The sequence below is a fragment of the Catharus ustulatus genome, chromosome 3 (assembly GCF_009819885.2).
Source record: "Catharus ustulatus isolate bCatUst1 chromosome 3, bCatUst1.pri.v2, whole genome shotgun sequence".
NCBI classification, from domain to species: Eukaryota; Metazoa; Chordata; class Aves; order Passeriformes; family Turdidae; genus Catharus; species Catharus ustulatus.
The window spans coordinates 82,385,392-82,529,570 of NC_046223.1; the positions used below are offsets into that span (position 1 = coordinate 82,385,392).

The 144,179-nt window shown below is 40.5% G+C and overlaps 2 protein-coding genes across 5 annotated transcripts; one reads left to right on the forward strand and one right to left on the reverse strand.

The window, feature by feature from the left end:
* Window positions 1-9,002: 9,002 nt before the first annotated feature.
* Window positions 9,003-56,867, forward strand: SNX14 (sorting nexin 14). 4 transcript variants are annotated; one of them, XM_033055627.1, is made up of 29 exons: window positions 9,005-9,179; window positions 9,264-9,384; window positions 10,181-10,257; window positions 10,362-10,440; window positions 16,928-16,971; window positions 21,485-21,572; window positions 26,482-26,566; window positions 28,851-29,007; window positions 29,130-29,205; window positions 30,027-30,071; window positions 30,156-30,236; window positions 30,381-30,495; window positions 30,881-31,036; window positions 31,317-31,441; window positions 32,499-32,557; window positions 36,885-36,911; window positions 40,522-40,654; window positions 41,274-41,475; window positions 42,400-42,483; window positions 42,649-42,749; window positions 43,029-43,140; window positions 45,866-45,906; window positions 46,076-46,195; window positions 50,404-50,527; window positions 51,052-51,216; window positions 52,236-52,331; window positions 52,997-53,088; window positions 53,226-53,282; window positions 56,690-56,867. In XM_033055627.1, exons 1-29 carry the CDS (start codon window positions 9,040-9,042, stop codon window positions 56,726-56,728), a joined length of 2,841 nt encoding a protein of 946 aa, XP_032911518.1. In that variant the 5' UTR covers window positions 9,005-9,039; the 3' UTR covers window positions 56,729-56,867. The 4 variants fall into 4 exon arrangements, with proteins under 4 accessions (XP_032911519.1, XP_032911518.1, XP_032911520.1 ...); XM_033055629.1 differs by having other exon boundaries at window positions 9,058-9,179; window positions 10,184-10,257; XM_033055628.2 differs by lacking the exon at window positions 36,885-36,911 and having other exon boundaries at window positions 9,003-9,179.
* A 1,266-nt stretch (window positions 56,868-58,133) lies between these two features.
* Window positions 58,134-83,609, reverse strand: NT5E (5'-nucleotidase ecto). Its single transcript, XM_033055631.2, has 9 exons — window positions 83,274-83,609; window positions 78,881-79,103; window positions 73,270-73,458; window positions 68,677-68,874; window positions 67,067-67,218; window positions 63,722-63,830; window positions 62,748-62,897; window positions 61,077-61,277; window positions 58,134-59,480 (listed from the first exon to the last, which is right to left on the reverse strand). Exons 1-9 carry the CDS (start codon window positions 83,592-83,594, stop codon window positions 59,323-59,325), a joined length of 1,701 nt encoding a protein of 566 aa, XP_032911522.1. The 5' UTR covers window positions 83,595-83,609; the 3' UTR covers window positions 58,134-59,322.
* Window positions 83,610-144,179: the final 60,570 nt, after the last annotated feature.

The window sequence follows — 144,179 nt, forward strand, 5'->3', positions numbered from 1 at the left end:
AAATTTGTGCAAAAAAACCCCCCGTTACTCTACCTAATGCTGCTGTTTCAGATATCCTGTTCAGGGAAGTGAGTGATGGCCTAGAGCTGGTATTTGTGAAATTGCTGTTTGGAAGTGATGAACTAATCGCCTTCTCTAGAGGGAAGTAAGAGCGAGCCTTGAATATCTGATACACTTATTCCAAAGTCAGACCTTTTCTTTCCCCATGTAGGTAAGGAGTTTTTCCATCTCCTTTTAATGGTATAACATATTTGCCACTCACAGCCCTTAGAGGGCGGGTAAAAGTAGGGTAGTTATGAGAAACTTTTTAATAAGGCCCAATGATGCTTCATAATTGAGTGATGCTTGAGGAAATGCCAAGTTCCTAGCAAAGTTTGCATTTTAAAGTCTTGATTTGAATGTCTCAATGCAGGGCACAAGGTGAGAATAGGTGTTACACTTGTAAAGCTGGGGTGAATCAATGCCAATTCAGCAGCCTCTGCAAGTGCTCAAGCTCAGGATGGACCCAAAGAGCTCCCAAATACACCAGTGCCTTGTACTGAGACACTTTTGTTCTTGAAAAGTGTGACACAAGGTCAGCATCCTGCAAGGGAAAAGTGGCTGATCGTTTCTTGGAACTAGGCCAGGACTTCTAATTCATTAACGACCTGGTAGTGCAAGGAACCCAAATAGATGTGTTCTACACTGAAGGTGGTTGCTGCTCAGAAATGAAAGTGTTTAAAATTAACAGCATGTGCTTGGAAGCATACCTCTGGGTATGGCTTAAGAACCAGTATGAAAGTTGCTGAACTTGTTTGAAGATGTTCTGTTTCCCAGGTTACATGTCTTAGTTCAAGAAATTACACTTCCTTAATGAACAAAAGGAATTTTTTTTCTAAAGCTAAGGCCTCTCTAACAGATCAGAAGGTAGGAGGAGGCTGTAGAAGGAATGTGGTAAGGTAGAATATACTTGGAAGTTGTTTCTCAGCACAGTCTCTACTTCCTGAGTTAAAAGAGGCTAAGTCTTTGTATGTTGTTCATTAGTGCTGGAAATATACAGGATTTGTTTTCATAGACAGCATTTGGTCAGAAAAAGTCACTTTCTCTGCAGGTGTGAGCAGGGTTAGCAGCATCTCTGAAGACTTCGAAAAGGGGATGTACCTGAAGGTAGAAGTAATGTGAAATGAGGAACTTGCAGACATAGGTGCATGGTCTGAGTTCTTGGTGAAACTCAGGTGAGCAGCTTTGAACTAAGACACCTTGGACTAAAGGTACTAAATTCATGTCTTCTCACTATCAAGGCAGCCCTTCTAGATAATACATAATTTCAGTTTGCTTGGTGCTTTCTCTGTTCTTTTTACCTTTGGGCTTTGGGGAAGGAGAGCAAGTCATTACTGCATAGGTAGCTTGTCTTCTCCAGACCTAACAGCTGAAGGGGAAAATGGAGAGGGGAGCACACAGCTGGGCAGTGGTCCAGGACAGATACATGGGCTTTCCAGAATCTGAGACTGGCTGACACTCCTAAGTTTTTTGACCATAATCTATTCCAGAAAAACTGGATGTAAGACAAACAGCACTCTATGGTTACAGCTTAGTAATGTAAAGTTTAATGTACAGTTTATCACATCTAAGCTGAATGCTGACAAATGGAGAATTTTCTCCTCATCCTCAATATGTGATCTGCTAGGAACCTGGATGATATTAGAGAATCTCTTCTCTATTTTGATTATCTTCTGAAGAAAAATCTACTTTCTTCAGGGAAAAAAACCCTTCCCTCTTGCATCTGAACTGCAGTGACCCCAACTTGAGATCTATCTGCAACATGCACGTTGTTTGTGTTTCATTAGGAGCTATGTTTAAGCATCTGTTGAAATCCCAAAGACCTCAGCTTTCACTTGCAGTTTCTGGGGTGGTGGTGGTGAAAATACTGCAAACTTGACCTACAGAGAACATCCAAACTTGAGACTGGACTGGAAGATTCACAGTGTCTTAAGGGGAAGAAAGTGTTATTCCTTAAAGTTAGATAGAAAGGATAGGAAACTCATTTTCATATTAAAATGTCCCTCTATTAGTAAATACTTTAAAGTATGTGTCTGGGAAAGAGGAAAGACTTACTGCCTGGTGTTTTAAGCAATTTCTTTTGTAATTCTTTAGTACAAAGATAAACGAGGTAGCTTATATAGTAGCAAGTAATTCAGGCACAAATCAATTTATTGAGTTTTAGAAAAATACTGAGTGGTAGTAATAATTGCCTACATTATATCAGACCTTACTAGCTCCAATCCTTTCCTAGGTAGAATGCTAGTTACTTAAATGAAACAGAAAATAAAAACAAAGCAAAACTTCAGTGGAGTTCTGTAGTACTCACCAAAGTCTTCCAAATAGTCCCTGCTTCTTGATTCCAGTTTGTGCCTTTTCCTTGTCTGCTGGTAAACCCACAGAGGGACCATCTGCTTCTGCAGAAGCACTATTAATGCCAGTGCTAGAGGGGAGGTGCTGTGTAATAATATATTGCTTTTTTTCTATCAGGTATACCAGCAATTTGGACAGCAGAATAGTTTGGGATACCTCCAGGAACTTGGGCACCTGTTCAATAGATAGTGTTGATCAGCTGTGAGTTGTAAGGATCAATCAGTTATGAGTGCAAGGAAGCCTGGCCTTGCAGAGAGCATGGTATTGAGATCCACTTCTCAAACTCTCATTAAAATCATCATATTCCTCTTTCAGTGGAGCTCTCCCATGGAGCTATATGCTCCAGTTATACCACAAAATATCTAAGACATGGGCAAGCTGCCCATGTGCTCCAAAAAGCTGTTTTCAAAAAGCCTTAAGACTCATCCTTATGTATGCTTCTGTCCAGGTGCTCTCGTAGTATCACCTTGTGCGTTCTGCCTGTTTGCACAGAATCATTTGTAATATAGTCAATATTCTTGCTAAGGAAATATAACATTTATGTTATGTTCTCTTTAACCATTCTGCAAATACTTCAGTTTTTCCCAGATGTCATTTAAAAGGAAGAAAATGTCAGATTTATTCCATACATCCTCAGCCAACAAATGGTAAACAAAACAATATCCTGGTTATACAACTGGTTCTGTAGCACTTCATATGAAATGTCTGATGAAAAATTTAAGCACAAATAACTGCTGCAAGGTGACAATTAATGTTGTTTAACTTTTAACCTATGTTGCTTTTACATACTTCACGTTGTCGGAGAAACTGGTTGCTTGAACTAAAAATATCTCTGTGGAATTCTGACCTGACAGAAACACTCCAGGCATTTACTGCTGTGTCCCCAGAAGCTAAAAGCAATGGGCTCCAGGATACCAGCTCACCAGTCACCAAAAGAAGCCTGATCTTGCAGATCTCATCACTAGGTCTGGGTTTACATGGTCATGTTAAGTACCCACAGAAAAATTTCATGGATACAAGCTGCCTTACAACATCAACCTGTAGTTACAGTTAGTCTTTTTTCCACTTTTAACGACTTCTGCCTGTTGATTAGAATTTCCTGAGTACATAAAGGCTTTAGGTTGGGATTTTTTTCACTGTTTTTCTTTTAAAGTGGAAAAAATGAGTCCATCAGAAATAAGAGTTGTATCCAGATGAGGAAAAAGGATCATAAATCTTCATTGGCAAAAATGTTAAAATACTCTTGAGGTAGAGCAAAAAAATCAAAATATTTAAGAAGGGACTAGGTCTAATAAAAATAATTTTGAATGCTATTTTGTTAACAGTTTTGTTTCCCATGTTGCAGCCTGTCCCTACTCACTGCTACACAACAGAGGAGATAATAAAATTGGATAAGGAAAGGGAGAACAGCAAAAGTGATAAAAGGTATAAAAGTGTTCTTATGTGAAGGACAAGTCACTGGAACAGGAATCTTAATTTTGGAAAAGACAGTTTTCTCAGGTGACCAAAGAATTTGGTAAAATGATAAGTAGCAACCGTGCTGAGTAGGGAATGATTTTTTACCATCTCTAGTAAATGTATGAATGTTTGGAGAGCTGTATTTTCACTCACACAAATGCAAGTGGTAGAACTCCTTGCATGATTTTTATGGATGTTAAAGTTTCTCATTCTTCAAAAGCAAGTTGAAATTTAGGAAATAAATTCTTTCTCAGGATATCCCCAAGATTATGAATTAGAGTAAAAGAATGTTCCAGGAACTTATTATTGTATTCTTGCCATGCTTTTACAACTTTTTCCTAGGTATGTATCCCCTGATGACCATCATCAACAGGATGCTCACCCAGCTGAACTTTTCCTGATCCAACATAGTTCCATGAGTCTAGTGTGTATCTATGACGAAAAACTTAACTAGCTTTAAATTCTTCAGGTCTTACCATAGTTCTGAGGCATAGGTGCTGCCTCAGAATCATTACAGTTACAGTTTGTAATGATTTAACAGAAACACGTAATGTTACAGCATTATCTTGACACTTTTTAATTTAGCTGAAAACAAGGGATCCTGGCTTAAATTCATTCTTGAACTCCCTACTTCAAAATTTTCCCCACTGACCAAGGCTGGTCAACAGGAATTCCCTTCAGGACCTGACATAGTTATTTTCACAGTTTGTATCAAGGCAAGGCTTTCTTTATCCCCACAGTAATTTTGATTTTCACTGAGTTCTTACATATGTGCTCTGGCATGGTTTTAACTGTTTACATGAGTACAGCTCCTTAGTTCTTACATAAGCTTTTTCTTATAAATTCTTAACATCCATCTTGACATTCCCTCATTCCTCCCTGATCAACCTACATTTTTCAAAGGAATTAGGTTTTCCAGATCTTTCCTTTGCACGTACAACCAACTGACCACCCTCACTTAATACTTACGGTGTGCATCCAAAAACCTTGTTGTTTCTTGCTCAGGTGAATCAAGATAAAATTTCTATGGAGTACAGCTTTGCCAAATGTTGCCACAAATCATAATATTCATTTATTTTAACACTCTTCCAGTGTCTCTTGTATACGTTTAGTTCTCCTTTTTTGCACATATTCCTGCAGGCCTCTATTTCTTACTGTATTGTCAACTTCTGCTCTCTATTATTTTTTTTAATGTCCCATAAATAGTAGTTTATGACTGAACACATTATTTTCATCACTAATGTCTAAATTCTCTCCAGTGTCTTGTCTGTGAAAGAATTTCTTCAGAAAATTCCTTTTCATGTTAACAAGTTGAAGAAAAGCTCTATACACCAATCTGTCTCGGAATCTTTTCACTTTTTCCTTGAGAGTTACAAGTTCTTCAAGGCAAAACTGACTCTGGTACATTGCCTGTTTTTTATTTTGGTTTGTTTTTTTAACTTCTTCCCAAGGAGACCTTGTCCCAGTGAAATTCTAACGCACTCTGCTCCTCAGTACCCCTCTGGTTTGCAGAGCATTGTTCCTGTTGGGAATACTAAACTGACCTTCTGGAAACTCCACTTGAAGTGGGTCCTTTTACTTCAGTTTCTGTGTTGGATCAGTTTCCTTGTCATTCTTTTTTTGCCTTGCAAGTCTTTATTCTGCCTGGTATTTTTAGTCTTAAACACAGCCTAGTAGGTATTTTCAGGTTTTCTAACAGAACTGTATTTTATAGTCTCTTTAAAAAAAAAAGATAAATTTTGAGTGGTGTGTTACAATTTAAACCTCTTAGCCTTTCCCCTTAATTTCAATTGCTTTCTAATTCCGCTTTTAAACAAACAACGTAATTTGTAAGTCTCTCGTCATTCCCTGCAAGTGTGGAGATGAATGATCTTTTATGAAGTGTTTCACACATCTTTTCTTAAACCATTTCTCCCTCCACCTGCCATTCTGCTCCCTACTGCAGCAGCTGAATTCCTCCATTCCTCTAGAAGAAAACTTGTGAGGGATTTTATCCAGGAACCCAAAACCCCCCTGTTGCTGTATTGAGCAGATACTTCTGGACCCAACTTACCACTTTCTCATCCAGTTTGCTTTAATTTGGTCATACTGAGAATCAGCATGTAATCCAGGAAGCAAATACAAGACCCTACAGCTATAGGTGGCACACATTTCCATACAGCTGGCAAGCATGGGTCAGTGTGGGTGGTACAGGGATATGACTCCCAAATGCCATAAATCTAGACTATCTAAACTCTATTTTATTAACTCATTAACAGACATATATTTATAATGAATAGAAATGTCTTTTTAACAGTAAAGCTAATTTTACTTATCAAAGTGCTCATTATTATTCTACTCAAACCAGAAATGTGCAGCTAATGGTCAGCCATCAATCCCCTGTAGTTTCAGTGCTCCTTTAAAGGCCAAAAAGTACTACTGAAGTGCAGTTTTCACCTCACACTTGTTGCATACACCTGAATCATTTCAGGTGGAAACCAGTAACTGTTGGTGGATGCCCTTTAAGTTTTAAATTTGAAACAGTCAAGTGCCAAGAGCCTACTAATGCTTGCCTGTCTTGGGATCTGACTGGCCAACTTCAGTTTCACTTCTTTACTTAAGCTTAGCTATTTGCTGAACATTAAAAATCTGCAGAGTTTTCTGCTAAATGGCTCTAGTTAAAGATTAATATGAAGGCTTCTATTTAAGCTTCTTGAAAAGGGCCCACAAAATGAACAGGGACTCGTGAGGAATAATTATAAAGGAAAATTAATTCTTTGTTGAGAAAATACGAAGGATTAGATATTGTAAATTAGCCTTGACAACTCTATCCTTGAAAGAGAGGACTATGTAAGCCCTTGAAAAGAGCAAAAGCAGACTTGCAGAGTAAATTAAATGCAATTAACTGGTGAGAATCTGTTTATTACAGTTCACTGTCTGGCTTATTTTAAAAAGGCATTTTTTAAGTAAAAAAAAAGCGCACTTTGGTAAATACAATCTCAGACTAATAACTAATGTTACTTAGCCAAAAATTGTAGTTTTATATTTCAAGTTGTTGAAAATCTGCTCTAATATACTTCTTAGATGGTAGAATAGTCAAGCTTCTCCTACCATCAAAGAAAACAGGCCTAAACCCCAAACCAGGGAGAACTGGCTCCACAAGATGACTTGTATGATCAGTGAAAAATCCTTTTACATTTTAAACACTAAAATAAAATCTGTCTTTCCAGATTAACCCAGTGCTGGCCACATTACTTCAGAGCCCATCTCGAGATTCATGCTTTTCCCTGGCAGTTCTCCCTCCAGCTGACCACAGAATCTTCCCAAGAATTTATATGAAGACAGAACAACTTACTGTTTCCAGGGAATGGATAAAGTTCCTATTTCTCAAGGAATTTTGAAAAAGCTTGATGTTGTCAGCAGTTCCTTTTTGTTTTTCTAGTTTTGTTTTGTCGAAAAACAAACATCTGCTGAGTCTTTCAGTGTACCAGAACAATCTAGGGGCCATAGTGACAGAGGGTGATGGGCAATGCCAACACTGCTGTCTCCAGCAGAGCAGGATGGGGTAAAGCAATTTGTTGTGTCTGCTCAGCAGATGTACAGTCTGTGAACTGAAGGAAGCTGCACAGTTCCTAAGATAATGAGGTACAATTAGTGCCAGATGTGAATGTGGCAATTTTACAGTAAGTAAACACAATTCTGAACAATGAAGCTATAAATTTAAGAAGCTTTACCTGAAGTACACAATGCAAATAGAAGCAGAAGTTTGACTTAAGTTTCTTCTGGTTTGCTGTGTAAGTCACTTCCTGTGTTACAGATAGGCGATGCTGTGACGTTTTCATGAAATATTGTAAGAATTACAGATTTTTAGAAGTTATTCCTTATTAAAAGCATTGCAAGGTAAGTGACTAAAAATCAGCAGCAGTAAAGCTGAGGATAAAGTAAGCTGATAACAAAAAAAGTGCATCTTAGGAAAACTGATTTCCTCTGAATAGGCTGTATGGACATTTGCTGTGTGAATGCACCTTGGTTTTTTCTACTAGAAAACGTGGACTGACATGAAATAATACTGTGCAGAGACGCTTAAAGAAATTCAAGCCGACCCTGGGCTTTTGCCAAGCACTCAGAGAAAGGTCAACACACTGAAGTCAAACTGCAGCATTTCACCTACTCAAGACGTCAAGGGAAGCGTTGCACAAACTGACAAAGCATCTGAGCAAAGATTCTGGAAGCTGTTTCCATTTCGATTTCTGCATGCTGACTAGCCCTCCAAATACCAGTATTTTCTTAACAGCGCAGTTGTGGGGATCTCAGTGAAGATTTGTAAACACAGCTCATCTGAACAGATGTGTTTCAGTATTTCATGTGCCCTTGCTTATTCAGTGCGCTGCATGGGGCTCATGCAAATGGACATACAAGGCAACAGCAGCTTCTCCAAACAGCTACAAGCGGGCATCCCTCCCTGAGCGGGTCTCCATACTTGCCAGTCAGAAGCCCCTCTGTGGGTACCAACTCCCAGAAGTTGTTTCACTTTGCCCATTGAACCGATACACCCACAACCAGCAGTGTCTTATTAACAGAGCCTTGAGTTTCGTAAGACTGAGGAACTACAGAGCAGCTGAAAGCACTCCAGTGGTTTGAAAGCTTGTGGCTTACAGTGTAACCGAGGGTGTTATTCGTGTGAAGTTGGCTTTAAATTCTTCTCTCTAGCAATAAACTACATTCTAGAATTCCACTCTTTTCAATGTCTTACTCTTGTATACTTACTGATGTTAAGGTGGTGTCTTATTACATTTCCTACCCCGTTCCTTTTCTTTACAGCCAATTACGAAGTTTTGAGTGGTGTTTATAGGGTTTTAGTGTCCCAGTCACTGAATTACTTCGTTCAGTCATCGTCCAAATATAGAGCATTTAATCAGACGTAGCACCTCCTGGCCGCTTGGCGCTGGGAACCCCTTGTTGTCCAGAACCCAAGTATTTATAACTAGGTAAGCTCGCTGTCATCAGAGACCTTCTACTTGGAGTGCTTAGCGCGCTACGTGACACAGCACAGCTGCGAGCGCGGCCGCAGCTCCCGGCCGGGCGGGCACGGCTCCTCCTCCCGCCGGGCCCGGCCCCTGACGCGGGCCCTGACGCGGCCGCCGCCATCAGCGGGCGCCGGCAGCGGAAGCGGCGCCGCCTCCGGCCCGGCCGGCGCGGGCAGCGGCCGCCATGGGGGGGGTGCGGGCGGCCGGGCGGCGGCTGCTGCGGCGGCTGCGGGGCGCCGAGGGGCTGCGGGAGACCTGCCGCCAGTACCCGCTCTCCTGCTGCCTCCTCCTGGGGCTGGGCACCGCCACCCTCCTCCTCAACCGGTAACCGGGCGGGCGGGGGAGCCGGGCGCGGCCGGCGCTGCGCCTTCTCACGCAGCGGCTTTTCCTTCCCGTGTGTCTGTAAAGGTATCTGCATATTTTGATGATCTTCTGGTCGTTCGTGGCTGGGGTCGTCACCTTCTACTGTTCCTTGGGACCGGACTCCCTCCTGCCCAATATTCTGTTCACAATAAAATATAAACCCAAGGTAAATATGCCTGTGGAGAGTCTTGTGCTTTCTTTAAATATGTTAACAATTTATATGGAGTAGCAATTCTTGCCTAATCCTAGCTGCTTTCAGAAATATTGTGCGTCAGCTCATACACTCCTGCGGACAGGTGTTTGTGGCAAATCGGTAATGGTTACGACTGAATTCTTGGCGTGTTTCTGCACAGTCCCGTCAAATCCACCTATGGCTGCAAGGCCGGTTGTTGGAGTGTCCGTGGATGTTGTTTCCTGCTTCACTCATTGAACGTTTTGAGCATTTGAGTAGCAGGCAGTGGAGAAACCATGCTGTTATTTGCTGCTTTAATGGACCTTTTACTTTTCTAAAGATGCCCTCCTTTTGGGAGGCCAGTGGTGAATCTCCTTTGCTCACTGTAATCAAAATTCTCTAAACAGTACTGCACTTCAAAGAGAAAATACTCCCAAAGCAAATTGCTCCTTTCTAACTTAAAACAATTCAATGTAGAATTTCATAGGGCTAAAAAGGTGTAGTTGCAATAGTTCAAGGCAGAGAAACCATCTGGTTTGTTACTAGATTGATTAATGTATGGGGAGATGTGAAAGGATATCTGTGTCCTCTCACTTTGTTTCGTCAATTTTTCTTTTTGGCTCAGTTGTTTTTCGTACTGTGTCTTGTTACCTTGTTTTCCTACTGGAGAAACAAGTTTGTCTTTATTCGGTTCTCTGTAATAGTGTGTTCTAAAAGGAAGTTCACAAATGTGTCAGTATATTAATAGAGTCATCATTTTGGAGGATGTAAACGTGTCCAAATCTCTTAGCAGTTGGAATTGCCGGAGCTGTTTCCCCATGGTCACAGTTGTGCTGTATGTGGCAAGGTCAAGTGCAAGAGGCACAGGTAAATTACATATGATGTGCTTAGTACTGCTGCTATTTTACACATCACAGTAGAAAACTGTCAGCTGCACATTGTTACATGAACTTCTCCATGCTCTCCTACAGACCTACTTTGCTTCTGGAAAACTATCAGCCATGGCTGGATCTGAAAGTGCCTTCCAAAGTGGATGCATCACTTTCGGAGGTAATTGGTGCATTGTTTCTTTAGTACATTAAAATTCTGTGGGTTTTTATTACGTGTCTTTGAAATTTTACTTCAGGTTCATTAGATAGTTCAGATGTCAAAAGAGTGTTTGCTGGGAGCGGGGAGCGAAGGAGGCCTGCTTTTAAACATGGTCTGCTTCTGTAGCAGTGCACCTAGAACATAGAAAAAATGCCTGTGTAAATTGGGAAGAATAATGGAAAGAATAGTTACAATTGAACATGTCCGTGTCTTTATTAAAAAGTTAAAGATTTCAGCCTGCTTAGTTTCTTGCAGTTGAGGTTAAAGATGATTTGCTCCAATTACAAAAGGTCTGTAATGAAGATGATAATTTGATGGTAGGGAGCCTACAGGAAGGATGAAAACAGTATATTACAAGAGCATGAGGGAAAAGAAGGGGGAATGGATTCAAACTGGTAGAGTAGGTTTACATTAGATATTAAGAAGAAATGCTTTACAGTGAGTGTAGTGAGGTGCTGGAACAGGTTGCCTTGAGAACTTTTGGCTGCCCTATCCCTGGAAGTGTTTAAGGCCTGGTGGGATGGAGCAGCCTGGCCAAGTGCAAGGTGTCCCTGCCCAGGGCAGGGGGTTGGAACTAGATGGTCTTTAAGGTCCCTTCCAACCCAAACCATTCAGTGAATCTTTTTAAAATCATCAGACAAAGCCGTAACAAAATCGGACTGAAAAAAGAAATTGTTGAATTTACTCAAAGAAGAATAGCATATATATCTTTTTAGGTAAACCTGTAAATCAGGAATGGTGTTTTTTTATAATCGCTTTTAAAATGAGCTGTTTGAAGAGCAGTTTTTCTTTGGGCTTGAGTTTTTGTTTATTTCCTTGATTAGTAATTGATGAAATATATTGGGAGCTAAACAGATAAACTACTGTTTTTTGAAGCTAGGAAAATGCACAAGCATATAGGTAGATTAATATTAATTTATTTAGAATTCCAGCTTTGGAGTTCTGTGGTACGAGGATGAACGACTGGCATAGCAGAAGTGAGAGGATTTTTGTGTGTCAGTTCTTGGAATTAACAACATGGTGTGTGAAGTCAAAGCCTTGTGTGTCTGTGCTATAAGCTAATACTTCATCTCTGTGAGATGTTGTCCCAGATGTTGCCCACCGCAGGAGTGGGAGAAGAATGAAAAATAAGGAAGGCATGGACAGTTGAGGAATGTTTTTAAAAAGCGACAGGTAACAACCTGTTGACTTCCTGTAGTTGAATGAAGTGACTTCTGTGATTTCAGAAGTAAACAACTATTCTTTTAAAGTTGCTTAATCTATTTTTAAAAATAAGTTTAAGTGCATTAAAATAACAATATTGCTGAATAGAATTTCAATAGACTTTTGCATTAATAATAGAATGTCAAATAAATGCTTCTGTGCATTTAATATTTTTAGGATTTAGGGTAACAAATAGCTGTGGCAGTCCACCCAAAAGTGCTGTAAATGCTGGACAACTGGAAATTTTCTTGTTTGGCTTAAATGGGAATTTGATGCTGGAAGGGTTCCTTGTATCTCTTCGTAAGCGATATGAGAAGATGCCATTGTTATCTCGTTGGCATTTTGTATGTGATTGCTGTAGTTCTGCTTTTACCCAGAGTGGCCTTCTCTTTGCTGTTACTTTTCACTTCAGTGGCTTGTGCCAGGCCCTGCTTTATTTACCACTGCAGATGTGGGTTTTGTGTATCCATGCCCATGCTTCTCATTCCTTTATCTCCTTTGTGTACTTAACCAGAGGGAAGAACCAGGCCTGAGCTCTAGACCTTCCCAGGGCAGCGAGCCAGGATCACCCCCCTTGATGGACCCAAACAAGTAGTCTGAGCCTCCTTTTTCACCTGTGTTGATCAGACTGTTTGGGATGAGATATCTCATTGCATGGCTCCTCATTGCAGCTGTTCTGTACTGGTTAAGAGGGTAGCAAGGGATTCTTCAACCACACTATATTCCTCTTGACCATCTCTGAGGATGCAGCACATGATGCTGGCCTGGAATTGGATAGCCTGCTTCAGGTTGGAAGGAGAGACTGCTCTTATTTTCTTTTGTGGGTTAGTCATACATTAGAGAGAAGCTGATACAGTGTGAACTGAATTAAGGTTAATTAGATTCTAAAGGAGTGCAGAGTGCAGCCTGTTTCTAAAAAGCAGTTTCTTCAAATACTTGGAATAATTTTGGATTTTTTTTATTATGTTTTAATTTTTCTAGTTCCTTTTTTTTGCAGCTTGAAGAACTTTGGCAATATTCTCATTTCCAAATGTTTCTAATTTGAACCAGGTGTATAGCCTTTAAGCTTGTGTTTTCAAGTGCTTTCAGAATAATTTAATACACACTCAAATCAGAAGAAATCCAGGTTTTCCTCACAAGTATGGATTTTTCTTTCTTGGATTGTGATGGTAGTTTGTCTCACTTTGCAAATTCTTAATCTTTTGCAGCCTTGTTTTAGTCTATTCAGCTGCTGTGCGTGGTTTAGAAGAATAACAAAGCCTGTGCCTGGACATTCCTCCCTGCATTTATGTTTGTTGTTATAGTTGAGCACTAAACTGTCTCAACCATGCATACATCACTTTTATAATTTGGGCTGTATCCTGCACAAAAACAAGGCAGTGACCTAAGTATAACTTTGTTTCCAGTGTCTAATCCATTTTGCATTATTTGTTTCTTCAATGTTTTCTTTCTTTTTGAGTTAGGACATATCAGTTGGTCAGTTAGATTATTGTGTATAATCTAGGTGCTACAGATTGTATAAAGGAGAATTTAATCCTGTTCTCTTGATGAATTCATCTTTTTCTCTACAATTTCATTTTTGCTGTGTGAAGGACGATTGCAAGTCAACCTGTGGAAAGCTACTCAGCTACTCTTTAACAGCATTGTGAAATGAAAGTCTCACTGGATCAAGGAAGGTGCTGCTGTCTTTTGATCTCACTTTTTTTTTTAAATTCTTCTCAGGTTCTTGACTGTAGGACTAGATTTTTTTTTTGTTTTCTAAAAGCAATAAATAGACAAATGGCATGACAAGAAATCATTTATTGCCTGGACGAGCTCTTTGCAAGTTCTGAACTCCTATAGTAACACAGTGGACTGTATGCTTTCTTACTGGAATGGCTTATTCTACCCCCAGGAAGTGGCCTCAGCTGTCAGGTTGTGCTGTCTTGTAAGGCTTTATAATTGTTATTGTGGTTTATGTATCAAATCCTTGCTCTTTTCTGTTCTGATTGGACCTGGTACTTCTGACCTGCTGCTGAATCAGTTATCACTCGTCTCTGCAGTTCCTCCTCCTGACAGTTGGGTCAGTTGTATGGCAGTCCCCAGAAAGCTTGTCTCAGCAGCAAAGACTGACTAGCTTGCAGTATTGCAGTACATGCTAGAAAATTATTTCTCTCTTTTTTTTTTTTTTTTTTTTTTAAATTTAGCTGCTGCTTATATTGCCACCTGCTGCATTTGGTTTTACACTTGTAATCTCTATTCAATTCAAAGCTGCCCATGCACAGTAAAATCAGTCATTTTACAAAATGCATGAAAAAATAGGTAAGCTTTAAATGAAATGACTCATCATTTATATTTAAAACTGGAGAATACTTTACAGACAAGGAAATGGCTTATAATTAGCTGTCATTCTTTGAAGTGTTCCATCTACTTTATTGGGGTGTGTGAAGTGTGGGCAATTGAGCCTGAATAATATTTTTGTTATTGCTAGAATGGAAGAGGGTACACATGTCCTGTTTCCCCAGTGCTTCATGAAAGTGCAGTGGATGATGTAGCAGATTTTTTTCTGTCCAGCAGAATCACACTGACAGAGTCTGGAGTGCTTTTCAAGGGAAAACAGTACAGACAGCATGCCTTGAAATCCAGTTAGTGGCAATCAATGGCTTATTGCTTCTTGAGTGCTTCTGTTTTTGCAGTAGGGATGATTTTACACAGTAGCTCTGCCTTAGCTTCTGTATAGCACCTCAGTGGAATGGAGGATCATACTTGACTGCCTCTGCCATGCCATGTGTTTGCAATTAGTGCCATTAGTTTGCAAGTAGGAGCTGCTTTCTGTGTCCATGCATTTTTTTTATTAGGCCATATAGATAACCTGAGTCCTAGTAGAATGTGTCCTGCCTTCTGATATCTTGACTAGTGATAAGTGGACGCCAGTGGAGAGTGCATTTTGAGTTAGTTATCTGTCTCTGTGCATGCTGTCTCTGTGTTTTTGTCTAGTGAGATTATCTGCAGTGTTCTGTGGAAGCAGTACCATAAAGCTTGCTCTTACGGTGTGGCTGTGGAAGAGAAACACTGGCAAGTCTGTAAAATGGTTCAGCTGGTGCTGAGACTTCTTTTGAAAAGACTCACACCTGAGTGAGTCAGGTCTTGCACCATCAGGTCTTGCACTTTTTTAAACTTTTCTTGCTTATTTAATAACCATGGGAAGATGAATCTCAGAACCATGTGTGTTTTGCAGTCAGGATCAGATCTCTCACTGTTGGAAACAATTCTTCTAGTGCCTTCAGAAGACTGTATAGGACTATAGAGGGAGAGAGGGCCAATAAGTTATGTTAGCATTTGATGAACTGAATTGTAGTGGCACATTCGTGGAAAACTTGATAGGCTCTCAGTTCAAAAGTAGTAGTCATAAATGGAGAAAGCTGTTTCAAGAGGAGTTCATTGTATTCCCTTTGAATACACTGTCCCATGCTTGAAGGCTGTGCGAGTGCACTTTCCACTCCTATCAGAAGATGCTCTACTGCTGCTCTTGATGGGGAGACACAGAGCAAAAGTGGAGGAAGAAGGAAGAAGGCTCCTTTAATAGACAGTGCAGGCTTCTGTAAGGCACTTCTTCTGAAGAGTGCACTCTGAGCCTTGAAAGAGGTTTATTTTGTGAGAAACTCCACATGAACAAAAATAATGTCACAATACCTGTGAGACTGAGATCCCTTTGGAGTAAATTGGTGGCTCATGTAGTAGCAGTGCTATGGAAGGCATCAGGGAAATTGGTTTAAGTAGTCTGGTATATTGCTCTTAAGGCCAATGGCCTGTGATTGCTGACTGGAGCTGGATATGATCTCCTTTCTGTTGTCTGAAGATTAACTTCCATAGAAAGTTCTCTGGGATTTCTTAATCTCTTCTAGACTGGGAATTGAAGCGTCTGTTGTCATTTTCCTCACCCTTCCACCCTGTTTATAAATGGAAATATGAGATTGGAGGTTGGGGATGACACAGGACGACTTGATACAACGTTTAGCTTACCCATCCATCGTTAACACATGATGGTATTACAGTTTTGAGATCTATTAATGCTGTAGCACATAAGGGTGGGGGAAAAGACATTGATGGCTTTGTGTGGTCTATAACACAGACATCTAAAGTTATCCTAAGCTGCAGAACATCTCTTCAGAATGAGGGGAGCAAAATCACTGCAGTGGAACAACTGGAAAAGGGAAAGTATTTTATCAAATCTGAGTAGGTGGTACACTTGCTAGTGAAGACAGAAAAAGTATTCATGAGCTACTCAGGTCTGAAGAGGTGAGAAGAATTAAAAAGGGCACGTGTCTTTTTTATTGAGTATGCTTTTATAATCATTACAGGAGCAGAGGCATGTAGTACCCTGAAGATAGTATAAATTTAATAAGTCTTGAATTCTTGCAGTGCATACTGTGTGAATGAGTGCAGCAGTAGATCTTGTAAGAAGAGAAACACTTATTCTCATGAATGACACTTGTGTATCAGCTGTTACATTCAGCTTTCCTTTCAGACTCTGCATTTTTCTGTGTACACAGTGGCTTTGAAAACCCTTTCCTTCAACAGAACGTGGCAGAGCAGCCTTACATAGCAACATAAATATTCTCTGTTACTTCTCTCGTCAGCATTGATGCTGTTGGGGACAAACTGATCTCTAAAACACTGATTCAAATTAAGGGGTAGGTTGCAGTAGGAGAAGGTAGTGTGGGTAATATCTTGGGGCTATAGTGAAGGAGGAAGACTCTTAAGAAAGCTACATCCTTCTGTCTCCTTGTTACGGATGGCTTTCATAACAATTCCTTTTCATGACTCCTCTTTTGTTTTCTTTGAGAGTGGTGAGCATGCAGGATTGACTGTCCCACCTTGAAGGTGGAGGTTTGTGTGAAAAAGGATGGAGGTGTATGTAAGTGTAGTATGTAACTGTGCCTGTGGGACACTCCATGCTATGTCAGAGAAGAACAGGGACTGATCTGAAATATTAGGGATGGGCTGTTTAAGGTAAGATTACATTTTTTATAGCATTTACCTGACAGTGACCATGGCACTGAGCTTCATGTTACTGATAGTATGTGTGGCAGATGTTTCTTGTTGATGTCTGGTGAAACCATCACTTTGCTGTTACTTGCCCAAAGTACACTGATTACAATGCAAAATGGTTGAGTTTTGGAAGGTATTTGTGATGTTAACTCTTCTAACAGGGATTTGTAGTAAACTATTTATTTTTTAATATGGTTGTCTTTGTTCTGCACAGGTGCTTGAGTTGGTGCTGGAAAACTTTATTTATCCATGGTACAGGTACGAGCTTTACCTAAAAGTTACTGGTTTTAATATCACAAATATTTGTCAACCTGTCACTGTCACCTGAAAATAAACATTTCTGTTTCCTTCGTGAAAGATAAAGCACACTTTTGAGTGTTACGAATCATTGTTTTATTGTCTCGTGGCAGAATAGAACAGATCTTTTGATAGTTTAGTTATAATAGACGTCATTCTGAAATCTGGATTTCATCCTAGAACACTTGTAGATTGTCTATTTTTATATGTTCATCTTGTGGTAATTCTTACTTGGAAGTAAATACAGATTGATGAAAATCAGTGTAAAATTTCAGGCCATTACTACCTCTGAAATTTACTTCCAGATTAGAAGCATACTGATCTATCACATTGCTTAAAAAAAACCCAAAAAAACTTTGCAGGGTTTGAAAGAAAAGGTATTTTGAGTACATATGGCCAACTTAGAGAGCATCTCATAATTTTCTGACTTCTTAGACTGTCAGTGATTGTACTGCACTGAATAGAATAGTACTGTGTAAATAATTTTAAAATGCTGAATAAAGAAAAGAATATGGCTGATTATTTTTTCTAGGGTTTTTTTTTTGTTTTCTTCCTTGTACTTTTATATATTAATTAGTGCTTTTCAGTACTTTCAAGAATATATTAAAATATTTCTAACTGATAATGTCAGCAGTAATGTGTTAAAACAACATCTTGCCTTTATTTTGCATTTGACATTGGATGGAAATGTTTAATTTGTCCTAAAAAAAAAAAAGTATGCTTTCTTTTATTTTCACTCTGTTTCATTTGGATTTTTTCTGTCTCTGGGATCTAAAATTTCAAATTTCTTTGCTGCTTGGGTTTTTGGTTGTGGCCAATACCTGCATGTCTGACCTCTAACTTTGTGTGTTGAATATGCTGAAATGTAAAACTTTACTGCTGATGCAAACAGCAGAGGGAGCTTTAGCACCATGTGTTGTGAATGCAAGTTGGAAACCTCAAGGTTTTAAACTTTGAAATACAGAAAACTAGAGCATGTTCTATTGAGTTGTTGATAAAGTAAAAAATGTAAGACACTCATCTTCTGTATTGCGTGATTGGAAAAGAGTTTTTTCTTGGCTGGTGGAAGATTCTTCAATGTCTTTGTTATGGACTGACAAGGAAACTTGGCTTCCACCAATTACTTCTCTGACACCCAAGACAGTGGAAGTCTGGAATACATCATCTGGTGGGGATAATAGTTTCATTATATATATAATATACAGTTAGAAATGTGGTGTAAAATACGCTTGGTGTGAAGCCAACCAGCCTACATTCTGCTCCATCTTGCCCTCTGGTGAGCAGTATAGGTGTTCCTACCCTGTCCTCAGTTCTGCATGGCTGCACCTCTGGATTTTGAACTAGTTCTGTAAATTCACACCACGCTGATCAAATCTCACAAGCTTTCAGTGAATCAGAAATACTTGGAGTTCAGTGACCTACAGTGAGTGCAGTGATGTCCAAGTAATTCTACAGGAAACAACTTGGTCCTGAAAGGCTTACTGGTTTCAGTTTAGCAGTAGTGATGTCAGATCTGCTCCTGTTTAGTGTAGACATTCAGGTGTTTCCAGCAGGGGTTGTGCACGGAGACATGAACTGTGTCTGTGTGCTATAATTTGAGAGCTGGCTTGTAGAGCATGTCAGTTCTGACCTTTCCTACTCTAACTGTGCCTGCACTGTTGGCAAAGCTCACATCACCTGGGAGAGAGGATTCTTGCATTCAGGATGTTTGTTTTCTGAGCAAATAAACCTCACTCAGGTTAATTCTTCCCAGAGCCTTTGCTTCCATGCTGTCCTTATTTGGCAGTGTGGCTGGGTGCACACTAGCAGGCAATTCATACTTGGCAGATAGGCTGGTTAAACAGTTGGCTAAGTTCCTTTCCAAAGAAAAGGGCATAATTCTGAATGCTAGCTGCTTTACCTTTCACATGAATGGATTTTGTGCAGAAGCTACCTCTTTTTTTATTATTATTATTTTGTTTTTAAAAATTGTTTTTTGTTTTGTGTGCTGTGCTAGCTGATGCTGTCTTGGACATTAGTGTTACCAGGATGTATCTCAGAAGCAAAGGAAGTGAAATGTTTACAGGGTGTGATGCAAGATAAATTCAGTTTTTTGCTTAGGAATAAAAATGCTATAAGCAGATAAAAGCTGGTTTATGTTTCATTAATAAACTGTGTAAGAATTTCTAGTATTTTATTAGCAGGTTAAAATTTAAGCAGGTCCTAAATTTGGACCACTTTAGGGGAGTGAGGATTAGTGCTTAAAATCCAGTGAACTCTACTGAAATAGGTTATTATACCTATGTGCATTTTTGCTTTTTAGTTTTCAAAGTATTTATGCTGGTTTTATTAATGTATTTTTTTTCAACTCTATGAGAAGAATAGTTGTAAGTAATCCCAAGTTTTAGAGCTACAAAACACAGGTCTGAGTCTATTGCTTATGCTGTACAGCAAAACTATGTACTATCTTGCTTATACCAACCTTATTTTAAGTAGAGTTTAAAGTTTGAGTGGGTCACTCTGTGCTTATGAAGTATTTTTGGTTATTGATGGTACTGCAGCACCAGTTCTCTCAGATTAGGACAGAATTCAGTAATTATCACAATTTTGTAATACATAGCTATGAAAACATTTTTCTTTTATGGTGACTAAACACACTGTTTTCACATATGGAGCTGCTTCTTTTAAATGCAAGTAATGCAAGAAAAATTCAGAATTTTTTGTTGAGTTACAAGCCATAGCTTTATATTTTTATTAGCTTGTGACTTCTTTTTCTACATCTTTTTGAAAGCAGTTGGCCAAGTTTTGTAAGAATAATTGACGCACAAAGGAAAAATATAATTTTGTTATTTGTATATGATTTTCGTTTATCAGCGGATCTCATAAGACTTTGCGTGCGATAGCAATTGGGCGTATCTCTTTTGAGACATGAGACTCATAACTGTTTGCAATTAATATTCCTAAAGTTCTGGGAAAACACAGGCAGCTTTTGAAATGTTTCCAAGAGGGTTATTTGGACTTTCCCGTGTGTCACTGGAGATTTGACATTTTACAGGTTCATGATGTTTTCGCACCAGTCTTCAGTCTGCTGGTGATTAAAAGAATGTCTTTGCAAATCTGTTGTGAGAATATGTGGCATAAAGTCGTGTCCAAGTAGAGCTAGCCAAGATACTGGTTATCCAAGTGTCAATAAAATAACAACTTCTTGGTCCAAATTACTTCATGTATCTTGTCGTCTGTCAGAGGATAGTAATACCATAATACAGTTTGTTTGCTAATCCCTTGGCAATGCTAATCCCTTTGACAGTGTGGGTATTTTCTGACCATATTGCTTATAAAATGTCAGCTGCTGATCTTAAACCAAACTTTCCCCTGCAGTGTTCTTCTTATCTGCATGTGATTAGCTGTTGGAGGATGGTTGTGTTTCTTATGCCAGGGTGCTTTCTCTGAGGTGTTTTTTTCATGCAATTAGTTACATACTTTGACCTCAGGTCTCTGGTACTTCTAGTATCCGTACCTAATTGTTCATCATCAACGTACCTTTGAATATTCCATAGCCCAGGCTAAAATTACTTTAAAAATTGGATGCTGAATAATGTAAAAGATTTTTTGAATTTTAAAAATTATTTTTAAATGTACTGTTCTTGCTTATAGTGTTCTTTTATAAAGCAAGTAGTATTTCTACTTACTACACTCATTTATCATCAAAAAGTGTGATGGCTCTTGCATGTGATCATTAGGTAAAACTGAATGCAGTTTCCTTTGTTTTGTCATTATTTAGCTGTTATACTTCAGTTTTACCAATATATTGGTCATGCTCTAAAGTTCATATTAATAACTGCATTGCATTTTGTGGACTGCTGGCATCATGCTCTTTTTTTCCACTCAGTTTAGTTGCAGTTTCTTCATCTAAGTCTTAGTGTATTTCTTGTTTTCGTTCAGTTTTTCAAAAAAGTCACGGAGTTAGGTATTTTTCTTCCTGAATCACATTTAATGATTTTTACAATGAGTTTTCAGTGAACATACTTTATTGCAGCAGATGGAAACTGGCAAGCCAGATTAAAAGTTTGGATGATATTCCGACATAGCGATTTGGAAATCTATTTAAATTCTTCTTTGCTTCCAAGCAGAAGCCGCTTTAAATAATTTCAATTTCCTTTATACCGATGAGTTAGGATGTATTTCCATATGTAGAAACTAGGTTAGATTTTACTCAGTCAAAATCATGCAGATAGTATATGAGAGCAGGAATGGGTGTATCATTGCAATTTCCTGACGTTTTTCTTAAGCCATTGTGTGCACAGACATTGTGGAAATGCTGTATATTTTCCTCAGACAGAAGACTTCTGACTCTCTGGTAGCTTTCATTTCAGTTCATTCCAGCTGAAGTATCATTGATGAATGTTCTTATGCATTTAATAGTGCCAAATGTATTGCATTAATAGAAATGTACTTTATTCTACTTTCCCATATGCCATGCTTTGGAACACTGCAGAAATATTACTGATGATGAGTCCTCAGTGGATGAACTGAGAGGGACACTACGGTTTTTTGCATCTGTCTTAGTTCGGAGAATTCACAAGGTAAGGTGGCTTAAAGGTAGGTGTTAGTGTTGGTTTTCTGTCAGAAGTAATTGATATCCATCTCTAGTGGGTTCTTAATTTTTTTTCAAATTGTGATTCTAAAGTCAACCTTATAGGTTGTTTTTAACCATCTAAGTTACTTCTTTGTGATATCTACCCGTTCTTTCTGGAGCTTGTCCCCTTACTAATTATAAACCATCTCTGAAGCTTCATCATTGGAAGTGTTCAGCATCATGTTGGATATGACTTTGAGCAAAGTGTTCTAGTGAAAGATGTCTCTGCCGTGGCAGGGGATTGGAATAAGTGATCTGTGAAGGTCCCTTGTGACTCAAACTTTTCCCCAGTTCTTGCAAATGAATATATTTTTTACACTAGTGCAAGGCGTTATTAAAACCTTGTGGTCTTTTAGCTGTCTTTTGGTGACTTAATCCAAGTGGAAACCATTTTGAGAATTACTGTAAAAGATACAGTAGTTTCACGAATACAAGCCGCACGGATTATAAGCCGCACCCCCGGTGCCTCGACAATGTTGCTGTCTTTGTCAATAGATAAGCCGCACCCCGAATATTAGCCGCACTTTCGTTCGTCGCGAGAATCCGTGCGCAGCTTTCACAAATTGGCCAATTAGTAACAGGATCGCGGCATAGCGGGCTTTACTGGCTCGGGGCGGGGCCAGGAAGGCTCGGCCCGCTCATGGTTGCCGACGGGGCCGGGTGGCCCAGCTCAGCGCCACGGCTCGGCGGGGCTGGCTGGCTGGTGCTGCCGCCGCCGCCGGGCTCGCTGGCCCCCCTCTCCCGTCAGCACCGCCCCGCTGCCGCGTTCGCTCGCCCGGCTGGCAGGGCTGCCGCCGCCGGGCTCGCCGCCCGCCCCGCTGCCGCTTTCGCTCACCCTGCACCGCGCCTCGCGAGCGCCGCGCCTCGCGAGCGCCGCGCCCGCCCCGCGGCGCTTTCGCGAGCGGCGGCGCTTTCGCGAGCGGCGGCGGCGCATCGCGAGCGGCGCTTTCGCGAGCGGCGGCGCTTCCGCGAGCGGCGGCGGCGCTTTCGCGAGCGGCGGCGGCGCTTCCGCGAGCGGCGGCGGCGCTTCGCGAGCGGCGGCGGCGCTTTCGCGAGCGGCGGCGGCGCTTCGCGAGCGGCGGCGGCGCTTTCGCGAGCGGCGGCGCTTCCGCGAGCGGCGGCGGCGCTTCGCGAGAGGCGGCGGCGCTTTCGCGAGCGGCGGCGCTTCCGCGAGCGGCGGCGGCGCTTCGCGAGCGGCGCTGCTTTCGCTCGCCCCGCCGGCAGGGCCGCCGCCGCCGCCACCAGGCTCGCCGGCCGCCCCCTCCCGTCTGCACCGCCGCCGCGTTTCCTCGCCCTGGCCGGCACTGCAGGCCCCCGCACCGCCGGGCTCCCCCACGCTGCTGGCCCCGATTCTGCTGGGCTTCCCCCGCTGCCAGGCAGCCCCACCCGCCGGCCTTCCTGCTTCTGCCATGCTCCCCTGCACTGCTAGCCCCAGTTCTCCCGGGCTCCCCCGCCATGCTGGCTCAGGCTCTGCCGCCCGCCCCCACACTGCTGGCCCCGCCTCTGCCAGGCTTTCCCACCTCTGCCAGGGCCGGCCGGGCTCCAGCTTGGCTTGGGGCTGCCGCGGGCTCTCACTTCCGTGTTGGCAGCTTTTAGAATTTTGTTAATAGATTAGCCGCCCCGGAATATTAGCCGCACTTCCGGGTTTCCACCAAAATTTTGGTCAAATTGGTGCGGCTTGTATTCGTGAAATTACTGTATATTTGATAATGGTGGCCTGTGTCATAGTTTCTGCTTGCTTGTCTTCTTAAAATGCAAACAATGTAAATACCCTTACATTGTCTGTAAATAATAGACTGTCATTAGGTGACCAGGTTACTGTAAGAATTAAAACAGATGTGGTTCTAATATTAATGCAGTTCTTCAGAGCTAAACATAAATTTTGAGTACTAAACATAAAAAGTTTTTATTTTCTGTGTTTAATCTATTAGCACATACTTTTCTGTATGTGCTCTCTTTTTAGCAGCACAACTCTTTCCTGGTAAAGTGCTTCAAGCCTGTTTCACAGGAACTGCTTCTAACTTTCTGGCAGTTCTAAGCAGAAAGTGTTGCTAGCTCAATTTCCAGAATTAGTCAGTGCTGGCCTCTCTATTGGAGCCACTGCCATAAATGTGTTTCTTTTTCCCCCCTCCTTACTTAGCAATATTTTCTGAGCTGCAAGTTGAACATGTATCCTGTCATGACTTATTAACAGCTTGATTCTCTCCTTCTTACATGTCAAATCCAGATGACTTTCTTGCTTACTCTAAATGTTGCTTTTTAAAATGAGTATGGGGGAAGATTGGGAAATGTCCATGTAACACAGGCATTGTATGGAAGTGTGAAAGTGGAGTAAAGCTTCAAAGTGGAAATCTAGACCAAGGACTTAAATTTTAATTTGGAGTTGTAATAAATGGTGGTGTTAATTGCATTGTTCATGGATACATTATTGACTTGGAAAACGACCATGTCTCCTGTATTGCTCATGTAATAAGGCATTAACTGGGATATCTTAAGTGAGTTACAGCATCTTGAAGTAGAGGGTTAATTTATCATCTGTGCCTTTGGCAGTGAGGATTTAAATGCAGTATCTTCAGTTCTCTGGCTAGGCAATATGTGCAACAAACACCCAAGACATGTGCCAATATTAAGTGCTCTCAGGGGACCTGCAAAATAAAGTTCATCACAGAAATGCGTATGTTGAGGAGAAATTCATCATCTTCAGTTGAAAAATAAAATAGTATTGTATAAAATTGTATACCTTTGCCAAGCAGCTGTAATCTGTTTTGGATTTATTATTAAAAACTTGAAAACTATAGTTCTAACTAATAGAGATAAAATGTTTAAGTTGAGGAAGAATTGTGTAAGAAAACACAGGCTGTTTTTTCATTTTTTTAGATTATATCTTTATATTTTTTGCCAAAGAGTATTCTGCTTTTGAATTGGGACTTAAAATTACAAATTGCTTTAATGACAAGAGTGCTTTTGTTTGCTGTTTAAAGCTGCATAGGTCAAAGCATGGTTGTTGAATGAAGTTACAAGCACTTCACGCCAATCAGCTCTTAAATGTGTGCTGAAAGACTTCAAATCTGGATTTTCCTTGCTGTGGCCATTTGTGGATCAATTATGGATTTTGAAGGGAAAGGGAAGGGTTATACCATGCCTTTGTATGGCATGATACAGATAACCCTGTACCTGACTGAAGTTTTTAACAAAAGTTCAGTGTCTGCTGTAGTTGATAACAATTTCCTTGGCTGTGCTCTTTGGGAAGAAACACTGCACTATCCTTATGTGTCTAAGGAAACTCTTTGATTTCTACAAATTGCTGTTGGAATGCGAGGCACAAAAGACAGGGTTTTCCCACTGATAAGCAGAAGCATGTCCTTTTGTGCTTGTAATTAAGAACTGACCTTACTTTTAGGCAGCTCCAATCTGTTGTACTGGCTTGTTAGGGTGGCCAGGCCAGGTCAGATCATAGCTGTGCACCTAAAATATTACAAGGGAGTGTGAAGGAATATGCAATATTTGCAATATTCTCCTTGTACAATTGTATAAAAAACACAATTGTATAAAAGCCACCTTTTTCTCAGCTCCAATAGCCTTTGCAATTGCATTGTCTCTTTCCTTGTCTGGCAAGATGCTGTCTGGCAAGAGGAGGGACTCCTCCATTCAGAAAGAAACTTGTTCAGAATTCCTAGATTTTGAACATTTACAGGAGTATGTTTTTGCATCTCTGTGGAGTCTCTTGTTTAAAGTAAAGAGTGTGCAAAGTGTAAATCACTTTCTGGATGAGTTTCTGTGAAAACTGCTGCAGTTGATAGAGAGTCCTGAACTGTACAGGCTGGGGACTGACTGGCTTCAGGGAGAAGCTCTGCTTGCCGCAGAGGACCTGGCCACATAATAGGCTGTGAGCTGAATATGAGCCATCAGTGGCAGCTTAAAACACCAACAGCATGCTGGGCTGTAGTGACAGGAGCAGAAAAATCAAGGAAAGGCATTATGTGCTTTCATTGAATGCTCTTTGGGTGGCATCTAGAATATTAATCCAGTTTTGGACTTCTCTTTACAAGAAAGTGGAGTAGGTTCAATCAAAGGGCCGCCAAGATGATTGGGGCTGGAGGAGGTGCCTGTGTTCAGTTCAGGAGGTTTTCAGCACCAGCTTGGATACAGCCCTGAGCACCATGATCAGAGCCTGCTTGGAGCAGGGCTAAGACATCCCAAGGTCATTAGTGCCTGAACAGTTCTTCCATTTTTGTAGCCACCAAAGAAAATACAAATGCAGGACCCTCAAACAATCCTTGATGAAATCATACATGTTTTTGTTTGGCTTATAATCACATGACTTTGGCACTAATGATCTTTTGACTCTCTAACTCAAATTCTCTTTGGGTTCTGTCATCTGAGAGGTGACATTTTTTCTGCCTGTGCATAGGAAGGTTTCTCTTTGATTTTAGTCCTTGTGGACACAACTGCAGAGTGTTAAGGCAGACAAGTATTAGATGCAGAGCATAATTAACTTGATCCTTTTGGTGGTAGTCAAATTTTCCCATAGAACTGTGCTTCATATACTGTGACTCGGAAGTCGCACTGCCTTGCTGTATTTGTTGCAATGGAAAAGTCATAATGGGAATGAGTAGACAATAAATGTGTTAACAGTGTTGTTTCTGGCATTTAGTTCTTCATGTTCTTCTATACCTTGGCAGAAGAATGAGGACACTGTCAGCTCACCTGGAGAATTTTGAATTGTTTGTTAATGGTTAATTTTATGCTTCAAACCAGAACATATAAGCAAATTACTGTGTTTGATGGTTATCTGTAATAAATTTTTGGGGAGGGAAATAGAACAGATTTAGTTTTATTTTGAATTTACTCTTTAGGTGGACATTCCAACGGTTATAACGAAGAAGATGCTCAAGGCAGCAATGAAGCATATTGAAGTGATAGCCAAGGCCAGGCAAAAAGGTAATGTCAAAACTACTTAATATGTTGTCAGTTTCAAAGGCCAAGTATGAATATTCTTTTATGCATGTTTGAGATTATACTGCTTTGCCTTTTTATCCTTATGGCCTCTTTTTTAAAAAATAAAGTCCTTTTGCATTTTTCTTCTGATGGTTGCAGAGGCAAATAGGGAAAAAGTTGCATTACATATTTGTATTCTGTTTTAATTTTTATTGGCCCATGATGAAAATACTTAATTTCTGTCTCCATACGGGGGTGAACAGGAATATGGGTTTTGTCTGTTCAGAGCAATCAAGATCATTTAGGAATGCTTCTTGAAGTTTTTCCTTTATATTCCAGAGGAGTAGTTATAGGTGAAAGGATTTGTACATCTGTGCACTGTACTGTGTAGCTCTTACAGATAGAATGATTTCAAATCTGCATTAGTGAAGTTATAATGTGTTGAAAAGTTAGTTGTAATATGTTGAAAAGGTAGGTTCATGTTTGTAAGCCATGGAGAGACTTTGAGCAGAAGCATATTTATTTTCCAAGGTAAGAGTATCTTCACGAGCCTAATGTAAAAATTATATTTTAACTGCACATTGAAGAAATATTTGGAAACGCTTGCTGTTGTTATTTTTTTCACTGGCTATGTTCCACAGTGCCTTATCTACTAAATGTGGTTTCATTCAGCTTTTACGTGTAGATGTTTACTTTAACTGGAGTCATGAACTTTTCTTCTTTCCCTCCAAATGTCTGCTTGATATCCATAAATACATGCCATTGGTCCTGTGAGTAGTGTTAATCATTAAGATGGATAATGAGACATAGTGTAATCACGTTGGATGTCTTTCATGGCACAACAGCAATTTCAAGATAGTAGATAATCTTGCAGTGCTGTTTATGCCAAATTTCACGTTTCCTTTGATTTCTACTAAGGAGTTGGAAACACTTTTCTTTAGCAGTAAAGAACCATATTTTAAATGTACAGCATTGAAAATACAGACATTTTTTCATTTTTTAGAGGAAAAGACTTGTTTCCTAACAGCAGATATGTGAATTAGCAGCTGAAAATTACTTTTAGTAGCACTTTCTAGTAAACATTGCTAAAGCAGCCGCCACAATATGTGGTTCAGAGGCGGCTTTCAGACCTTGTTTTGGTTGGTTCAGAGGCAGCTTTCAGACCCTGCTTTAGTTGCTAGTTGAGCCTAGCCTTTTCTCCTTATTTTCTAAATCCTTTTTCAAATGATTGCTTTTAGGGGGCATTTCCTTTTCTCCTACTCTTGTTAACCTTACTTCTCTTAGTAATCCTGTTTGCACCTGCATGATTGCTAGAGGGTGCATTCCTTCTCTCTGCTTTTAGTGACACTGGCTAGGGAGATTTATCTGGTAATATATATTCCTGCATCCCCTCTGTTAGCTGATACCACTCATGGGTTTTGGTTGTGAAGGCCAAGCCAGCAGGCTTCTCTTTTATGCTGGGAATAAGCTTTAACCTTGAAGGTAACTAAGGAATGTATTATGTACCTCACTATGCCTGGTGGTGGTGTTGGCATGAGGCTGTGCCAGGTTGCTGGTTCAGCTAGGTGTGATTTTTAACAGCTCAGTTCTTGCCTTTGAAGTGATCTGAAGAAATATAACATTGTTGCTTCCAATTAATATCTATAGTTTTTGGTCTGATAAAGATGTATCCTTTAAATTCCAATGGAATTTAAGAGGCAGTACTCATGCAGATCCTCCTGCAGGTTTTGGCTTGATTTACACTGTGTGTATGTTCCTTCACGTTTGTTTTTAAGTGTTCTAAGCAGGAAACAGATACTACAGGATTGAGTAAAAGTTTATGTTGATTTCAAACTGTGTTGTAGGCCAAAAAAATGGGAGATCATGAAGAAGGTCAGGAAAAAGGCAATGAGAGGCAGACTTTGCATGATGCAGTTTTTTTGAGAGTCCAGATGCTGAGTTTTTCTATTTAGTTTATATATATATAATTCAACATATAAATATAAGTTTATATTATTATATATATATATATATATATATATAATAAATGAGAAAGCATTCTGGATACCATGCAAACTGCAATTGTTTGGTGAAGGAGTTCTTATTTCAGTGTGAGGTTTTCTTTTTACATAGCCGGGCTTCAAAGTCTAAGCCAAGGTTCTTTTGTAAAGTTTCAACATTTTATCCTTTTGGCAATTGTATGTGTACTAAAAACACTAACATTTTAGCTCAAATGAAAATCAATTGCATTTTGTTTACCAGTAAGAAAAAGCTGAAGCAACTATGTAATCCTGTTTTTCACTTTCAGTAAAAAATGCGGAATTTTTGCAGCAAGCTGCTTTAGAAGAATATGGACCAGAACTGCATGTTGCTTTGAGAAGCCGAAGAGATGAACTTCACTACTTAAGAAAGCTTACTGAACTTCTTTTTCCTTATATTTTGCCCCCAAAGTCAACAGAGTGCAGGTATATAAATTATTTAGATTTGTGGTTTTTTAGTGTCTCCATACTATGTAGTACAATAATTTTGGAAAGTTAATCGAATATTGCTTTGGGTTTTTATTTTCTTTCTTTTATTTTCTTTTCAGATCCCTGGCCCTTCTCATTAGAGAGATTCTCCCTGGTTCAGTTTTCCTTCCCTCAATGGATTTCTTAGCTGACCCTGTAAGACTTTGGAACACAAGAATAATCTTAATTTATTCAATATTACTGTTCACCTACTAAGTATGTTGTGGTAAAGCAAATTATGCACAATGACTTAGTTACTGTGCGTTTTGACTACATAAAAGAAAAAGAAATCTTGCGACCATTTGTTTTGTTTGTTCATATGAACTAACTCACAGAACTGACTAAAATAACAGTATTGGTGTGATCTCTTAAGAATGTATTTTTCAGAAAGGATTACAGCTCCTGTCCAGAGAGAGAATGCTGAAGTGTAAACATCTTCAAGTTGCTATTGCTACATTTAAAAAGGGCTTGGTTACTTGAACTCTAGCTCTGTGGATCTTTATAGCAGTCTAAGTAACAGGCTTTTTTGCAACTGTGTCGAAATCATGTTGGAATTTCCCCTTAATTCTGCAAATCATGGGGCATTTATTTTTGAAGCTGCAACACTGCCATCCTTGTTTTTATATATGCATGTATTTTAATAGGCAAAATTGCAGTACTTATGCGGGCATTGCCTGACTGCAAACAAAAAGTACTGTAATGTGGAAGTATTAGTAACTCATTAGATCTGCATTTAGAGTAAAGCCCTTGGGAGGGCTTTCTTCCACTGGGTAAAGAATATTTCTGTGCAGGTCTTTTCCCAAATTCCCTGACTTGTAAAAACTTGAGATTGTTGAAGGTCAATTCTCAAGCATGTATTCCCAGGCTTTTCTTTTGTAAAAGTATTAATATACTCAGGTTTAAACTTGGGTTGGAATTATTTAATATATTTTGCTGGGTTTCTTCAATAATGATTTTATTTGTTGTGTTTCTTGCAGGATACTGTCAACCATTTGCTGCTCATCTTCATTGATGATAGTCCAGTGAGTACTGACAAAGATTAAATAGTGGCATTTTGATCACCCATGAAAGAAACTTTCTCACCCAGTTGTCATTTTTTTTTGCAGCCTGAGACAGCAACAGAGTCCACTTCTTCTTTGGTTCCATTCCTTCAGAAATTTGCTGAGCCAAGAAATAAAAAACCATCTGTAAGCAAAGGCAACATTTGCTTCCTTTCCTGTCTTGAATAAATGTTTTACTTTACCTGCTGATTTTGTTTTACAACTCTTTGCATTATTTATGTATTCACTGAGAGTTTGGAAGTTGGCTGACTGCATTTTTAACCTACTCAGGTACTGAAACTGGAGTTAAAGGAGATCAGAGATCAGCAAGACCTTTTATTTCGGTTTATGAACTTTCTGAAACAGGAGGGGGCTGTCCATGTGCTACAGTTCTGCCTGACTGTGGGTAAGATTACAAATGTGTACTGTTGTTACTTGATGATATGGAAATAATTCTAATGGAAAACTGCAATTTGCATTTGGGTAATTTTTGGAAGGAAAAATCATTCATATGCCAGGAACAACCTCATAGATTTATCCCTACTGTGACAAGGAATAATTTATTTTAATTGCAGTATATTTTTAGTAATAGCTTTATGAACAAATCTGAATTATAGTTAATAAGAAGGCAGCTACCTTATTACCAAGGATCTTGAGATGTCTTATGCTTCTTTTAATTTTGAAGTTTTGCACATTGCTTACCTACTGGAAAAGGATATAGGGTGCTTCAAGATGTTCTTTGTTTGCCAAGTTGATAAAGAAATGCTTTTTTTTTTTCCTTTACTTCACAGAGGAATTCAATGACCGAATTTTGAGACCAGAACTATCAGATACTGAAAAAATGTCTCTTCATGATGAAGTACAGAAAATTTACAAAACTTACTGTTTGGATGAAAGCATTGACAAGATCAGATTTGATCCTTTCATTGTGGAAGAGATTCAAAGAAGTGAGTTGGAATTTGAAAAGAGTAATGTACATTGGATTCTAAACAGTGTTCTGTAATAAAGTGAAAACAAATTTTCCTGAATATCATCAAACTTTTTTGCCAGTTTTAAAAATTATTCCCATCCTTTATTTTGCTTAATCCTTGTTTTGTCCGTTTTTTTATTTATAAAACTTAGAAGAGCTTGCAAAATAATTACAAACTCTGACCAAAAGAAAACATGAATCTCATATATGCCTGTATGTACATCTCTCTCTATTAATTTTTAATTTTTTTTCAATAGTTGCTGAGGGTCCGTATATGGATGTTGTGAAACTTCAAACTATGCGGTGTCTTTTTGAGGCTTATGAGCATGTCCTTTCTCTGCTCGAAAATGTTTTTACTCCTATGTTCTGTCACAGTGATGAGGTAAGTATGAAGGATTTGAAGAGTAGTTTTAAAAGCAAGATTATATTTTTTTAGGATATGCTATTTACAACAGTCGTGTGTATGTGGAACTGATAAACATGGCTTCATTTTCCTCTTCAGTTGACGTTCTAGAGCTGGGCCATTCTCAGCAGGAAAATAAAATTCATTCTAGTCCAGCACATCATCACAGAATAAAAGAAAAACTTAATGTTTTTTGGTGTAACAATTTGTGTATATCACATCTATTACAAAATCCTTTCCACCCCTTCTTTTAAGATTGCAAATTTTGGTGCTAGAGTAATTTGCCTCATAGGTGTAGAACACAATCTCTTTATGTACTTTTAAAAATATAATGGTATTTAAAGATACAAAAATCATATTTAGTTTTTTTCAGCATTATGCATTCCAGCAGCTAAAAGTCTGGTGTTTGTTTTCAAGAAGGTTGCTTAAAGCAATTTATAAGGTATTTAAGATCATTGTGTGATTGGGTTCTAAATGCCACCTTAAGAATTCCCCACACTGGATTGACTTTATCTAAGGCCTTCTAGTAGGACACTTTTATTACAGGAGTGAGTCTGAATTCATATTCCTTTCAGAAGTTATGTGTGTGAATCAGGTTGTGTTAAGTTTCTTGCATTTATTTGAGGCAGAATATACTGATTTTTCCAGGGAGTGGGTACTTGTCTTACTTGGCATTAGTAAAAACCATTTCTCAAAAAATGGTTTTGGTGGTCATCTCTCCCATGATAGCTATCATGCTTTAAATGCTTGATTTTTTAACAAGGAGGAGACATGGATTTTTTTGCTTAATTTAATTTTTATTTCTGCTTTGTGGTTTTAATTTCATGATTATAGAAGGTTAAGTAAGTAGTCCTAGTCTTATGTATCGATTATTGTATGGTCTGTCCTTTTCCAAATTAAAGTTCTAACTGTTAGATTATGGTCAATTTGACTTTTTTTTCAGTTCTCGTTTCTTGAATTTTGCACTGGTTTTGCACTGTAGCCTTTACCTCAGTTAATCCAGTGTTTTCTTTGATACCTTATTTGTCTGCTACAGTACTTCAGACACCTTTTAAGAGGAGCAGAGTCACCAACCCGCAATTCGAAGTTTAACAGGTAGGTATGGAGGAACTTTTAAGTGGTTTTCTTTGGTTTTTAATTAAAAGCATCAAAATATTAAACTGTAGGGATTTTGTTATTGCCTGATATCAATTTGACTAAATTTTAAGCTCTATACTTTTTTGTTTTAAAATGAACAAATTATATACTATAGATGCAAGCAGTATTATACAAGAGGTCTCTTCTAAGTGTTCTACGTTAAAGAATTTAAAATGTGATTTAGACCTCAACATTTGAGAAGAAGGAAGGGAAAAAAATTGTGCAGTGAGAATAAGATGTGAAAATAAAGCGGTGATTTAATTGACTGTGTATATGTAATACCATTTTAGTGGTGCCAAGCTGTGTCTCCTTGGATTTCAGATGTTATAGGGTTAGGTACAGTGGTTATTTGATGGGAATCTCCTCTTACTGTGATAAGGAGAGTTTGCCACTTCTCCTAGATCAAATGTGTTTTCTGTCCCCCAACTCCATTGCAGAAATGTAGCATCCAAACCCTATTTCTGGCCTTGGGCCATATATTTATGGTCCAGACCTCCTTCAGGGTCCTTATGGTCCAGATACAGACCCCCTTCAATCTCCCTATAGCCTGTGGAGGAGAAGACCCTCTCCTGTGGTGGGGATGGGTAGGTTGATAAACCTTAAGGTCTCAAAATTTCTTGTGTTTCACTTTGTTGGATGGCTCTGACAGTCATGGATTAGCCTGACTGAATTTCTCTTATGGTCTAGCCTAAAGAAGAAAACTTCAATTTGGATAGGCTTGCTTTCTTAGTATGAAATAAGACCCTTGGTACTCTGGAAAATGCTAATGCTTATCTTCTTCTGGAGAAATAACACTGATTGATTTAACCTTTTCTGCTTTCATTAGAGTTACACCTGACAGCAAACTCCTGTTTCGCAGCCTACTGTGAGATTTGTATTACTGAGACATACTTTTCTTGCCTGCTCCTGTTCTTCAAAAATGGCATGATTGTCTTCTTCATTATGTCTCCATTGGTGACATCTTTTATGCAGTATTTATAGTTTTTGTAGATCCAGAACTGGAGCTTTGGTGTAATGCTGTCTCATAGTGGTGCTGGCAAGCTTCTGTTTCTTAACAAAGAGGTGTGGAACGAAGGCAGCTAGCCCAAACTGCATTCCTTTCCTACATAGTGCTCCATGTAGGGTGACCTTAAGCACACTTCAACTTGAAGGTGGCTGCAGGGTTTCACCTAGACCTTTAAGTCTACCTTCTGGTTTCTTCCCCCCAGTTATTCATGTCAGAGGTTGGGAGTATTCTGTCATACACTTCTTACATGTAGTTAAAATATGAAAACATTTAGGCCACCTCTTTGGTGCTTTGCTTTTAAAAACAGAAAGGGGGAAGTTATAGGCCGTTTCTGCCTGGAGTTTTTGAAATGCATCTCTGGCTACAAAATAAACAAATTTTGTTTGGGGGCTGTTGCAGCATGTTCTCAAACAGCATCCATAGCATTACTGGAAGTGTATCTGATTTACATTTTGGAACAATTTGAATGTCCTCAGTATATATGCTGATTTACAGTACGAGATACTGTGTGTTCCACAAGTGGTGCCTCAGTGATTATTTCCATGAAACAGAGGTCCTATCTTGCAAGTAGTTTACCTGTTGCTTTGGAATTTCCCTTTGCAGAATTATATCCAGTCACTGCCAAGAGGGTGGGGAAAAATCAAGTTTTCTCATGGAATTATTCCAGATGTTATTCCATATATTTCATCCTGCCTTCTCTTTCTTATTCTAGCATTAGTTCCACTTGAAAGTAATTACAGTAATTTCACGATTACAAGCCGCACGGACTATAAGCCGCATCTCTGGGTGTTGGCAAACATTTTGTTCTTTGTCCATACACAAGCTGCACCTGATTATAAGCCGCTCTGTCATTTGCAGGGAGGAGCCGAGTGCAACAAAGTTGCCAAATAGTAACAGAATCGTGGCAGGGCGGGGTTTACCGGCTCAGCTCGGGCTGTGCAGGCTGGGCCCGCTTGGGGCTGGGCCAGGTGGCCCAGCTTGGCGCTGCCGCTTGGCGGGGCCGCTCGGGGCTGGCCACTGCTGGACTCGCTCGCCCCGGCTTGGCACTGCGCCGTGGCGGCAGGCAGGGACGGAGCCTGCTGGCACCCACGGTGGCGGCAGCAGGCAGGGATGGAGCCCGCCGGCACCCGCAGCAGGAGGGGAAGGAGCCCCCCCGCTCCCGCGGCAACGGCGACGGGAGCCCCCCGCCTCCCCCCGAGCCGCGGGGATGGCAGCACAGGGCCCCCCATCTCTCCCCCGGGCTGGGCTGCCTGAAGGAGGGAGCTCCCCCGCCTCTTCCCCCCCCACCCCCCCCATTCTTCCCGTGCTGCCTGCAGGGAGCCAGCTCCACCCGCGGTGCAACAGAGTAACCAATTTGTAACAATCACACAATGCCGGGTTTTACTGCCAGGTGCTCAACTCAGCACCTCGGTTTCCTCTTCCAGGCTTGGAAATGTCAGAAAATTATTCACATATTAGCCGCTCCTGAGTGTAAGCTGCATTTCCGGTGTGGGACCAAAATTTTAGTCAAAACAGTGTGGCTTGTAATCGTGAAATTACTGTAAATGCAGAGAGATGAGTTTTGTTTCCCGTATTTTTGATGTGCTGTGCTGTGGGTACTGTGTGTGTATTGCATATGTGCTGCTAGTTAAAAAATCAGATTGAGAAGTAGGTGTGAAATCCCAGTGGAACATGCATGTGGGTAATGTGTTGAAACATTTCCCTTATTGCAAGACAAGAAAATTACAGTTTCTAGAAAATATAGGTGGAAAGGTAGGAGGAAGTGACATCTCTGTAATTTTTGGTTTGAATCACTTCTTTAAGCTGTACATAGCAATCATAGATTTTTGCAGACAGATAGGACAAATAATGTGCTATGAAAACAACTAAGGCAATAAGTGGGCAGTGTCAAGGGTTTCTGGAGTGTAAAGAAGTCACACTGAGGGTATTCTGACAACTTGATAACTAGCTGCGGTTGTCATCAGTTTTAACTCTGTAACTGATATTTTTTACCTAATGTTTAATGTGTGTGGCCTGTGATAACTGATGTTTTGAGTTCCAGTTCTGTCAACTGAATTTGGATAGCATGGAAGAGACAACAAGAATTCCCTCTCTCACATATATATATTTATAATACATGATTATATTACTTAAATGTGGTCTGTGTTGGAAATCTAACAAAAAAAACCAAAAAGAAAAGCTGTTATGTAGTATAAATTCCCAGATTTCTGTGTTGCTGTATATCTCTGGTTTTTCTACGTACAGTAACCACAAATAGAAATAGACCCATCCTGATTTCTCATATTGGAATAGCAGTTAAATTAAAGCATTCTTCAAGTTAAAGACCATGTAGAAAAAATGCTAACAGTTTCAGGGAGTGGTTAGGAGTAAAACCCCTGGAATTAAGTTCTATACCATGTAATAGTCACCATCATTTCTTGCCTGGTAGGTTATATTTCCAGTTTCACAGTTAACACAGACATAGACAGTCTTACAGTCAGACCCTTCTGTAAAACAAGATCTAAAATTTTAATATTTTTGTCCCATGTCAGTTTGTCCAGAATTCAGCAGTTGCAATTAATTAAAATTGTGTGTGGTCACAATTTTTATAGTTAATTCATTTAAACATCTCAGTTGGAATTACTGGGCTGTCTGAGGCATTGGTTCTATGTACCAGGTTATGTAGCATGTCAAAAACACATGACAGTTCTTAAAATCTGTGATATAAAAACTTTAGAAATTATATTGTAATTTTAAATAGTGGCTCTTACTATACCAGTTACAGATATTATACTGTATTATATAGATGTATCCTATACTAATGCAGAGGGGGAAAGGGCATTTGCTATTACATGAAGTGAGTCCACAGCCTTTTCATCGTATTGGCCAAAGTAACTAGATTCCTACATGATGTCTGAGCATAGGAATAGGAAAAGTTAGCTGGCTATTTGGCACTCCAGATCACTCTAAGAATGAAAGTTGTTCTCCATTAATTGGTGGTTGATTGTGCTGAATCTCCTGAAAGTTTCAATAACTGATGTTTTAAATTCAGAGGCCAGGCTTGTGATGATGACATGAGCAGATACTGTTCACATTTCACTTTCTTAGGATTCTAGGTCTGATCATTCTAACTCTATTGGTACTACCTCCTTTCTTAACCCATGGTGATGGTCAAAGCCTATTCAGTTTTTTGTTGGGACATGTCTGTCAAATTTGGTTTGGGCTCTTTTGTTATTTTAGTTTTGTTTTATTTTTATTTCCTGCTGGGCTCTGAGGTAATTTATTTGCCTATTGTTGCAGAAGTAGCCTGAGTTTGGATGACTTACGGTAAGTCTATCTAACACTCAATAAATGTTGTGTGTTAGTTATGCTGCATCTCTCATGACTTCATCATACAGCCTTTATAACAGTAATTAACTGTTCATTTTATTTGTAAAATAGATTAATGTCTTCTCTGGACTGAGATGCATTTTTCCTCACGAAAAACTTTACTCCCCATGTCCTCTTCACAAGTGCTTAGAAATTGCTTAATTACTAATTTCATGTGTTTGCATTACATTAATACTGTTTGGTGTACATTAACACTGTTTCTTGTGAACAGTCTGTCTGTTGTCATTTGTTTTGAAATATATTTGCAGAGCTTGACACTTTTTTTTACTTGTGACTGCTAGCTGCTCCAAAATTTCCTTTACTCCGTGTCCTATTGTAATCCACTTACGTGCTTGTTTTGTCTGGCAAGCTGTATCTGGAGTGATCATTGTCTAATATCACATGCAAATATAACCATTTTATGATTTTAAAGCACTCAAACCCAACAGTTGCCCAAATTAGTTCTCTCTGTAGCTTCTCTTGTGACTGTTACATGTTTGATGACAGTACACACTCTCTTTTATAATATGCTGTAGGTAGTATGTGACCATTCATTAGTGCCTTAGTAGCTGTCCAGTGGTTTGTTTTCTCTCATGCCTCTTTAAATACATGATATCCAAACTCAGAAAGCAATCTTTTCCTTATGGACTTTTCCTTAGAATTTATCAGAGTATGACAGAGATTACTCATGAGGGGAACATTTTCAACTTAATTTTTCAAGTTAAGAATCAAACTAATTAGATGCTTTTGTATTTTATGTGCCAGTTCAGCGTGCTGAGCTATAACTTGATTGTTGAGCAATAAGGAGTTCTTGAGTTATAAATGCACTCATTGATTTTCAAGTGCAGCAGTATGTGCTCAGTATTTCTTCAACTCTGTGTGGGGATTTTAGTCAGCCAAAGGAAATAGTACTTTGACTTCACGTGTATGTTAATATGTGACTTTTCTGATGTATACAATTGGTCTGGTCCTTCTTGACCCACAGAGGTTCACAGCATCATTCTTCAGCTGCATAGCCCTGGCTCATCACCTGCCAAGATCTGTTCAGTGCACTGAATGAGGCAGGCATCCTGTGGGAAAATGATTTTGCATCCATCCATGATTAAAGAATGCCACAGTGCACAGTGGACTACTGCAGTCTTCAGTCTGCAATTCCCTGTTATAGAGTAAACAGTAATTGTAATTTTTTTAATGTTAGGTATGTGTTACTTTTGGAATGTTTGAAAAAAAAAAAAGAAGTGTTCCAAGCTCTTGTCACATCATTCTTCAGGAATGTTGGAGCCTGTAGATTCTGCACAGAGGCCCCTCTTGAGAAAGCAACCATAGAATGATGGTCTAACGATGCTATTATATGGATTAGCACTAGAGGGAGTGGGATATTTTTCAAACAAGTTATGGATGTATATATATTTGTTGACAGGTCTTAAAAAAAATCTAGTCTCTGTTCTAAACTGGCTACCTCCTGTCATCTTTGGTCCTTCATATCTTGAACCTACCTCTATCCGCGTCCCATCTCTTTTCTCAAGGTCTTTCTTCTATTTCTGCTTAGCAAGTGAAATCTGTTAGATTTTTATTATGATCTTTCTTTGTAATGTCAAGTCATTGTGCTGTCTGTCCATCCATCTTTGCTAACATCCACAGATTACTTTTCCATGCTCATTAAATGTGGTTTGTGATCGAGGACTTTTGCCAAACCAGTCCTGTGTTCTCTCCATACATTGTGGAGTGTGTCTTTGTACCCTCTCGTTCACCAGTGTTTGTTCTGAATTTGTCTCTTCCTGTGAAGAGACTCCCGTCCTAGTTTGGTCAATTTATACTTGTCCAGTTCAGTGATGGCTTTTTATTCATGTGGAGTAATATTTGGGCTCTGTGTTGGGGCTGGAGGGTTGGTTCCTGTCTGTCAGGTTGAGTTCTGGCTCCATACAGCTCACTACAGACACAGGTGAATGCTGCCTTCTCCTGGAGCATGCTCAGTGTGGGGAAGAACTGCTTTGAGACTGGAGTCCTCCTTTCAAATCACTGACCTTGTGCAAATCAATGTTTTTGCTCTAACTCTTGAGAACTGCACTAGTTTTCAGAGGAATGATGAAAATCAAGGTTAAACCAGAGGTCTGACATACCAGCCTTCCAGAAAAGCTAGTTTTGTCTGATTGAGGTTTGTGTTTTCTAGCCCAGTGTTGAGGCACTTGAATAAGATTCAGGTAAGGTCCCCTTTGTGAAACAGCTCAGTTCAGCAAAGTAACGTTGCTCAAGAATGGAGTAAAATTGTTCAAATGTGGATTTAGACTGCAAGCAGCCAAGCAACCTTGTCTTTGCATACAGGAGATAATTAAGATAGATGGTGCCAGTATCCTTTGGAGCTGATGATTATATCAGATAGAAAAAGCAAAAGATTTGGAAAAACAGTGGGTTATTTGCACAACTTTAGTCATGTACACAATTTTTGTAAAATTATAAACAGAAAGGTTATTAGTAACATGCACGTGCATGCTTGGAGTCAGCAGTTGATGTTGTCTGCATGGTTTTGTGAATGATGAAAATGACCTGCTGATTGCTGCTGTTCTCTTTGTAATCCCTTCCAGTAGTCAATAGTTTCTTCTTTTAAAAGAAAAAGGAACAGGATTTTTTTTGTCCAGCAAAGTATTAGTACATCTAATATCAGTCTATAAATTTGATTTGAGTCTTTGATTCTGAAGTTCACTGTATTGATCTTTAACTTGTCTGTCAACTGTACCTATTGAATCACCATAAGGAACCTCAGGCTGGTTCTGTATTCCACAGAAACACTTTTTTCCAAAATTGCTAGCATTTCTATGCAAGAAATAATCTTCAGTGTCAGGACTTGTGTGAGGGCATAAGAATAATAAAAAATCTGTTCCCTCAGTGAGGAGAGTGCTTGCTGCCCAAGTATTTGGTTTATTCCCTTACCTGGTTTGTTGGCTTTTGGATGCTATGTCATAAGTGGCAAGACTTTAAAAACTCTGCATCTTTCAGTCAGACTGGCTCTTCAAGCCAAGATTCTTCAGTTGCATCTGTTTTCTCTCATGCTCAGTCTTGCTCCTTGTACGTTCTTTTATCTGTCTCTACTGCTTAAAAACAGAGATCTGTCTTGAATGATACGTGCTTGTAAAATTCCATTAAAAAACACATCTACACTTGGCAGAAGGATAAATATTTAAATGCAAGTGCAAGGAAAAGGACAACATTAATGACCTCCTTGATGTGCATGCCTGTAGCAATACCACAATTTCTGCTGTCAAAACAAAGTTGTTTTACCTAGCTAATTGTTTATTCTGTGTCATGAATTACTAGGATACTGTTGTAGGAGTTTACTTGTGGTTAAGTATATGAGAATCCCGTGTCTCTTAAAAAGTGTGATCAAGAAATTTTGCTGATTGATCAGAGAACAGATTTACCATAAATGAATTTTAATTGAGTGGAACTGTGAATATATTGGCTACCTGTTTATAGGGTTGTTGCTCTTATCTGCAATTGGTGTGCAATGGCCTGATGAACAGCTGTGTAATAATATGCCTTGTGTTGTGAGCTGTGGCTTCTGTAATCCTAGGACCACACAGAAGAGAGGAGAATCATTTGGAATCAGCAAAATAGGGAACAAAATAAAAGGTGTATTCAAGAGTTCTGCGATGGAAGGAGCTATGTTGCCTAACTATAACTTAAATGAAGGAGAAGATGATTTTGTGAGTAAAGCCATTAAATTTTACTTGAAAAATTTGTTTGACTTGGATTGTTTTTTCTCCTTTACATAGTTTTCATGTGCTGTCTTCTAATTAAGTTGCGTTATGCTCCCTGCATTCATTCACAAGCCAGGACCACATCCCCAGTTTATGTGCTTCTGAGCTCATTTTTTTTCCTATGGAGAAGTACCAAAAGTAGTAGTGTCAGATATTTTTGTAAGCAATGATTTTTTTTCTCTAATTCTGGGTAGTTAGGCATGCATAGGACTGCATGCACGGCTCTTCATCTGCAACCTGCCACAAGACCTTAAAACCAAAAGTAACATCGCGTAGAAATTGCTGTTGAGTTGGTCTGTGATGCAGCATTTTCCCTATAGATCAGGAGCCAGTAGTCCTTTCTCATTTGTCTCGGGTGTCTCCCTAAGTTAATGTTTCTCTTCCATGCTAAACAGTGATGAATAGAGCCTGTGGTAGAATTTACTGCATCTGACATTGTTACCTGAAGTATATTTGGGGGAGAAATGGAGAATTTGAAACAGAGAAGAGGAAGGAGTTGGTTAGAAGCAGAGGTAGACTGTACAAATTGAAATAGAACTGGAGATCTCTCTTTGAATTCTTACAGATTGAGGAAGGTGTTATGGTGATGGAAGATGATTCTCCTGAGGAGGCTGTTACCACCCCAAATACACCCCGCAACCTTGCTGCATGGAAAATCAGCATCCCATATGTTGATTTTTTTGATGATCCCTCTTTGGAAAGAAAAGACAGAAAGGAGAGAATTCCTGTATTCTGCATTGATGTAGAGAGAAATGATAGAAAGGCAGGTATGCAATGTTGCAGATAAGTAAAGTGGCATTTGAAAGTGAACTTGGAATATTCTAGTGTGCTGTATTCTGATGGCTCTTGCAGTGTGTTTTGTGTATGTGTTCTTCTGGTTTCAAAATAATGGCTTGAAAGTTCTGAGGAAATGAGTTTGAGAGATAAATGATCACATTTAGCATTTGCAAGTTGAGAACTGACTCCTCAGCATGAATCACTTCTATTTAGACTTCATGCCAAAATGTACTCTTTCCAAAAATACTTATCTTAAATATCATAGTAATAAACACCTGGCATATTTTTTTTCACCCACTCTGAACTTTGGAATAATGAACAACAAATTTTTGTATAATCTTAAAATCAATTCTTAGGAACTAAAAATGTTTTGCTTATTAGGAACTATCATGGCATGCAGTTAGTTCATCAGTATCTAGATTGCAATACATCCATATGGAGTGGGGGAAAGAGCATCGTCCTAAGTCTGCTGGGATTTGTGTTAGTGAGACTAATAATTCCACTTAAGAGACATTGAGACAGTGATATTTTTAGTGATAGGATTAAGAATGATCGGTGTTCAAGCTGGTGGTGCAGAGGACTGTATTCAACAAGTACGATTTTTGTAAATCATTTTGTTGAACGTTGGAAAATAGATCTAGTCAACCATCATAAATGTTGAAGTTATGCAGGACTCCATTGTTTAGATTGTAGGGATCCCATAAATTATGATTTCCTTGCTAGTACTGTATCTGTCCACCAGTTATGCATTTTACTGTAACATTAAAAGTACCTTGAACTTCATGTTACTACAATAAGTGGGCTAATGTCATTGAGATTTTGCTTATGATAATCCAACATATGTTTGCCGTTGCTAATTTGTCTTTCAGGTGCCATAAAACCTGGTTTATTTTTAACTTTTTTTTTTTCTCCAGTTGGGCATGAACCTGAGCACTGGTCTGTGTACAGAAGGTATCTTGAATTTTACGTGCTTGAATCAAAGCTTACGGAATTTCATGGTATGTTCTCCACCATTTGGAAAGCCATTTCCCCCCTGCTGATTGTCATATCAGCATTATATATTATATATGATTATCATTCATTACTTAGATGAAATTTAAAATAATAAAATCAGTGTTTATTGCATTGCAAAAATAATTTTGTTTCCTTGATATGTTTGTTAGGTACATTTCCTGATGCTCAGCTTCCGTCAAAGAGAATCATTGGCCCCAAGAACTATGAGTTCTTAAAATCCAAGAGAGAGGAGTTTCAGGAATATCTGCAGGTAGCAGACAAACATTTGGAGCAAAGAATATTCTAAAACTAATGATACAAAACTAATAAAAGAATATCTGGGGTTTTTTTGTTTGTTTCCAAGTAGCTTTATAGTTAGAGAAAGGATTCAAGTGGGCAATGTTAAAGTTTCACATGACTGAAAACAGAAATCTCGTGCAAATGGCACTATCTGTGGCAGTATAATACTCTTCCTTTTGCTATACAAAAATTGATTTATAAAGATTAGTTTTAAAGTACTTACACCTCCTTTGTTCCTTCTGTTTCAAAGAAACTTCTGCAACATCCAGAGCTAAGTAACAGCCAGCTTTTAGCTGACTTCCTATCCCCTAATGGAGGAGAGACTCAGTTTCTTGATAAAATGTTGCCTGATGTGAATCTTGGTATGTAATATGCTGCTTGTTTATGCTGACAAATAGTAATGCTGTGGATGCTGTGATAGAATTCTGTGATTGACAATAGTAATGAATAGATAACTCTTGTGGATGTATGAAATAAGAGCTCTGCTCTTTCACATGAAATTATAGCTCAGCAAGGAAGATTTGCTGTTATTTCTTCCTTGAAGAAAAAAGACACTTTGAAATTTTAGAAAAAAGTGTTTAAGTGGCTGTTGAATTTTTGTTTCAGCAAGCAAGATGATAAGATTTCTCTTAATAAATTGCATAGTTCAGGAAAATGTACAGTGTTGTCACAAGTGAAATCTGCGTGTGTCTGTCATTGTTTGCAGATGAGATGGCATAAACATTACAAACCTACCTTTGGATTTTAATTGATTAAACTATTTTTATTCTGAAAACTACTGTATTTGATATTTATAGTATTAGCTGGTGTTAAGATCTTTTCTAACATGAGCTACTTAGTAGAATTTGAGGTAGCAGTGTGTGTGATACAGGTAGGTCTAGTGGAAATTGAGAAGTTCTAATGTTGAATGACAGTAGTTCATAATAAATCAAAAAAGTCAACTGTAGTGTGCCTTGGCTGAAATGTGGCTGTCTCAGAATAGTGGGCTTGAGCTGGTCAGGTCAACCCCATGGCCGTTCTGTCTTCATGTCTTGTGCCACTTGTGGCTGTGGTTCCAGAGAGCCATGTTTGAGTAGTGTTGTCCTGCTGGGGCAGCCTTTCTCTTAGTCTACTTCATGATTTGTTGAATGAGATTTCTGTTCTCAGCCTCCAGTCAAAAGGTTTTGGTTTTGTTTCAAGTCTCCCTTCTAGATCCCACTGTACATCCTTATAAAAGCTTATAATTACGGTGATAGCTGTAGTGCGTTTCCTGTCTGAGACCGTACTTCACTTCCATAAAGAGCATTATAACAAGTCTTAGCATTTTGGTAGGGCTTTTTGTGAGGATGAGAGTTTTTATTATTATCATTTGATCATTGTGCATACTTTCCAATGTGAATTCCAAATTTAATGACATGTAGATAAGAAAAATATTATTGTAACTGTAGTGCTTAAAATAAAACTAGTCCTAGATGCTTTCATTTTTCACCATTCTAAGTTACAGTAGTTTCACGAATACAAGCCGCACGGATTATAAGCCGCACCCCCGGTGCCTCGACAATGTTGCTGTCTTTGTCAATAGATAAGCCGCACCCCGAATATTAGCCGCACTTTCGTTCGTGCGCAGCTTTCACAAATTGGCCAATTAGTAACAGGATCGCGGCATAGCGGGCTTTACTGGCTCGGGGCGGGGCCAGGCAGGCTCGGCCCGCTCATGGTTGCCGACGGGGCCGGGTGGCCCAGCTCAGCGCCACGGCTCGGCGGGGCTGGCCAGGTGGTACTGCCGCCGCCGCCGGGCTCGCTGGCCCCCCTCTCCCGTCAGCACCGCCCCACTGCCGCGTTCCCTAGCCCTGCCGGCGGGCTCGCCGGCCGCGGCGCGTTCCCTAGCCCCGCCGGCGGGCTCGCCGGCCGCGGCGCGCCGCCTTCCCTAGCCCCGCCGGCGGGCTCGCCGGCCGCGGCGCGTTCCCTAGCCCCGCCGCCGGGCTCGCCGGCCGCCCCCTCCCGTCTGCACCGCCGCCGCGTTTCCTCGCCCTGGCCGGCACTGCAGGCCCCCGCACCGCCGGGCTCCCCCACGCTGCTGGCCCCGATTCTGCTGGGCTTCCCCCGCTGCCAGGCAGCCCCACCCGCCGGCCTTCCTGTTTCTGCCATGCTCCCCTGCACTGCTAGCCCCAGTTCTCCCGGGCTCCCCCGCCCTGCTGGCCCGGGCTCTGCCGCCCTCCCTGCCCCGCCATGCTGGCTCAGGCTCTGCCGCCCTCCCTGCCCCGCCCTGCTGGCTCAGGCTCTGCCGCCCGCCCCCCACACTGCTGGCCCCGCCTCTGCCAGGCTTTCCCGCCTCAGCCGGGGCTGGCCGGGCTCCAGCTTGGCTTGGGGCTGCCACGGGCTCTCACTTCCGTGTTGGCAGCTTTTAGAATTTTGTTAATAGATTAGCCGCCCCGGAATATTAGCCGCACTTCCGGGTTTCCACCAAAATTTTTGTCAAATTGGTGCGGCTTGTATTCGTGAAATTACTGTACTGTGCTGTATCCCAACAGCCTTATCAGGACACAAGAGCTGATTGCTAAGGCCCCAGCTGTAACCTGTCCAGTTTAGAAAATTCTACTGACCAGGGTTTTTGAGGCTGATTCCCCCCAGAACCTCTCCAAATTTGCTGATTTTTCCACAGAAAGAGGAGAATCTGAGTTATCTTAATTTCTTCTGTGATAAATACTTATGATTCTATGACTAACCTAAATACAGGGAATTTTGCCTGTACTGGTATTGCAGCAGTACTGTTGTTACAGTGCTAGAGCTATTTATGGTTAAGCTCTTGAAGAGTTAAAAGGTAGATCTACAGTACTTTATTATGTATTTATTAAAAGTATTCAGAAAATAATCTATATATTTTTAAGTATATTTTCTTGAAGAGTAGTAACCACTAGGTTACAAGCTGGTTATGTGCAAGACTATTTTCATAGGATTTTGTGCCAAATGAAAGAAAAAAGTAGATTTTTAAAAAATTGCTGTATTTTTAAATAATTACTAGGCAATGAGTACATAAAATCTACCAGAGCAAAATGTCTTTCAATCAGACAATGGTAACAGAAAGTGTTTGTTTGTTTCTAATTGTAGGTAAAATCATAAAATCTGTTCCAGGAAAGCTGATGAAAGAGGTAAGTCAGTCTTTCAGGTTGCCAGTATCTTGACTTCGTCAGCTAATTTTACAAGATTACTAAGTTACAGGCTAATCAAAAACTTTATTTGAAAATTCGTTTTCTGGTTGTTTTTGTTTTCACTTTCCTGTAGTTATATAAGTGACAGGTCACTCATTTTTTTTTTCAGAAAGGTCAGCATTTGGAGCCATTCATCATGAATTTTTTCAACTCCTGTGAATCTCCCAAGCCTAAACCAAGCAGACCTGAACTTACCATTTTGAGCCCCACTTCTGAAAATAACAAGAAGGTACAGTAAGTCACGTTCCTTTCCCGTTGTACAGAAGTGGGGAAAACTGACCATACATTTTCTCTCATTCTGGAGAGCTGTCTTAGAACTCATTAACTAACATTATTTCAGGGGAAGCCAAGCTGTAAAATGCTTTCTAGGAATGCAGACACTGTTCAGTCCAAAGTTCAGTCCAAAGGCCAGACCAAAGGTAGACTGGAGTAGACACTTTCCTACTCCCTAGATATGTGTAGTATACATTTGGGCTGTTCAGTTCTGCTCTTCCACTTCTGTTGGGAGACATGATATCTTTTTGCAGATGTGTAGCCGTCCAGTCTATAAGAAAGACATAGTGGGACTTTTACAAGAGTATTTAGTGCCAGGACAAGGAGAAATAGAACTGAGAGTAGGTTTAGTTTAGATATTAGGGGAAAAATGTGTAACTGTGAGGGTGGTGAGGTGCTGGAACAAGTTGCTTAGAGAGATTGTGGATTCCTCGTTACTGGAAGTGTTTAATGCCCAATTAGATGGAACTCTGAGCAGCATGGTCTACTGAAAGGTGTCCCTGCCCATGGCAGAGGGTTGGGACTAGATTATCTTTGAGGTCCTTTCCAAGCCAATCCATTCTGTGATTCTCTGTGGTTACTGCTGTGCAATAGCAAAGCACCTAACTTCTGGTGAAGGAGATGAATACCCAATGTCTGTACCAGGACTGTGTGAGCTGCCTGTATGGAGTCTGTGTGGAGATCTGGCAGGCAACCAAAGAGGCAAAAGGTTAACTCTTCCTAAGTGCCCCTCTGTGAGAACATGTTATCTCATAGAAAGAGAGTTCTTCAGTTTTTTGGTAAATGGTAGTCATTTTCCAGCTAATGCTTGCATTGCCACCATGTTCTCATGGGCCTTCTCTGACACAGATCTGTTTATTTCAGTTTCAACATGTTGGACTGTGCTGAGATTACAATGCACATTCCCCAGTGCTTGTGCTGCCATGAGTGGGGTGCATGCAGCTTCCCTGTTCCTCAGCAGGCTGAATAAGAGATGCCTGAGGGTCTGTCTGGGCAGACCCAGTCAGAAATGTGCCTAATGCTCTGACAGATCTTCCACATGCCCCTTCCTTTTGTATGTTCCTGGGGCATGTGTATGTTTGTGTGTTTTAAATATTGGTGGAAAGACTTCTAGTTAAAAATGCACAATAAATGTGGGTAGTCAACCCCAGTATAACCAGGAGCAGTTGGATTTCATTCCGTATCAGATCCACTAGAATAAGAGTTACCAACCTGCCTGGTTAAATAAAACAAGTGAAAAAAAAAATATGCTTCCCCCTCGTAGGGACATTGGCAGGATTTCTGGCCACGTTTCTGTTCTGAAGGTCTGTAAGCAGCTTGATCATCTTCTGAACATACTTTAGTCAGGCTTGCTGAAATAGGTCAGGACTTCTCAGCTGATGCAGACTTTGCAAAATATGCCAATAAAGGCATTGTTCTGCTGGCTTGTGTTGGCCTGCCAACAGCAATAAAAGCTGCTTTTGGAACAGCAGCAGTATAATAATATATGTTTTTGAGTAGCTACTTGGAGGTAGATGCCGTCACTTACACTGACTGCTATGATTCAGACGCTGCATACAATCTTTCTTCTTAACATTTTGATATAATCCTCTGTACCTTTTAAGTGAGCAGGAAGAACAGGAGAGAGGTTTATGGCTCTGGCTGTAGATACTACTCATAGTCGTGGTATTGTTTTTGTACAGTTCACTCCTGTGCTGGAATGCATGGGTGTATGTTTGCATATACACTCACCATTGATTAGCTTTTTTTTTTTCCCTGTGAGGCACTTTAAATGAGCCTTCATGCTTCCTTTGCTTGCTTTACTCAGTAAGTATGATAGCCCATTGTGCAAGGGATTACTTTGGCATTTTTCTTAACACAGGCCTTTTATCTTTCATGGACTTAAAGAGCTTAACTCCTATTATTATTCAATTCTAATTCATGGCATTTCTTCATTGTAGGCCTTTTAAGAATATTTCATTATAATTACTGTTTAATCTTAAAGATACTGTTTAATCTTAAAGATCTAAAGATTGAGGTTTGTGGTGTTAGTCTCAAATATTAACATACACAGAAACATATAAAGCAAAATCTATGCTGATCTGAGTTGTGAGTATAACCTCAACTTCTATGCTAGATAGCCAGTTTTGTGTTTTTCACTTGAATTTCTTCCAAGCCAAGGTACTGAAAAGTGTAAAACATGGAAGTAGAGGTCTAATGCCACTTTGTGTTATGGCTGCTGCAGTGCATTGTAGATTGCATTCTGAAATGCTTTCAAAGTGTGCCTCTGATCAAGGAACCATTGCTGTTTAAGGTGCAACACACATTATCTGTGTATGGACATACAGTCAGCATTCAGAAAATGCTGCTTCTGGTTTGGGGTGAAAGTGGAAATAGCACTTGAAAGTCAGAAAGCTTTGCCCTAAGCTGACCTTCATGTTTGATTTTTTTTATGGTTTACCAACCAAATTGCTGTTGATGATTTAGTTTGGCCTCCACACACTGTTCTGAACCTATGTCTACATTGCACAATGGCTGCTTTGAGTTGGCTCAGTATGTATCACCTTTGTCAGGTCATGGGGTGTATCTAAAGCATGAAGGAGGCTCTTGTTTAAGTTACAGTTCTACAGCTAAGGCTTCCCTGCTGTTCTGGTTTCAGTATTAAGGAGGATGTAGATTTCAGTTTATACAGAGTATTTTAAACAAGCTACCTGAGATGCATCCATAAAGTAGGTTTGGATAGTTAATTCTTTTTAGGATTGTTACATTCCTGGATACCAGTCATCCACCAGTGCATTAGCCATATTTACCCTTCTATGTAATTTATGTAATAAGTTGGTGTTTAGTTTGAGTGAACTTTGTGAAGGTAATACCAGCAGCTCTGCACTTAACAAAAGAGAGGGCCTCAAGGAGTACAGGTCAAAAACCTGACTCTTGCCAGATGTCTTGATGTAATTTTTCCTAAGAGTGCAAAGCATTCTGTTTAGAGACTTGCACGATTCAGAGATTGTTGGGATTTGCATGTATTTGGCTTTATTTATTTTGGGGAGAATTGCAGTACAGAAAGTGAACCACATATAAGCAAATTACTTCCTCTTCCTTGGAACAAATGTTATTTTGGGAGTGGTAAAAAAAAAAAATCCTCTGTGAGCAGCAATCACCTCAGCCTAGGCAATTCTATGATTATATTGCATTTGCTTCTACTTCTAGGATTTTTTTTAGAACTCTGGCATAAACTTTTGAACTTTCTTCTCATAATTCAGAGTATTTTGTATAAATCCTATTTTATATCTAGATTAACTGTTTTGGGGCTAAGTTAATTTAAAACTGTTAGTGGGGATTGCTAGGTATTAAACATGGAAAGCATCAGTATTTAGAGACTTTTTCTGTTGGGATTCGCAGACTTTGGGACAGGGGAGGCAAAGACTGCTACCTAGGTGGCTGGGACCCCTTTTGGTGTGCAGGGAAGAGCCTCTTGGAGTTTTGCAAGAATTAGAGTATCTTTTCAGAAAGAACCAAAGGCAAGGAAATACAGAGATCAGGGAGGAAGGTGATGACATAGGGGAATAGAAGGTTAAAGGAACATAATTGAGAAATGAGATAAATGGAAAGGAAGCCAAATGCAAGTTCATGAAGATTTTACCATAAATATTTAAGCTGGCAGGCAAAAAAGGCATTTCTCTGTGCAAAAAACTTGTATGTCTAGAAACCATTGTATTTATTTCAAAGTGGAAACCAACAGGAACTTTTAGGAATACTTTGATGTTATAGGCTTCCCTTGTGATTTGAGGGAGACAAACTGTTTCCTCTTAGCCCTTTATTTTTAGAACAGGGTGCATCAAGAAAATCAGAGCCTGTGGTGAAAGTCTAGATGTATACAATCATACAATTGTTTAGGCTGGAAGAAGGTAGTGGGAGCAGAAAGGCTCATGAATTAATGTCTCAATGCTGATTTGTTCTGAACCCAGGTATTTTGGTTGTTGTCACATGTGATGTGCTCTTTATTGGAAAGTGGAGGATTTGAAAAAACAAAACCAGAAACAATGAAACAAATCAACACCCCATATCAGCTCTTTGAAAGCTCTCCAAAGAAGCTACTTCTATAAAAGAAACCAACCCAAAGAACTGGTGGCTATCCTTTTACCTTTGAATGCAGTGATTTCAGTCTTATGTTTCTGTTTTTAGCTTTTTAATGATTTATTCAAGAATAATGCAAACCGGTCTGAGAATGCAGAAAGACGACAAAATCAGAACTACTTCATGGAAATGATGACCATAGAAGGAGTCTATGACTACTTAATGTACATTGGTAAGAAGTGATTTCTCTTAACTATTCATGACAAGTGTGAAGTTCACAGTCTCTGGTAAGAAATGAAATTCTGTTGTAGCAGTCATATATAACTCAACACTTTCAAGCTAGTATACAACTTAGTAACATGGTTATTCCTTAGAAGACTTTATTGTGGTGCTAAAATGTCACATATCATTCATCATTGCTTAGTTGCTTTGTTATGTCTCCATCTCTCTGCATCTCAGTAGTATGAGTTTATGAGAGTAGATCCCCTCCCTTTTCTCAGGTCTACCTAGGCTGCTGGTAGACTCTGGGAATTAGAATTGTTAAATTAATAGAAATAGCTGAAGGAAATATTTGATAAGCACTGTGGAGAATATCGATATTTTCAGTGCTGCACTAACAAAACTGAAATATTTTTTTTCTTGCTCACAATCTTAGGTTTTTTTTTTTTTTCCTTTTGATTAAATGATTATTTTATCATGCATATTAGGAGACCCTCATGTATGTTACTACTCGTAGATGTTGCTGTGACTTTGCAGGTCGGGTAGTTTTTCACATTCCTGACTGGCTGCATCATCTCTTGATGGGAGGAAGAATTCTCTTCAAAAATACGTTGGAACTTTACACAGACTATTACTTGCATAACAAGTTAGAACAGCTATTTGAGGAGAACCGGTTGGTTTCCCTGATAACGCTGCTGAGAGGTCAGTAATAGTTACATCTTTAATGAAGAAATACTGCTTTAACCTGGTGTTTGAAATCCTTTCAGTGAAGTTTCTGAGTGCTAAACTTTGCAATGCTACCTTACACTGGTGGAGTATTAAAAATCAGGTGGGCCTGGACTAACTTCAGAGCTTGTTGTGGAAAGATGCTGAGTCGCCTATGTTGTCTGTAAGTGATGATTACAGAAAAAAAGTAATTTGCATGGGTGTGCAAAGAACAAGAAAAACAGAATAAAGGTGGTTTAGTGTATCAACACAAATGTTTCACTTGTGTACTACATCAGTCTTTTGTTGTTAATTTTTTGGTTCCCTTTGTTTTGGTTGGCTCTTGAGAGGGCTTGAGTGTTCCTGACCTTCAAATAAGGGAAGGGGAGAGTGACTAAAAAAAAACTTGAAATTACCTCACAACTGTAGAGTATTACTGAAGTCTGATCCAAACAATGCATCCAGCCAAAACTCTGGATTCAAGACAGCTCTGTCCTTATCAAACCAAAAATGAAGCTTGTAAAAGTCACAAAAGGAGTGCAGTAAGACTTTCAGAGCCTAAAACCAAAACTGAGCACCTGTTATTTCAGATGAATGGCAATTCTTGTTTTCTCATTCCCAGGTAAATTTGAAGTTTTTGATAGTTCCAGACAGTGTTTTAGCACAAGGTGTCAATACTGGTTTTAGTTTTGAAAGCATAAGGGAAATTGTTATTAAGGAGATCATATCTAACCTAAAGTAGAAATGGTCCAAACTTGGAGGAGAATGCTTTAAACTTTGAAAAGAAGAGAAACAAATTGTGAAAAGATGATTGTCCTTCAAACAGGGTGGGTATTCTGGATTTGATTGGGCTAATGTAAGCAAAAAGTATGATCTGACAAGACAAGAATTCCCCTCTAATCAACACAATGCAGAGAAGAAGTTCAGTTTTGAAGCCACAATCCAAAACACATTTCTATGTCAGTGATGTGTAGCTGCCTAAAGATATGTTTTTTTTCAATGTGTCTTTGCTGCAGATGCTGTGTTCTGTGAGAACACTGAGCCTCGCTCTCTCCAAGATAAACAGAAACGAGCAAAGCAGACTTTTGAAGAAATGATGAGATACATTCCAGGTTCTGTATTCCATGACTGCTTGTATGAGTGTGGTTAATTGATCAAGCAGATATTCAACCCAAATACAGTCACACTATCTTGCCAAATCAAATGATACTTGGGTTGCTGAGATTCGAATTGACTGGAATACCAGGTGTAAAAACCCAACAGTTCAGTTTGCTGACTAAGGTTGTAGCCATGGTGATAGAAATCAAGAGCTTTACACATGCATTTAATACCATAATTTTTCATCTTTTAAATGTTCCTATGGTTTGTATTTTATCCAGATGAAAACTGTTAAAAAGGGCATGTCATTAAGCTGGAGGGTACATCTGAGCTCTCCTTGTACTGTATAAACTAGGAAGGAGGGGCCCATTTAATTGAAAGTAATTTTTAAAAATCACCTTGTGGTTTATTAAACAGTCCATTAGAATGAAATATTGATATTATAAAAAGTATAGCAATTACTAAGATGTGGAGCCCTGAAAGAAAGGGAGGCGAAAAGTATGAACCCAAAAGTGTGGAGGTTTTTCCATTTACCATTTGAGACAGAAAAAAGTTGAACTCTTTCTTTAATTTAAACAGTTTTTTTCTTGTTAATTACTGGAGTTCCATAACTGCATCATAAAGCTGCTTTGCAGTGCTTTCTCATGACTTGTATATTTGTTTTTGGAATTTGATCTAGATTTGATAGGCAAGTGCATTGGGGAAGAGGCTAAATACGAAGGCATCAGGCTTCTGTTTGATGGACTGCAGCAACCAGTGCTCAACAAACAGGTAACTCAGAACGTGTGACAAACTTGTCTTCTAGCACAGGATTTCCTGAAATGAATGTTTGATATAGCAGAGGAGTGGGCTGTTACTCATCATTAAGAATAAAAAGCAGTAGTTTAATTTTCTGTATTTTCTTATAGTTAACTTATGTTCTGCTGGACATTGGGATTCAAGAACTCTTTCCAGAGCTGAGTAAGGTATGTGCTAACTCCATTTAAGAATTGCAGAATTCTTCAAACTGCTGCTGAGTCTGGTCAGTGGCGCATTTTTGCTATTGTTCTCTATTAGTAATATTAATTCTAAATTTTGGGGAAAAGACGTGTTTTTCCAATATGTTGAAATAATTGAAATCTAGGTTGCTTACATTTTGGCTAATTAGCTCTGTCAATATCAGCTCAGGCCCATTTGTTTAGCATCCAGCAACTCTGAGTTGCCTTTCAGGAGACTTGGACTGATCAACAGCAGTTGGGATCTCTCTGCCTTTCTCTTTGATTGATTTATCTCCGCTCTATTTTGTGCCCTTCCCAATTTAGGAAGAGAATTCTGCATGCAAAGCTCAGGTCAAGCTGTAGCATTTTTCTTGAGAATATCTGGCAGGAGGATTTCTTACCTCTAGTTTGGTCACTGCAATGTTAACTTCAGCTATCCAGATAAAGGAGAAAGAATTTGCACAACAGAGATTGCTATATAAATGCATATCATTATGTTTGGGATCTGGCTGATATTTGTACTTATGTATATCAAACCTTGATGGATTTTTACATAGTAATTTTACAGTTTGATCTTCATGGCAAGCATGAGATACTTGGTAGTTAGCTAGTAAAAAACAACACTCCGAACAAATTAAAAAAACCCCGTCACTAACAATAAATGTTTGTTGCATGAACCCTGTTCCTGAGAAATGCAGACTGCTGCGATTTGTGTTGCATGACAAACAGAAACAAATGCAAGATATTGGAACAAGCCAGGACACTTCTATTGTTTTCAGTGAAATGAGGGCGGCTCAGCAAGTCTGACCTACTTTGTGCTTTAGTTCTGTAGCTGCCCTCCTCAAGCCAGTGCTCAGACAGCTAAAAACAGGCAAAAAAAGACCCAGCTGACCAAAGGAGCAAGGAAAGTAGCCTGGGAACTTGAGTGCATTAAAAAAAGACCTGACTTAGCCCTGCTGTTTTACTCTGCTGAACTGGTTTTGTGTCTCAGCAGCTAATTATATATATGTATTGGAACACTTGTCTTTCTTCAGTTGATTATGGAAAAAAATGAGTGGCATTTAAATAATCTTTAATGCACCAGTCAGGCCCAGAGGGTGGTGATCAATGGAATGAAGTCTAGTTGGAGGCAGGCCACTAACAAGGGACTTATCCAAGGGGTCAGCTGTGGCTCCAGTCCCTTTTAACATCTTCATTAATGATCTGGATGATGGGACAGAATGCAAAGCCTGATGATGACACAAAACAGGAGAGAGTGGCTGATACACCAGAGGGCCATGCTACCTTCCAAAGGGACGTAAACAGGCTGGAGAAATGGACTGGCAGGACCCTAATGAACATCAATAAAGGGAAGTGCAGAGTCCTGTTCCTGGGGAAAAGCAACCCCAGGTGCCAGGATGGGCTGTGGGCCAGCCAACTGGAAAGACACAAAGCTGAAAAAAAGTATCTGGGCTGCAGTAGGGGTGGTGTTGCCAGCAGGTCAAGGGAGGTGATGATGCCTCTCTGCTCAGCACTGGTGGGGCCACACCTGCAATGCTGTGTCCAGATCTGGCCTCCCCAGTACAAGATAGGCATGGACATACTGGAATGAATCTGGTGGAGAGCCATGAGGATGATGAAGGAACTGGAGCATATCTCCTATGAGAAGAGGCTACAGAGCAGGGACTGTTCAGCCTGGAGAAGAGAAAGCTCAGAGAGTCATCGATGTCTGTAAATACCTAAGGGGTTGGTACAAAGAGGACAGAATCAGAAGTGCCCACTAACAGGACCAGTGGCAAAGGCACAAACTTAAACACCAGAGGTTTCCTCTGAACATCAAAAAACACTTGTTTACTGTGAGGGTGACCAGGCACTCTCACAGGTTGCCCAGGGGTGCTGTGGAATGCTCATCCTTGGAGATACTTAAAAGCTGTCTGGACATGGTCCTGAGCATCTCTAGGTGGCTCTGCTTGAGATCTAGACCAGGTGACCTCCAGAGGCACCTTCCAACCCAGCCATGCTGGTTTTTCATCAGTGTTTATATTTAATGGTGAAAAATATTTTTTCTTTGAAAACAAATCAAGAGAAGATTATTCAAGGTAAATCAAGATCATGTTTTCTACTTCTTAATCTGTCTTTTTTCCTGTGTAACTGTGACACTGCCTGGCTGCTGTGCAGTGTTTAATAACCACCTCCTGAGGAGGGACCTCTAGTGCCACCTTTGCTCCTGATGAAATGGCATAGGTGAGGGGTGGGCTCCCCCTGCTCCCTGTGACTGAAGCTGATGGGGACAGAGCAAGGGAATCTCTGGCCCAGATTTCAGTTGAGGAAAGGAAGCTCAAGTTCCCAGCTGAACTGTTTTTCTATTTCCTTATTTCAGATATACTGAGAGCAATACAGAACAAAGTGCAGCATCTGTGGTGTTTGGCAGTGGGACCTGGTTGTCAGTGTACCAGGACTGAGAGGGGAAATGCAAGGTGGAGAGGGTATAGGTGGGGGGGTGGCAGTGGTATTTCATCCATAGCCCTAAAAGCATCTTCCCAAAATCACTGTAAACACTTGGCACTGTCAAGCTACTTGAAAAGAGAATTGTTTCTTCCTCACAACTGCAGTGAGGAAGTTGAAAAGTAATGACTGGTTCTTACTTAGCTATCCATTGTACTGGGGGGAATCAATCCAATGCTGTTCAGCAGAGACTGGTTCTTTTTGAGCTACTTCATACCAAAATGTTTTTGTAGTTACAGTGAAGAATGGAAAAATGTTTCCAGCCAGTCAGCTTTTAAAGGGGAAACTGAGCATCCCAGAAGTTTTGTTTTGAGCATTGCTCCTTTGGCAGGGAAAACAGTGATGGGAGAAATGGGAAGATTTTCCTTAGTGGGGATGTCAGTCTGCTTCCCACTCTGGAGATTGGTATCTTGAAGGTATTTCCTGCCGCACGTACCAGTGCGGATACACACTGGATCGCTTGATGTGTGCTGTGTTTGATGGCAGCATGTGTAAGTGAGCAAGCTCCAAGAGCTGAAAAACTCCTCTGAGATAGTGTGCAGCCAGTCCCTTGAGAGTCTGTCAGACAGGTTACAAGAAAAAGGAACAGCTGAAAGAGAAAAAGCATTCCAGGCAGAGTAAGGAAAGAAATCTGACTGAAAACTCTCCAGTACTATTTCCAGAGCAGAAAATTGCTGTGTTAAGAAAACTGTATTTAGCAGTTAGGAATGGGGGAGGTAAGAACCTCTAGAGAAAGAAGAAAACACCTATTTTGAGATATAGTATTAAAACTCAGTAGCCTTCCATGCTCTTAACTTTGGTTTCAAGTGGATGTTTTCAGATGTAACCATTGCAGCTCAGTTCAGTCATTTCTATGTAAATACACATTTTCAAACTTAATAAGTAAACTTTCCCCCTTTCCTGTTTAACAGGGTCCAAAGGAAGCAAGCTCTGTGTCAAGTTGGATGTGAGTGGACACCCAGTAGGATCTGCTGTGCACTGTTGTAATGGACATGTGACATTTTAACATTGCTTTGTATATTTTGTTGTAAATAACATAAAATATAAGCTCAAAAAATACCTTTATGCAATAAAGACATTAAAATTTAATACCGATTGCAAATAAATAAAATATCTGTACTTTTTATTTAAAATTTGTTTTAGCTATTACCAGTAAAAGTTGAATTAGTTTTACCAAAATCTCTCCGTGTATGAAACTACAGGATGACATCAAAAAAGACAGCTGGGCAATCAGCCAACTTACACTTTGCTGAAAGAGCAATTACTGGATGTCTTCCTGAAAGGATATGTAGAAAAATTGTTTGGAAGAAGTTGTAGAATATTCCCATTAAGTTATTTTAAAATGTCTTAACAATTTTTATTTAATAGAATTATATGATTGAATCTATTGCATACAAATAATTGATCTCAGAACTGTCTTTAGCCTTCATATTTCTGTGAGCATGGAAAATCAATGTTTTATTTAGTCTTTTTAATACCTGACCTTCACATCTAAAGCCCTCTTAATAACGGATGTGAAAAGTGGTTTTTACTTTTAACTTAGCTTTTATTTTTCTGCAGTTTCTTATCTGGCTTTGTGGTTTTTTTCTGACGTCCTCTTTACAGGCTTAGAAAAGAGGACGTGAGTCTGGTCACACCATTTTATAAAAATTCATTCATATAAAAATGTGTGGAAGGTTTTTCTCAGTAAATCTTAATTTGTTGGCCCAGCCTTTATAAAAGACATTTTGAAAAGGACTTTTATGTGTGGATTTATAGCAAGTTTTACTCACGTAACAATAGAGAGGTATTTTAATAGGCATTCCTTAATTTTTCTTTTCAAACGTCCATTTTCTCCTTTTTTACAAGCAAATTGGTCTCATGCAGCATTGGTGTTCTTTGTCAATATAATTTGTCTGTATTACTGTTGCAAACCTCTCCCTTCTGTTTGTCAAAGATAAAAATGTTATTTCTCTCCTTTCTGGCTCTGCCAAAGCAGTTGTTGCAACTCTCAGAATTGGTGTGCAGGTACAGCTCTGCCCATCAGTGCCCTCTCTGTTACTGGTTTGGTGTTGATGAAGGAAGATCATTCTATAAATTAACAGTTTAGGGAGTAGTAGTGACAAATCATTAATGCCAGGCCATAACTTGTGGTGTGTTGAGGTCAGTTGTCATTTATTTCCGTGTTGTACACCCTTTACCTAATGCAGCTGTGTAGTCCAGAGCCTTTCAGGCACAGCTCTTGAATGGATGTGGAAATGAATGGAGGTCTTTAAATTTCAGCATACTGAATGTTTATCTTAATGCACTTTTAACTTGGAATCTACAGGTGCAGTGAATGGAAGAGGCAAGTAGCTTCAGTGTTGAAGAGTGTAGTGAGCTTTCCAGGAAAACATAGCAGGTTTATTCAAAACACTTACAATCAATTTCAAACAGCATTATACCACCCAAACACATTGGTGTCAAAATTCTCAGTACATAATCTTAGAAAAATAATAATTTTTTTGTCCTCATTTATAAGCAATCATTTCTTGATAAAGCATCAGCAATGTACATTTAGCATTTAATCTGATTTCATACTCATTAGCCTGTCTCTTACAAGTAATTTTTTAAACACAACCTTCCCAGAAGAGGTATAATTACAGTTCTCATAAAGGCAGGTTATGCTGTAAAAAGCCCCATTAACTGACTATTTCCAAAGATGCCAAAAGTACTGCAGGAGTCAATGCCTGTATCTGACATTTTCTTGGAATGTTGCTAATACAGAGTAACAGGCACCAGTCCTGTGCTTTGTTCTTTGGAAGAGTTATAAAATTGAATATATTTATATGAAATACAGTCACAGATTGTGTTCTCACTCTAGATACAGTCCCCCAACTGGTCATATTTAACAGTGAAGAATACTCAATTTGTTAAAATTGATCAAAATCAAGTCAAGCTTTCATTGCATCCTTTATTAATGGGAAATATAGGTGTGATGTTTCTTTGTCAGAAGTAAAACATTTTTTAAAATTGCATATTAAATAGACTTCATGGTTTTAATGGCACAGAGTTTAATCCACCTCTTTTGGGCATTCATGTAGGTATGATAAATATGACTGGAAGCAAAATAGAAATATTAGATTGAATACCTTAACCCTGAGTGGAGATCAAAGAAAGGGGTATACATCTATAATAAATCAATTTCTAGAAGCTTGTTTACATCTGGAATCAGGATCTTAACTTGGTGTCTAAAGCAGCTATAAGAATTTGACCATTTATAATACCCCATTTCAGTCTGTCCTTGTTATATGATTGAGCAGTAAGTAGTCACTGGAACATTGTTTTTTAGACCTCAATTTTGGGTACCTGCTGATTCTGACCAAGACAAGTCGTGGATTCTGCCCCTTTGCCCTGCACACAGAGCTCCAGTGGCAGCACCAGGTTAAAGACAATGCAGGGGGCTGCTCACTGCTGACATGCAGCAACCTCACTGCTCATTCATTGTAAGGTGTGACAGAAGAGAACAGGTCTCTTATAGCTTCATCAGTGTCACCTCTCCTCATGTATTCCTCCAAACAAAAAATCAAGTGTGCAAGAATGTTACCATGAGCAATACAGAGATCAGGGTGAGACTTGCTTCAGTAAGACTTCCAGAAGAAAATTTTATTCGACCTTCAACTGCTGGGTAAACTCTCTTCATCCTCTGGAGGTAGCGGGAAACAACCTCAATGTCAGGTTCACCTACAGAAACAAACACAAAACTGTTCTCTGCATCTGCCAACCTCTTAACCAAAATGTAAGAACTTGCCTAAGTTTCAGTTTTAGCTCAAGAATCAAATTGTTTTCTATGGTTTGCCATTCTGAATAGGCACACATCGCCTGTGATGGTTTGTAACCACAATTTTTGGTAGCAAAAATGGTAATTGTTTGTATTTTACAAAAAAAACCAAATTTTTTTTTAGTTTTGTCTGGCTTGTTTTGGTTTGAATTTGTTACAATGGTATTTTCCAGTCAGGTGGATTGAGATTGTCTCCCACCTGTTTGGGATGTAAGGCTGTAGACCTGGCAAAGCTATTGCTTATGCTTTTTCAAATTTACTTTTTTAAGGAGAAGTTTCAGTCTGTGCACTGCTTGTGTGCACACAAGGTATTATGTGGATTTTCTACAGTGGGAGACCCTTTTCAGTCACTGCTGCCAACCATGCAATGAGTCCCTTCTGATCCAAGCTCTTACAAAGTATAACCCTCCATCTTAAGAATAATTACAGTTTTACCCTTCTGTTGTACTGAAAGACTTTACCAGAACCTTACAGGTTGAACCCTTTCACTATTCCTAATGATTTTTCTCCGTCTTACAGGTAGGACTGATGTTTTAAATCAAGTTTCATTGACCTTGATTTAAAATATCAGTTCTACCTGAGAGAATCAATTTTAAATTTACACACCTGTAGAAACAAAAAATTGGCTTTTAAGAAGGGTCCAGAAGGAAAATTTTTGAGGTAAAAGCATGCTTTCACCATGCACAAGCAGAGCATACAAAATTCAAGTCCTGCAAAAATGTAGATGGGCTCCTACAAGTTGTTTTTTTTAAGTACAGCACTACACCCCTTTTTTTGTTCTCAGAAATAATGGATTTTAATTTCAAATTTTTTTTCAAGTTTCCCTTCATCCTAAAAGATGGACAATTGTGCAAACACAGACTTTCTAACAGTTTGCATGCAACTTTAGAGGACCTTAAGCCAGCATTATAAAACACCTCTCTTCTGTGGTGTGGTGTCTGTGGCACCCTGCCTTCTCCTGCTTGCAGAGCTCCTGGGGTCCCTGTTTTTGGCTGGGCAGGCAATTTCCCTTAGAGTAGGATGGCATCTCTCATCTCACCCTCTGTTGTTTGCCTGAGCTGCATGTCGTTTAACCGTAGAGGTGATGATGATGTCTTTCCAAATACTTCTGTACAGTAAATTTTAAGGTCTATAGAAAATAGCACCTTTCTTTTTGAGGCATTGTTCAGTATTGAGCAAAAGTGCAAGGCAGTGTAAGATGTACTCTCTGTGTTCTTTGCTGCTTTTCTGGTTTACCAAAACCTCCAAACTGCTCTCTGAGCACTGCTGAATTGATAAAGATGTTTCTCTTTGAAACTTTTGTGGTTTTAACTGAAAAAGAATGGAGTTGCTGCCTACAACCAAATCTAGCAACCCAGAGCTGTCAGAGTAGAAGCAAATTTAATCATTGAGTAAAGGCAAAAAGAGGTTTGTACTGTAGAAAGATCTTTTTATTTTTGGGAATTGTTCATGTGGTACCCTGCTAGTGCCCATACTTACCTGGACTGTATCCCCCTTACCTTTACTGTATCCCAGATTTTTGTCTTTCAGCATACTGTAGCCATCTCCTCCAAATAACATATAGGATGGCAGAGTCACATTATATATTTTATCCATCTGGAGTGGGACATAGGCTGGGACTCGGCAGGCTGTGCAAAGCACTTCTAAGCTAACAACTCTGCTTCCTGGGGCTCTGGAGAGATCATAGACCACGTGGATGCCTACAAAAATACACATTGGAATGCCACTTAGCGCAGTGCACGTTGCTTTCTGTGACTAAGAGTTGTATCGTTCTGAATTACACCAGTTCATGCCCTGTGTTCTTTGCACACTTCCTCAACTTCTATGCGACATTCTAGGCAAATAAGAATTGCTGAAGCACTGTCCCACCTCATTTACTTATCTGATGTGTGTTCTCATCACTACTCCACAAAAGGAAATTACAAGTCATGGGATTGGAAAACTGCAAGATAAAAATACCTTCCCTTATTTCTGTAGTCACATGCTTTCTCATTTCTCTGGCCTGCTGGCTGAAATGACTTTTTTTAAGGCCAGGCAGCAAGTCTAACTTGGTAGCTATTCTGGATAATAGGCACTGTCCTGAAAAAGGAAAGCCAGGCCAGGGCTGTATTCTGCAGTGTCTCCTCTCTGCAGGAGAAGCAACATTTCTCATTGTGAGCCTTCCTTGTTCAAGGCCAGGGGAGAGCCAGGCCCCCAGAACAGCACTGCCAAGAATCTGCAGATGAGGAAGCCACTAAAGGTCGTTCAAAGCACTGAGGCTCTTCCAACCCTGGCACTCTTCCTGCTCTGGATCTTCCATCCTGAGCCCTTTACAGAGCTACTGGTTTTCTTTTTCTGTGAAGAGGCAGCAAGCAGAGCTTGTTCCTGTTTTACCTAAGGTACCTAAGAACATGGGAACTTACTGGTCAGAGTGTGAGACATGGGTTGTGTCTCTGGCATGTGAGGGGTCACCTCTTCAGGTTACATAGGATGAGAGGCAAAGAAGAGAATACATCAGCCCCTGCCCTTGAAGTTCAGCTCTTCTGCTAACTAAACAATTAAATCTGCACTAAATCACAGAGACAGACCAGGAATAAACATAACTGTAGCCTAATACACGTCTGGATAAACATATAGGCAGCTGCAATTAAATATATCAGTAGAATTTTTTGATACTAACTGCTCATCCATAAAATATTTAGAAATTCCTGGAGCAATTCCATAGCCCAGTTGGACAAACTCTAAAACTGTCATCAATCATTAGAGAATTGCACAACATTATTTTGATGAACTGAAATTCAGCACAGCTCTCCAATCTGGCGTTTCAGGTAGGCAGCCAGTTAAGAACTAAAAACTGGAGTTTGTTGTAGCTACACTATAGCTGTACTACAGCTATACTAAATTATATTTTCCTCTAGTTAATTGCAGTGTTAAACTGATGCCATTATGGGCTCAGGAGCTTGGGAACACTGTCTGTGCTGAAGGGAATAGCGGTGGCCTGTGTGCTGCAGTGGCTCAATTAAACATACAGGGAATAAACAGCATCTGCTGGCTGGCATGTGCAAGGCACAGGGCCAGGATGTATGGCCAGCCTGACATTCCATTCTTTAAAAAAACCTTCCATATGTAATAAGGACAACAGGAGAGATGGCTGTTTTGGAAAACTGAGAAGAGGAAAGAAGAAAATATACCTCCAACCTGCAGCAGCTCTCCACTTCCTTGTCCGTATCTCCTCACACTGTGCTCAAAAGCTTCTTTCAGTGTGGAGCCTTTTAATGTCACTGTATCAAAACGGCCTCCAAATGGCAAAACGGACAGCAAATCTTCCACAGTAATGCTACCTGGGAGAAAAAGACTTTGTTCACTTCTTGGTTTGGGTTTTAATTTGGTTGTTGTTGGGTTTTGGTTTGTTTGGGTTTTTTTCTTTTTGCTGTTGTTTACAGAATTATTTTAGGATTGTTTAACATCGAGTTTTTGACAAGGAACATGGCAAATACAGTTTAAGAAAATGAGGGCTGGTAGGAGTGAGAATCACATACATTGTCTCAAAGAATCTGCATCTTTTATTGTCCAGCAGGTATTAAGACCAATAAATCAGAGTTTGATGTAATTGCATGTACTGGTATTAGAACAGAGCTACTAGAGACATGACAAACCAGCAGCCTAAGATGAAGAAATACAGCTATTCATACTACATCAGGCACTTTTCCCAGCTGCTTAAGATTTACTCACATAGTCCTACAGAAAGACTTAGTTAAACTGAGAAAACTGTTTGTTTTCAGGCTGCATTTATCTGGTATCAGGAAAATAAAAACTAAAACCTTAGCATTCAGAAAAACCCAGAATTTACTTACTCTACAGAAGGCTCACAGCGACCATACCAGATGACCCTGTACAGCAGGAGACCTTTCTTTGTTCCAAGGCAGCAAGGAGAGAGGGAAATGATAAAAAGCATTGTGTACAGACAATGCTGGAGACTTCTGTCAATGTCAGCCTGAGTGCAGTTGTGCTCAAATAATGGACAACCATTTGAGAAAGTTTGAAATTACTTCTAAACACTGTGCAAACCCCATCAAAACAAGCCCACACCTAAAAGTGTTCAGTCTGGTATAACTTGATTTCTTCTTTCTGATAAAGTTCTCATTCAGCTGGTAATTTTACATACCATTAGTGCTCTGCTCATCAATGGGTGACCGTATCGCACCTCCATTCAGGATGCACATTGAAACATGGTTCCACGTCTTTGTATTTGGACTCCTGACATTCTCATAAAGCTAACAAAAGAAAATATTTAAACATTTATCCTCACTTACTATAGGCTCTGGAAATTTACACCAAATACAATCTGAGATTGAAAAGAGACAGAAGGGTGGGTTTTTTTGGTGTGGGTTTTTGTTTTGGTTGTTTTTGGGGTTTTTTTGGTTTATTTGTTTGTTGTTGGGGTTTTTGGGGTTTTTTTGGGTTTTTTTTCCGCTATGTTCAACCCCATTGTAAAGTACTTAGTTATAACCCAAAAAAGTATTTTGCTTTTTTGAATTCTTAACATGAAAATTATTTGACTTTTACTGTAATGAACTCTCAGGCTCTGCCCTAGTCCGTGTGTCTATGGAATAGCCAAGGCAGGCCAGCTGATAAAAAGAAAAGTGATTTCTGATTTTAATGACTGTGATAAAGACAAATGATTTAAGCGTATTTGGGGACCTGAGAAGTGAAGACCTTAAATACTGATGTTCAATAAAATCTCTTAGGGAAGGCATAAATTAATAATTTTGTGGGCAATTAGGGGTTTTTTAGCTTCTCTGGGGTTGGTTTTTAATATTTGGAATGGTCTTGGGTAACTAGAAAGATGTAGAACAGTGGAAGAACAGGAAACAGACATACTAGCTCAGAAAGTCTACTCTGCACAGCAATGTGTCCACAGCAGTTCAGTGGTGAGGCTCTGACAAAATGCAAGGACAGGATAATATTTGCTTCTGACATCCTTAGTAGTAAAGAAAATGGAGACCAGGTATTTACTCAATTTCATAAGGATGATAAGCCTCCAGTGTTAATCCTCAGAAATAACTGAGTGGAATGGGAAAAGGCTGAAATGACCTAACATAATAGAAAGGATGGACTGGTTTCCATACAGGAATGACTATGGTCATAGCTCTTCAGACTCACAGAGAGAAGTACAGGAAGCACATGACAGAAGCCTATAAAATGAAGAAGGGCATTTGGAAGCTAGGCAGGAATTTGTGTCTTTTCTCATTTCAAGAATGATAAAAACCCCAAAAGATTCAGAGAGAGGTGATGAGGATGGTCAAAGACACAGAAAACCTTCTGAATGTAGAATGAAGGAGGAAACTTGGACTGTCTGTCCTGGTAAAGAGATAATGGAAGGAAATATTCAAGAAGGCTATAAAATCATGGGTGGTGTGATGGTGGATGGGGAACAAGTGTTCCAGAGCAAGGACCACTTGACCTCCAGTAGTTATGCAGGTAGTGGGGAGCAGCAGGCTACACACTGACAGGATCAAGGGCTCTGCAGGTTGTGCAGATCCATGAAGGAATGCCCTGCCACCAGCTGCTGGAAAGCTGGAGGCTGGCAAAAGGCAGTGGAGCCACTCTGCAGGAGCTAATCTCCACTGTCTCCCTCCCCTTCTCCCTCTCTCCCTGTTTCTTGCCCTCCCTGCATGTTCCACTTGAGCCAGTAAATATCAAGAGACCACTTCTGCCTTGGGGAATGCCTGAGCTGCAGACTGGTGGGACACCTAGGCAGCTCTGAGTACAGCAGCTCCACAGGCTTGTCCAGGAGTATGCTCGTCCCCTACCATCCCCACTCCATCGTTCTTGGAGACAAAACTTCGGGATGAATGATCCTGTCATCTGTTCCAGGTGGGTCACATCTCTGCTGCACCCCTGTGTGAAGTGTTTGTGACCTCTGACTTGCAGCTGTGCAAATGCTTTGTGCCTCCAGCTTAGTCATCAAAGTTATGCCCTGAGGCCAGATCCATGCTTGGGTTTGTAACTCATAATCAAAGGATTGCAACTTCCCAGCCCTGAGCAGAGGCAGCTTGAAAGAGGAGCTCACACAGTGCTGTTATCAATTTCACAGTCTTCTCAGATCTGAGTCCCTTTAAAGCCCTTTTTAAATTGCCATCTAGTAAACCTTTTATTCTGAGATTTTGGGCTACTGGTTGAAACACATCACTGAACTAAATGGACCTCTGTTTTGACCCAGCACAAACAGTCAGTCAGTCTTATGCAATTCTCAATCTCTCCATTTCTCAGTACAACTCTAAACACTAAAGCTCATGGAACAGGCAGGTTTATTTTTTACCTTTACACCTCTGACCACATGTCATCAGACAGGAAAGCAAGTATAGAACTGGTAAGGCAATGTTCAGAGAAATCTAGGTGTCTACTGATGATTGCAGGTGGTTGTGTAGAGACATTGATTGAACTAAAATAGAATTTGAACCTCTTAAGAAAAAATGTAAAGCAAGAAAATCTACAAAGTTCTGAAAGATTACAGGGTTACTTTCTTTAAGCTTAAAAAGTGCCAAAGCATTTGTTCACATTTTTTCAAATAAAGATATTAAAAAGTCTAGCAGGAAAAAAAAAATAGCAAGACACTGCAGTTCTAGGAGATAGGAGAACTGTATGCAGAATTCCCAAACATTAATCTGATGTGAAAATTAGCTCATGAACTAGAGAATTATTTTAAGGACTACAATAAGAGCAATACCATGGATATCTAAGTGAAAAGTCATAATTATTAACTGTCTCTTTCCCTTTATGGGAAAGTTAATTTTCTGGAAACTGTCACATTAGTGAATGGTTTTCCCTGAAACACTTAAATGAAATGGTGCTGCTGCAGGGCAGTAAAACTGTCAGACTCAGGAGGTTTGAAAACTGGAAGTGACTTCTTGTAAAAAGACTTTTCTGGAGTTATGTGACTGTTAAAGCCCAGTAGTGCCTGTCAGAACCCAGCAGGAGCTGGTGGCTCCTTCTGGGCTGGGGTGTTCTGTACCCAGCTGGGTGCATGGCCTTTCCCACCCGCTCCTTGCTTCAGCTTGCACCTTTTATGCTCTTCAGGGGGACAATTCTTGTCAGTAGTTTGACAGAAAAACAACCCAGATTTATTTTCTGTGCCAGTGCACTGAAGTGGCAGCAAAGCCCAGTGAGTGCTGTGAGCAGGGGGCAGCAGCAGGAGAGGGGCAGGGGAGCTGAGCTCTCCTCCTTGCTGGACTCTTAGATCAGACTGCCATGTCCCTTCAAAGTGCAGCCTCAAAGCCATCTGTGAAAAAGCTGTTCTCTATGGGCTATGCACAAAGAATAAACTGCTGCTTACTCTCTACAGCAGCATTCCTTATAGCCTCACTTCTGCCAGGTCTTTCAAGGGTCACATTGGATATTGCACTGCTGAAAAGCAGGCACAGAGCCCATGTGCTGACAGTTTGGATCTGGATAGCTCTGGAGTAACCCTTAGATGGAATTGCCAGCTGTAGTGGTGAAAACACCTTACCACAGCATCACAAAGCAAATTTCCCATGTTACATTCTTGGAAACGGCATGCTTGGCTTGTACCATTCAGGTAAACACTAGTTTTTCCAATCTCTTCAGAATAATTCCTCAGGTTTTCTCTCCATTTTTCCACTTCTTCCTTAATGTGCTCATCTGTAAAGTAACATAAAAGTGTAAAATAAGCATCATACATATCTCATATTAATAACACTTCAGTGAATGCAAACCTTAGGATGAGAAAAAGATGTTCATGATTCTAAAAGGTTACACTTATCCTAAAAGCTTCTCAAGCAACATGGCAACTACATTCACTTCAAAAACAGTTTGTAAGGGGAGAAGGCAGGATAGGACAATCAAGTGAGTAAGCCAGTGTGTGCCATAGGAAGGTTACCTCATCTCTACTTTTGCCCAGTTCTGTTCTAACCTTTTGTCCTGTTCTAACCTCTGACTGATAGAGTTTGTAGTACCTACATTGACAGGTGAGAGAATTTTTAAAATGCAAGTGAGACCGGTCTTTGACTTTTTTTTTTTTTCTGTTTGTAATTTCCTCCCTTTAATGTTATGCTAAAAGGAAAAATAGCTCAAATATCAATGTCAAGGAATAAACCCTTTATAGAAATGAATTATCTATGCACATCTGTCTCTCAGGTGTGAAAATTTAATTATTTCAGAAAAAAACCAAAGATACTTGTATATGCAGACAGATGTTAGAACTATTTTATATCAGCTACTAGTTTTAATCAATTTGCTCACACCTGTCAGCAAGAACAACATTTATAAAATTATACCACCAATGTACCTGGATTTTTAGTTCTACTGACTCCAGAGGCAGAATGTAAAGTTTCATTTCATCACCTCACTACATTAATAGGTCACTGAGAATAACACAGTAAAAATCTATGAAAAAATAATTTTTAAAGGATTTGTTTTACAAATACTCAGGCAGAACCTAGAAAGTCTGATAAAAGCTCACAACTTCATACAGCAAACACTGGAGAAGAAACAGAGATTAGAAAACCAGACCTGGGTAATTACAGAGTTGATAAAAAAAAAACCAAACCCAGTTAACAGAGCTCAGACAGAGTAACAAACAAAAAGTGACAGAGACACTCTCCTCCTCTCACTTCTTTAAATGTTTCGGAGTTAAAATGCTGAACACATTTAGCACTGCATACAAGAACTCATGGGTTTGTATATTATATTTGCACGTTAGCAGAGTAGTTGGCAGGGTACTGCAAGTTTTTTCTGGAACATTTCCACTTTCCTACATTGCTCTAAACTCTATTCTGAAGAAACCAGCCTCTGGCAAAACTGTAAATTAGTACTCATAATCTTTTAAATCACAGTTACAGGACTAGCTAAAACAGGTTCTACAAAGTGGCAAGGTATTGTATCACCTGAATTCTTACAAAAGGACTTTCAGGGATTTCAAATAGATAAAACCACTGAATGCATGCATATTCAACTGTGACACAGGCTGAACCCTACACAGAATAGAACAGCAAGCTCAGAAAGAAAGCTGAATTCTTATTCAGACATTGTATTTAACATGTATATAACCTGAATTGTAGCAGAATGCTGCAGGCAAACTCCAATGCCTAGTCCACGTACCTTCAGGAATACTGCTGTCCAGCAGAATGGGGTTTCCAACAGCTTCAACTACATTTCCTTTGTTGTCAAATGTAACATTTAAGTAACCAAGATATTTTCCATAAGCATAAGCTTGTACTACTGGCACCTTCCTCCCATCATCCGAGTCAACCATGAATGGATAGGGGCCAGCTGGCCGTTCAGTAGAGGGTGGGGTGCCTGCGCAGAACAAGCATCAAAAGTGGGTCTTCAGCTCACGTGACCTTCAAGGAGTTACCACAGTGACATTCCAAATGTTTCTCAGGCTTTGAAAACCCAGACAGGATAGAAACAGCCATGACTGTGTTGGACAACGAGCTCCCATTTGACTGTTCAGTTATCTCATAAGACACAGTGTTGTTTTCAGGACACGAGCTCAACAACCACAGTGTTTTTTAAGTTATGACAGTACGCTCCAGCATGACATCACATCACAACAGTAACAAAGCAACTTTTCATTCCAATTATTGCAATCTAAACCCCTCAGTAATGCAAACATACCAGCCACTGGATGAAAAGTTTATTGTTGAGCCTTCATACATTATTCTACATCAGATAGAAAATAAGAAGCTTAGTAAAACATACATCAGACTTTTTGATTTGAAAAAGTCTAATGCGTTTTTACTGTTAGTAAGCAGATAGAATACCTACAAACAGTTTTGTGAATTTGTACATAGGGCCAGCTGATTTTTTTTCACTATATCAAACAGCCTCCAAAATTTCAGACATATTGCAAACCCTCTGCAAAAACAAACCTCATTAGCATTAAAATTGTGTGGTCATGGATTTAAAACTCCTATCAACCTGCAAAGTCTTAAAGGTGACTAGAGGTAGGACTTGGAAACAGATCAAGGCAAGGCACTGACAGAAAAAAAGAGATAACTCAATTGGCATAGGCTACATAGGATTTAGAAACCACACGGGGTAGAAAGTGGCAGAGAACTGGAACTGCACGGCACAACTCTCACCTCAAGGGTATCAGCCTTCTCTGTGTGTCCTTCATGTTATCTGAGTAGTGACAACATTATCTGAGTAGTATCTCTCCCTGCTGTTATTCCTGTCATTATTCCTGCCCCACTGTCAGACCAAGGCTGGGTAGCTCCAAGAGCCATCATGTCCTGCGTGACAGAGCTCCCTCAGAGCCTGCTCCTTACTCCTGTCCCAATGGCATTTCCCATCCATGTGTTGGCGAGCTCAGAGAACAACTTGTTTCCTTCCATTTACAGTTGTTTATGTAATATTAAATCCTAGGATAAGCAGCATGATAAATATCCTTCTAGCGCTCCAATACAATTCATATTCCTCTCTAATCCCTCCTATTTCTCCAGGGAGAAGAGCTGCAACAAACTGCAAACTGAACCAAACTTACCACAGAACTAGCTTTTCTACTTTCAACCAGGCCAACAGAGTTGGTTTCTTGGAGTGCCGTTTAACTATTCATTTATCTGGGGAAGAATTTAAGAAATCCTGTAGCTAATGAGAACTCCTCAGGATTTATGCATGCAGAAGTGGCTTTGGGGTTTTCTGAACTGGAAAAGGAATCAGTTTTGACTTCTTGTCCTTCTTTAGTCCTCAAATGAACAGAGCATTAGAAAGATAATTTTACTCTTTCTAGGCATTATTTCAGTTTATAGCAGCTGTGTATAGCTTGTATACACAAGTGTATAGCTTGTCCAGAGTCTTACTCATTTCTTGCTTTCTAACAAAATACTTTCTGATGTTGATACTTCCTTGCAGGATTAATTAGCACTGTGACATCTTTCCCTTGTAAGATAGATGTGTTCCTTCTGAAATGCAAAGACTATTCAGTGCATTTTACTCCAAAGAGCACAGCACTAGAAGTCATGCTCAGTCAAGGCATGAGATGCTGTTTCATTACAAATGCACAAGCTCATACTGGGTGACTGAAGAACATGTAACACTTTCCTATTTCTTACCCTGTTTTAGCCAATACACTACATTTTAAGAACATCAGTTCTGATGAAAACCAGGAATTAAACTGCTCTAACCCAAAACTACCACTGCTGTTTGAATCAATTCTACAAACCAAATGCACACCTGAACAAGTCAGGACAATATTTGCCTTACTGTGGATAAACTGGAGATTGGCAAATATTTTAGACAGGTTGGACTAGTCAAAGATGAAACCCTTACACTAAGATTTCTCTGTGGAGATGTCTTCATGGGCAGTATGTCTCTAAACCTCCATGACAGAACAGGCTGAACAGCTCATATATTTCCACTTAGACTGAGCTGAAGCATTCTCCCAGATTCTGCTGACAGTTATTGATTACACCTCTTGATTTAAATGAGAGCTTGTTAGCTTAATACATGCATTGAGACATGCAGAAAGACATGAAAATCAGATATTTTACTCTGCAGTGAAATCACCTCCACAGATGTGGCAGTTTCTCTGGGAATGTTGACTGATGGCTTTGACTCAGCAGGGCATGGTTCACAAATGCACTCATGATGATCCTGTATGGGTGAGCATGTGCTTCACATCTTGGGATAAAAATTATATGCTCAGACCACATTCTTGTATTTTGCCTAAATAAATAGATAGTTCTGATGTATCTCCTCCAGACATTTTTTCTCTACTTTTCTCACCTTGCCAGTATTAATAAAAATAAGATATTTTTATCAAAATAGTAGAGCCCTTGGAAAAGGGACCAGAACTCATTCCCAGCTGAGATCTTTAACCTGAAGGCTGCAGAGTCTCCTGCAATGTGTTCTCTCTGGCCTTGTCAATCTCGCACAGCTTCAAACAGGGAGGGGTGGAACAGCTTGACGCAGTCAGGTCCGACTGCAGGGTACTCTCCGGGATGACTAGAGGTGTGCTTGCAAACTCCTGCAGATCTAGACAGGATATGAATTCAGATGTCTCAGCTCCTGCAGCACTTCACATCCTGACTCCAAATTGTTGGATCACACCCAAAAAGGTATTTTGGCTGCTGACTACTATCAGGCACAAACTCTCAGCAGGCATTGGCCAATAAGATTGTGCAAGGAAATATGGATTTCATTGTGTAAATCCACAATGACTGCACACTTTGAATGCAGAATCCATCCTTGTTTTTCCCATCTCAAAAATAATTCAATGAAATTGCAGGCTCACCCCAAGACAAGACCAAGGTCTCTGTGGGCTGTGCAGGTCAGTGTTGGAATGCCCTGCTATGGGCTGTTGTGGAAGTTGAAGGCAGTCAAGAGGAGATGAGTCAGTAAATATCAAGATACCACTGTGGGCCTGGGGAGTCCCTGAGCTACAAACTGGTGGGAAATATGGGCAGATCGAGTAAAGTGTCTCCACAGGCTCATCCAGTCCCCACAACCACCCCCTTGGTCACTATTAGACACACGGTATTGGGATGGTCCATCCTGTTCCAGTTTGGCTACTTCTGTGCTGCACCCCTATGCAAAGCATTAATGAGCTCTGACTTGTAGGTAGGTGTGTAAATGCTTTGTACCACCACATTAGTCATCAAAGTTATTCCCTGAGGCCAAATTCAAGAGATATTGTGATCTGCTCAATGTATAACTGTGGCATGCCATTGTTTCTTTATAACAAGTGAGATAACAAAGGGTGAGATTCCAGATAAAACAAAAAAGGCATGAGAAACAGAGAGGAGATGAATAGGGAGGAGGAGAGGAGAGGGTCGGAGAGGGTCGGAGAGGGTCGGAGAGGGTCGGAGAGGAGAGGGTCGGAGAGGAGAGGAGAGGATGATGAACTGTGCAAACCTGTGCAAACTGGTCATATTCCTAGGGTAGGGTACAAAATGTTATCCCTGTGACTAGGGCACATGGGAAATTTTTCTGAAAATTACAGAATGTTCCCATTATAGTCTCAACTAGTCATTACAGTTTCTGCTAAATTTAAAAAACTTTAAAAATTTCAATCAAACAGAACAACAAAACAGCCTCTCTTTTACTCGTGCCCTTACGCTGAGGAAGGTAATAGCATTGGGGAAACTGCTGATGGTAGGTGTTGCCTAAAGTATTACTACTGCAGAAGAAACCAGATCAGCAGTGTTTATCTCTGGAATGATGTCTGCCTCTAGAGAAAAGAAGAATAAAGTCAGAGATTAAGCAATTGAAATAAACAGATGAAACTTGGGGAAAGTATTTTAATGGCAGGCTAAATGGAGACTAATGAATAGAGAATCAGATTACACAGAAAATCAGCAGTAGCAGTTTTGAAGTCTTCTATGATTGATTTTTCTGGTTTTCATGTTTAAAAGTACACAACTAATTTACTCTTTTATAGGTGTGAGCTTGGAAGAAGTACAGTATGTTTAGCAGTAATTTACCAGTATTACTACCTTTGTTCCTCTTCCCCACTTTGTGTAGGTCACCTTGAAATCCGCAGCATTATGGAACCTCTCAGTGAGTTGTGGTACTTGGTGTGTAGAGGCTGTTTTAAGATGGTTTCTTCCATGGAAGTTATGGACATGTACCAGCCATGAACTTGGCTGAGTGCAGCCAGCAGTAAACTATACTGGTGAAAGCTCTTGGAGTTTAAGGACAAACAGTTTCAGCTTAGCTTTAGAAGTAACATTTCAGTAAGAAGCAAAATACCTGTGTAGAGAAATGTGTTTGTATGTCCTCCAATCACAACATCCACTCCTTTCACTTTTCGGGCAATATTTTGGTCCACGGTAAAACCAGAATGTCCTAGTGCAATTATTTTGTTCACTCCCATAGCAGTAAGCTTATTCACTTGCAGTTGCAATGCCTCAATTTCATCTTCAAAGGTTACATCATCCCCTTAAAAAAGGAAAGAAAATAATTTACCTACAAAGTACCTTAATTGCTAGTTAAAAATAAAGTAGTTGACATCAGATATTAGTTTGTATAATTAAAAGGACTTTGAATAGCAGTGACTTTCAAATATCTTTAGCTGGTTCAAGCTCTTGATCTGAGCTGATGTTCTTCAGTTTCTCAGGAGCACCTGTGTGCTTAGACTAATATACCATTTCTGCAACAAGCTGTATATACTTGCCTAGACTAAAAGAAGTTATTACTCCATTAAAAATTTCAGTGACATCAACAGTAGGATCAAAAATTGAATGGCTTTTATTATTTAACTAGCCAAAAGAAACTAAATGTGTCAAGGTTTGCCTAGAGACACTTGTATTCCATTACAAAGGTTCCCCAACTATATTTCTTTGAGATTATCTATCTTCTCCCAAGTTAAATCTCCCTTTTAACTGCATGCTCATCTTGTCCTTTCCTTTATCCCCCCTCCCCCAAGGCTTTAAGCAGCAGCTTCTTCAAAGTCCCCAATTAAACCCTGAACTGCCTTTTTACACAAATTATCTGACCTAATGTGAGCCACTCTCAGTAATATTAATACAGCACAGCACACATCTGAGATACCATCCTGAAGCAACAGCACAAGGAACCAAAAGTCTGGAAAGCACAAACCTTTTCTGGACAAAGATGCTGGGAAACTGACAGCCTTTAGAAACTGCAAATTTCCTGTGCCTGCTGAAATTACTCTAACGTGACAAGCAGTTACATGAACACTAGAAAAACAAGCGTTTTTATCCCATGCACAGTGATTTGGGTCGCACAAAAGGACTTCCTATGTAAGAGGATAATTTCTCCGACAAAGTTTAAAGAGTAGAGTTTATGGACAGATTCAACTAACTATAAACTTTGACTTTCTGGTGAAGACAACCAATTCTATCAATTCCTCCTCTACCTAATTCCTCTCCTTCCTGCAGAGTTCTGCAATCAAATAATTTTTAAATATGCCTTTTAAATAAAAAGATTTACGTTATTTCATAACAAAGGGAGGAGTGAAACGAATTCACAATCCACTGCAAAATGTTTCAGGAAATGAGGAGGAAGCTGCTACAATGGAAGAGATAAAAGAGGGTTACATAAATTGGTTCAGCACCACACCCATTCAATAGTTCTGTTAGTGCCAGAGGGAATCTCTGTACTGCACATTGCAGAGTGAATTGTGCAGTGCATCCCCACACTTTCTTCCTGTGGACCTCTTCTTAGAATCAAAGAGTCGGAAGTTAATTGAGCTTGGAAGAGACCTCCAGGAGCCACGTAGTCCAAAACCCACTCAAAGCAGCATCTGAAAGCCAAATGAGGATGCTCAGGGTCTAGTCTGAGCTGGCTGAAATTCCAGTCTCTCTGGGCAACCTGTTTAATGGCTTAACCATGCTTACCATGACAAATTTTTTCTTAACTCCCACCATAATTTCCTTTGTTACTGCTTGTGCCTGTTATTTCTCATCCTTTCTCTTCCCCTCTGGGAATTGTCTGTCCCTGTCTTCCCTATAAATCCTCTTAGACCAGTGGAAGACTGCACTTGGTTCCCTCTTAGCCTTCTCCAGGCTGAAGGAAGGCACTGGCTTCAGCCCCTCTTTGCACACCCTTGCATTTTGCAGCAGCTGGGGCTGATGCAGAGCTGCTGGCAGAAAGGGAAGTGCAAGAATTGATCCCTGAGCACAGGCTCCTCACATACTCCTCTCACCACCATGGACCAGCTGCACCCCAATGGTGTAGGGACCAGTTCTGCAAAGAGAGCTGAGTTCTTGAAACAAAGAGCAGGAACAAGCCACTGAGGAGCTGTGACAGTGTGCAGGTGCCTGCGGGCTAACTTCTCCCATGGCCAGTAGCCAGGTGGTCCATGACAACCAAACTCTCCCCATCAGCACCAGCTCTGTTATCCCTCTATGCCACCACAGCCTACAAATGCACCATACATTGAAAACACGTCATTATTAGTTTTCAACCACAGAATCATAGAGTCGTTTAGGCTGGAGAATGCCTCTAAGATCACAGAGTTCAACCATTAACCCAGCACTGCCAAGTCCATCACTAAACTGTGTCCCTAAGTGCCACATCTACACCTCCAGAACCTGGTGACTCCAGAACTTCCCTGGGCAATCTGTTCCAGTGCTCAATAACCCTTTCCAAGAATAATTTTTTCCAAAAATTCAGTGTAAACCTCCCCTGGCAAAGCTTTGAAGGTACTTCCTCTTGACCTGTCACTTGTTACTTAGGAGAAGGACAGGTCCTTTTGCTCCCCATCTTGCTACACCCCTCTTTCAGGCAGTTGTGGAGCAAAGGTATGAAAACAAACCAACCCACTTCCATGAAGGAAAAAGCAAGGCCCATCCCATGCAGGTAAGCCCATCCCTATCCCAGGACTGTTATGTCAGGACAGGCAGGCGCCAGAACTCGGGTGGGCTGTCCCACTGCCAATCCACCCACCCACTGATCTCCTGTTGCCTGCCTTGCCCTCAGAAAGGGAATTCTGCTTGGGGCTGCAGGGATTTCTTTCACCCCTTCCCCATGGCATTGCACACAGCTTTGCATTATGGTCATCTGAGTATTTGATGTAGTTGAGACGAAACGGGCCAGCAAGATTGAAAGTTAGACAGTGGGGGACTGTAAGCAATTACACAGTGTTCAATTCCCTAAGAAACCAGGCCAAAAGTGAGATACTGCTTAGCACTCATCTGGGCATTTTTCAAAACAATCTGAATCAAAATGACTAACTTATTGCCCATGTCAATATTTCACTTCTCTTTCACGGTATTAACCTGATGTGGCATCTTCTCTTTTTAGATGAGGTAGAGTTTCAGAAAAAACAGCCAAACTGCTACAACTGAACAAGGAAAAAGAGCTGTCTGCCTGTTAAAAATACTATGCAAGATAGCCAGAATAAAGTGGAATAATTGCAATTTAAGATTCAATTTTAGAAAACTCTGCCAAGTTGATAGTTTTAGTAAATATTTTGCTGCCTGTAGGGTTACAGAGTTTGCATCTTATACAAAAATACAGTGGATCAAACAACATTGCAGAACTAAAGCAGGTGGGCTGGAACCATCAAATAGTAGAAAGATGGCTTTGTGATTACCAGTTCAAAGTAAATACACAGATAGCTGTGTCTGTGTGCCAAGTTATGAGCAACTCTTTCAGGACATGGAAAAACCTGCTGGGCACTCAGCTGAGATAGCTGTACATGGCAAAACAGAGAACTCCAGAAAAACTGCCAGTTGGCTGTAATCTATAGATGTGTTCCCCATCTCTATGGTTTCCAAACAGTGACATTAACAGTACCTTCAGCAGAGATCAGCTGGTCCCTCCCAATGGAAGCACTGAGATTTAAGGACTTTATACTCTGTTCAAGTCTTTTGATAACCTTTTTTAAGCAGACTATGAAAAGTACAAGTTGTAATTTCATAGCTGGGTGGAAGTTACTGAGATTTAACAATAGAAATACTTCCACAGAAGGCAGAAATGTAGGAATTCACATTTCAGCATTTTCAAGCTTCCTGTTTGCCTTGAGAGTGCCCTAAGAGTGTAGAGCATGCCAAAGCACACAGAGGCAGAGAAAATGGAATCATCTGGAAGAAATGTGTAAAGATAAGCAAGGTGCTGAATTTAAAATTTGCAAGGTCCCTTAATAATTGAATATAAGGAACTAGGTTCATAATTATTTAGCCACTGACCCATGTCTGCCATGAATTTACCAGTCTGAGGGATTGCTAGGTCATGGGCAATGTGTAGTCACTGAGTTATATTCATGTATCCTAAATATTCTAAAGCTTCTAAATATTCCTCCACACACTGAGAAGGCAAAGAAGAAAACTGTAAAAAATCTGATCGCTATAAATGTTGCTGTTAGAATTTCTCTACTTTTTGCTCATTTACACTGTGGGATATACTTCCTTAGGGATACTTCAGCTCCATCTATGGAGCTGACAAGACTTCCCTTTTAACACTGCTTTTTTATCTAGCTCTGGTCTCTTACAATGTCTCTGCATACTGAGGCACTGGATATGATGTCTAAATGTCATTGGAAATGTATTCAAATGCTTAATGGAATCATTCTAGCATGATCTGGATTTTCACCTAATGTATTTATTTGCAAGAAAGTTACTTTGATGATCTCACTGCCCCAACACAGGTGTTTGGAAGAAGAGTAGCAGCAGATTTTATTAATCCATAATGGAGAACAATATTGGCTGCCATTACCCAAACTTAGTATGACATTCTGATGATATGTACCCTCATGCCCTCAGGCACAGGTAAAATTCTGTTGCCTACACAAAATACAGATCAATTTTTTTTGTTGGGGGGAAAAAAGACAGGAATCCAAAACCACGTTACTGAAAAATAGAGGTGAGATCAATAAATCTATTCAGACCTCAGATGCCCATTTCTTGACAGGTTAAACATGCAGCATTGGAATTAAAAAACACAGAAGGAATAGTTTTATATTCTAACACTTCCTCAAAGTATTGAATATTCCTTTTGCCAGGAATACAATGCACTATGTCTGTATTACTAGGCAATAGAAAGAATGAATGTCCCTTTCAATGAAGTCCCCTTCCAATGTGAAAGTGTTTTAAGCCAGTGCTTAGAGCATCCCTGACTGCAAGACCGAGGGAAGAAACTCTGTTTTTGTTACATGTTGGCTGAACTCTGAGTAGGCAGTGACTCATATCTCCTACAGTTGATATAAATGTGTTTCTCATTCCATTAGACCATTTTATTTTACTAAAAAAACCAAACCCAAACAAAACCCTCATCAAACCAAACCCCCTGAAACGCTGGAAAAAATAGGCAGAAATTGAGAAGCCTTTTTCCTCATCAATTCTAATTTTACTCATGAATGAAGCAATTGTGGTAAAAGCTGAATGTGTGTTCCTTCTGTAGTCTAATTTCTGCAAATATTTTGAGAGGCTAAAAACATCTTGGGCAACTTTTGCTTCAAAAACAAGTATGAACCTCTCCTTGTTTTTGGGCATGGAGGCATCCATGAACAAAATTACAACACAGAGAAATGTCACACTTCACACTAGAGATAAGTTGTATTCCTGTTCTAGCTTTTGTTTAAATGGATGAATAACAATGAAATATAATGGAATATAACTTTAGAGACCCAAGCAAGAACAAAAATCCCAATGGACCCTGAGCTCTCCTGCAATCTCGTTGACTTTCTGATATTCTTAGATATGGTCCAGGTTGGTATGAGAGAGGGTTTTAATGTTAGCAAGACTCTAAGGCTAAAAATCAGGCAAAGTTGAGTAATGCAAGTAAATACTGATAAAACAGCAGACTTTCCATTTTTCAGCTGAAAACATTCACCTTTGGATTTAAAAATGTAGGCAAATAACAAAAGACATAAACTTACATACTAAAGAAAACATACCTGGCTGTGAAAGAAAAGAAGTTTCCTTTGTTGTGTAGCCAACAATTCCAACTGATTCTGTGTCAAAACGAACTATTTTAAAAGGATGAACATATTTCATCATTTCATTTCCTAATGGAGTTTTCCCTTTAATATTTGCACTCAAGACCGTAAAATTTGCGTTTTTAAGAAGAGGATCCAATAATCCACTCACACCTTCATCAAATTCATGGTTACCCAAAGCCTGCAAAAAGCAAGAAGAAAATATGAGACCCTACCTCAAATATTCAGTGTAGATAGTCTCATAAGTTATATACAAGGAATGTTTAAGAAAACAAAGTCTCCATTCTATGAAAGAAAACTCCAACTTGTCTAAACCAACACATTCCTGTTTCTTATGAACACAGAAGCAGTTGGGTTCTTTTTCTTTTTAGATGTAGGTTTTTGTTTTTCAGGGTCTCTTACATGAATTCAGATGTGAAAGTCAAAATACAAAACCTATCTGTTTGTGAATAATCACAAAGGAAAACATATATTTTGTGTATGGAAAATAAGTTGTTTAAATACTGAAGAAAACAAATATTGCCATTGATATTTAACATTTTCTTTAAATAAAAAGTGCATTTTAAGAGCTTTGGACTAGAGTTTTTAAAACACACATTTCACTTGGCAAACATTTTTCTGTCCTTTAACATGCAACAAGAAAATATCATTTTCTATCCACTATCAATACTTTTTCATGCTCAGCCTAAGTTGCCACATGCCCTTGCTTGCAAGTTTGGCGATAAATCAGCAAAACCTCCATAGACAGCATTTTGCAGAAGCACAACACACGCAAGGACTTTGCAGAGTATGTAGGTGTTAGGCAAGGAAAAGATGCATCCACAGAAACAGAAAATTGCGTAACCTGGTACATAGTAAATTTGTACGAGGTTTCAGGTTGCAGCTGGAGCAAAGCACCTAAAAGGTATCAAAGCCAATGGGCTGACTCTTCCAGGCAGAAGTGTGCTCTTAATTGCATTCTGAGATTAAGTGGGGAAAGCTGTATCCATCATCTCAGAAGACTTAAGTACCCTTCTGTTCTACTTAAACAACCCACACACCCAGCTGTGCTTGCCCCAGCTTTTTTTCTCCGAATGGGTGTATTAACCCTGGTAAAATTCCAAACCAAGCAGGACCTTAAAGCCACCACAGGTTTGGGAGCTCAGCATTTCAATCAATTGGTTGGCAGTGTCTTTCTCTTGGGGCAGACCTCCTTTTATCCTCACAGGCAGGTAGTCAATGTCTCTGTGGAAATTTCAGGATATCAGCAGTAACTTGCATTGGAAATCAGCTGCTCCTGCTGACAGTGGCGAGAACACGACTCACACCCCTGGGAAGGAGACAAATTGCTTGTGTGCTGCTGCAGCAACTTTTCCAAAAGAACCAAGAACTATCTTTAAAAAAATCCTGACTTGGGAAGGCACAAGGCACTCCAACTATGTTCAATTTCTAACTATTCTAATTGCAATCTAATTTTCTGTTAAAAAAATACTAATAAAGAGGGAAAAAAATCATACATTCATCTTGGTATTGTCTGGATGTTCTGAAAAGATATCTATGGACTGGTAGAGTGTATCAGAAGAGTAAAAAGCTCTTTCCTTTTGGGTAGTGCACATGCCTTCTGCTACTCCTAAATACGCAACCAAACCCCAACAGAAAAAGGTTGCAAATGAATTAAGAAATTGAATGGGACATAACTGCCACCAGCTTGTTGGGGGGAAAAAAGACCCAAAACCCTAACCCAACCAACCAGTTAGGAAAGATTGTTTCTCTTGGCTTTGTGTCTTGCATTTGGATTATTTCATGTCTATTAGGACATTAGTTTTAATCAAAACTTTCCCGGTAGTGTGGGTGGTCACAAAGTTGTTAATGAGAAATCAGTGAATGCTAATGATACAGTTTTACTTCGATGGTACTCCTCCTCTGAGGAGGAAAATGGGGATCATTTTGGGTTCCTGTACTCTACCTAACTGCACCTGTGCAATATCCCTTCACCAAATCTGAATCAGTTGGCCAGTGTAATTGTAAGTCACAAGGGGGAATAAACAGAAATATTCAGGCACACAGCATGTGATTATATAATCCTTTTTTTTTTTTTTTTTTTTCTTTTCACAAGGAGCAAGTCTAAAATTATTTCAAAAATCAAGATACAAATTAAACAGAAGGATGCAATTTAAAAGTAAAGCTAGGAAACTTCCATCACCTCTCCAATTACTGCCTTTGAGGAATTTAAATTGGATTTTAGTCTTAATTACGCCAAAAACAAAGGCTGGTGCCATGAATATTTTTGGAAGTCGATGAAACAGGAGAAAACAGACTGGAGGTGATAATAGGTATAAATGAGAAAAAGGTAAACTTAAAAAAGGAATTTTCTGCCATTTGTGGAGAAAACCTCTAATGCTTCCTGGCTGCCCTAAGTCCTCGTGTGGCTCCTGCCCGCATCCTGTAACAACTTCAATGACTCACACTCTCTCCTTCATCCTGTTTGTAATCCTAGTGCTGTAGGATTCTAAACATTTCAGTAATCCCCACCCCTTCTGTCAGGGATGTGAAATCCCAAATTTTGCTTAAAGAAACACTAACTCACCCTTCTCAGGGTGGCTCTCACCTTGCTCCCTGAGCCCCCACCCAGTCACCATCCCCACTGCACGGCCCCCCGCATGGTCCATAGACAGAAGAATAGAAACTGATGCTGCAGCACTGCCCGGCACTCGGCATCTGTTCCTCAGGCTCCTTGGTAGCAGAGAAAGACTGAGAAGCTACAGAACGTTCAGCACCTATCCTTCACCTGCTATTCAAATTATAATAAGTAGCACCTCCACAGAGAACAGGTGGTTGACTACTTTGCCTAAAGCATTTCACATCTGCTTCTGGGGTGGGTTTATTTTTAAAGTTTATTCTGATGAAAAAGCTCATGGTAACTCCAAAACCAGGTGCTTCCTACATAACTTGTTTCTAAAACAGAACAGTATTTCTACACTGCCTGAAAAAAAATTCTTCTTGTGATATAATCAGGAACTGTACAAGCTCACAGGTTGCCCATGAACCAGTTATACCAGCAAGCACAAGACTGAAAAATGACAAACAGCAGAAAACTTTATGAAGAAAGGTGGGAAAAACCACCTCAAGCTATTTCTGCACTGCGGAATCCCAAGGTGCTCCCCAGCTCTCAGTGAGGATGAGTCCTGGATGCACACACTTCTCTCCATCATCATTGGGAGGAAAGACCTGGTTAATGCTAGTTCCACAGTTAGAAAACTGTTCACTAGGGCATGCGAACAGGGAACAGTGTCCCTCACAGACCTGCCTGTCTGGTGCTTAGCCTGAGAAAATGCACTTCTGGCCTGACCTTCCCTTCCACAGCTGTCCTGAAGCAGAGGGAATATTGGTGAAGCCATTTTTACCTGGAAAGGAAAGCACAGTCCTTTCCAGACAAAGCAAAAAAGATGTAGACAGAGAATGTGATATGCCCAGAAGATTTTCACCTCAAGCTGACAGCTGGGATGGAATAAATATCCAGTCACTCTCACAACAGCAGTCATGCTCAAACATGACTTTAATCTCTCTCCTTTCTGGAGTTGTACGCAAACAAAATAAGCCACTGCCCTGAAACGAAAGGACATAGAGTGACACCCCCCAATCTCAGGCACAAATTCTGCCTTTCCTCTCAGCACTTGCACGACCAAAAGAGGCAGAGTAAAGGTGCGCGATTAGCACAGTCTCAGAGACCTTCTCACTAAGGCGTTGTTGTAGTCTCTGGGTTGTTGGTGCACTTATATATCCTGTCATGACCACAGCTCTGACGGGACTGACACAACCCGGGTGGGATTGATGGAAACTGAAAACCTGCACCCTTTGAAACAGCACTGCCAGCGTGTGCCACCTGTCCCCTCCCCGAGGACCGAAGCAGGACAGGCTGCGAGCCTCAAGAAGAGTGAACTCCTCTGGTGCAGACCAGACTCCTCACCCGGCTTTTGCTGGGCTCATCTCCAAGGCTTGCCAACCCCTCTCCGGCAGAGCCCTCCAGCCCCTGCATGTGCCAAGAAGATCTCCATTGCACCACTCTGTGCAGCCTTGCCGTCATCGCCCGGGTTCCGGCTGTCCGTGGGGCTGCCAGCTCAAGACTTAATTCAGCCGGCAGACCATCACCCAGCAAAACACTTCCCTTCTCCTCGCCTGCCTCCCAGCTACCTTTGGCCACGATTTTAACATTACCTGCAGCCTTTTCTGATGCGACTTTACGCACGGAAGGAGGCGGCAATGAGAAAAGCCGGCACGGGGCGAGGAAAGGCAGGAACAGACCCAGCACCCAAGGGCAGAGAGGGAAGGGCAGACCCCAGCGCGCGTCCCGCCGTGCCCCGGCCCGCTTTACCATGGCATCGTAGCGCAGGAGGTTCATGAAGCGGACCGCCTCCCGGCCCTTGAAGCGGGAGAACCACACGGTGCCCTGGTACTGATCCCCGGCGTCCAGCAGCAGCACGTTGCGGAGCGCGGCCCGCTCCGCCGCCACCCGCGCCGCTCTCCGCGCCACGCCGCCGAAGCATCCCGGCTCTCCGGCCGCGCAGCGCCGCGGGCCCGCGCCCTGCGCCTCCACCCGCCCGTGCACGTCGTTGGTGTGCAGCAGGGTGAGCCGCAGCTCCGCCGCCGCCGCCGCGCACAGCCACAGGCACAGGCACAGGCACAGCCCCGCCATCCCGCGGGGGCTGCGCCCGCTCCTCCGCTCCGCGCGGGGCTGCTGCGCCGGGGAGGAGGCTGGGGGCGGGCAGCGGCAGAGCCTCCGGGGACACGGCACAGGCTGCGCACCGCCCCGGGCAGCCCCCGGCTGGGACCCGCCCGCCGCCGGACACGGGCTGCCCGCCCGCCGCAGGTGCTGCGCGCCCGCCGGGCGTGTGCCGGGAGCGCTCCCGGCTGGGCGCTCCCTCGCTGCTCCCTCGCTGCTCCCTCGCTGCTCCCTCGCTGCTCCCTCGCTGCTCCCTCGCTGTCCACCCGTCCGCCGGGCTCTCCCAGCTCCCGGCAATGTCCCGCGCCCTCGCAGGTCCCAATCCCTGCTGTCCCGCCGCTGTCAGCTGCTGTCGGGTTGGACAAGCCCTTTCAACCGGCTGCTGGCGGTCAGACGGGATGAAAATCCAGCCAGCAGGGAAAGGACAAACTCCAACGCTCACAGGAAGCCTTGGTGAATGTTTAGTACGCTGAAAGAACTTTCCAAGCCTTCACATGGAAATGTTTGCTCTCTCCTCCTCTTTCTCCAATGATGCTTAAAATAAAGGCTGCTATTTCAGCCATAAAAAGAGTTACACTACTTTAAGAGTTGATTTAATTATAGCCCTAGTGGTTTTAGTGTAGATCCATGAATTGCTTTCAAGATTTTCCTTCCGTGGCTAAATGCAAAGCTCTTAGCTGTGGTTTGGCAAGTGCACGGTAAGGGGAAAATCTGCCAATGCCTTAAATAAGCAGCTTGTTTGGAGTACAGCATGGGGTGACCATCTCTTGGGTAAATCAGACTGACTGGGGGTCCCACCTGCTCCTTTAATTCATACACTCACAGTGTGATTCCACACCTTCTTCCACTATTAAACGACAAAATTATCTGGACAAAGAAATTTTTCAGTTGAAGTGCTGTCACTTACGTGCACTTTCTTAGAACTTCTGGACAATCACACATTGTAAGTGGTGACTGACAGGTCACTTTTTCCCTTAAGAACACGAGCTCCCCCAGTGTGCAGAGAAGTGGTGGTTTCTTACAGCATTACAGAAGCTGAACGAGCTGCTGTCTTCTTTCTGCTGGATGATGTCATGCCCCAGTTTCCTGGGTACCCGAAGTCCAGGGAATGGAATCTGGACTCATTTGGTTTGTTTGTTTCCTCAGATGGATGGAAAGTGAATGAACCTGTATTTTCTTCCATGAAGGCTAAGCTCTGCTGTCCACATGCTCCCATACGTGACTTGAATTAAAACAGCAGTGTGGTATTTTGTTATTGCTCTGGTGGCTGCACTGTGCACTGCCCACCCCACCACAGGACAATCCTTAGTGGCATGAGCTGCATGCTAGCAAAATCTGGAGTTGTGCTTGCACCCCTCCTTTTCACATCCTCTTTGGCTATGCTTTCTTCCTCAGCTGGCCTGTGTTGGCAGCCTGGCTGGGGTTCAGTTCAGAGCCAGGACACATTCAGATGTCCACAAAGAGGCGACTACATGTGCTCCAGTTCACTTAAACTTTCACCGTGGCCAATGGAAATCTTGTTGGGACAGTCGTGGGTAGTTAGAGAGGAATCTGGTCACACTGAAGTAGACATACCAGCTGGGATTCATCCCTCAAAGCTTGCTGGCTTTTCTTGGAGCTCTCCAGGTTTCCGTAAGGAGGATCTTGTGTAGGTCTTGTGCCATACCTGCCAGCCTCCAGTGGCAGAGGTCTGTGTGTCTGGCCGGTTCTTTTTGGGCTGCTGAGCGTCTCAGGCCTGAGGGATTGCTCTTTGGGGTGCATTTCCCATAGTGAACAGATCTCTGGTGACTTGGTAAGTTTGAATGGCTGTTAAAAGTAAATGTGTTAAAAGCAAACACCGGTTCTGAGTTTAGTCACATCCACTTCATCTTGATCCAGCGGCCCTGCTCTAATCTGCTAGACAAATAGCAACACCATCATTACCAAGTGCCTCAAATCTGCTAGGAAGTCAGCTGTGTGAGAAACAAAGATAACTCTGGCCAGTCTCTCTGCTTCTGGATGTTTGTGTGCATCAACACCATTTATCTCGTTGGCATCTGTCTGGCCTTGTTTCCTTTCCTCATCAATTCCTGTCCACAGCCACACCATTTCTAAACAGCTCACCACAGCTGTGTGCAGAGACACAGCAAAACCCCAAAGGAAGCAAAAAATGACTTGTATACACAATATTGTCTTTGGCTTTCTACAGCACAGCCCTACCCCAAACACCACAGAGCTCTCCATGCCTGGAACACGCATGCTTTGGTCATGTTGGGCAGAGTGTATCAGAAACAGCCTGGGCTGTCCTGAATTGACCCTGCACCTCATGGAACAGGGTGGACAGTGCAGCACTCGTGGGGGGGTCACCCTGCCACTTGTGTCTGCTGGCCTTGACTGTTCATGACGGTTCTCTTAGGGAGGTTCTCCTGATTCTGGGAAGGTCTCATCTCATGTGACATCCATTTATGAGGTGATCAGAAGCATAAACAGAAGTCTTTTGCTGTGGGAATGGTTCTTTGTCGAAGCTATTTTTATTCTGGAAAATAACTTCTTGGATATTAATTCAGGCAATAATGGGGAAAATATGTGGGAATAGTTTTTTGCTAAAAAGGCATACTCCAGATATCTGTTGGAATGCCCAAAACAAGGATATCTGAGCCAAGGGACGTGCAATTAAAACAAGATGTCACTGGATACCTAGTCCATCTGCTCCTATCACTGCCTCTTCAGCCTATCACTGATGCTTTAAGGAAAAGAGCAACGAAAATGTACAGAAATAAACCTGAGACTGCTAGAACTGAAGTGAGAGAAGACAAGAGAGCATCAGAGAGTATCTGTCTAGCAAGCCTATAAGAATGAGAGAGAGTTAAAGAGAGAGAAAAAAGGGCTTAATGTGTGGTGTAGTTGACTTCTTCCTTTCTTCCCTCCTGCTCCTCTGAAAGAAGTGATTAAGACTTGCTCCAGGACATCAGTGGCACATCCCATGAAAGTGGAGATCAGTCTTCATATTCACCACTGGCATATATCTCAGAAAAGCTCTTCTGAAGTTTCTTTAACCATCTCCTAACCTCTCATAAAGGACTAGTTCTGACAACGGCAAATGTTGCAAACCTTGGTTGGTGACCTCCACAGACAGCCAGCAGTACCTTGAGAGACCATGGGTATTATCTCTCTTTGTTGTTCCCTCAATGAAGTAGGATGCTCTGTGTTGTTCTTCTGGGTCACTCAGCAGAACTAGATGGGAAAAAAATTCTTGTCTTACTCTGGAGGCCAGCATGGAAAAAAGGCTAATTTATATATCTTGACTTTAGGGTTCAAGACATTTGTTGCTAGAAGACATTTCTGGAGTGTCCACACAGGGCTTCCCAGTAAAAGGCTTGGTTTGCCACTGTATTCCTTTCTGGCATCTCTGTTGCAATGCCTAGCAGCTCACATCAGATATTACGAAATACTTGGTTACCAAATGAAATGGGTCTGAATGGTCTGAAATGGGTTCTGAAATGGGTCAAGACTAGGCCACTCAACTGCACTGGAAGAGGAATCCAGAGCAGTGAGGCCAAGAGTCCTCTCTTCAAGGACTTGCTCCAAGATGACTAAGAGCTGTCACAGACCCTGCCAGCTGGGTAAAGGTACCACAGAATTTCTCATCTCTACCACAGTGATTCCAGGGTAGTCTGGGTCAGCAATCTACTAAACTGCAATGACTGATGATTCACAGCGTTTCTTTCCTTGGAGGTATTACTGGAATAGCCAGACTTCACTCTTCAGCCTTGACATAGGCTATCCTTGTAGTTGTGTGATGGAGGGAGTCTCAACTGAGTGAGAGCACAGAGCAATGAACTGTCTCAGCAGACTTCAGAAGGCTGGCAGGGACCTAAAAAATGTCCTTGGCTTCTCATATAGCTCATCACTTCCATGGATAGCTTCATTTTGCCCCGGCTTACATAATCTCTGAGACATGGTGTCATTGTTTTTCCAGCGCTGAACAAGAACATGCCCTCCTTGGGCACACTCCCATGCCTCTGATAACAGGCTCTTAGGCATGTCTTATAAGACAAAACAATCCCCCACACTGTTCTTTCCCTCAGTAAATCCTTTGGACATCATGCTCATTTCTTCATCTACTGTCTTTCTCTTCTGTGTCTTAGAAGTATGAACTTTCATTGCAATGTTTAGTCCAAAGAGACTCAGCCCCTTGTGATGCAGCTCTATTTTCATTTTCCTTGGAATCACAGAGTCACAGAATGGGGCAGGTTGGAAGGAACCACAGTGCGTCATTTTGTTCAACTGCCCTGCTCAAGCATGGGATTACATCCAGATGGTTCTAGAGGGAGATTCCACACCCTCTCTGGGCAATCCGTTCTAGTGCTCAGTCACTTGCACAGTAAAGAAACTGCTCCTCATATTCTTGTGGAATTTCCTGTGCATCAGTTTCTGCCAATATCACTAATTGCTATTAGCCTTGTTGCATTAACTTATGCAATATCTACTGCTTTATGTCCAGTATAGTGATTTCAATTTAATAAAATGGGAAGGTACTTTGCCTTCCTTGAGGATAATTCACTCCTCTGTGCATATAATTGGGGAGATGGGGAAAGGAGAGCATCTACTGCCCCTAGTTTTTTTGGGGAGCTCTATAATGAGATTTCTCAGGCAGTATGGCTAGTCAGAAATGTGAAAAAAACCACCTCTAGAAAAATGCCCTTCCTTTCCACAGCAGAGTATAGCTGAGTGGGAAGGTGCCAGTGACTCATAGCATCCCTTCCATCTGCTATGGGACAGTCACTACTTCTTCCCTGAGAATGGAACAGCAACCACATGTGGTTGGTTGAACCCTGTGCTGCTACTGAAAGCAGATTTAACTTCCTCAGTCTCTGTTTCCACTCCCATGGCACCTGCATGTCATGGTTCACTGTAGAGATTTCATCTGGGTGAAAGATCTCCTGGATGCAGTACTAGATTCAGCCATGGATCTCTGACATATATTACTTCACTTCTACTTGACTGAAAGCATTATGATTCTGGAATTATGAGTATTTATTACCTGTTCTATGGAAATGCTTAGTTTCAAACCCAAGAGGTGTCTCAGATGTTAGGTGTTACATAGACAGCACATAAAAAAGAGCCCCTAGGCCAGAGTTTACAGTCCAGATTAAGAGTACATGGAGCAGGCTGTTAAACAAAGAACTGTCTAGGGAAAAGTATCAGTTAGAAAAAAAGGGTCTGGAAAAGATAATGTAGGAATCTAAAATAAAACAAGTTTTGAGATCAAAGTTGGGTTTTGCTTATACCTTTATTGTTTGGTCAAAAAATAAACTTTGGAAATCAAATTCACCAGATATCTGTTTCTCTTCTCGACTGACCTGGTGTAGTTGTGTATTTTGCATGTGCCATTAATAAAACACATTGATTTTCACAAGCAGTGTGAAATATCTTAGTAATTTTTAAGGTATGAAGCAAAATACCTAGTTCTCAAATAGATTTTCTCTGAGTAAGCAGCCAGCAAATAGACACAAGAGACAAGTGCCCTACCTGTCATGGATACCTACTTTGGAATAAAATCCCTACTTACTGGAGCAAGTCTAGATGACTAAAACTAGGTCAGATGAATCCCATGTTGGCCACACAATATTAATTTCACTTCACTTTGTAGGTGTTATGATTGGGTTTTAATTAGAAGATCATAAAATATGCTTTTCAATTGCACCTCTGATTCATGTGCAAGATGGACTGTGGAATCCCTCACTGCTGTACCCTCAGTATTACCAAAATGTTATTTAATTTCTAGATTTTTTCTCTGGAGTAATGTAGTGATATCATCATCACAATTTTATTAATCAGGGATTTATGCTGCACAGAGTTTCAGATTAGAACTGTCACCTTCTCTAACTTCAGTCTCTTAATACCTGGCTCTCCAGAGTACTCAGGTGGGTATAGTCTTGTCTCAAGCATGTTTTAGTTGCAGCCTTTGGCAATCCTACACACTGCACATCAGTGGTCCTCAAGTCAAGCACCCTATGACATGACCACCACTTTGAAAATAAAAGTGAGCAAAAAAAGCAGAAGAAAACAAAAGCAACTAGCTTTTTCTAGTTTCACTAAGTGAATTCCCAGATACCATGGCAAAGCTAGGAAGGTGCTAAGGCACTGAAGGAAAGTGCTGTTATTCAGGGTTTGTCCTTCTCTATAAACTTCTCTCTACATGTCTTATGTCCTTTGTATTTCTGCAAAAAAATGAGGTATAAAGGAAGTCACCCTCCTTTACTGTACACATCTGATTACCCCCAAAACAAGCTTTTTCCATACAGTATATGGAATAGAATTCCAGCGGAAAAAAGACCCAGGTGGCCATGTACTTCAAGGACCCATCACAATGCCTTTTCACAGAGGATTGGGTGAAATCTTCTGGGTGTCTCATTGGCTGACTTTTCCAGATTTGACTCTGCAAACTGAAGAAGGTTTAAAAAAATAATTTTGTCTGCAATGTCCTAGTTTTTTTTTTCAAAGAAAATGAGAAAAAACCCCCATAAAAATAAAAAATCACGTGGCATCTTCTTATTATCTCCATTATACCACAGTTGATTTGGGACCTCTAAATCCACAGTATTGACCTCTACCTGGTGACTTTTTTGAAAAGAAGAGACAGCAACAGCATGTTTTCACCCTTGATAGGACAATATTATATTATGTCAGACATGGGGTTCTACAGAGACTTGCAGGAAGCAGAATAGTGCCACATATGCATCCCGAAGCCTCTGTAGAGAGATGGGCTTTACTGGCTAACATAATAGCCTTTTTGCTTATTCCTTCTCTCTAATCTCACCTGTCTCATCTCTTCCAGTACGTTTTTCTGTCTCTGGCTCCAGGTACTAATCCTGTTCTCTTTGCCTGTACTTCCTTTCCTTTCATTCTCTGCTTGTTCAGTCCCATGAGTTCATTTATTTCTAATGTCCTGCCCTATCACCAGGCTGCCAGTCAACTCATTATTTCTTTGGCTAACCCTCCACTCCTCTCCATGTGTCTGGCATGGATCTTCCTGGCTCCCACTTCCAGTCCCAGATTCTTTCTCCTACTTCCCATCACATTTATAGTACACAGTCAATCATTTAAGAGCATCTAATTATTATTCAAAAGTCAAAAATTGAAAGGTGTAATTATTTTTCTGGAAGATTTATTTGCAACAGACACCAACTATTTTATCTTTTATGGGTAGGCAAGCAGTTCTCAGCCTCCATGCTCATGCACAGCTCATCCAGGGTGATGCTGCACTCTGCTGGAAGTGTCTAGTTCTGCTACATGCACTTTTTAGCCTGCTCTCCCCCATTTTCCTGCAATTAGTTTGCACTTTTCAGTACATTTCTACTTTTCAGCATTAATTTTCATGAAAGCTGGCTGACATCCCTCTTTCTGATTTGACTTCCATTATTCTCAAATTCTAAGTCATAAGAAAATCAGAGGAAGATAAAAAGACATCTGGCCATCCAGGTGTTTCCTTTATGTTTGCCAGTCCCCAGTTCTGCAAGTGCCATCTCCTGTGAGAATTCTCCATAGTCCAAGCCCCTTTGACCAAGCATCCCAACTATGATAGGCTCCAGGCATCTTTCTGTAGTTCCTCTTCTTTAGAAGCACCGCTGAGGAAAAGTCTGCATGAAATTTGCAAACAATCAAGGACTCAACTGGTCTAATTAAAACAGAATGTACTAAGAATGCATAGGAAAACCAGAGTGGACTGAAAGGACTTGTCTGAGTGAGCAACTAACTCAGTTTACTCAGTAAATGTCAGCTACAGAGGTACATCTTGGATTCATTACAAAGGAAGCAATATCTTACTTGTCCTCCGCTCCTATCCTCGGGCAGCTGTCAGCAAGACAATCTCTTCCTTCCTCTCCTTTCTGAGCCTCTTGGCTACAGCGTCTCAGAGACACAGCCTCCAGTGTCCAACATTTCTTGCCCCTACTGCTCCCACAAACACCGTTCCTTTATAGCCTGTGACCACTTTTGATGTTCCAGTTGTGACAGATTTCATTACCTTATAACATGGGCTGGTCACAGTTGTATTTCAACAATGAAATGTCTGCACCATCTGGGATAAGAGTCTCTCTTCTCTCTACAGTGGTTAACACCTTCTAACATGACCTGCATCCCTGCCCCCTCCAGCTAACTCTGGAGTTATATTTCCCAATTTCCTTTCTCAGAACTTGGCATTTCAAAAGCCTCTTTGATCTTGCCATCACCTCAGCATGCCTGAAGGGTAAAGATGTATAGACCATGGTTTGCATGTCAGTCTCCCCTCATTCAAGGTGTTGGACTGGCTAGGTCAATTTGTCCATAAAGCAACAAGACTGGTATTTTCATATCATTTCGTTATTGATACTTCTCCATAACACTGATGAATTATTGACAAATTAAAGTCCATCCATCCCAGTGACTAGGGAATTCACTGCCTTTTGGTCCATAGAGTTCTGTTTCTGGACTGCTTTTAATTCTGCATTTCTCATATCTATTGTGTTTGATTCATGATTGCCCTGAATTGTCAGCAAATCAAAAGAAGATTTCAGATCAGGGGAATGACAAGCAAAATGAAAAGTTCAACACTGCACTTCTGACTCCTTATTTATGGCAGAGACAGGTATACAGGATCTGAAAGGCCTCACCTATAAAGAGTAAGTCCAGTCAAACTTTGGAAAATAAATTTAAACCATGTGTTCACACAGGAATAGTGTCATACTACTTAACTGATAATACCCCGATCACTTCAGAGTACAAATGGTAGTATTTTTGCTTCTTCAGTGCTATGCAACAACAAAAGGCAGTATTTTATTCTACAGAAATCCAGGACAATTTCAAACAATAATGTTTTCACTGAAGGACAACCTCAAAAATTATAACTCGCTTTCCCTTGCTCCAGCTCAGGTATTTTCTGTCTGACACTGTTCATAATAAAAGCACTTCACCAAGAGCCATGAACACAGGAAGGACCCAGTAGGCATCAGCTGTTTCTGAGTTGTTCCCATACAGTTCAGTTCCTCTTACAAAACTACAAGTATTTTTCCTTAGGTCAATTTTTCTACCACCCATCTCACATTTTAAAAACAAATTTTGTTTTGCAGATGCTACTGCCATAGCTGAAGAGTAACAGCAGCTATTGCACATTGCTATGTGTAGATACCAGAAACACTGAGATTTCAGAAGAGAACTGGGATCACTCAGTATTTGTGATGCCAAACAGTGTTGGTGATATTATAATGATGGTTATTATGATGCCTATTATCCCATTAGACAATGCTTACATTTGGAACAAAATGTCAAGCTAAAAGGGTCAATTCTTATTAATGTTAATTGAAAAGTGTTTTGAAAAGATGCTAAGAGCAAAACCTGTTTCACCTTTTAAATTGAAACTTTTTCTTTTTAATTTAGAAGGCACTTAATGTTACTAATTTATTCTTAAATTTATGGAAAATGTTAAGGACAAAATAAAACTCCTTTTCCATGTTTTAGTGGATCTGTTTTATTTTCTATTCTATTTGTTCATTAAAATATCTAAAGCGGTGCCCTTTGGCTAGTTTTAGAGCAAGACTTCCAGTTTTCTGCTACAAATATTTGCTGCAGGGCTGTAATGCCACTTGCCTGAGGTGTGTACACGCAAGTCACCCACCAAGCTCACAGATCACAGCTGGCCTGTGGGTGATGGCAACAGAATCACCGAATCAGTTATGTTGGAAAAGACCTTTGAGATCATCAAGTTCAGCCTATGACTGAACACCACCTTGGCAACTACACCATGGCACTAAATGCCACATCTGCTCCTTCCTTTACCACCTCCAGGGATGGTGGTGACTCCACCACCTCAGTGGGCAGCGCGTTTGTCCCAGTTTGGAGGACAGGTGTCTGCTAAGAAAGGCAGGAGCCTCTCTTTGAAATGGAGAATGTAAACCCCTTTTATCCAAATTATTGTAATTTTGAAATTAAGGGGCTCTCAGGCAAAGATATGGGAATAGGAATAACAGTTCTTTACTACGAAAATTAAAATAGAAATACAGTACTACAAAAAACAGACCCAAAATGCTGACAGAGTCAGAGTACAGCCTGACACCTGCTTGGTCAGGGTGTTAGTAGCAGTCCAATTCAATGGTGGCTGCAGTCTTGGAGTGACAGATGTGGGTCTGTTGATGCAGTGGTCCTGTAGAAGGGTGCAGTTTTCCTCTGAAGGTTCAGTGAGGATGTGGAGAAGTCCAGTTTTCTTCTGGGATTCACTGGGAAAAAAAAGGCTCTTTTGGTGTTCCAAATCTCAGTATTTATCTTGGTAGGAAAGGCTTGGCTCTTCTCCCTGGGTGGAGCATCTCCCAGTGGGATGCAGTAATTTTATCAGTCACACAGTGGGACTCAATGGCCATTAGCAGAAAATGACTCGCTGGAGGAAGGATGGGTTGCGAAAAGATAAAGAACAATGCCCCACCTGGTTTCAATGGATGGCCCATTAGCAGAATATCTCCCATGGAGATAAGGATCACTGCCCCCACCCTCAACAGATACTTTTGGTCACATCCTGTATTGCAACCCAAGACACCATTCCAATGTCTAATCATGTTTACTGCAGTTTGTCATGGAGTCTGCTGGCTGTCTAAGGGACAGATAAGGTAAGAAGATGTTGTGTGAGGGACAGACAGGGTTAGGTGGCCAGGAATGAGACAGCTTGGGGTTAGCCAGTCATGCAGAATGAAAGGAGGAGTCAGAGCTCTGTGGAGCTGCCTGTAAGACAAGGAATCAGTGCTGTGTGAAGCTGCCAATAAGAGAGGGAGTCAGAGTCATCAGAGAAAGGTCTATGAAGGAAGGAGTTAGAGGTGAATGAGAGAAAGGCCTGTAAAAGAAGGCAACTAGAATTTGTGAATAAAGAACTGGTGGGAATGCCAGTTAAAGGTCTGGTGGTAACACCAGCTGTGTCTGTTTTGACTTAACTGTGACATCAGGGCTCTCCCTAGATGGATGTGCTGAGGAGATATCTCATACTCCATCCAGGGAAATGCCTGGATAATCCCAGTCTGAGTCTTAACTGGCTGCAATTCCATGCAGAAAAGGGGTGCTACAATCATAGCATGCAAGTATTGCATGTTTTAGAATACTTAGGGTTCTGTGGTATATGTAAAACTCCAGTAAAATCTGTCACAGAAGAGCTTCCTGCTGGTCTTTTTCATTCAAAGCTGTTATCTCCTTCTGCTTTGCCCATCAGAGGGGAAATTTAAAAATTACATTTGATTTAGATCTTAAAAATAACACTAAACCAAAGTAGTGCTGAGAGAGCAGAGCTTGCGTGGGTCTCTGCCAGGAGGGTGCAGCAGATCTCGAGCAAAACAGCTGCTGCCTTTGTGCACCAGGAGCAGGGATGGAGAAATGTGGGGAAAATGCTCGCAGTTCCCTGCTCCACGGCCACATTCCTTGATGTCACCCATCATCCCCGTCTAAGGAGATGAGTTTTGCTCTGCAATTTATTAGTATGTGTATTTGTAACTAGTAAAAAAATGTGCAATTCTTAGTATTTTGCCTTTTTAGAGTATCTTCAGGTGGTCCACATTAGTACTAGTTGCTGTTAATCCTAAGGTGCAGTTTATGAGTATTGTAAGGGCCTGGATACTTTAAATTTGCATGTACATTGTTTTGGTGTATAATAGGGTAATTGTGTGTTTGAGGCCAGTTTGGGAGGGGTTTTTTCTCGCCAAAGGCGTTAGCTACTCCAGTGGAAGGGAGAGATGCCTTCCACTGGAGGTGGTACTTCCACTGTACCAGGTAGTGGGCACAGTTGTCTTCATCAAACTCCAAGTCTTTATTCTTCTCCAGCTCCAACATCAGTTTGGAAAGGGCAGTTGATATCAGAGGTGATAAATTTTAAAGTTACAAGTAGCCTGAAGTTGCTCAATAACTTACAGACAGGTAAAGTAACAGATGAGGGAGAAAAAAAATTCCTGTTTTCTTACAGTTGTGTTGAGGTTGTCTAAGGATGTAAATGAGGCAAAATGTGCAGAGAGTAAACATGTTTTATTAGGTTAGCTTATAGAGCTAGAAAAATACACACAAGCTCCTGGGCTCTTATATGCACATAAGCACCTCTTAAGAGAGTTTACTTGTTTCCCCAGCTATATTTTTTTAAAAATATTCAGCTGAATATTTCAGGTGTCTACATTTGTCAGAGCCTTTAATGCATTTCTCACAGCTTGTTATACAAATTTTGTAGTTTATGTCTTAAATTTCTTTCAATTTATTTATTTTACAACTAGATGTATGTATATGCAGTTCCCTGAATCCATTCCTAATACTAATATAAATGATGGAAACAGAAAGAGAAAGATGCAAAAAGTTCTTTCCAAGAAAAACAAGTTGGTTATTATAGTAGTTAAGCATACAGAAGACTGTAAATGTGTAGTGCAGGAAGTGAGACTGTCTTGTGTTGTGTAGACTGTTTTGGATGTGCCACTTTCCAGTCAACTCTTCCCAGTAATAGCTGCTATCCATCAGAGGGCACTCCTGATCCTACAAAGAAATAATGTGGTTCACTAGAACAATAGTGAACAGCCAGACTTTCCTAATCTGGAAACATGCTTTACATGATTTATATCCCATTGGCATCTGGATTATGAGTCAACAGATGATAAAGTCAGATATTTATGACACCTCCATTTACCACCCTTTACAGCACAGTGCTCAATATCGTATAACTGATGCACTTGATTTAAAAGTCACTTGCAGCATAGTAGTTCTAGTGATTTCTTCACAATTTAATATGGTGCTTAGCTCAGGCTGTGATGGAAGTTTGCTAAAAGCAAAGATTAACAATAGGGCCTGTGTTTCTTTAGCCATGTCCTCAGTGTCCGTGTAGGAGTGTTAGTCTGGGTCAAGATACCAAATCTGCGGTAGTGCAGTCTGCTCTTACTGGCATTCACCTAGGAGCAGCTTGTCTGGGTGTGCGTGAGAGGAGTCAGGCAGGTTAGGTGTGTGATTAGCAGAAAAGCTTGGTAAGCTTTAATATTTCCTTTATTGTGGTCTTCATACCCCTGTGAATATTGCCTTATGTGTCATTTTGTATGAGTGCCTTTTTTTCCTGTGAGAAACATTCTTAAAGTATGCATTTCTCTGTCCTCTCTTTGAAAGGGATCACTTTTTTCTCCTTGCAAAGCAAAAGCTTGAAAACAGTTCCTGTTTCTTGAAAACAATTTCAAGCGTTTAGAGCAAAATGTTCATAAAAGCAACAAACCAACTGCCAGAACTTTTCTTTTTTCCCTTTCCATTGAGAAAGGGGTTACCTGATGACACCTCTGACACTAAGACATGCATAAAAAAAGAGGGGAGGAACCTGTCAAAACTTTTTTTTTACCTCCAGCCTGTCCCACTGGGTGTTAGAAGGTTTATTCCTTGAGAATATCCAGCTTCATGCAATTGGTTATCCATGGTCTCCTTTGTACCTGTGTCCAGACTGCATAGAGGGAGCAGCAGGCATTCCTCACATGGCTGATCCCCTGTTTTCAGCAGTGTTGAAATTGCCCCATTCTGCTCTGGTGGTACAAATTGAGCTGGTACCCAAAATCCCAAATCCCAGCTCAGCGTGTCTCCAGGAGAGTTCTGGAGAGAATTTGCTGGCTTTTGCTACTGCTGTACTGTGTTAGTTGGTGGCTGGAAAGCAAGTGTATGTAGGAATCTTCAGAGGTGGTTTTCAAGTTTCCTGGAGTGCAAAAAGGAAAAAGAGGTCTCCTTCATATTGTCATAATAGGCTTATTACTTCTCTAGAACTGATTTGCATGCTAAGGCATTGGGAAAATAACATGACAGAGATCTGATTACTTATTAAGGTGTCCTTTATAGATGACAGAAATACCCAATGCGAGAGTAGAACTTGCTTTTTATGACTAAAGTTATCTTGTTTCCTATATGTAACTTGCTGGTGAGTTTTGGGGTTTCAGGAAGTGTTGCTGTTGAGTCAGCTCTGTTTCTGTTTACAGTGTAGATTCAGAAATATTTTTAACTGAGCAAATTCATCCAGAGCTTTTTTTTTTTTTGGTGGCATATTAAAATGTCTTTACTGATAGCAAAGAATATGACGACAAAGTGTGGGTTGGGAGTACATGCCAAAAGTGTATTTCTCTTCAGCTGGTCAAATATTTCCAGGCTGGGAACAAGAAACATTTTTAATGGCCTGGCATACTCACAGGGAACTGTGTGTGTGTACACTGCAGTCCCAAAGGTTGACTGGAAGCTCATAGGAATGGATAGCCCCTGGGCTGGGAGGGATTTGGCCTGGATCAAGCACACATGATGGCTAAGGTGAGGGGAGCCAAGCAATTGTCACCTGCTGGTGGGATACTTGGAGTCTTTACCTCAGGCAATGGTCAGATAACCTAAATCCCACCTCATCCTCTCTTCCTAGCCTGTGGGAAGAGCCAGGCAGCTTTCATGGCTTCTGGAAAGCAGCCCAGAGACCATAAACAAGGCACTGAGCAGGGAGATACCTAAAGGAATAGGGAAGTGGAGTTAGCTTTGCTCAGTAGGAAACATGAACAGAATGCTGAAAACTGAGATTTGGGTGGAATCACAGCTATTAGAATGTGGTTCGTCTGTTCGGTAGTTGTTTCTTCCACCTCAAGTAGGAAATTACAAGCTGAGCTGCTGAAGAAGAGGCCAAAGTCAGTCACACTGCTCATGAGAGGTGGTGTCTCCCATAATCCATGCAGTTGGGGGCCAAGAACTGATGTAGACCATAAGTTCTGTGTGATTAGAAAAACACAAACGTCCTATTTTGACATAAATTCTAACCCTCCCTTAGAAGGACAGTACAACAGATTTTCTGTGGTTCAGATTTGCAGATTTCTGCCTGTTTGTTTTTGACTTTTTCCTTCCATGGGAAGTTATGACAGAGAACTCTTGTAATTACTTGGCTAGAAAATTACTTTAAACTGTCTGTTGTTACTGTCTCTTTTGAAAGTGTTTATCTTATCAGTGCCTCCTTTTCCCCCATATTTTCCTCACACTTTCACAAGATTTATTAAATGCTTGTCTGCTGGAAAGAGTTGTGCAGGGGATTTCTGCTCCTCTTAAATCAAGGGCAGCGGTCATAAGACTTAGACTACATCTGATCATAGAACTGTTTTTTATTTTTCCTTGAAATGAACCATTCATGGAGAAAAATGATCCAGGAATAATGAAATTGTTTGAAATGCAGAAGTAAAGTCTGCCTGGAAATGATGTCCAAGGGATTTAGCAGCCATTACAGGCAGCATGATCTGCCACCCTGTGCTGTCCCCAGGACAGAGTCAACAGAAAAGGGCTGAGCTGGGGGTGCTCCCCTCTGGAATTGGGAAAAGGCACAACCTGGGACACCAGACTGCCTCAGCTGGGCCTGACAAAGTAGTTCTTTACCATAAATACCTGTGCCATAAATCCAAAGCAGATTAAAGGGGTTGTTCAGTGACAATCTTCCAAGCAACTCTGATGAAGCCGAGCTCAGCCTATTTGTCATAAGTACAGAAGTGATGTGAGGTTGGCTGAAACACTGGGAGAGTAGAGATGCTGGAGAGGGACAAGTGGAGGGGCTACCAAGGTGGCCAGAAGCCCGGAGGATGTGCCCTTTACAGAAAGGTGACGGGTGCTGTGCTTGTAGAGCCTGATGAAGAAGTAGCTATGGGCAGTCTGGAATGGCTTGAAGGCAAGCTATGAAGATGATGAAGCTAAACCCTTCTTCATAATTTCAAATGGCCAAAAAGAAGATGTCACAACATCAAATTGTAACTGTGGAAGGTAGAATGGAAGATGGAAGCCAGGAATATATACAGTAAATTCACGAATACAAGCCGCACCTGAATATAAGCCGCTCTGTCATTCGCAGCGAGGACCCGCATGCAACAAAGTTGCCAAATACTAACAGAACCGCGGCATGGCGGGGGGTTTACTGGCTCAACTAAGGCTGTGTAGGCTCGGCCCGCTTGGGGCTGCTGACGGGGCCAGGTGGCCCAGCCCGGCGCTGTCACTCGGGGCTGGCTGCCGCCTCTGGGTTCGCTCGCCCCGGCCCCGCTCACGGCGCTGGCCGGGCACAGAGAGAGTGCCCCGCTCGCGCCGCGGTGCTGGCCGGGCACGGAGCACCCCCTACTCCCGCCACGGCGGCGGAGGGCGGGGGCAGAGCACCCCCCCTCCTCCCCGGGCCGCGGCAATGGCGGCGCGCCCCCCACCCCGTCCTCCCCGGGCCGCAGCAATGGCAACGTGCCCCCCCACCCGTCCTTCCCTGGGCTGCGGCAGAGGAGGGAAGAAGAGAGCTCTCCCGCCTCTCTCCCTGCCCCCCATGCTGCCTGCAGGGAGCCAGGGCAACACAGTAACACTGTAACAATCGCGGAATGCCGGCTTTTACTGGCAGGTGCTTGGCTTGGCGCCCTGGCTGGCACGTCTGGGGTTGTAAATGTCAGAAAATTATTCACATATTAGCCGCCCCCGACTATTAGCCACACTTCTGGGTTTCCACCAAAATTTTTGTCAAATTGCTGCGGCTTGTATTCGTGAAATTACTGTGTGTGTGTGTGTATATATATATATATATATTTTTTTTTTTTTTTTTTTTTTTTTTTTGCTTTGGAGGACTGGAGCAGGGTACCTGGAGAAGAGGTAGAATATCTACCCCTAATCGTATTTAGGACCTGACTGAAGAAACCCATGGGTGGCTTGGTCTGGTGCTGGTGATAGTCCTGCAGTCAGGTTGCTGAACTAGATGACTTCCAGAAGACCCCTCCAACATCAGCATTTTGGTGATTCTGTGAACAAAATAAATTTTTTTCACAAAATCACAGGATCAATTAGGTTGGAAAAGACCTCCAAGATCATTGAGTCCAATATTTGGCCAAATGCTCCATGTCAACTAGACCATGGAACTAAGTGCCATGTCCAGTGTTTTCTTAGACATTTCCAGGGATGGGGACTCCACCACCTCCGTGGAGAGCCTGTTCCAATCCTTGACAATCCTTTCTGTGAAGAAATTACCCCTAATGTCTATCCTGTCCAAACTTTTTGCCCAAGATTGACTTTAAAAAAAAAAACCAAACATATTTGCAAGTTACAACATATTGCAACTCTGAAGAGGTGATTTTTTTTAAAAAATAAAATTGATACCCAGAAGTGTTCACAGAAAACTTAAAACATTGCTTCCCAGTGTTTTGAACAATGCCAGTGTAGCTGTAGGCTTTGATTAGAACTATCTTCATTTTGAATAATCTTAAAAAATGAAGATCTGTCATTTAATTCACACAAAATAAAGAACTTTTCCTTACTTTTCTTTCATAGCACTGAATAAGCACTGTAGTTGATTAGGTATTTCTCCCTATCCAGTGTGTATGAATAGCTGCTGCACATGCATGTGTGTGCATATATAGGATATCTCTAGAAAGGATAAATGCAAACATTTTTTCACTCAGCAGACTGCTAGCTCTCAGTTGTCACCTCATAACTATAAATAATAGCTTTGGAGTTAGGTATATTTCAGACAGAGGCACATAAAGAGCAAGCAAATAGAGTTATTTTTTTTCTCTGTCATTGGCACACCATTGTTCCGCTGTGGTCAGTGGTAGGATGTACAAACAGTATTTCAGATTCCATAGGAACCTGTTTCCTATTTATACTGAGCTAGCATCATGTGTTACTCACCGAGCAGAGGGATGGGAATGATAACCAGCAGCTTTCTTGGGCAAGAAGGAAGAGGTGCTCTTCCCTAGTTAATAAAGAGGCAGAAGCTTGAAACAAAATTGGACTAAGATATATGGTATTAGAACTTGAATTTGCCTACATCAGCTAAGTTTTGTCACAGCAGAAGTGCAAAGAGGAATGTGGGAATGCTTTCACCAGGTTGTCTTCATCTGGAATAGCAAAGCAAGAAAGTAATCAAATGTTAACCAGAAATTGAACATCAGCCACTTCTGTGAGTATTTAAATGTTAACATCTATGGAAGGAATACTATATTGCTGTGGCTTTTCCTCAGTGCATTTGCAGGAAATGCCAAATTGTAATGCTCTCCAGTTAGATGAGTCCTCTGAAGGAAAACACACATGTAAATAATACATTTTCTTCATGGATTTTATTGAAGTTATCTTTGTTTAAGTCAGCTTTTTGCTGTAATAATTTGTGGCATCACTAGAGAAAAGCAGTGCACTGCTTGCACACAGCAGTACTCTGGCGGTGTGCTGCTACTCAAATGCACCCCAGTTTGCTCCTGTTGCATTAAGGGTGTTTTAAAATGGCCCATCATTTACAGAACCCATCTAAGGTAGTTCTCAGCTGGCCCTGCAGTGCATCTATGTTACCATTTCCTCTGCTGCGTATTTGTCCTTGGAGAGTTACAAAATGCAGAGACCGAGTGGTTGTTCAGGTTCACTGAAATGCACAGGAAGGATTTTCACTGATAAATTCAAATTCTGTACTAACTTCATGGAAAAAATATTTAATATCATTAGTAACCTGACCACATAATTCCCTGTGCCGCTTTATGGTATATTTTCACGCAGTTTTAAAGTAGGACAAGCCGTACTTGAGCCTGACATAACTTACCTAAAAATTTTGGAGGGTTTTTTTTTTCTTAATGTTAACCTACCTTCTGAGCTTCAGAGAATAACTGTTGTTGATTTATTCTAAATTTGTATAATGGCAGATTAAGGCTTTGCAGTTTGCCTACATGAAGTTGAATTGCCAAAGGAAGTGTTATTCTGTTGTTACAGTGATGTTCAGTCAGCTCTCTGGTTGAAAAGTGGGTTAATCAGGTACAAAAGGTCATAAGGAAATAGAGATCCATTGGTTGAACAAAAATTAAGAGCACCATGTACTCTTTCAAAATAAATTATTAAAAGTCGGTTTTCACTGAAGATTCAGTTTTATCTTTAATTAAAGTAATTTCACAATTATAAGCTGCACCATTTTGACTAAAGTTTTGCTCCCAAACTGGAAGTGCAGCTTACACTCAGGAGCGGCCAGTATATGAACAAATTTTGGAAATTTCCCAACCCAGAAGCCTGAGCCTACAGCAGCCCTGAGCTGAGCCAGAGCCCGCCTGGCCCCGGGGGGCGCGGTGGCAGCAGCAGCTGGGCCGGAGCCGCTCCCTGGCGGCTGCCCCAAGCGGGGCTGAGCCAGTAAACCCTGTGATCCCGCGATTCTGTTACTAACTGGCAACTTTGTGAAAGTTGCACATGGATCCTCTCTGTGAATGAAAGTGCGGCTTACAATCCAGTGCGGTTTATATATGGACAAAGACCTAAACCTTGCAGAGCTGCAGCTTATAATCAGGTGCGGCTTGTAATTGTGAAATTACTGTACATTCTTGTGGAATTCTTCTTACATCAGTCCTGGCAAGACTAAATGACCTGCTCAAAAGTTGCATTTCTACTTTTTTATGCTTTCACTGTTACCATGAAGAGAATTCTTTGGACACGTTGCAGTAGAAATTACTGGTGTTCCATAAAATGTAGCTGTACTTTCCTATTTATTTTGGTACTAAAGGGCCAATGGCAGTTATGTACAGTAATGCAAGTTCTTAACGCTTAAGTCTGGTCCTGTGTGTATAATAAATGAGATCTACTCTGAAGAATTTGGAAAGCCAGGAGGTTGCAGGGTTAGCCTGCTATGGAATACCAGGGGACTGAGGCCCTGATCCCCAGTCCATTCTTATTTGTAAAAGCACTTCAGCACATATGTATCTCTAGGCATGTGTTTAAGACCCACTGACATCAATGAGACTTTAGCTGATGCTTAACCTCTGAGCATATGCTTAAGTTTCCTGCTGAATAAAGAGGGCCTTGAGCATATGCATAAAAACACCCTGCTGAATTGCTGATCTCTCTCAGGCCTCTAGCCTGCCCCAAACACAAGCCTTTGCTTGCTCCACTAGGTCACTTGTTTTGGCTTGGACTTGAGATTTTTTTTCTTTCTTAGCATTTCCTTTTCACTCAGCTGGCCAGATCTATTTTCTACAGCCCCCATTATCACACACACATGGTGTTCATTATCACTCCACATTGCTCCACATTACAAAGTCGAGTACCCAGTTGGTTAATTTAATGCTTTCAGTGAAAGTGCTATCCATTTATAGTTTTCTGCAAATTTAAAATCATGTATGGAAAAAGCTGTTGTAAGTTAAACAAACATGTTGTTTATATTCAGGTGCTGCTGGGATAGAAACCTTTCACTATAATCTTTTCACACTCTCACTGTGCAACATTATTACTGCATTAGGTGGGATATTTAAAAGGTTCCAAAAATCCATTGTAGCTCTCTCAGGCTTTTGGATAAATTGTAATTACTCTTGGCCACAGTATTTAGTGTAGAAGATTTTCTTACCAAAAATACGGTTTTGTTAATGCTGATTTTTTTTTTTTTATGGTGTTACTTTATTTCCACTGGAAATTTTCAATTTCCTGCAGCAAATACATCCAAAAGTTTTTTTCTGTACTAAATCATGTTTCATAAAAAAAATTTTCTGAATCATTTTAACTTGTACTATTGGGGCTTTTTGGCAAAACCCTTGATATTTTGAATCAAAGTGGAACTAAAACACTCCTTGAAAATTCTCAAGAATTTCCCATGATGAAAACCTATAACTTCAAAGAAGAAAAGTTCAAAAAAGATTTCTTTTTTTCACTTCCCTTGTGAAATAAAATGTGACACATTCCTTTTACTTATAGTAAACAAAGAAAAACTTACCTGGTCTCTTTCACTACTGCCAAGAGAAGCTTGTGAAAGAATAAGATAAATATGGGCTGACTATTTTGGATTTTTATGCAGTAGTTGTGTTGGAGGACCAACAAAACCCCACAAAATTCATGAGTCTCAATGTAAGTGTTTCTTAGGTGTAGTAAAGACTCTGACTGTGCCTGCAACTCATGGCTTTTTGTTAGAACACAGAAAAATCTTAGCACATACGTTGGTGCACATGAAAGGATAAAAACATATCCCAATTCTAACAGCTGTCTTTGGAAATGAGAATGATTATTTACTCAACTGTTCTTTTCATTATCTGATGTCCACTTTCAGATGTTTGCCATTGAACATTCATGACTACAATGGTTTCCACTGCACATACTGTTTGGTACATTTCTTGGACAAATCCACAAAACCACCAATCAATGAACTGAAACTTGAACTCCTTCTCTACTTGTCAAGAGATTCTGGATCCTCAGGTTACATCAAAAAAATAACAAACTGCTAAGACCATTTCATGCTTTGTTGGCTTCAAATAAACCAGAAGTACGCTGAAAAAGGTTTCCTCCAACTTTCATCTGTATCTGAATTTGCCAAAATCAGATGTTCGGCACACTTTGCAACTTACTAGTGTATTTTGTTTTCCTTGCAAGTAAGGGAGATGCTAATTTTTTTTTCTCTTCACTGAAGCAGCGTGGTTCAGGCATAAGGAGACATTTGTATCTTGCTCCCCCCCACAGGTCCACACCATTAGCTTGCAAGGTGTAGTTCCTGGCTGATGGAGTCCAAAGCCTCCATGCAGTGAGGGAATTTGCAGTATCACTGCAGGCACATGGATCCCATGCAAATGCCAGGAACTCTCATGATCAGAGTGGGTATCTTCCAGGACAGATGGAATCCAAAACATATTTTATAAGGTTTGAGGACAGACTGGATTCTTAATTCAATGAAAAATTCCTTCTGCTGCCTTTCTTTTTTTCTCCCCCCTCTCTCCTCTGTTCTTTTTTTGCTGACTCAGCATATTGTTTGCAGCTGGACTGGAGTGGGAATGCCTGTGTGGAAGAGTTATATGACTTTCTGGAAAAACTAACTAGTATGGAACTAATTGCAGCCCACCCAAACCTAGCAGGAGCCTGGGTTTTCCTTTCAATGAAAAGCATTCTGCTAGAAGGCAGCACACAAGAACTGATGTGTGTGTTCTGATGAACGCTTACTAAGAGCCTGCATGGGCTTTGAAAAAAAATAAAAGGGAATGAAGGCAAACAGGCCATGGAATTCAAAGAAAAATATTGACTAGGCGGTCCAGTTCCAAACCAGAAGCTAGGAATTTTTCTTGAAAAGAATTTCTCATCTACTAAACAGAACTGAAAGGAAAATTTAAAAGGACATTATTAACTGGACTCTTCTCATTTATTAGAACTTCTATAGCAGCTGGCACTGCTGATCTCAATCCCTCTTGTTAGCTAAATTTCCTGTTCCTGCAACTCTCTTGCTTATTTAGAGTTAGGTAAAAGACACTGACTCCATTCTGGTTGTAAGACAGAAGGAGTTGGGAGAGCAATTATCTCTTAAAACACAAGGAGCTGTGATTTAGAACAGGAATTTTACTGAGGAAAGCTCAGGAACAGCTTGGCTCAGTTAGTAATTTTGTTTGTGCTCTTATTACTCAAATTACTGACAAAACCAGCTCATCCCCACAAGGCTAAAGGATTTGGATTAAATATGGTGGAGGGGAACTCTTCAAAGCAGGCTCTCTTGTCTTCCAGATGGTGAAAATGAGGTTTGAAGCTGCATGCTGTACAAAAGAAATTGTGAGCAGGGAAGAATGGAATGGAAATAAAGCTGAGGAACAGTGGGGGGAGGTGATCTGATCTCTAGTAAAAGGCTGGAAGTGGTGATGACTGAATGATTTACTCTCATCAAGTGGGGTAGGGCTCTTTCACAAAGGGCTGGTAGACAGGGAAAGGTAAGAAAGGCTGAGGGAGCCCGTGGCAGAGCTGGCTTCTAATGGGAAAGGGTCTGAGGAATGCCCATGGTGCTGTGAGGCACTGGTGAGGAACAGTGTGAGGTGTGTGTGAAATGTGCTGGGCAGACTGAAAATGATGTAGGAGAAGCCCCCATGTCAGGGGGCTGTAGGAGTGTGCGTAGAGGGAAAGGACAGCTGGAGCCTGGTGGGATAGAGGTAAGGACCACAGCACTATTGCTGCTCTGGCACAGCCGTGGGCAGGGGGAACCAGGAGACCTACTGGAATTTTTGTGGTCCCAGTGAAAGCTGGGCTGCTCTACCATCATACACAGCTTTTCTCACCCTCCTATGTTGCTCATTATTTGGGGTATTCTATAGAGAACCTTTTTTCCTCCTTTTTTCGAAATGTAATCAATATTTAAAAAATATTTTTCATGTTTTTTAAGTGAAAAGGCCCTGCTATCTGCCGAGAATGTCTGGCTGTCTTTGAAGAGTAGAGCTTTAATAAGGATTATTTTCCATCCAGTAATAATGGAGAAAGATGTAATCTTAGTATTGTGGTGCAAGTTGCAAAAATAATTTCTGCTTGCTTGGTAACTTCATCCTTTGAAGTATCCAGATTCTCTCAGGGGTGTATGTGACCTCACCTTCTAGTTACCAAACTTTTCCAAATGTCGGATTACACTCAACACCAGATTAGGAATGTGCTTGACATTTCTTTATAAGGTGCAGGAAAATATCTGGGTGGAGATGAAAGCAGATACAAGTGTAACTGGGATACTGGAATAAATTATATATTGCTACTATTACACTTCTCTTCCTGTATATCAGCCTACCTTTGTGCTGGATCTTTGGCTAACATTCAGTTGTCTGCATACTTGCTGAGGATTCATAAGAAATTTGTTCATTATAAATCTAAATCACCTGAGAAAAGGGACTGCAACACTTTACTCTCTAGCATTCGTATTCAGGAGAGCCGACAGTCTATTTTTACACCCTTGACTCTTTACATATGCAACTTAAATTATAGGTGGTGTTACTGGTGCTGTACAGCTGCCAGTTTGATGGACTACTGGAAATGCCAGTAGAGTGTTTGAATTTGCTGCTATTTGTATCCAAAATTTATGTGTGGAAAACTGTAAAGTAATGCCTGAAAACGCTTCAAAGAAATTTTGTTTTAAAATCATAAATATGATGAATATTTTCAGAGGAGTCAATGACCAATCATGCACTTCACCACGACCTATCTTCTGTCCTTCACTGATAAACCTTTTTAAAACCTCAAGACAAAACTTCACCATTTGGAATAGGAAAGAAGCAAGAGTTTGCTGGAAGCTATGTGAGGCTACTCTATAGGAGTGCTGAGCTCTGGTTATGACATGAATAATAGAGGCATCATCAAGATAATAATCTCCAGGCATTCAACATTTCTTATTCATTCTTATTCAATAGCATTCCTACGGTGCATTCAGTATTCAACTGGCATGGCTTATGTTAATACATTGTTGCTTTTCTTAGGCAGAATGGGTCTTAATATTTATCATAAACTTGTTTAAGTGAGTTCAATTCAATGAGCTGAAAAATAAATCAAGTGTGCCTGTTGAATGATATTTGCTGGTTAGTTTACTTTTCTTAGTAAGATCAGTACCTATTTACTGGTTGCTCTCTTTTCCTGAACAGTCTCCCTTTTCCAGCTTGAGGTGTGGCTAAAGGGATCATTTAATTAATCTCTTGCATCTTGACTGCTTCTTTGTTTGAGCCTTAATTCTGTCACTTACAGAAATGGCCATTCTCACCCAGTGATGTTCTGAGTTTCTCTCTTAGCAAGCTCCTTCTCTCTGGACACTGTCTGGTTACTTTAAGCAAACTATCACTTGTGTCTTTCATTCTGGTTTTTACAGAGACCAGTGCATGTGCTCTCTCTGCCATTCTCAGGCTTTTTTCCCTTCATGACATAGTAGGATTGTCTGATTGTCAACAGATATGTGAGTTTACCTTTACATGGTGTCTAATTCAGATTCAATGTTCTTGTGTGAATGAGTTTGTAGCTGCTAATTCACTCTACTCCCTTCACAGTTCTTGAATAGCTGAGTTCCTCTGCCAAGCCCCAAGTCTCCCCTGCCAGCAACACTTCAGCCCAGTGGTCTGCTTTGGCTTCATACCGCTTAGTACCTCCCAAGGAAGAAGCTGTGATTTGTGGACCTTTTTGACAGTGTAAACATCATTTTTCCTTCCTTCCAAATCATTAGGTTGGACATTAGGATGAGTTTCTTCACAGAAAGTGTTGTCACGCACAATTAATTGGCTGGCCAGGGAAGTGCTGGAGTCACCATCCCTGGAAGTGCTCAAGAAACAACTGAACATGGCATGTAGTGCTGTGGTTTAGTTGAAAAGCTGATGTTCAGCCAAAAGTTGGCCTTAATGATCTCTGAGGTTTTTTCCAACCCTAATGATTCTATGGTTCTGTTGTTACAGCCCCCATTAGTTATCCACAGCCCTTCTTATCCTGCAGCTGGCTAGTGGGAATGTAAGGGTAAATTAGGTGAGTTCAGTGCTGAAGTGATGTTGCCTGTGTCCATACCAGGCTGTGGCCTTGTCCTACCACATCACCTTCTGTCCCTCAGGGACAGGGAACTCCCAGGGGAGCTGGGACTCCCAGCAGGGTAGCTCATAAGACAGGAGCAAGTGATAGAGAGGCTCTGAATAACACTGGGGTTAGCAGACCATAATGTTAAAGGCTGAGCAGTACTTGAGATTTGTGTTTACTCTTCTAATAATTTTGAAACCTGTATGTGTCTGGATTACTTTGTATTATGCTTTATCTCCTAAGGCTTTAGATACAACCTTGATTTCTGAGCTGAGAGTTGTTTGAACAAGGGGTCCCCAAGTGTTTCCTGAGAAACAAAAGCCATTTATAAAATTACCAGGTGGCTACAATGGGGTTTTTTTGCCTTATTCCTAGGACAGGAGTGGGCAAAGCTCTCTGCAGCCAGCCAGTCCTGAGGAAAGTGGGTGGCTCAAGGGTATGCTCTGTGGTCACTGCATAGCCTGTACAGTGGAAGTTGAACCCTGTTCCAGGCAGAAACTTGAGAGTGACTGTGGACCTGTTGCTGTTGACCTCTGTCTGTCAGGGATTATGTTTTTGTTTTGTTTTCACTGTTGGGCAATGTACCTTAATAAACTATAGTTAATTTTTAAGGCATTATAAGGATTTTTTGGAAGGCAAGGAAGCCACTTGTTTTCTTGTGCAAGTATTTAAGAATGATTGCTGACTTGTGACTACTTCCAAACTTGAGGGAATATTCCAGAGAGCACCAGTATCTGCTGATTAGTTAGTGGTGATTAAAAAAATTGGAGATAAAGGACACTCGTGATGTTGTAATTTCATTTCCTGAAAAACAGACCTGACTGTAACCCAGACCAAGGCATCCCTCCTACACAACCCTGTCAGTCTGATCTGTTTTGTAAGAGTTCTTGATAAAGCGTGCTTCTTCAAAACTGAGACATAAGGAACAAGGATAACAAGAAGAAATGGAATCTTTTTGGGTTTCACAGGCTGAGGTCTGGTATTTGAAAAGATCAGGAAGAGAAGACTGTAAGTGGATTGAAAGGAACCAAAACTACTTGTAGCTGTAGCAGAGGGAGGGGACCAGGACGGGTGTACTTAGCTTTGGGGAATGTTTGGGATATTCATGTTAGGCCAGTGGGGAGAGTTCTGTGCTGTATCTGCATCTGTAGGAGCTGTTCTCGACTAACTGTGCAGAGAGCCAAAAGGAATTATAATCTCTAGGCTAAAATTAGCCTTACTGGAGTCTGCTTTAGGAAACGACTGAGCTCATCTACTCCACCACTTACTCCAAGGCAATTATCTACATTTATTGCAGGCACTGATGAAAGTTGTTCATAAAACTCTGTTAATAGGTTGGGACTGTTGAATTTCCACTGCACCACCTCACTAGTCTTGCTACAGTAAGAAGTCTCTAATGTCAACCTAAACCTCTTTTGCTGTAAGTTCAGAGAAGTTTTGACCAATTCAAAATCAGACATGTTCATGCTAACTGGTTAATCTCCATATTGCACTACTCTCTTTAAAGTATTATCACAATTTTGTACATCAGTCTGGGGTTTTTTTCCCAGACTTAAAAATTCTGAGTACCTTCAGCAATTCCTAATTTTCCTCGTATTTCTAGATATCTTCTTCAGACTCCCACATGAGGCTGGCATCTTTTTTGAAGTGCTGTGCAGCCATCTGACAATGAGACATGGATTTGAGGAATTACTGCTTTTTGACAATGCCCTCATTGCTGCTCCTTTAAAGAACTGGACTATTTTTTTCTTTCTAACCTGTTAAAATGGCATTTCTCGACAGCTGAATTTTCCTAAATTCCATTGTCCTTTTTGCTCTTTGCCACTTTGTCTTCTAAAAATCCATGGTCACAAACCCACTTCCACTTTCTTTACCCCATCCTTCCCTATTACTTAGAGTGGAGTCCAGGCTAGTGCTGTCCTTTTTGTTCCAGGACAGACATTATTCAAGAAGTGCTGGGAAGGAGTCAAGTCATGTATCCTACACATCTAGACATTGGGTATCTAGACCAGATGTCCAGGTTGTCTCTCCAGTCAGTGGGCAGGAGCATTCCCAAGAGTGTTTGACTCCATTTGGAATATCAGCCTAGGATTAATAGCTCTTGTCAAATATTTATCTCTGTCACCGACTATAAAAGTGTTTGAATATTTGGCCAACTTGAACAGGCCTTGTAAAATTCCTTTTTCTTTTTTTTTTTCTGCTAAAGGTTGGGAAATTCAAAGCAGCAAATTATACACTTGAGGTCATTTTTGTTGCAGCCATCACAAGCTTTGCCGTGTGAATTTCCCAATGTGATATTATACTGTGCTCTAATCCAAGACAGTCCCAATAGTCTTCTAGCCCTTTCAATACTGTCCAAACATCTTAAAGCAGCAAGTCTGTCTGTCTGGACTTCAGAGAAAGTGTATGCATGTTTAGTATGTCAGATTTTTCCTTTATTCTGAACAAATTAACCTTCTTTAAATATGCCAGTTCTATATATCATCCGATGCTAATGAAATATTTCAATAAGACCTTGAGCTCAACGCTCTTTTCCCCTTAATTGGCTCATGGAAAAGAGGTGATTCATTGCTCACCATTGTCTATAATTTTAGTGCAAATTATTTTAAGCCCTTCCTGTGGCTTCCCTCATTTAACCATTCCCTGTGAACTTCAAATTCAAGTGTCCAGCAGTTCTGGTTTAAAACTATGCTGATTATGTTAGCAAGCCAGTGTGTAAATATATTGTTCTTTCTTAACAAGAAGTTTAGGATATGAGTGGAAATAGTGGAATGGTGGGTCACTGAGGAAAAAACCTGCAGAAGAGGTCAAAACACAAGTCTAAATCCATTTGACTTTGAATATAACCACAGATATTTGAAAAACAGAATTAAACCCCAAGTTTCTATCCAAAATTTTGCAGTTCTAGCAAACGTCCTCACTAAAGTAAAATGTTACTTTTTAAATGCTAGTTAGTCATCTCACATGAAAAGAAAAATCAGGTTTATTTTAGAAAGATGTGTTTCCTTGTGGTTTTTTCCAGTCTCTTTCACAGTGTGCTGATGTTAACAGAACTTGACAGTGTAGTAGAGAAGGATTTTAAAGTGTATGTGAAATATAAAAGAAGACAGTAGAAGTTTGTCACTGCAACTTTTGTACTGCAGGTTAGTTTGAAGCAGAGTTTTTCACTATTCTAAAATTAGTTTGAGTCGGAGAGATCTTACAAGAACAAACCTGCATGCCTGGCAGTGATCTGTGTGATTTCCATCTTGCTCCAGTGCAAAATATTGCATTCTAAGCAGGCAATGAAATTCTCTAATGCTCTAACTTTTTCCATTGGCCTTAGGAAAATGTCAAACCTGGTTGTGATTGTACTTCATTAAATAAAATAGCTGTTAAACAGTGTTTCGTAGAATCACAGAAGATCTTGGACTGGAAGCAACCATAGTTTCAATTATTTTCAGCTCATATCCAGTTACTAGAGAACTGCCCCACCTAATGCATCCCATCAGACTTAAACAGCTTAACAGTTTTAACATTCTGCATTGATTTCAGAATTTCAGACGGTTGTTCAAGCACCAGATTTGCAAGCAACATATGGGATTATATTGGCCCCTCCTTGCAGAGTGGCAAAGCTATTTGCAATTTCAGCCTGTGTGCCACATCAAGTTCTCTGGAACTTTTTCTGTTGCACCCAAGTCTGGTCTAAGTTCATTTGTGAGTCCTTCTGCTCAAGACTCCTGGTGGATTCATGGCTGCTTTCTTTTGATGGCAAAGGAGTCTGCTGTATCTCTTTCTTTTGTACCACTGGAGGGAATCTAGACCTTCCATGTGCTTGAAAAATTGCTGGATTAATGCTGCCAGTGATCTAGTAGACTGCCAAATTAACATGTGTCTGTATGTTACTGATGGCAGTTATACAAGGGATGGAGTTGCTTAACAAATGAGCTCATAAGAGCTTGAATACAGGTATGCAAAAAACTGCTTCAGAAAGTATTGTACGAGTTCACACATTGATTTACTTTCTTTAGACGTTAATACTTCTTCTTTGTAATCTTTGGATATCGGATTCATCTGAAGCCTAATTGTAGATCTGGGAAATAATTCTTTTATAGGATGTCTCCTAGAGAACTTAGTCCTTAATTTTGTCAAATGAGAGAGTTTAAGTATCCAGATACTTACAAATACAGTTAGTCTGTAGGTCCGTTCCCTAATCAGAAGCTAGAAAAAAATGAGCATATTTGTGACTTAAGAAAGTTGAACTGATGAAGAGCAAGCTTTTACTTATAAATAGGACTCCGAATAAAGCGCATTTTGGTAGTTTATTGTCAGACCATGGAGACCAGACCGTCAGTACATTTGAACCCACAGTAAATTAGCATGGCTTCACTGAATTCAGAGAAGCTGCATCCATTTATGCCAGTTGAGGATGACAAATTTCCAAGGCCTGGAAGTGGGTGGAGGCATGAAATTACTTCAGTATTATTACTTCAGCAAGGCCTTCTACACATGTTCCTACCATGGGACCACCACGGAGCATTTGTCTGAGGAGCAGTTTTGTCACATCAAACTAAATGAGTTTCTGTTGTGGCTCTCAGCACTCAGTCCCATCAAGGCCCCTCACATGGCTGCTCCAGCACACAAGAATGAGCTCAGGAAGGAGCTGTGATCAAAGCCCTGCTGAAGCTGGGAGTCTGGACAGAGGACCAGACCAGCTTCACAGAGCAGCACACCCGGGGTGTGTGCTCTTGGGGGAAGGAGGAGGTGAGCTGGCTGCAGCTGGTGGGCGTGGATTTTAGCTCTGCTCCAAGTTATGTCTTCACTTATGTTTCCTTCAATGTGAAATTATGTTTATGTGTATTTAATTCACTTTAACGATTTGCTCTAATTTGTCTGTCTTTATTAGACTTCATAGAAAAAAATCCAAACTGTATCAAAGGATAAGCCAAGTCCACTGAACAAAATTGCCTGATGTAGGTTTTTCAAGAGTTGGTGATTCACACTAGCTGCAGTCTTGGCCTTGCATAGTTTTTCAGATTTTGCTGAGGATAGGGATAGATCCGGGGTAGTTTCCTGCTTGCAAGTAGCAGCAGATGACTTAGAGCTCCTCTCTCCCCAGAAATGAACGTTCTGAACATGAACTAGAAATTGAGCAACAAGTTTAATGAGCCAAAAATGCTGTCAAAGTGGTCTCACTCACTCTTCCTGTCTGTGCGTGCATCCACATACCTAGGGCTGGCTGTGGGACTGAGATCCTCTGGGAGCTCATTCAACCGACTGTAGTAGCAGAAGACAAGTCCAGCAATGAAGTGTTTTTTTTTCTGCTGTGTTGTGAGTTAAATTGCCTCAGCAAGGGTCCCATGAGCATTCCAGCTAGCTCAACAGAAGCCATGGCTTCATGTGGCTGGGAGTAAGAGTGGGAGCAGCAGTAAGATACCCTCCCTGACTCCTTTAGAAAATGTGCTCAGTTGGCCTTGATGAGCATGGAGCTGTGAATTAGTTGCCTGTAGAGTTTTCAGGCAGAGAAGGAAAGTGCCTGATTTATTCGAGTGCCAAAAAGGTTAGACAGTTCTCAAAAGAAGGCAGAATGGATCACTCTTGGTTTACGTGGATTTTTAGAGGCTGAAGTCTCATCTTTGGCAGGATTTGAGCAAGCAGGATCCCACCCTGGAAGATCTGCTTATAAAACAAACAAACAAAAGAGTTGTTCTGTGTTTTTCACTGGAACGCCACTAACTGTGTTAATGACAATGGGGACCACCAATAGTGTGAACTCCCTGTTCTAATGCAATACTTCCAGGCTTCTTTATAAGAGGCATCAAAGGCGAAAAAATTCTGCATTAGCTCTATGGGAGCTGTGTGCATACATCAGAGGGCAAATTTGGCCCCCAGTATTTTCCCTGCAGTGAATTTGAGTCTCTGATAGCATCAGTGCAAGAAGAATAGAGCAGTAGCTTAGGAGGCATGTGGCATTTCCTGGCTGGGTGCAATGGATTCCCCAGCTGAAACCAATAAAAATCAGTTCAGGAAGAATTTTTCAGAAAATCGGTGGTGAAAATGACAGTCTTGAAATGCTCACACAATTCTTGCAGCTGTGGAGTCCTTAAAGTCAATGAGTTCCAGGAAAAATGACAATAGTTCTGGAAACTTTCCCATGACTGCCTCTGGGCAGGCATTCAGAATAGCTCGTTTACTTCAACGATGCTAATTCATTAATCATTAGAATACTTTTGTTCAGTTCCCTTTGAAGTTGGCCACAACTTTTCTTTTCTCCGAAGATGAAATGTGGTCAATTATATCCATACATGGATATAACACGGGGCAGGTTCTTCTCTTTGACAAATTATTTACTTGCTTTGTCAACCCAGACTTCTCACTCTCTGATGTTTCTCAATTGTATATACTAACCAGAAAATGTTGCATGTGGTCCAGTTTTGCTGGGTTAGATTTGCTTTTATTTCAGCTCAGTCCTTTATGTCCTCAGTCGTTGTGGTAAACTTTGTTGTGATTGGTCCTTAATTTTCTTATTAGAGGACACATCATTTTCTGTGCTCACAGCCAACTGTAGCACTACCCTTTCAAAGGCATGACTAGTCCACCGTGCCCCTGCTCCAGGGACTTATAGGCTTTGACAACCTTCCTTGCCCTTCCTGCCTTCCCTTCCGTTTTGGAGCTGATGGGTGACCAAATGTCAAGCCAGAGGGTGTCACAACCCTCCTCTGAGAAGACTTAGTCTTACCTAGCCCTGATATTTTAGCAACTTGGGCCCTCCAGCACTGCTGCTGGACTAGAAAGGTCTCACTCCATCTCTCCCAGTCCTCTTCAGAGTATCTGGCCTCTCCAACAGCCTTTATCCTCTCCTGTGGGTGAGGCTTCATGAGGAAGCTGATTCAGCCCACGAACTTGCTGCTGGTGAAAGGGGCAGGCTGGCTCCTGGACACACGCTCCATTTGTCTCCCTTCTGTCATCTCTGGGATGTGTCTGATCCATTAGCTCACTAAAGTGGTGAAAAGTATTCACTTTTTCTTGATTTGTTTTGTTTTGTTGGGTTAGATTTCTACCAGTTCAGTGAGCTAAATTTGCTTTCCGAGAGGTCAAATGAATGCAAGAGCTGGTGAAAGGGAAGGGTAGGTCTCCATAGCTGGCAGCAACAGAGGGAGCAAATCCAGTGTTGGTTAAACTAAACTGTTTTGGAAAAGTATGGCAGCTGCTGCTGCCTTTTGCATGTTCCTTCAAGCATTTGCTAGATTGAGTGTCTCAGGAGAGATTGACAGAGAGTGCCTAGTTTGTGGATGTGAAGAAGGTTCAAACCTCAGGTAGGTGTTGAGCTGCTCACACAATTCATCCTGTAGTCGTCCAGAAATGAATTTTGAAAGGCTTCAGGGGAGATGTAATTTGGGGACATCAAGAAGCGGAACATTCTGCAGTTTTGGCGATAAGTGTCTAAATCCTTTTGAATGTACCATTTGTTTGTGGATACTTCCTCCTTCTGTTTAGCCAAGAAGTTGTGGTGGTGAGGATGATCTTATAGTAGGATATCACACTGGTGCTCACAGGCTCTAATTGGACTTGCAGTTTTAGCATGTAGTTCTGAAAATGATCTACAAGAGAGGCTCAACAAATTCTGCAGTAGGAAAGGGACCTCTCCAATGATAGTCTGATATATGACAGAGCAGAAGAACAAGCTTCCATCTCACTGTAATGTTAGAGATCTCAGTTACTCTCTGTTTTGGGAACAGCAGGATTGGCACTAAAAAATAACTGGGACCTGCAAGAAAATCTGCTGCTGGCTGGAATCCTAAGCCCTGATGATATTTACATCTTATTTTGAAATTGTTCTGGATTTCTGCATCTCAACTAGTCACTCAAAATCAAGACAAGTAGAAAACTAAGAGTACATGAATCATTCCTATTTTTTAGTTGTCCATCCTACAAGATCTGTGTTTTTAAACTGAAGAAACATAATTTTATGGATGAATCACTCAGTGGATAAGGAATTGGCTGGATGGTCATGCTAAAAGAGTGATGAGGGACATCCCCCAAGAACTGGTGTTGGGACTGGTGCTGTTTAACACCTTTCTCAGTGACATGGACCCTGGCAGGTTTGCTGATGTCACCAAGCTATAAGGAGCAGACAACACAATGCAGGGAAGGGATGTTATCCAGAGGGATCTGGAGAGCTGGGTCTCAGTGAACATCATGAAGCCCAACAAGGCTGAGTGCAAGGTCCTGCCCCTGGGTTGGGGCAATCCCAAGCACAAGCACAGACTGGGTAGAGAATGGTTTGAGAGCAGCCCTGAGGAGAAGGATTTGGGAGGGATGTGAAAGCCAGCCATATCCTGGGCTGAGTCAAAGGGACTGTGACCAGCAGATGGAGGGAGGTGATTCTCCCACTCTATCCTGCTCTTGTGAGACCCCACCCAGAGCACTGCATCCAGCTCTGGGGCCCCAGCATCAGAGGAATGTGGATCTGCTGGAGCAATTCCAGAGGAGGACCATGGAGATGATCAGAGGGCTGGAGAACTTCTCCTATGAAAAACAGGCTGAGAGAACTGAGGTTGCTCAGCCTGAAGAAGAGAAGCTCCGGGAAGACTTTCTAGCACCTTCTGGTACCTAAAAGGGAGTGACAAGAAAGCTGGAGAGGGACTTTCTACAGGGGCTTGTAGTGATAAGGGGTAATGGCTTTACACTGAAAAGGTAGGTTTAGATTAAATGTTAGAAAGAAATTCTTTTATTATGAGAGTGGTGAGACACTGGAACAGATTGCCCAGAGGAGTTGTGCATGCCCCATCCCTGACAGTGTGCAAGGCCAGGTTGGACAGCGATTTGAGCAGCCTGTCTGGAGGAAGGTAGTCCTGCACAAAGCAGGAGCTAGATGATTTTTATCATCCCTTCTGACCCAAACTGTTCTATGATTTGATCATCATCATCGGGGGCAGTATTGTCATCAGTTTCTGTGTGATTCATTCTGGAGGAGAAAATGAGAAGTTCACCAACACTGTTATTTATAGGAGCTATTTGTGCTCCTGGTGACCATGTTCAGCTATTTCTGGGTAAATTTGTGGCTGTAGGAAGGTTCTGTATGGCTCTGCTTCAGTGGAAGGGCTGAAATTCTGGGCAGACCTACAGGTGACTGAGTCCATGCTAGAAATGGGATGCTTTCTTGGGGAGGAAACACAGAGGTCTGAAATTCCCATTGTAGATACAAACAAAAGAATAGGGAAAAAAAAATGAAAAAAAGTGACAGATCCTAGTTTCAGTAATCTCCTCCAGAAAAATTCAGATGAATTAATGCTAAATGCTTTTGCTGAGCAGTTGAAATTCTGAACCTTAGTCTCCTAAAATTGCATGTTCAGGATGGAATAGTTAATTCTGATGGATTTTTTCTTGTGATGTGTTAAAATTTTTGCAGGGCATTAACATATATGGGGATTAGCTATATGGAAAGAGATGTACAGTAAGTCCTTAGATCTATTTTCTCTCTTGATTCTGTTTTGCCAATTAAATTAAGCTCCTGGCTTGCACATGTGGAATATTTGACATTTCTTACATACTTTCATCAGGTACACTTCTCTGTTTGCATACTTTTTACTGTATAGGAGGAAGTGAGCTTAATTCCCATTATAAACTGAGGTGAATTGATTGTACATTAAGTGGACTTGCATTCCTTTGTCTCTCTGGTGTCCTAGGCTCTTCTTTACCAGCACATGGAAGGTTTTTGGTTTTTTTTTTCCTCTTTTTTTCTTAGTGTCTTAATACAGCAAGAACTGCTGAATAAACTGCATTGGTGACTGTTTTATCTTCTGGACATATGATTATTAATTATCAGAATACATAGCTCTCTCAGAATTACATACCTATAAAAATAATGGTGGTAAATATTTCCCCCTCCTCATATAGTACAGACACCTAACACCATCTCATTTGTTCCAGTGTTAAATGACTTCTGTCAAAATATTGGCTAAATACAGTGTGGGCAAATGTAGATTTGCTGAATATCTCTCATGTTTTTGGTATGGCACATCAGATAGGTTAAACTTGCCTTGAAAGGAGAAGCAGCCCTGTTGGACATTTTGACACAAAAAGTCACACATTTGCTGGAGGGTAGAAAGGAAGAAGAAGTAAGCAAGAAGTACCACTCAGAGAGTGAAAGAGAAAGCAAACCTCCCATTTATCTAATTTGGTGCTGTGGGATACTTTGGCCTCTCAGGAGCCACAGTCATGCACCTGATGCAATCAGCCACTCCTATCAATGACTTCAAGCAAGAGTTACACCCATCTACATTAGGGAATGGAAATATTCCTCAAAGAATACTTAACTCTTTGGGACTTTAATCTTTAAGATACTCTACTTCATCATTTGTTTTCTGACCAATCCCATTGCTGTAATTTAATTCCAACTGCTGCAATACTTGGCTTATAACGTACTGAACCAGGCAGGCAAAGCAGAGCTAACTTTGTGACTCTAATTATTCAAGGAAACAACTATTTTAGTTACAAAATAGAGCTGGTTTTGTTCCAAATCTTAATTCTGACCCTTCTCTGTTATTGTTTTTACTACACTAACTGATAAAATAACACAGACAAGATTTCAGGCATACAAGCCTCTTTCAGATATGAAGCAGAAACAGCAAATGTCAAGGATGTAATTCATTGCATGTGTCCGTGCCCCTTCCATGAACACTCGTTCTTCATGCCAGTCTGTATCTGCTGACTCCTGTATTTTGCTGACAGAACTATTTGCAACAGCTCCTACCGAATCAGAGATCTGATGCAGGTGAGGAATGGCTGTGCTTTCCTCCTTCCCATCCAGGTGAGCTCTTTGGTTCATTTCTGCCTGAGTGCTTGCGCTTGCACAAGAGAGAAAAGAACTGAGTGTAAAGTAAAACAGGTTGACACCAAGCCAAGGGCAGGGTCTGGGGGCAGCATCTCTAGCAGTACCTGTGTTCAACAAAAAGCTAAGATTTAGCAGTATAATGTACTACTCGCACCTAGGATTATTGATCCTAGCTTATGCTGCATAGAAACATGTCCTTGGAAACTATAATTTATCTCACCTTTCTTTCTTTAGCTCAATTTACTTGTCCTGGTAATTTCAGTTTTCTGTTATGACCCATCCCAAGTTTTCCTGCTGTCATTTCCCTGCCTGTCTAATCTGTTGTGCAAGTTTTTATGTGATATCACCATACTGAGAACTAGGAAATGCAGGTGTCTCACCATTCTTTCCTTTCTTTTGCTCTTAAATGTTTCTTGTTTCTTTTGCATATTATCCCATTTTCCACTTGTACCCCTTTTCTATTCTCTGCACAAGTTTGTCCCTGAGTTATTCTTCTGCAGATTTGGTTTGTAATATCTGCCTGTGTCTCTCATTGATTCTAGGAGGATCTGAGATTATTCTGAAAATGCCATGATATTCTACTTGCAAAAGTATCTTGTGAACTGAAGGTAAGAAAAACCTACTGGAACTCATTAGTCTCCAGCTCATCCTAAATGATCCAGGGGGGAACAGTGGCCACCCTCTCCCCTCTGACATCTTGTCACAAATGCTATTGCATTGTCATGCTGTTGCATAAAGGATGAGAGCTGTGCTGCAATGGATTTTATCTGTTTGCAGTATTTCTCTGTTTAATTGTGTCCCTACTTCTGAAACTAGGAACAGTACATTCCTGGGAATTATGTTTCTGAGAAACAACGGCAGCACAAAATGGCATGCTGCTCTGCTGGGAGTGACCCTTTGAAACAAAATGAATGTTCTCTGACATTCTTTCTCTCTTCATTGTAGCTTAACTGGCATCAATACAAAGGTTTACATCTGTATTAAAGATGTTGGTGATTGCTGAATGCATGATACATGAATGGCCATTATCATCTGCAGAGAGTTAGTGTACTATGCATATAATCAATCAGATTCTGTTCATGTCAGGAGCTGGCCAGCTCATTACAGCCCGTATCATATTAACCCTTGCAGAGGAGTGATAAAAGGCAGAAATATTCTGGAACAGGCCAAGTGGTCATCCAATCTACCTATTTTTTTGCATGACAACCCCATAGAAAAGCAGATTTATTAGACACCAACCCAGACAGCCTGAACACTTTCATTTAGTCAGTCATGTCTAGTCTTGCATTTATTTCTCACTCATTCAAGAGAGGAGCTTATTTCCCACTTAGCAGTGTCCTGATATTCCAATTCTAGGCATTCTGGTGCTGTATCTGGTCACCTTCCTCATCTGACATGCTGCTATCTGCCTCTTGCATGATGGGCTAAAAACACTCAGTTGGCAAGTAGGAGGTGGAGAGCAGGAGGCAGAAGGGAGCCTGATAGGCTCTAGTCCTTCATTCTGCTTGGGCCAAGGGCAGAACTTGGATTTCAGATCATGTTCCCAGGGCTCTGTTGTTTAATCCAATGACAAATCATCGAATGAAAATAAAAACAAAATTGAGAGCATGGCCTGGAAGGCCAGCTTCCTAATGTGCACACACTCCAGCAATCGGCAAAGTGAGCCAGTAAAATGATAGAGGAAATTATGCATTTTCTGGAAGAGTTAAACACCACTGATAAAGCTACTTCAGCTGTGAGATATATAGTTTTGAGGAATTTTGTCTGTCATAAAGGATAATCTATCTGGCATCATAATCTATGAAAGGCCTTGATCCCTGGGTTTTCTGATCTACTAATGCTTCACAGCCACAGTGCTGGCTTAACTCGCCACACCCAGCATGGGAGGAGACACAGCTTCAGCAACAGCTGGAGAAAAATTATCTGATCTGTAAATCTGTCATTTTGCCATGACCTTTCCAAGGAATATGAAAACACAACCTCATGTTTCAACCAGAGTCAGTTTAGCAAGACTGTGGCTTTCGGTGCTCAACTCATTGCTAATTTCCATGATAGCTCTCAGGCTCTATAGGGTACTGAACGGGCACTGAGGGAAAGTCCAATGCTCATCTGAGAAGCCTAGAGATGTCCTCAGACATGTGCTCCCACCTCTTGAGCTGAGTGTGCTGAGAGCTGAATCCCTATAAAAAGCTGAGGAACCTCTTAAAATAGCCTCAATTTTTACAGCAAGATGATGACATCTTTGAAACTGTAGTCAGGCTTTGAAGCTGACAGTAGCTAAGCTGAAGCTTCTGGAACTGCAGTCCCAGACCAGCACAGATGCCTGCTCTTCACCCTGCATTCAGTTTATAACTGTTGGTATAATTTTTGAGTTATTAGAATTTCAAGAATAAGAAATTCTTCTAATCTAAACAAGTAAAATAGCACTATAAATAACATTTAATCTTCATTGTGACTAAATTAAGTGAAGCAAGACATTATTAAACACATTTCAATTCGTTGCCATAGCTTCTCTTAAATTTTATGTGAAGCAGGAAGCTGCAGTTGAAAGCAGGGAAAGACAAAAGTTTCTGACTGAGCCAAGGATGTGGCACAGCTGGGAAAAAAAGTAAATATAAATCTCAGGCAGAATATTGCTAGCAGAAGCATTAAACAAAAGAGGAGTTTTTCTGTGTGGTACCAATATGGCCTTAGCTGAATTCTCACACAATTTCATCTGCTCGCATTAAAAAACACAAAAAAGATTCGAATTGAAACAGGTGCAGAGAAGGGCAGCAGAGGAAGCCTGTTTCGGGAGGGCAGACTTAAAATATTGATATTTAGCCTGATTGATGAAGGTTGATAAGGGATGTAAATAGTTCATAGATGTATTTTTTGAGTTAGAATAATAGAGAATAAACATTGTTTGGAACTACTCTGTCTTACCTAACCCTGGAAGGAAGGAACAGGGCTGCAAAATTATATAGGTACATTTAGACTAAAAGTTAGAAGAGCATCTGTAACCACTAGATTGTGGTTATTTTGTCCTTTTCCTTTTAGCACAAATGTTCAGTCCTAACCAAGTCTACCCATTGGGTAGGGGCCAAGAAGAAGGAAACAGAGCAATTAAGGCCAGGAGGAGAACTGATGAAAGCTGAAATGACATGGCATAAAGGTTGGGAAAGAGATTGCTAAGGAATGGGGTAGGGGACACTGAGTGCCCAGGGAAATGGTGAGAGCTTCCTGGTGTGCTGGGTTGTACTCAAAAAGGGAGGTTAAAGAGGGAATCCACATCCCTCCCTTCCCTTCCCCCCGAATTTGCTGTGAGCCTTGCTGTCATTTATCCTCCTCCTGCAGACCTGGCATGCCTGCTTGGCCAGGGCCAGGAGGTTCCTGTGGAGGAGACTTGATGAAGTTGCCTCCCAGTGGGGCTCTCAAAAGAAAAAAAGTTACATTTAAGTTGGGACATCTCTGCACAGGAAAGAACATGTTTTAGTTCCATGCACAGTAAGGTGAAGCCAATCTACAGGCAGAGTCCATACGGTTTTCTACAGTTACTGTCTTAAAATAATCCCCTCAAAACTTAACTCTTCCCCTAGTCAACAGTATAACTGATGTTTGAAGATTTGTTTCAGAAGAAACTGATTAATTACTGATAAAGCTCATTAGAAACCTACTAACTAACATAACTTTGATTTACAGCTTTGGAAAATGTAAGGCTTTTTTTTTTTTCTTTTTTTTTCCTTTTTTTTCTTTTTTTTTCTTTTTTTTTCTTGAGCGGTAAGGCAAAAAAACTTCAGGTTTCATATCAAGCTCTGATCACAATAAAAAAAGCTGGACAGAGCCAGTTGTAATGACAACTGCCTGTGTGATATTGACATACAGCAGGGTTTTATTTTGAGGTTCCTTTAACCTAGAAGTGCAAAAATGCTTCTTGGATTAATATTTTTATAAGTCAGTATTTCACTCACTGCATGGAAATGGGTGAGAGATTAGAGAGCCTTGACAATGTTATGTGCTGGAAACTGTCTTGTGAAGACATCTTTCAAGCACTTGGCATTGTTAGCTTTTCAATGTCTCTAAGAATTAGATAAGAATGGAGAGAAAACTCGTGACATTGGAGCTAGAGCTAAGTGCAAATTTCTGGAGCTATTTTGATGTGAATGGCTAAGAAAAAAATTTCCAATTGTCTGGAAGAAACCTCGTTAGAGTTCATACCAGACTCAAATTGGAAGCATAATTCCATCAATGTTGCTGTCAAGTTCTTTTAAATTACCCTTTTATCTTTCCTTCCAGCTGTACATCTAGTTCTGGTCCCCATGAGTTTGTTGGAAGAACGGATGCCACTAGAGCCTCACTGGTTTACATGTCCTGAGAATCTCTTGTTTCCTTGCCAAAATTTCTTTGGATTCCTTTTGGTATGAAACAGGTTCTTGCTGTGCTATGACAAGATGCATATATGACACATAACATATAACATCGTTGCTGTTTTTGGATGACCTTCTGGAATCAGTCTGAGACACCAGAGAGATTCTGGTTTATCCCTATATTATTATATACCTGAACTCACATTTCAAACCCTAACTGCTAAACAACCTTGGAAAGGTTGTTTAACAAGGTTGAATCCTTAGGAAAAGATGGAGTCACATATAATAGCCCTAAGTGGAAGTAATAATTTTTATTGGACATTATGTTAAGCAAAGGAAAAAAATCCTCTCAAAACCCTTCAAACCAACCTCCTGTTTAAACAGTTGTCTTTTAACTGCTTTATGATAGGAGCTTATCAGTGCTATGAATGTAAAATAATACTAAAATCTATAATGATGTTTACTGGAAGAGCAAGTCTCATGGAACCATCTTGAGTCTGCAACATCGAATGGGTTTTTCTTTGACATTAGCCTGAATAGCAATAATCTAAATCTACCAGAGGTTGCACTAATTATGGGATGGTGCTTCTTCTGCATCTGAACTTTAATGTTTTCCCTACCCTATTTTGTGCATTGTCTCTTTCAACATTGTTCTTTCTACAGTAGAATTGTTGGACACATGTCGAAGCATATTCTTTCTCTATTTGCATAAAGCCTATATTAATTTGAATATAAATTTTAAAAATCCAAAAGCCATGTAGTTTAAGATGCTTCAAAGTTCTTTCTCCCAAGCAAGAATTTCCAAGCATTACACATAAACGAATAAGGGACCTAGATGTATTTTGCTATCTAACAGACTTATTAACCTTGGTTAATTTTTACATTCTTTGCCCGGCATCATTAAGAAGACTGTCCCACATTTGGCTGGCATTTTTCTCACCTGAATTTAAGTGTTCAGCGTGGTAACTCAACTAGGAGTTTCATCTAGACTGTCTCTACACTGAGAGAGGTGACTTTAATCAGCTGGTCTAGGGTGGGATGTCCCTCCCTTAGAAGCATTTCCCTCCCTCTCTTCAATACATCCAGAATTTAGAATGAGCTTTAATAAGCACTTAACCTTTGAACAATCACCTTGGGATAGCAAGCAATGAACACACACTGATTAGATAAGTGTGATTGTGACTCCAAAGTATTCAAACATTTTACCATGGTGTATTTAATGTTAATTATGGCTAGGCCTATTTCAAGCAATTAGCTCTACTAATGATACTCTCTGCAATTAGTATTTTACTTAGTAATACTACAGACTTCATCATTTGGTCATGAGAAGAGAGTGGTTTTTTGTCTAGCTCAACAGTTTGTGTGATAGCAAAGAAAAAAAAATTCTATCTTGTATTAGTTATGCTATCTCTTGGACAGCATATACTTGAGATAAGAAATGGGCAGTTTGTGCAGATTAAAAACATGTGATTTGAAACAAACATTCATTTAACAAAAGGAAACATTTGGAACTTGTTAGCTTTGTGAGCAGTGCTTGCAAATAGATGTAATTCTAATGGTCCTAAGGACCTATGCAAGGAAGAGAAGGACTTTATCTTCGTTGACCTCTAAAGCAGAATGATTGGCAAGTATTGAGACTTAATTTGTTGGAAAACAAGTGATCTCATGGTTTAAGTGGCTTTGTCAGTGAGTGCAGTAAGAATTATGAAGATGCAAATCACAGGGAATGAAAGAAATTTGGTTCCACATCGCTTCATTGTCATGAATGTTTTCAGTAATGTGTTTACTCTAGTATTCTCTACGCTGATGTACAGAAACATCTGTTAGTCAGAGAAGTCCAAGTTTTAATAACTGTCTTGTCAAGGCACAAAAAGATCAAGTAGCTTGCTCAAGGTCACACAGAGAGTGAGATTTAGTTTGTGTTTGGAGAGAAGTTTTGCTGGATCCCAGCCTTTCATTTGGCTGGTGGAGCTCATATTCTCCTTATTTAGAACTTGTTCCATATAGCACATGATAAAAGCACTTGTGGCTACAGCTTCAAAACCTACTGTTGTTTGAGTTGGAACATAAAGCACTTGTATTCAGAGCACAAATTAAAGGTACTAGATAGAAAAGTAAACAAACCATAATTTTGTAATTTGTAGCTCTAATCATTTGGAAAAGCTAAGTTTGAAGTTTGCAGAGGATAGTACAGCTGCTAGCAGCATAATTAGTAATATACAATATTTTAATCCTGTTGTTTAGAAACATTTTTGACATTACTTCTATACAACTGGGAACAGAAAAAGATCTATTCTTGTATTATGTATTTGTTATTTTACACACAAAGATGGTGGGTTTTAAAATACATTGTAGTCCCAATCTTGTTAAAATGTATTATTTATTTAAAGAAGAATCCTCACTTTGAGGGTTTTTTAATTTAAACTATCTCTAAAAGGAATATTTTGGCAAAAAATACTTTATTTTTAAAGATGGAATCTATGGCCATTGGAACAATAACTAATTTAACTAAAAATTTGGATGCATGATGCAGACTGTAAAATTTGTTTCGCTCCTAGTCGAGGAGCTGCATGAGTTTGCAGGCTACTGCCACATCCTGGTTGTTTCAATTGTGGCTCTTCCTATCTGCATTTGACAGCCCTTTGATAGCCCTATGATGGCTCTTTGCAGTGGAGGCTGCCACGTGTCATTGAACCCTTCTTTGTGTTATCCAGAATTGTAGACCCACATAAATTTTCAGTACAAACCAGCCTAACTTACCTTTCAAATTTCTTCAGTGATTCCCAGATCTCCTCAGGCTGTATTTCAAAATATGTTTTATAGACTTCCCAAGAGGCCTTTTCATGCTTTCATGTTTGCACTACTTGCAGTGTTTAACAACTCAGTTCACAGCTTTCCCATCAGGTCTATCTAGGGTCATTTTTTATTTGGAAAACCTTGATAATCTTTAGGCCATGATAGATGGAAGATTCACTTTGCATTATGTTTGCTTAACTGTTTTACACTCTTCTTGTTTCCTTGTTTTTTATGCCCATAATTTAATCTTATTCTTAATTTCCTTAATTAAAAACTGGAATGCTATGGATATAAAAATCTCAAGTTCCCAAATATTAAAATAGCAGGACTGAAAAAAGAGTGGATACTTTTAGTACATTAATATTACAAATTTTAAATGCCCCTGGTACCTTGCTGAAGCATTGTGCACCGTTTCAGTCCCTGTTCCCTTTATTTTTTCAGACAGATGGATCTGAAAATAAAGTACAGTGAAATTGCCAATTAAAAAAATCTATTTCAGCCATAAAGCTTATCCTGAATAAATGTATTACTTTTCTCTGAATCATAAAATTAAATATAATATTTCATGTTTTTTTAAATTTTAAGGATGATGTTGGCAGCCTTCTGCAATATTCTCCAAAACATTCAGCTTCATCAAATCTCAGGCTGTGTTGAGGTATTTGGCACAAGCACCAAACAGTCTGGCAGAAAGAAATCCTGACTGTCCTTGAGCATTCATTGCTGCTCTTGTGTCTTATCACCCAGTCTTCTGACATGTCTCTGTGCATGATCTGCAGAGATGCACGTGTAAATGTGATTGATATTGGAAAATATGTCTTTAAAATAAATGATGCCTGCCACACTTTATCTGTTTCAACACCTACATGGTGAAAGAATTGATGCAGAAGGACTTGGAACACCGGTAAGAGTCTTTTCCATCGGAAAGGAAGGTGAAGTAGGGTGCTAAGCAACTGCTGGGGAAAGTGCCTTAAGCGATGAGGTATAGAGTGAATCTTGTCCAGAACTGTCCCGAGGTACTCAGCTGGCCAAAAAGAAAATTTGCTCTACTTTTGGGAACAATTATCACTGCCAACCCTGGGCATTTGAAAATAATGAATCAGGCCTCAAAAATCACAAGATTAAGAAGAAAAGAAGAACTTTCAGAAACAGTATGCATCGATGGTATTTGTACCCTGTTTTTTCAGTATTTCCCATACCTTGCAATATATTTTCTGAGTAATCTTCCATGCCATTGAGGGTTAACAGATACTCTTAGAAATGGAGATATTCACGAGGTAACATGACTTGAAAAGCTTGGGTTTTGTAAAAACCATTGGCTATCAGAAACTTGGATAATACATTCAAAAGGGTTAGCAATAAAGAGTAAAAGAATGGGGAAATGAAGTACAAAGGTTTCAGAAAGCTTAAAGTGCCTCTCTGAGTGAGTTGACAGCACTGTTACTGAAATTAAAGTGAGGTTGGCCAGATGAGAAGAGACTGTAAAGATTTTATCGATTAACCTTGTGCAGGGAACACACATCTCATTTTTCCTGGTAAAACAGAACAGGCTCCAAAGAGTAAAATGTGGTGATTTAGAAAACCACTCAAAGGAGAAGCAATGACAGGATTTATGGCATTCCTAAAAACAGAGAAAATAACTAAAATGTGGAAATGTTGTCTCTGTCACTTATACAGTCCTTGCATTTTGATGGTCTTATGTAAAGATCTTAAAGGGCAGAAGCACAAAACCCCTCAAGATACGTTGTTTTCTGTTTCCAGAACTATCAAACTCAGCAATAATTTTTTACAGGCAGCTGAGAAGAACAATGAAAAGCTGTATAAGAACAGAATTATCTATTTTGATGACAATTACTACCCTGAAGTTCAGAAAATTTGGAGACATATTGGAACTAAGCAAAACCATCTTAGGAAGAGGAATAAGGTCCTTCATTTCATAATCATCTCAACTAAGATGAATATTATTATATAAGAACAAAAGATCCTAGAGAAACGTTGCCAGTGCTTGACAGTTCAGGCATTGTGATTCTTCAGAGAGATGAAGCAGAAGGATTAAACATCCAGTCTGCAGTAATTAGACCAACATCTAACTTTATAGCAAATTCACCTAGACTTTTAGACATGAGGCCTGATGTACATTGGCATTCCAGAAAGGGAAGCAGAGAGAAAGAAGTGAAATATGAAGTCCGGATGCTCTATTATGTCCAGAGAGCAAAAGGACGCCCATGGGAGGAAGTCTAAAGCTGCCTTTTTCTGAGCTGCAGTATTCCTCCATCCAGACCCTTCAGGAACTTCCAGCAAACTTAAGGCTGTTTGGGGTTATGTATTATCTGGCAATGGACTCAAGGGCCCAATAAAGCAGCTGGGGATCAGCTTAGAGAAATACTATCTCCTGTGGAGGCAGCAAGAAGAAGGGGAAATTCTGAACCTAAATTTCTCATTTTTTAGCAGGCATAAGAACATCTCTACAGCTGTATGAATCCCTTGCAGACTGGACATGTCAGGCTTAAAAGCAAAATCTTTGGACTGTGGAACCACACTATCAAAATAAGCAACAAGCTTTATAAACTCCATGTTTTACACTGTGCTATAATGGTAGGCTTAATAACCAGATGTCAAAGATGGGTATTATGGATACCAGGAAGGGAAATGAATGAGGGGATAAAGGTATTAAAAAGAAAAGCCTGTATGCTGGATAAAACATGCAAGGAAATACTGATAGAAGAAGGGGTAAGTAAGCCAAGGAATATACAGACTGCTTAAGTCAACCCCATGTATTTCAGACTTGCCTTGTTCCTTGTCCTCTTATTCTGAAATGAAAAGAGCAAAAATTAGCAAAAAAAGGTAAAATATATTGCAGCTTTCTGAACTGTTTCTCTTTCCTTCCTATTATTTCCATAGAAAGCAAAAGTTTTCTGGGGAACCTTCTGGGAAGGCAAATCTTTGTCTACTTTGGCTGTTAAAAATAGTAGTCACAGTTTTCAGCCTACGGATCCTTGAAGCCACACAGCTTTTCTGTCCAAATGAAATTGACTACAGGGATTACTACCTTAAGTTATTTGCTTGAAACTTGTTTAGGATTAACCTGTTTTCACCAGTCAGAATGACTTCATGCCCAGAAAAAAATGTATTTACAGCTGCATTCTTTACTGCACGGTGCTAGATACATTTGTATTGCTGTATCAGGAACCCAAACTTAGAACAAAAGACTTGCCTTTTGGGGGAGATTATCTGCTTTTTTCTTTCTTTAATGTCTTTGCTTATAGAAGTAGGTCCATATCTATACATTAATCAATACCACATCCTTTCTGTCTTTTATATGAGATGAGTGACGGTGGATTTCTTTTTGCATTAGTTTATTTTCAGGAATATTAATGTGAATATATAGATTTTTATACAAGATTTTGTGGCTCAATTGTGAAACATGAATACAGAGAATTTGATAAGTGTCGTTTAATGTTTTAAATTTGTGATGAAAGAAATTTTGGATGTTTTTCACATAGAAAGAACTTTAAGAACTGTATGTTCACAGAACATCTACAGTGTTAATTGCCAATTAACCTTTCTGAGTATGAGCTCCTAAAGCTCAGTTGCCAGCAAGGGAAGAAACACAAGGAATTTAGTCAGCAGGTTGTAGGCTAAAACTTCTGGACCTCCTCAGCTGTTTTGTAATTACTTACAGTGGTACGAACACCAAATTAGCTATGCACTAAGTTCAAAACACAGCAACCAGCCATAGGGACTTCAGGGCTGAATAGATTCTGCTTTGTTAAAATATAGATAATGCAAGCAACACATCTGCTGATGGTTAAAGAGACCTCAGTGTGGCTGGGAGACAATGTATTGTAAATTGTATAAGCAAATTATTGTTGGCTCTGTCTGTTACTATGACAGTAATAGTGTGTAAAATATGAAGCTGCAGCCAAGGTCAGATGGATGGTATCTCAGTGAGTAAGATACTAAGGCATGGCTTTCAGTGTTGTTCTGGCCAAATATAAATTTATGCTTTCTATGTTTTTAAAGGTGGCACAGCTTAGGTCTCTGAAGACAGAACAGAAAACCATGATGACCTTAACTCTCAGTTGATTTCTTTAAAGATAATAATAGATACAAGTAACCCTGTATAGATAGCTATTTCATATGGAATATTTACCCCTGTTCTCTACAACCTTGTCATAACAGTGCAAAATCTACAGAGGCATTCTGCTTATGTGAATTTAACAGATGACATAACTTATTGGTGCTAAAATTTGCTTGTATCTGAGCTGTCAGAAATATGAGATCATCCTTCTTTCTTGCTTAGGCTGACCTTTTCCTCTAGAAAATATTTAAACCATAATTTCCATTACAATCCTGCTTTAGGCATTGCGTACATGAACAAAAAGGACAGAACATTTTAAAGAAACAACAGCACTTTCAGCCTCCTCTCCAAACTTGAGAAGAGTACCTGTTCCTACATTCCAAATGAAAAAAAAATAAAGAAAAGAGAACAAGGTAAGTTAGCAACTAGTTGTGAACTGTGTAATAAATAAATAACTGTCTTAGCACCCCAACTGAGAATCCTCAAGCATACTTGTCCCTGCTTGCTCCCTATATTATTCACCTTATGTTGCAAGCCGTGCTCAGTTACTTGTAATTTCACTGCCACAGTCTACCAATCATTTTGGTTTATTTTCAGCTGTAATATGTCTAGTTACACATCCAGGGATAACAGAGTAGAAGGGTGAAAGCTCAAGTAACTTGATGACAAATTGCTGAATCTTGTATTTGAATTCAAGAATGAGGATTAAAAACGGTCTAGAGCTAACCTGTTCCTAGGTTATCTGGAATAACTAAGCTAGGCCCAGAAAACTGCAGACTTTGGGGCATGATGGTAGAAATTATTATCTGGTTCCTGGAGGTAGTTTTATAACAATTAATTTTGAAGGATAATAGCATAATAATTTTGTTGAGATTTTGTGCACTTTTGGTTTAGTAACACATATTTTTAGAAATGCAGCAGCACCAACTGCAGTTGTTCCCTACCTGAAATTTTTGAATTAGTCATATTTTCTGATACCAGATTCCAGAGGACAAGAAGTGTCGGAATGCTGGAAAGCTGACTGGCCCAACAAAATGTGATGTTACTGCTTTCTTTATTGCGTGGGCGAGGTTGAGCTCTTTCCTCACATCATTGTCTGGCTTGCTGACTTTTCTCAGTCTGGAGTTCTGCTTAGTAATTATCCTTCCAGTGGTCTTGCTCTCTTGTGCATCCCTTTGAAGTGTTTCAGTCGCTGGATGTCTGAGCTGCCAGGTCCAAGTCTCTGAACCAAGAGCTAGTAACCCTACACGATTCCTTAGTATATGCTGTCCTCCATTCTTTTTTTCAGCCTCTGAGCTCCTTCTTGGATAGAGTCAGCCTGCCCCATTTCTAATTAAATGCTGAAGGCCTGCCCAAGTCCTGCCTTGCCTCTTGTATGTTAGATTGCTTGTCCAGGCTCCCTCTTCCTTAATGGTCTCAAAGGGAGCTTCTGATTTCTTCTTTTCTCATTTGTGACTTCAAGCTTATGTGGAAATTTGTCATGATCCTATTGTCATTCGTTCACTTTTTCCCCTTTCTTCCTACTTTGTACTGCCTTCCTCTGCTTGCTCTTTCTTTTTGTCCCTTGCCCTCATACTTCCATTGATCTCATCATATGGATGAACACCTTTTCTGAGATGCCAAGGTCAGATGTTGTAAAAGGATTTTGTTTCCTCCCTATTCCTTCAATTTAGTCCCTCTGGGCTGAAATTGTGAGCAGCAGGCAGCGCTGCAGAAAACACCTTTGCAAACTACAATATATTTAAAAGTAGTTCATGAGACAGCACATCAGCAGAGTACACACAGTTGCAGTGGTCAAAATTAGCAACCTTCCTGCCTGTCTTCTCAGGGTGCACCACCTCCATCACTTGGGCTTCCTCAGATTTGGTGGTGCATCTCGGATGGACACCTCCAGCACAAACTAGTGTGGTCAGGACAAACAACCCAGCAGTCAGCACCACTTCACTAATATGCTGTTGTTCTCTGTTAAAGAGTGGGAAACCTAGGTCAGTTCTTCTCTCAGAAGAGCTCTGAAGGAGAAGGATATTGGCCAACTTAACATTGTAAGAGGCAGTTTCCAATCTTCCTTTTGAAGCTGGACTGCTCTGTAGAAATATATGCAATTTCATGTAACTTGATTGGTGTCCTTGTATCCAAGTAAGTGAATGTTACTTGGGGGAGACCAAAGTTGAGCTCTAATCAAGTCTTTTAGGGCTACACACTGTTTTACCCAAAATTAAAATCTCAAATGGACAGGGTATAAGACACTTCTCTGTATCATTTTCTGTTGGTTTTCCATTCTTGATGGTCCCCATTCTTGATCCAATCTTCACCTGCCTGATAGCCCTGTGCAGTGGCTGTTCAGTGCTGTGGAATTGATACTGATGGCCATGCAGTGTACAAGAGTCATCATTTACCTGAGTCCCTTTGAGGGTCAAACCCTGGGTGTCTTATTAAAATAATGAGAAAATCATGGACAGGGGCAATCCATATGCAGAAGTTTGCTCCTAACAGTGGTCTCAGCTTCTCTCCTGGAATGGATGATGCCCTTCACCTTTGTAGCTCTGACCAGCCTGCATCTTCTGCTCTCTGCTTTTATTTCACTCAAATCCTCTCAGTTGCCAGCTGGTTCTCCCATCCCAGTCACTGGATCACATGGCAGACTAGGGCCGAGTGACATACTGAGTAGTGTTTCAAAAGGTAGTAAACAAAGGGTTATTTATTCAAAGGAAATGAAATACATAATAATGAACAAATTCATTGATTTTAGCTTAAGAAAATAAGACTAGTGAGATTTATTTGAAGTATAGATATTTTTTGTATGTGTTTATTTTTCAAAAAAAGTGCATGGATGCCAAAGTTCCAGATATTTTTTTAGAATAAGTTCATGAAGTTGTCAGATGCGACTTTGAAGCTTTTCCCAACCTTTTGAAAGTAATAAAACTGGGTGGGTTCAGTGCCTCAGATGGAATCTCCTAGACGTAAAATCCATCTACTAAGGTGTTTCATATTTTCTAAAAGCCAAAATCGTGCAAACTGCAGCCCGAACTACGAGGTGCTTGTTAAGCTTAGGCAGAAAACAGTGTCAAATGTTCTTTAGGCTGCCTTTCATAATCACTTGTTGGCTCCACTCCTGCAGGACCTCCTAGAAGGAGGTCTTGGCCATGTTCTAAAATAATACATTTATCCATAAGCAGCAAAGGCTACAGCTGCAGCCTGGTGTTTGTGTGAGATTTAAACACCAATGGAAAAGTCTTTTAACTTCTCTGAATTCCTCATTAAAATGCTGGTGTGATTTTCTGCAGCCACCTCAGCTAAGAGTAGCAGTCCAACAAAGAACCACTGGAAGAGATTGGCATTGTGTAATTCCCTTTGAAATGTGGCAAACCAAGGAATAAATTTGGATCCCCCATCAAGCAAAACTGGAGCAGGAAAAGTGTTTTCACCACTAGCTGCTGTGGGGAGGGATCCTGTGGAGAAACAGCTCTCCAGAAAGGAGCTGGTTGTGAGAAGTTCAACAAAACACTGTAGTCTCAAAATGCTGCATGTCTTTGTGGGTGCTGTTGTTTTCTTAAAAAAAACCGAACAGCAACAACAAAAAATATTTCTTAACTGCAATATTTTTCCTAGCTCTGCTTTCCCCTTTTCAAAACATGAGCTTTTCTGCCTTTGCCATCTGTTCAGATCTCTGGGATCTGCAGAGAAAACAGGATAGGAGCGTCAGGACTGAATATCTACGTGTATGATTGTGAACAGGTTTATTTGCCCAAGGAATAATGAAAACCAATAGCCTGAAACTGAAGCCAGACAAAGTCATATTGGAAATAAGACACAAAGTTTTAACAGGGAAAAGACTAACCTTTGGAAAATACCACTGTGGGGAATGTTGGTGTCTCCATCTCTGGATACCTGCAAATCAAGCCAGGGCCTCAGTGCCTGATGAGTGTGCTGCACTCACAGGAGTCAGCCAAGCTCAACCTGCTGAGCCCAGCACAGGAGTAACTGGGCGTGAGTTAAAGACCTGTGAAGTCCGACCATGGGATCCAGATCTAGCACGTTCTCCTCGCTTTTTGGGATATGAAAACGTTTTTAAGGAAAATAAGAGCATTGAGATACATCCCAGCTTGAGACTGACAGGCTTGACTTTTACATCTGCTTGTTTTAACTAGATTTGTAATGACATAGTTAAGAGGTATAATAAATAGTTTCATTTCAGGTCTTCTAATGTGTATGAGCTTCTGAAAGCAGTTTCCCAAGGCTAGCATGCACCTGATTTGTAGAAGTTTCCCGAGGCAAATGTAGTCAATTTTGTCATATTTTTATCACCTCTTCTAGACTGTTACAGATTTCCTACCTGGTCCTTGTGAAGTGATAGCACATCTACCATATGAAGAAGGCCTGAGTCTGTTCTTGGATGCACAATGTGGGACTGTGTGACACATTCAGGTGAACTGAAAGGGGTGGGACCATCTGCTCAGTATTAGGATGAAATTTTCAGTCAGTGGCAGTTAATATTTCTTTCTCACACATGACAAAAAATATTTTACCTTTGGAAAATACCATCTGTTTTCAAAAGCTAAAAATAAAAAAAATCGAAAAATCAGAGATTGACATTCTTACAATGATTAACCTGACAGAAGTCCATGGTGGCACTGGATGGGCCAGATTTGGATGCAGTGTGGGTGACAGCTCTACAAATCAGCTCTGTTACCAGAGAAAATATTTAAAGAGAGAGAGAAAAGAAAGTTGAAAACAACTGGAATTAGAAATATTTTTCCCTAACATTCCTTGAAGAGGAATACGTGCCTATATCCCTGTCTCAGAGGTGAAGTTTTAAAGCGTGTTTGATTTTATTTTGTTTAGAATATCTGTGATTTTGTTGTTGCTGTGTCTGAAAATCTGCATTAGATATTTTTTTCACATTTCAAAATCCATCAAACTTTCTAGATGCTGCACAAATCTTAGCTATACAAAGTTTTTTTAAAAGATTGAATAATTTGACATTCTTGACTTTGGAAAGCCTACAAGATTTATGTGTTTAATAGAGATCTTAGAGTAAAAACGATCATTTTGTTACAGAATTAGGGAAAGAAATCAAATTGTGGCTGAGTTTTCATGTTGACAGGTAGACATTGGGCCTGAAAAACTTGGAACTGCTTATGAAATGGTGGTTTGGGTTTTTTTTTGTTGTTGTTGGGTTTTTTTGTTGTTTTGGTTTTGTTTTGGTTTTGGTTTTTGTTGTTTGTTTGGTTTTTTTTCTTTTTTTTTTTTTTGTGGGGGAGAGAGTTAAAATATATTATTGCTTATGAAAGGAAGCATCATATATGATAAATTATCACTGTGCAGTAAATAACCAACTGGGAAGACATCTAGATGACTTCATCCTAAATTTTATTGGCCTCCATATATTTCTGTTCCAGAACAAGTTGAATCTGGTTGGGAACTGTACTGGGACATGCAGGGTAACCACTGGTGTGAGTCCACTAGATGCACTGGTCAGAAGGGAAGGAGAATGCAGCTGTGTGGCTGAGGACATTACCCAAACAGACTTTGGAAAAGAAAGGTCATCAAACTGTGACACTAAAAGGCGCTGTAGCAAGAGTTTAAGAGCAGGTGTAGAGCAGGAGTGCAAGTGAGTGCAACTGAGTACCTGCTCACATAATTATGTTCCTCCTTCCCTTTCAGCTTCAGTAGCGCAAAGCCTTTACCATATCCTGGCCTGGAATACTCTGAAGAGCTCCTGTGCTTTGCTAGGCATTTGTGGCAGGTTGTCTTAGAGGCTGAGCCCATTTCAGTGCTGGATGAAGAGGTCCCTGTATGCACTGGCCATGTATCAGCTGAAGTTTGTGAAACACTTTGGAATCCATTGGGCCATAAGTCCACATAATGTGAGGCCATTATCATGTTTGCTATGAAAACTAGATTTGCTGCCAAAAATGGCAAAGTCTCCTTTAAACTTTGAAAGAGCGTAGCTAGACTCTCCATTAAAGTAGGGCAAGAACAAAGTAAAATCAGACTAAGCAGTAATTTTTGTGCTGCCTTGGCACTGCCTCTTCTCCCTGTAGGCAATGTTGATGCTATTCCTTTTCACCTTCTTCCTCTGGGTTCTCCAAAGTCCGTGGCTATAATCATGGGGTGGACTTGGCAGCAGTGTGTAGGACCTGGAATGTGTTTTTCCAGCAGCCGTGTCTGGCTTTGTGGTCGAGTTCTTTGGCTGACGCCGCAGCTGGCTCTGCTGGCAGACACATCTTCTTTGGGGGCTGTTTTGGGTTCACAGGGCTGTCAGCTTACTTTCTGTTCTGCCCTGGATGCTTTTTCCCTAGATTCACACTTTCTTTATTTTTATTATTATTATAATTGGGTTTTTTTTAAGACTATGTTTATGGACACTTTCTCTTATGAAAACACCTGATACAGCAAAAATCTTTCCATATTTCAGTGTTCTTGTAATTGTTTCCCTGGGAACCAAGTGTAAATGTGCACATTTGCTCAGAAAAGTAGCTGCTGCTGTACACATGGTCATTTCCAAATAAAGCTGCTAAGCTTGGGCCCTTTAGAAATTTCTGTCACTGGTAATGTGGCAAATCTTAATTTCCATGATGTGCCCTTTGCTGAAATAGGACCTGGATCTGCAAAGATATTTAGGTGACTAACCATTATGTAGGTGCTTCATTTCCACTGATCCCTGTTAAGTGCACTAACTGCTTTTAAGGATGTGGGCATTAAACCTTGCAGAGAGCTGGAGCCAGCAGGTCATGGCTCTGATGCCAACTTGGCTGGGTGGATTCTCATTCTTAGTCGTGGATTTCCACTTGTTGGCTCCTTTATTGGCTACTTGCTCTGCTGAAGTTTTTGGTAGATTTCTGTGAGTAGTTTTGCCAGGAGATGAGCTAGTAAACTGAAAGGCCCTCATTGGATCCTGATGAGACTTCTACACTTTTTTTTTTAGCTTTTAGTGATATTTTGAAATATATTTTCCTTGATCAATTTTCGTTTTATCTCTCACATCTTTCTTCCTCCTTTTCTTCTCACTTTTCATGCTTCTACTTTCTAGATTCATTCCTTCTGAGATGGAAAAGCAAGAAAATAAAAGCTAAATAATAAGAGCACTGTGTAATTACCCAATATACTTCAATTTGAAAAAAAGAATCTCTGCTTTTTAGAAATGCTTTGAATGGAGAATGTTGATAGCTGTAATCTTAGCTAAGTGGACTGAGGCAACAATTCTCAACCTGTGTTCAAATTGTTTTTTGGAAAAAGCAGTTTCGCTTTTTATATTAGATACTCTTCCAAGTATTTTGCATTTTGGTGTCTGTAACCCTTAGCTGAAGGTGTGAGAATATACTCTAGGCTGTACCAGCATGTCAACAAAGTTCCTTTGACTTGCTCCGTCTTTTGGCTGTCGACCCTGCCTCCTAGCTGTGGAGGCACTTGTTTACTACTGGACTTTTATTGTCTCAAATGAGACAGCTCTTGGTATAACCTCCTTTCCTGCATTGTTGAGTAGCTGATTGACTAGCATGGAAGTCAATCCCCCTAAGGACTTCTAGACCTTTGACTTCCCCTCTCTCAGGGGAGACCCTATAGTCCTTTCCAGTTCCTAAAGGAGGTCAACAAGAGAGTTGTAGAGAGACCTTTTACAAGGGCCTGTGGTGATAGCATGAGGTGGAATTGCTTTAAATTGAATGAAGGTCAATTTAGACTAGATATAGGGAAGATATTTTTTAGAGTGAGAATAGAGAGGTGGTACTTGCCCTATCCCTGAAAATATTCATGACCAGAGTGGATGGGACTCTGAGAACCTGGTTCTAATAAAAGATGTCCTGACTTATCGGAGGGGGGTTGGAACTGCATGACCTTCAAAAGTCCCTTCCAACCCAAACTACTCCTTCCAACACATTCTGGTTCTTATGTCCTTTATCTAGCTGAGCTTGAATCTAATTTTTTCCAAAGCAGGTTTTTTATTCAGGCAAATTTTCCCTGGAGTTCACCTAGAGTACATTTTTATCTTTTGCACCTTCTAATCCATCTTTAAAACACAGGAGCAGGACTAAGAGGAATTAGTAAATAATGATATGGCTTTGTGTAAGAGGAGTGGGAATATTAAGTTCCTCTTTTGCAAATAAATGGGAATTCCAGCCTTTTGACAAGGAACAAATTTTTCTTCTTACAACAGCAGGGCAGAATAGCAAAAGAGAAGTCAAAAGAACATTTCTGAAGCTGCCGAGGAAAAGAAGACTCCCTGAATTCTGGATTATAAATGCAGAAGATGCTGGTTTTCTGTTAGTAGTTCCAACTTTGTGTCCTAAACAATGGTGTAGGAACAATTTTGTTGGTTGGTTTGTTTTAAATGTGCAGTGCTATTGGTTTTATTATTTTAAAAAATATCTGACAGAAAATATCTTCAGGAAGTGTTTATGAGTATAGTTTGCATAAGGGTGTTATTTTGTTTACTCTAACATTTTGGAAAAATAGGGTTAATTGAGGTAAATGGCTATTTCAATTCATTGAGTGACCACTTGTCTTTCGTATTTTGATTTATAAATACCACAAAGGAAGATAATATCAAACAATAGTAGCTGTCAAGTTCTCCTGCCAGCCAACCCCAAATAGATATTTAATTTTTTTCAGTAATTTGTTCAGTTTACTCTCTAAGTTACAAGGAAAAATGAGACTCCTGTTGCTTTTCTTCAGATACTTATCTGTAATTAACAAAACTCATTGTTAAGAATTTCCCCTAATATATTAATTTTCTCTATTTTTAGTTACACCTTCTTGTTCTAGCCTAGCTAATTATTCCCTTGCTTGCTGTTTACCCACTTCAGATACTTGAAGTGTTTAACATATGGCTTTTGAACATTATGCAGACAATCAAACATCATTCCTTTAATGTGTCTTCATAAATCAAATCCTCCAACTGTTCAATTATTTTTATGGTTTATTTTTTTTCAACATGCCCATCTTTCTGCTGCCTTTTTCTGTTATTAAAATATCCAGAATTGTGCACTGATTCCTGCATATAATCCCCCCAGAGGGAGGCTGAATCATTCACCATTCACTGGTGCAGTATCTGTGACCAATACATATCTAGCTATGAACTTCAATTTGGGTTGCTCTCTGACATCTGTTAATTTGGTGCTTTGTAACATGTCTTTAATTCTGGTTAAATGAGAACAACATTTTGGACTGTTTGAAAGCCTGAATTAATAAATATACGGTATTCAGAAATTTTAGAAGAGATGCTGTAAACTAATGATCACAGAATTGCATAACAACCAACTGCAAATAAGGACTAAATGTGACACTGCAATGTCAGAAAAGGAGATCTAAATGGAACAAATGTTTTGACATGGCACGTAGGAATGAGATGTAATATTCACATACACTGAAGGATAATTGGTAGTATTAATGAATCAGGAAAATAAGTCTGGAAGGATCCAAGACATCACCTCATCGATTATCCTGTCTAGAGGTAGGATTCAGTATAGCTCTGTTGTCCTGAGGAGTTTCTCTTTCCTATTTTTATGCATGTCTACTAAAGAGGCTGTAATTCCTACAGTAAATCTATTCCAGTATTTACAAAGTAATCCCACAAAAGGCTTTTTCTATTTTCCAACCTGCATAATACTAATGTGTGATTAAAAGTTACCTTTTTTCTACTAGAAATGACAAAGTTGTTGAAACATGGGGCTGGGACCTGGGTCCACCTGTTCCTTGCAACGAAAGAAAAGAAAGACATGAAAGAAATATCATTACTGTGTGGTCTATCATTATCAATCTGCTTCTCTAGTCACAAAATATTTGAGCAGCCATTATCAGTGCTCTTGAGAGCGACTGGGAGGGAGATACTGACAAGGAGAAGCGCTATTAATATAACAAGAAAGGTTTTACCCATGCCAGAGACACAGCTGCTGATAAAGCTGATTGCAGTAGTGCTGTGCTGATTTGCTGCATCCAGAGGTCTGTGATTTATGTAGACTGAGTCTGTTTGAAAAATACAAAACTGTGGTATAATTTTTGCTCCAGCTCCTTACATGTATACCCCAAGTTTCCTCTGAACTGACTAAATTCGCTTGCAAAATGCTGTCAGTAAAAAACTGTTCTAACAGATAAAAATAACAGGGCAAGATGCAAATGGTGCAAAACTACCCTGAAAATAATGTAAGAAGTTCTTTCTATTTAAGTTATATTTAGAATACTAAATTTTTTTGGGGGGATGGGGGGTAAGTACATTGCAAGTGTTTTGTAGCTTTATTGATAGTTCAATTACATAATCTTTCTAGTGTCAGGAAATGCAGGGAGACATCATAGAGAAAATGCTACCCAAGCCTGAAAAGTGTTTAGTGGTCTGGGAAATGGGCCAAATTTGAGATTCAAAGCAAAATATAGCACATCTTTTGAAAGTCTCAGAAGTATTCCAGTTTCCATGTAAGTATTACCATTTACAGGAAATATAGTACAGACATACACATGGGTCGTTCTTATCCAAAACCAGACTCATTAGATGAATAAGTAAACACAGTTTTAAAGTAGGTGTTCAGTTTCTCAGTTTTGAGGTGTGGTTATTGCAGAAATCAGATGTTCAGAAAATTATTTGCCACACCCTGTTGCCCTTTGCTGCTCATAAATGAACTAGTATTAATATCCTCTCTGGGGATGAGCCTGGGAATTTTTTTCCAGATTTTGTTCCCAGAAAACATACAAGAAATATATCATGCATCAGAGAAAGGTGCAACAGGTAAGAGTAATTCTTTGGAATTTGCCCCTATCAAGTAGGAATAAAGTCATTGAATATATCAAGAGTGTGATCCAATATCATCTCTGATGTTCCTTTTAAAAATAACAACAAAGGAAATCTAATAAAATGGCCCCATTGCACAACTCCATAACAGAAAATCACAATATACTGCCACATAATCTTGTAGGGCTTGGATATTGCTACCTGAGTTTAAGCATTCAGCTGAAATGCCTAAATAATGGGAGAAGTTCTTCAGGAAGTTATCTCCAGTCAATGGAAAGTGATGGACACCACTAGAAGGCAATATAGGTCTTCAAGTCTAAGCTTAGTGTTGGTAGACAAAAATTCTGTTTCCTTCCCCAAATCAAACCTGAATAGTTATATAAATTAGAAAAAGTAATGCAATTTACCAAGTGAACTAAAGTCACACCTTAGAAGTCTGCTTTAAACACACAGACTGGAACTTTCCCACAGCCCTTTTCCAGTCAGCCTCACTGTGGGATAATTTGAAGAAAGGGATACTGATGTACAACAGACCTAAAAAGCAGTAAAATTAGACTATGGGGAAAAAGTGAGGAAAGAAAACTGCAGAATCAAAATTTTTTTACTTAAAGTGTCCTGTATCTAATATGAGCCTTTCTTATTTAAATTGGGATCCAGTCATGTTAGTGATGGAATTCCCGGTTTTTAAGGATGACACTTAGAACTGTATAAAAATTGTTTTATACTGTTCAAATTCTTTGAAACCCACAACTAAGGATGTATCTTTCTCTATATTGTGGATTTTATACGTACATATAAAGTGTATAATAATCTAGTATATTTTTCAAATCTATTTCTGGCTTTGTAAACCCATGCCACCATTAACTTTCCTATCTTGAGTGTAACTAAGAGTTAAAGCCTGAAAGCCCTCAACTAGGAACTTTTTCAAGGATGACTGTAAGTAGCAGTATGTACTTTACTAAACAATAATGCTCTATACGGTCTCTATTTTACTGAAGTTTTTAGTTCTAAATGTGATATTTCTTTCTTGTAACTGATCCCGTCTAAATGAGGGTAGTGTACACCTAACCCAGTCAGCTTCATCTCCACTTATATTCAAAGAAAAATAATGGCATCCCTAGGGAGCAAGTGCATCTGTGTCTGTCTTTTTCTAAAACAGATCCACAGGTTAGAAGCAAACTCTAGAGTTCATCTAATCCAGTTCTTGGCTCAAAACCAGACCAGTTGCTCAGGGCTTGTCCAGCCTGTTTTTTGAAAATCTCCTGGAAAACTATTTCCAGGTTTTTGATCAGCCTGTGGTAAAAAGTTTTCTCCTTTTATGTGATTAGAATTTCTGATTCAACTGAGGTCCAAGGGGCTTCTCTTACATCTTATTTTGTGCCTGTGCACCTCTGAGGAGAGGCTCCCTCTGCCTTTCTTACTCCCTTTCCTGAGCTAGTAACAGGCAACAGTAAGGTCCTCCTGAGCCTTCTGTTCTGAAAACTGAACCAACCCAGTTCAGGCAGCCTCTTCTTGTGCATCCTGGGCATTGTTGTCCTGCTCATCTTTCTGGCCCTCCACTGGGCTCACCCCAGCATCTCCATGTCTTCATGGTACTGAGCAGCCTAAAACTGGATGCCCTGCTCCAGGTGCAGTCTCACAAGTGCAAATGGAGGCAAAAATTTTGACTTGCATAAACAGCATTAATTCTTGCCAACACAGTTCAGTTGGCCTTCTTTGCTGCAAAGGGACACAGCCAATTTGCATTCAGCATATTGTCCATCAGGATGCCCCAGTTCTTTTCTGTCAAGCTTTTCCAGATGCTTGAGTTCCAGCTCTTTTTGCTGCCTGGAGCTATTCTCTCACAGATACAGCATTTGCCTTAGTCCTCATGAGGTTCCTATCAGTGCAATTCCTTCAGCTTGTCCAGGTCCCTCTGAAGGAGCCTGTGCTCCTTCATGTTGTCTGATGTTACCTGCAAAGAGGCTGTCTTCACTTATTAGCAAAGACTGAATAGTATCAGCCTTGCTGAAGTCAAGATGCACAACACCTTTTGCTCTTCCGTTGTCCATGGAGCTCGTCAGTTCATCATGGAAATTGGTGGGATTGGTTGGGCATGATTTGCTCTTGCTAGATCCCCTTCCCCTTCTTGCTTTTTATGTGATCAGCAATGGTTTCCCAGAGGATTTGCTCTATTATGTGCTCAGGGGTTGAGATGAGGCTATCTGACTTGAGGCACCCTGCTTGCCCCTTCTGAAGATGGGTGTGGTGTTGACCTTCTTTTCCATCATCAGGAACTTCCCCTGAGTGCAGTGACCTTTCAAAGATGACATCTCTTTCTAGAATGATGTCAGACAGCTCCCTCACCACCCTTTGATGCAGCTGATCTGCTCCCATGGGTTGCATGAGCTCTGTTTGCTGAAGTTGTCCTGCCTTCTTCTAGTGCAGATTCCACGTCATTCCCGTAGACTGTGCTGGTAGCTTTTGGGGCTGCAGTGCCTGGGACACATCTGCCTAGTGAAAAATGAGGAGAAAAAAAGAGCTGGAGGACCTCTGCCTTTTTCATGCCTGTTGTCACTCAGACCCTTAC

Bases quoted from the DNA above. Each gene is read 5' to 3' on its own strand.
- NT5E (XM_033055631.2), bottom strand. From the start codon at position 83,594: ATGGCGGGGCTGTGCCTGTGCCTGTGCCTGTGGCTGTGCGCGGCGGCG. The intron at 67,219-68,676 runs GTACGTGGACTA...GTTACTTTACAG, and splicing joins GGACAGCAGTATTCCTGAAG to ATGAGCACATTAAGGAAGAA. The intron at 63,831-67,066 runs GTAAGGTGTTTT...TTCTTTTGTTAG, and splicing joins ATTTGCTTTGTGATGCTGTG to CTTTATGAGAATGTCAGGAG.
- SNX14 (XM_033055627.1), top strand. From the start codon at position 9,040: ATGGGGGGGGTGCGGGCGGCCGGGCGGCGGCTGCTGCGGCGGCTGCGG. The intron at 9,180-9,263 runs GTAACCGGGCGG...GTGTCTGTAAAG, and splicing joins GCCACCCTCCTCCTCAACCG to GTATCTGCATATTTTGATGA. The intron at 29,008-29,129 runs GTATATAAATTA...TTTTCTTTTCAG, and splicing joins CCAAAGTCAACAGAGTGCAG to ATCCCTGGCCCTTCTCATTA.